This window comes from Lygodium microphyllum, chromosome 10 (genome assembly GCF_053477565.2).
Source record: "Lygodium microphyllum isolate KBCC chromosome 10, Lygodium_microphyllum_v1.1.10, whole genome shotgun sequence".
Taxonomy (NCBI): Eukaryota; Viridiplantae; Streptophyta; class Polypodiopsida; order Schizaeales; family Lygodiaceae; genus Lygodium; species Lygodium microphyllum.
This window is the reverse complement of record NC_141144.1, coordinates 107292240-107414135: the sequence shown is the minus strand read 5'-3', so window position 1 is coordinate 107414135 and position 121896 is coordinate 107292240. Positions and strand designations below refer to the sequence as shown.

The 121896-nt window shown below is 43.1% G+C and overlaps 1 protein-coding gene across 1 annotated transcript; it reads right to left on the bottom strand.

Annotated features, from left to right (window-relative positions):
* Positions 1–425: 425 nt before the first annotated feature.
* On the bottom strand, positions 426–116833 carry LOC148030401 (RNA pseudouridine synthase 6, chloroplastic-like). Its single transcript, XM_087686723.1, has 10 exons — positions 116697–116833; positions 116383–116614; positions 76237–76362; positions 61396–61653; positions 61207–61288; positions 60928–61043; positions 60749–60803; positions 60532–60643; positions 2389–2558; positions 426–2266 (listed from the first exon to the last, which is right to left on the bottom strand). Exons 1-10 carry the CDS (start codon positions 116728–116730, stop codon positions 1973–1975), a joined length of 1479 nt encoding a protein of 492 aa, XP_087542849.1. The 5' UTR covers positions 116731–116833; the 3' UTR covers positions 426–1972.
* Positions 116834–121896: the final 5063 nt, after the last annotated feature.

Below are 121896 nucleotides of genomic sequence, written 5' to 3'. Positions count from 1 at the left end.
GCTTTGTGATAATGTTAAACAAAACATATACTTGAAAACTTCTGACCATAGCTAGGACTCTCTATTAATGTCTATTATGTACCAAGAAACCCTTCAATTATGCAAGCCTTTGTAATTACATCACCTTGTTTCCTTTGCACCCACCTTAACCACTTCAAATAATTGGTAGTCATTTCGGAGAGACACAATAAACTTATGCACGAGTTACATTCATATCGAAGTATCAAAATAAACTTTTTATGCCCTAAAAGAATTTCATTGATATGGTATATGAAAGAGGGACTTGAATGTTTTGCCACAATATTCACTAAGAAATAATGTTAATCATAATAGTAAACCATAAGGCTAAGTACTCTATTGATCCATCCTGCAAATCCAAATTCACGTAACTTTCTTCACAATGTTGCGAGGGCACATCTCCTCAAGATACACTACGTCAGAAGGAACGAAAGATAATGGCATGTTATGTCAAAGATGATCAAACTTAACGAGTGGTAGCCTAATTGATGACATGAGGTGCTGATCAGACACACCACTTGTATTGGTCGATTAATGAATTGCCACCCCTGAGGCTCGTTGCAGGTGATGGTATGTATCATTGCTCAAATGCCAGGATGATACTTTCAGTAGCACATGGCAAGATGTTATCCTCAACTATTCATTGCATGTACTATTCTGTTGACATGGACTTCACCTGCTCTTTTTCTGTAAGTCATACGTTAATGGTCATCCGCCATAAAGGTGTGAAGGTGCTTCAGTGGGCATAACATTATCCTGCTAAGTGATTCAATATCATGGATAGCACTGATGGAAATGAAATCATGTTTACCATCATGGCTCCATTCCTCATCATCAAAACTACACTATGATCCTTACAAATGAAGCAAGATTTTGTGATGTTTGCTCAATCATGACAGTGAGGACCCAGCAGAAGAACAAAAGTAAGAAAAGGAGAAATGCTTCCACACAATCATGCGCCCAGATGGAATACAACTTAGGCATACAGCTTGTAAATGGCACAAACATATGCCGGAATGGAAAACTGAGCATTCATATTGGAGTTTGAAAAATCATGTGCCCGGATGGAATATTCATGTTGGCATACCATCATCCTGCAGAGTGATTGAGTATCATGAATAGCATTGATGGAGATGAAGTCATGTTTATCATCACGACTCTATTCCTCACCAAGAAACTACACAATGATCCTTTCAGAGGAAGCAAAATTTGGTAATGTTTGCTTAACCATGACAGCCAGGACCTGGCAGAAGAAGAAAAGTAAGAAAAGGAGAAATGCTTCCACAAAATCATGTGCCCAGATGGAATACAACTTAGACATACAGCTTGTAAATGGCACAAACATGTGCCAGAATGGAAAACTGAATATTCATGTTGGGGTTTGAAACATCATGCAACAGTAAGGATTCCTCCACCTATTTTAAATGATCCAGGTGGATTGTCTTGACAAGGAGTCCATGACACAGCTTCACCGCTGTGAATAAATCCCTCCACTGTATTTGCAGCATGCAGCAATACCTAGAAGAGCATATCTTTGCCATTGCTGCTGCGACCAATAGTCTGTGGTGGTAAAAGGAATATGATGGCCCACTTCCATGAGAGCAGTAAAGAGTATGATACCAGCCACAAGTCTCTGAGAAACCCAAATTTTGATGTCATTGGGATCCTCAATTTGTACTGCAAGAAAATTTGAACTACCATTTTCTGCAATGCAGACACCTGCATCTGGCATTAAATGAATGACATATCTGACATTCAGCCAACCATACAGAACTTTTTGTCAAGTAGCATACCCTTTGCCACCACCATCCCACCATCCCCTGGTATACACGTGTACAAGTACTCTATACATCTTTCGGACAAGTATTGTAATGACTGATGCTGTAAAATCACTGTGTCCTGTCTCCATCATGGCTCTTGAGCTCTAAACCCCTGATGCTGTGGAAGTTACCATTTACCGTCTCCACCATGGGTCTTGAGCTCTAAAATGAAAATCTCTGTTATCCCATCTTATTTCTGATGCTTGAAGTCCTATGGCATATTCAGGCTCAGGACCATGAGCTGCAACCCACTTCTCGAAAGTAATCTCTTCAATATCCACTTCATTTTCTTCAATACTATCTTTCACATTGCCAGCATCGAGTGGGAAAGGGTACAGTTCCGGATGTCTCAATCGACTCACAACAGCAGGCATATACATGGAATCCCCGATGAGAGGGGCATTTAGAGCTGCAAACTGTGCTCTCACCTACAAACAACACATCATAGCACACGAAACAAATTCCACAATCAGTCAGAGACTATCTAGAAATTTAGCTGGTCAGTGTCTCAAGGACAGTATCAGACAAGACAGCAACAGAGATGAATAACCTGATGTGTACGTCCAGTAAGAAGTTGAACTTTACATTCATAAGCGAAATTTTTAGCTTGCCATTCAGAATTTTGTATGCAATAATTTCTTTCTACTTCAGCCATGGGCCATGCAACCTGTTTGCATTCAATAACTTCCAATTCGCAACGGGCCCATCCTGTCCGAGGTACTGCAGTTTCAAATATGCAATCAATACCATTTAAGCCTTAACTGCACTGATAATTTGCATGCAGATAGACTATTTTACTAGCAAAACTGTGTCTGAGGTACTGCAGATTCAAGCATACAGTCAACACCATTTAAGCCTTAACTGCACTGATAACTTAGCATACAGACAGAGTACTACAATAGCTAATGTTGTAATACCATTTAAGCTAACATAAATAAAGACAGAGTATTACAACAGTTACTGATAACTTAGTAACTGAATACAAACTTTACAGAACCCCTAATCCTTGACCAAAAGGAAGCAAAACATTGGAACGTAGCAAGCAGTCCATGTGACCCTGCAATGCTAGCTGTTGGGATGACTCTAGAGCAAGTCTATGGTCTCTCTCTATTGAGAGGCTCTAAAATTTGTGCATGAAAGTCGCACTATGCCTCAGTGGTACTGGAGATTTACTCCTGATTATCTGAAAATTCAAAAAGATCATCATGATTACCAGCCTCTCCATCTGCTGCCATCCAACATGAACCTTCCCACACCTCCTCTGTTTATAACAGAGGCACGGTCCCTAAATAGGAGCTCCGCATAGGAGGGCCGGTATATCCATGAATCAAATAGTAAAAGCTTCATCCAGGGATCCTAGAACTCTACGTGTGCTCACTGGCTCTCCATGGCTAAGTCACCTATATGACCAACAAATGCCCTATGATAACTTGTGGAATAATGCTCATAGTAGGGAGAGAGAACAGGTCCAATTTACAGCAGCGAAATTTGCAGTAGATCTGTGTTTTTCAACAATGCCGGAATGTATGTTGCACAATGTCAAGCAATTTTGGGCTGGAAAGATGCGCCTTGACCTAAGGAACAACTCTTGAGAAGAAAGCTCGAAGAGATATGGCCTAGTTGAAGAGATATGACTGCTCCAACAGAGGTAGGTAGGTGTTGTCTATGGCAGCCAAGAGAAATATAGTGAAGATGGAGGTGGAAGATGAAGGGTTTATGTCAAGCTGAGCTAACCAAAGGTTGAGAAGAGTTGAAGGAGTGATTTGTAGAGCCGAGCCATGCCCGACTGGGCTCTGATACCATGTAAAAATGTCCGATCTAGAGCATGGCTATGGAGGTTGAAAGAGGAAGAGTGAGCTCATGAGGTAAGAGACATCAAGACCAAATGTCACACAAGTGAATTAGGTTCCAAGATGGAAGCTTGGACTCATAAACACAGTCTCGTGTGTTGAAAATGACACAAACACTTTGTTGGAAGTACAAAAGTACTATGACATTGCATTCAAAATGAGAGCTTCATAGAGTACACAACGGAATACGGAAGACGACGGAGGAAACACTCAAAATCGAGACAGTCTGCGAATCAAGCACACACTGAATGACAGAGATGATAGATCCGAACGAGGTGCAGTCGAGATAGTCGTACTGGTATGGAGACAATATGACGGTGGGACAGAACTTCAAGACAGAAATGAAATGAAAGCTTCAGGAACAAGATGAGAACTCTCTGAGTAAAAATTGCTTGCTCTTGTTGAAAGCTTGAACTTGAAAATACACTGGGAAGTATGTAAGCTTATGTTCGCTCTGCTTAATGAGTTACAATGTGAGCCTTATACAGGCCTTGGGTGGAGAAGCAATTGCTTTCCTACATAGAGATGGGAGCGGGGTGAGCTGTAAAGAAGATGCCTTTAGGCAGGAACAAAGAATTGGATTTGTTGAAAGATAGTTAGGAATATAGTACAACAAGGATATTTTGCTTTTTTCTTTTCTTCAAGTGGGTTGTCTGGAAAGTAAATCAGCTACAGTGTTTGCTATTCCTGGCACATGCTCGAATGTGACATCCAGAGCATCAAAGAAGAGGGACCACCGAAGTAACCTTTTGTTCTCCATTTCATTTGGCGCCTTTTTTGTTAGGTAGCCGGGTACATGCTTCAAATCAATCTTGATGGTGAAAGGGACGAATTTCTATGAAAAACCGAAAGGCTTTAATGGCCTTAATCATGGCAAGGATTTCTCGCTGATAGGATGGGTAGTTCTTCTGAGTAGTGGAGAATATTCCTGATGCGTATCTGCATGGGTGTAGTTCTGAAAATTCCTCCTCACAAAGACATGCACCCTAGCCATCGGAATCTGAAGCATCCGTGTAGAGGATGAAAGGATGACCACTTGGCAATCTGAGTGGCAGGAGATTGCTGATTAATCTCTTGATATTCTGCACTGCTACAGTGTGAATGTCTTGTAAGGCAATATTGGGTGTAGATGAGTTGACCCAATTCAAACAGCCGAGAAACTGTTGAAGCTGTTTAACAGAAGTTAGCTGATCTGGCATATCTAGAATTTCTTTAAAACATGGTCTTGAAGCTTGATTTGACCTTGGTTAATCTCAATGCCCCGAAATTCAATGGATGTTTGGAACATGACTGATTTGGTTGGTGACAATACCATTCCTGCATTTTCCATTGCTTTAGCAAATTTCTGAAGGTGATTCAAATGATCCTGCACAATGTTTGAAAAGATTAAAACATCATCTATATAGGTCAGAGACAAAACGGGAATTTTCCAAATACTGAATCTGTCCATTCTTGGAACTTAGTTGGAGCAACGTTAATGCCAAATGAAAGAATTGGCCATTGATAGTGTCCCTGATGGACGCAGAAAGCGGTCTTGTACCGGTCTTCTTCCTTTAGGGGCAATTGCCAAAAACCTGATTTAAGATCAAACTTGCTAAATATACTTGCCTTTTTTATCTTCTTGAGCAACAAATCTTTCAGTGGAATTGGGTGTCCATGCCCAATTAGATATTTGTTTAGTGGCTTGTAATTAATGACCATTCTTTTCTTGTCTCTTTTCTGTTCGGAGTGCTTATTGATATAAAATGCTTGACAAGCCCAGGGAGAGTTAGTTGGCTCAATCAAACCTTTTGCTAACAAAGATTCTATTTCTTCTTTGCATAATGTCATATATTCTTCTTTCATGCCAAGGTGAACTGCCTTAGTGGGGATAGCATTCTGCTACATAGGCAGAGATATAGCAAATTTGCTTCTCTTCTCTCTGAACATGAAGGGGTCTTCATGCATGAATTGCTGAAGATGCTTTTGCATTTCTTGTATCTGGCCATCATATTTTTTCAATTCTTGTTTGATCCAATGTTCCCTAGCACTTGTTTTGGCTCGGCCGATAGATTCAATTATAGAGTGAACTGTTCTACCAACTTTGGGGAGTTAGGGCAATTCTGCCTTCTTTCCATTGTAAGAAATGCCAAAACGATTGGACCAAAATGTATAAGGAACAAGATGCTGGAGAATATCAGTGCCTATCAATAAGTCATACCTCATTTGACGCATGAGCTGAATCTCAATAGGTACTTTGACCTTGACAAAATGGAGGTAAGCTTGAGTCACATGGATGAGTGTGATCTCCTTGTTGTTGGATAGTTCAACAATGATTCGAGTAGTTGCCTTGATGCACTTCCTGGGGAATAGCTCAAATGGAGCTATAGTGAGACTTGAACTTGTGTCAAGTAAGGCATCTACATATAGTGAAAATTGGGGCATATTCTTGAGTTGAACACATATCATGGGGATAGGGCCTCTTGTGTCCAATGCATTGACTTTGAAAGTCTATGACTTTGATAGCCTAATCTGATTGATTGGAGCTTATGGTGGTGAAGTAGCTTTAGCCTGAGAGGTGGATGGTATATTTTGAAGTTCTCTCAGTATAGCTGTATTTTCTTTTGCCAATTCTTTCTGACTAGAAAGAATCCTTCTGCACACCTTACAGAGTGAATGAATTTCTTGCTACATCTGAGTAAAGGCATTTACCATTTCTTCACCTGTTTGCTAGGTAGAACTGGTTGTGGATGATAAGGACTGAAGCAATTGTCATGCTGTCTTTGGGTGATGAATGTTTTTCAGCTTATGTGGTAAGAACATATTTGTCTGATTCTTAGTCTCAAGCCCTAGAGTTCTTGGCTTTGGTAAGTCGTGTGGATTATTGAAGAACTCCTGCCTAATTTTGTTCTTGTGTTTCTTATTTTTTTGCGAGTAAAATGTGCCTGATTATATTACTAAAAGAAACTGATTACAACGGAGTATTCATGCTCAACAGACAAGCTGGAGCTGATGCAAAGTCACAAATACATCATGTGTACAAGCCTCTCAAGGCGGTCTGCGGGGGATGGGGGCAAGAAGCCATGGAAGGGGGGTGTATCGCCATCTAGGGCTGCCTACCTACATCAAGAAAAACAGGTCCTGGCTGCCCTAGGTATGCATGAAGTGACAATGGAGCTCCTGACGAGCCTTGGACTCACCCTGCACCTGATCCCATTGGCCGCGGCGGGAGTGGATGATGGAGATCCAGAGCTCTGCTAAGGTCGCCTATACTCATAGTCTCTCCACTGAAAGTCTCCTAGCACCGCGCCTTCCAGATTTGCCATCCAGTAAGGCTCCCTATCATCTCCCATAGCTCCGAGTGGTCTACTATGGGCTTAAGTACCTGTCGGATGGGTAGAGCCTCCAAACCGACCACTTCGCACGACCCTGCCTCGATAATGAATAAGGTGTCCTGCATCCCAGCCTCATACAGAAGTTGACGGCCATGGCTGACTGCCTCCCAACAAAAAGCTCCCCATGAGATACATCCAAGGCTGGGTGGTATACGGCGAAGAATGCGGCAAGCTCCTCCCCACACGAGCTGCGCCTCCTCACATGACCAAAGGCAGTGCTTTGGGTTTCCCAGAGGATGCTGTGTGCAGCGCTTACAATCTCCCTCTTGCATCTGGGCAAGCCAACTTCTGACCGCCAAGTCTCCATGTGCCACCACCCATAAGAAATACAACACTCTCCTCGGCCTCCAGCTATCCCATAGGCGGCGCCAGAAGGTCCGTCGAAAAGGCTCTGTGATGCTATGCTCCGCCCAATGCCTGCTACGTGACGGCGCCCAATCCATATCCTCCTGCATCAGTACGTGTCTGCCAATCCTGGCAGTGTACTCTAGGAACCTAGGTGGCTTCTTGGCAACCGCCGCGGTCGGCCATAGCCACTCTCCTGGATCCCATTCCAGCTCATCAAGTGGTCTGCCCTCCCAGATCCAAAGGCGCCACTCCCTGAGCTCCTCCCAGAAAACACAGGGGTCTAATCGCCATGTCTTCCCCTGAAGGCCCACCACCCGAATCCTTCTCCACAAGAGGGCGGCTATCCCCTCATCCTGCTGCCCTCTGTCAAGGGCCAGACGTCCCCCTTCATGCACTGCAAAGAACGTCCCATGTGGGGTACCACCCACTCTACCTGCCGCCTATAGGGGGATACCTACTGGTGAGAACCTAGCTGCCCATACCTCCCCAGGCTCATTCGGCTCTCGTATCCGGGGAGCAAGCCACTCCAGAGGTATTGCTACGTCTATCACCCTTCTCCTCAACTCCACTCCCCTCTGGCAGCCTGATACTCACTACAGCACCTCCTCATCCGCCATCTTGTACACCTCCCACCATATCTTGATGGTACAAGTCGGGCCGGCCTCCCAACCAGCCCACTGGATGTAGGGGCACTTGCCGATCTGTGCTCCTTCCCGATCTTTAACATGGGGGTTCCAGATCACCAGCTAACGGTCTATCTCCTCTTGGCAGCCTGGGGGGCTCTATATTAGGGCCTTACGGAGGCCCTGCCACATGTAGAGTAGGCTGCATAGAAAAGATGATCTGTGGGGGGTGATTTGGGCTGACGTGAAGATCCATCTCAAGGACCGCCTCCGCTCACTGCCAAGCCTCTGTCTAAAGTCCTAAAGGCCCTCTTGCAATAGGACCTTCCAGGTCTGCCCGTCTGGTGTGAGGGCGCGAATAACTAGCTTGCCCAAGAGTGCCATACTCTGATATTCTGGGTCTATAATCCTGAGCCCTCCCTCTGACTGATGTTGTACGATAGTCGCCTACGCTACCTTGGCCCTGGAGTCCTTGGAACCATCTGACCCTGACCAGAGGAAGTTCCACAGTAGGCGGCGGAGCTGCGCTACGCAAGATGAGGAGAAGCACCAACATGAGGCGATGTACCACGTCGTCGCTAGGAGTACTTGGTTGACCACCAAGGCTTGGCCGTCTAGTGAGATGCGAGCCATGCTCCAGTAGGTCAGTTTCCTTCGAATAGAATCAAGGACAGGAAGAAACTGCTGGGCAAGAGTGATGTCGAGTCCCACCTGGAACCCAAGGTATCGGACAGTCTGCCCTCTGCTCACCCATCTAAACCCCAGGTGGACACCCCACTCTGTGCTAGAGTCCAGGTCTGTGAGGAAACCAACCGACTTTTGCCAGTTGATTTTCACTCCTGCTACAGAACAGAACACGTCAAGAGCCAATTTCACTCTCTCCAACATCAACTCATCGATCTCTATGTAGAGTATTGTGTCATCTGCATACTCTAAGTCTAACAACTCAGTCTCCTCTCTCACTAGAAGTCGGAGGCCGTGTAGTCCACTCACACGTGACCTGAGGAAGTGAGACATCGCCCCTGCAAAGAGTAGAAATAGGTATGGGGCTAGGGGGCAACCCTGTCGAACCGATCTCTCTAGCCGAAACTCCTCCCCTTGCCTTCTACCTATGAGAACCCTGCTGGTGGTCGATCTGTAAAGGGCAGAGACCCCGTGAATCCAAACCTGAGGGAATCCTAACCTCACCATGGTGCCCTCTAGGAAATCCCAATCCACCTTGTCATAAGCTTTCTCGAAATCTAAGAGTAGTACGGCCAGTCTCTGCCCACTGTGCCGAGCCCACTCTGTCGCCTCAAAGAAGGTAAAAACATTGTCTAGGATGCTTCTATCCTGGACAAAGCTTGTCTATGTGTCATGGATGATGTCTGGAAGCACAGGGCGTAGTCGCCTACCAATCATCTTAGCCAGTGCCTTATAGGCCACTAACAATAAGGTGATCGGTCTCCACTGGGAAAGCTCCAACCAGTCTTCCCCTTTGGGGAGAAGGCTAATAAGGCCTGCCGAGAGCCTCCCTAGCATGTCCTTGTGGGGGCTCTCGCTCAACTGCCAACACCAACGGACCGCTTATTGCTTCAAGCGTTCCAAGCCGAGCACTAATGGCTACATCTCACATAGCCGACGCGCTATCCATCTCTACAGGTGTAGTGAGCTTACCTCCATGCCCGTTCGAGTTACCTCCTCTCCCAAACGCTCGGATAGCTCCACGATCCAAGTGCAAGCCTCAAGTGAGCTCTATCCTCAAGCTCCACACTCCAAGCTCCATTGCCGCGAGAAAGACAAAAGAAGAGAAGAGAAGAGAAGAAGAGAGGAGAAGAAGGAGAGCTTCTCCACACCGGTCCCTCACCCTCACACACTCACTCCCTCACACTCTCACACTCCCTCTCTTCCTAGCTTCCTTCCTACCGCCCATCCATCTTTACAAATTGCACGGGTGAGAGCTCGTCACTCTTAAAATAAATCATGGTGTGCCTTGTGCTTTTTTACAAAAGTATAGACTCGCGCTTTTTCTCGTGCGTCTTTTTCCTTGATTTAGGACTTTTTTGCACTTCTTGTGTTTCCAAATTCTTCTTGGCACGCCTTCGTCTTCTGTTTCACTTTTGCCTTGGCCTTGTCTTCTGCTTTAGATTTTTCGGCTTTTCCACCTTCTTTGTTCGAGGGTTAACAATCCTGAAGTGAAAATCTCTTGGAAGGCCAACAATAGAGGGTCCTTCACCACTTCCCAATAGATAGTAAAGAAGGCCTTAGATAACCATCCTCCCCCCGGGCATTTCTACCCATCCTGTGTATGGAAAGCCTCCTCTAATTCCTTCTCTATGAAGGGGGCTAGGAGGGAGAGTCACATCTTTGTGACGAGGGACGGGATGTGATCCCAGACCTGCTGTCTTCTTATTTTTATAAACTCGATGCTTGATTTTACTCTTCTATAAATCATCGCATGTGCAAGAAGGAAGCTGTGCAATTGACATGGAGTCATTAATAACCGGAGCTCTATTCTCTTCTATGGTAACATAGAATACAATTAGCTCATAAGACAATTGTCTTGCAAATAATATTTGTGTCCAAAGCTCTACCCTTCTAAATATTTTCCTAAAATTCCTTTATCGACCTTGATCTCAATTTAACTAGCTTACCATCTCGGTATTTAGATTGATATCCATTAGGAACACTTACAAAAATAGATGCAAATGGAGCATGGAGAGTAGTAAGACCAACATTTTATAAGTGAAACCCTATTGTTTTGAAGATGTTACCGAGTTGTCCTCTAGCTGAGGCTCTCTCCTGCTGGAAGAGGCGCATGTAGTAGTCGGTGGCAATCTCCATCACCTCGTCTGGGCTAGAACGAGTCCTCCCATACTAATCCCGAAGGCTGTGTATCTGCTCTCCTGCGGTGCGAGGCTGGTGCACCTGGAAGAACTCCTTGCACATCGTGTCCCCCTTCCATGCCCAACAGGCTGCTGAGGTTTGAAAACATAACTCCGAGCGCCTATCCTCTAGACCAACAATGGTTGCTCGCGCGTGCAACTCTTGCACATGGAGGGTGGGATCCCCTGGTGCCTCCTGTAATAATCTCTGTGTGGTTGCAAGGTCCTACCGGAGTGCTCTCCTCTCCTCCCAGCTCTCCTGCCTGGCTTGTATGGCTGCCTCTTGGCAGATTCTACTGGACTCGGCTAGAACCTCTGCAACCTCCTCTGCTACCTGGTCCCTCTCACCCCACTCTCTGGTCCAAATCTGCTCTATTTGTCTCGTCATCTCCTCCCTCCTATAGATCGAGTCAGGGATCCGACAGGAGCGTTTGTCTAGGGCGGATACTGGGGGATCGAGTGCCAGGAGGACCGGGCAATGATCGGACAACGTGGTGCCTGCCAACTGCTCAATCTGGCCTCCACGAGAGCCTCCCCACTCTTCCACATAGAACCTATCCAAGCGCTCTAGCAAGACTCCTCCTAGCCGCCTATATCCCCAAGAGAAATCCAACAACCTCTCCCTTCTGAGAAAAGCAGGGTCTCTCCAGGTGTCACGTACTCCTACTGCTAGCAGAAAGACCTCGCATGCCTCCTGCTCCTCCCTAGCCATGCCGTGGTAGTTTCCGCCTCTGCCCTGCTGGTCCCCCAAAGCCTCCAGGTTGTTGAAGTCTCCTCCAACGATCTAGGAGTCCACATCTGGGAGTCCATCCGCAATCTCCACCCAGAACCTGTTGTGTGTCCTAACCTCCGCAGGGGCATAGACATTGAGGACTCCAAGGCATGAGTCCCCAATATCCAATCCGATCCAAAGAACCCTCCCTGCCACTATCGTCCCATAGTCTTGTACACGGGTAGTGAGGCTCAGGCCAATAGAGCTGCATACGCCTCCACTCCTGCCGTGGGCACCTATAGCGTGCTCCCAGTAAATGTGCGAGCTGCCCGAAAGTACCTTCCCTACCCGCTGGGCCTGGGTGGGGGTGAACTTGTGCTCCTGTAGAAGTAGGATGTCGATCTGTCCGGCAAGGGCAGGCTGCAGCTCCTGCCGAACAATCAACTTCCTGGAACCACGTGCCCCACTGTAGTGGAAACTATTCACATTCCAAGATGCAAGGTGTAGGCTCATGGGGAAACCTGTGACTGACCGAACAGACATGTGTTCGGTGTGGAGGCTGTTGATGAGGAGAAGAAACTATGAGGCATGCAAGTACGCTTTGCCACTAGTCTAAACGGAGAGCTCCAGTCCCCCATGGTGATCCTTGGCCGGATCATAGGGACGATAGATGCTCCAGGTGGTACTATCAATGTATCTATTAGCCATGCTTAGAGTCGTGACTCTGTACACTGGTAGAATCGGGCCGCCTTTGCTAGGGGCCACTCGATCACATCCTTTGGACCTCTCCACTGTGGAGGGCCTAGAAAGATGATGCTCAAGTGTAGGAATGTCGGCGCCAGCCCACTAGTTAATGTCCATCATGCAACCAAGCCACTGCTGTGCAAACAGTGCTAGTCCTTCTTCTCCCATCCACAAAAGGCATAGTTTGGTCCATCCGGTGGTGCTAGTAGATGGACCTTGCCCCTCCTTGACTTAAGAACCACGAAGATCCCCACCTCTAGCGGTAGTGGAAACTCTCCGCGCTTCGAAACTCTCAAGTAGGACCATGGGCCACTACGAAAGAACTCCTATGGCATCAGTTGTGCTTGTCTCGAGAAAGTGTGATGGGCGGCAAGGGCGGATGAGCTGGTAGCTGTATGGGAGGGGGAAAACTGATGGTGCAAGGAGGATGTAGGCGTGTGAGGCTCATCACCACGTGGGAGAAAAGGCAAGTGGGTCCAGGGGGAATCACCTAAACCGGGTGTGGGTCAAGGGGAGTGCTTGGTAGGGGAGGTGGTGGGGGGGAGGAGGATCAAGTGATGGTGGGATGGACGGCGGTGTATGGCGGGTGTGGAGGAGGGAGGGGGCCGGTGGCCCTAAAAAGGGGGGACTATGGACCAGGGTCAGTGGAGAAGGGGGCATGGGAAGTGGGGGGAGGTGGGGAAGGGGGCTGTGGGACCTCAAGCGAGGTAGACTATGGCGCGGGTGGTGGATGTGGGGGGCTGCGGTCCGCCCGGGTGGGGCGGGCAAGGGGGGGTTGTGGAGTGCTCTGCCGAAGGGGCGACGCACGTCCACCTACTCCCTGTTGCCAGGGTTGGTTGCACCCCCCTTGCCGTTTCCTTCTCTGTCGTCTCTGGACCCCTGTGAGGCTGTCAGCGTCCACCTGCGGGCTTGTCGGCGGAGCCACCTTGACACCAAAGCGCATACAAACTGCTACTTGATGCCCAAAAGTGGCAGCGCACACATTGCCCTGGTTGCCTAGTCACAATGACCTGCTACCTAAAGGAGTGCCTGTCCGCCTCAATCTCTAGGATCTATGGGATATTCTTGACCTCTTCATACCACCCGTACCTTTGGGACTCTTGCTGTTGTCACTACATCCGCGAAAGACACGGGAAGGACAGTGTCGAAAAGACGTCCAAAGTCTTCCATAAGCTCGCGATACTGTATTGCCAAGCCGGGGAAAAGAAGGGTGGCCGGATGTCGAAGAAACCTGTTATGAAGTGCAAATGCCTCCACAGTAAAGCCACTGTACCAGGGAACCATGTATATGATCCCCTTCATGGACGCATATGGTGAACTGGCAAGTAACTCGCGAGCTACGTCTATGGAACTGGGCCGGACCATGAAAATCCCTTGGCCCATTAGGACCGCCTTCACGATCTGCGCTTTGCCGATGTGCAGCATGGAGTGAAGCTAGTCCCCAAGTTGCGCCCTAGTTGGAGAATGTCCTACTACCTGACCATAAATCGTTGTTTCCTTTAGCTCCAGTTCCTTAGCTCGGACGGCTAAGAGCTGCTCCTGAGAGAGGACGACGCGCCAGGTGTTTGACTGGGGGTGCGCCGGCGTCTGACCAGAGGTTTCCATTGTGCATCCCTTCTGCGAGAACAACCAATCACGTTGCGATGCTACCTTGGGGAGGGGGGCAAAGTTGCTGCAGATAGAGGGAACAATTGGAGGGTGGGGCAATCAATGGCGACGAGGGGAGGGGAGAGGGGGGCAGTGGGGACAGCGAACTGTAGGGGCGGGGAAGGGGAGGAGCAATCGCAAAAGGCTAGGCGGGACGAACAGATTGGGGGGAAATGGCCAGGCAGGGGGAAAACGGCAAACAGGGGCGAGCAATTGCGAATCGTTGGGGCGGGCGGGGCGGCGCCGGGGGGGGCTCTCCGTGACGAGCTGCTGATGGCGCGCTTGGTCTGAGGGGGGTGGCCGCGATTAGATGGAGTGAGGGAGGGGTGATTAAACGGAGCCGCGGGGAGAGAGGGGGGGGCGATTGATCTGGGGGGCGGGTGCGATCTGACGGAGCGAGGGGAAAGAGCTTGCGACGTGACAATTGTAAAGACTCCGCTGTCTTGTGTTTCTCATGCTTGGATGACGATATGCTTGAATCATCCGATTCACTTGATGACTCTATAGAAACAACCTTGACATGCTTTCCTTTTGACTTTTGGGAGAAATCATGTTTGGGGTAAGAAGTAAAAGTTGATGCCATGAATTTACCTTTCTTATCTCCTGGGACATAAGTCTCGTGAGCATTTACAGGATGAAAAGTTGCTGAGTTGATTGTATCATCATCTGTATTCTCTGTGACATCTGATATCGTGTCTTCTTCTGAAGTTGTTCCTTCTGAAGTATCTTTATGTGCTGTATACCAAGATTGACATTGTTCTGATTCTTCTTCTGATTCCTTTTCTGAAATCCATCTCTGAATCTGTGGTTGAAATACTTGACTCTGAAGTACTTGATTCTTCTTTACTTTCAGATGTGTTGTCATATGAGTAAACACTTTCAGTGTCTGTAGAGTAATCTGAGTAGTCTTCTGTTGAGTCAGAATCAAAATGATGCAAGTTGATTTTAGCTGAACTATTCTGTTCTTTTCCTTTCTTAGGACACTTGTTTGCCAAGTGGGTAGGATTGCCACATATGAAGCATTTAAGATCCTTTTTCCTGGAATCTTTTGAGTTCTCCTTGTCATGCTGATATTTTTCTTTTTTGTATCTGTAGGACTTTCTGGAATGCTTGTGTTTGTATTCATTGTCATAGTTTTTTTTGCTGAAAGATTTGGAGTGGGAATAATTCCTGTGATATCTTGGTGAGTGTCTATGTCGAGAGGAATGCCGATGTCGACTGCTGTGCTTGTAGCTATTATCATAGTTACATTTATCACATCCAAAATCTATATCAAATTTATGAGCTTGCTTACAGGCAGATTATGGAAATCTTTGGTTTAGTTGGGTCATCTTCTGAAGATGACAAACTTGTTTAATCGTCTGCTCGATGGTCTGAATGATCTGAAACGCTGTCTGTAAAGTCCCTGTTCTCATTTTTCATTTTCTGCTTACAATAAAAGGGAATCGGCTTTGGGAAAGAACAAACTAGGTGTTCTTTCATGGTGTTATCATGAGCACTTAGATCTTCGTACAAAAGATCTCTCATGTATATAAGATATTCCTTATACATGCATGGATCACACAACTCGGATTTAAAAAATGCTTCTCTGGCTTCTAATACATCATCCAATTTGTTTCCTACCAATTCACCTAGTCGCAATTCAAAAAAGATTTGTACAAGGTCAAGGTTTTGTACAATAGCTAGTTTTACCTGTGGATGTATTGACGTCCACCAATGTTTGAGGCCTCCCACAAAACCATGAGTGACTACATTAAGAATGTCGATTCTGCTTGTTTGTGGGTTTTCAACTATTTTCTGACCAACATAGATATACATCATGTAGATCAACAATTTGATTTCTTCTGATGTTTTCTCATCAATTGACCAAATAAGAAATGATCCAACCTTTTCAGGTACTCCGATCTTCTTATAGAAATCATTATAAGAAGTCTTTGAGGTGGAAGCTGTTCTTGTGACATTCACTGGTAAAGTTGTAGTAGCCAAAGAAGATTGATGGTGATGACTGTTGTGAGCATTCATCTGAGCTCTAAGGATAGATGTAGGGGAAGATTTGGACCTGTGAGGGTTGATTGGTGTGAACTCTTCTTCTATCACACTCACTCCATCTTCATCTGAAGATGTGATTGCATATGCTCTATTTTGCTCAAAGAAAGCCTGGTCGTGGTAATACCATGCTGACTTTGTAATAGTATTCTTTTGTATTTGCTGACTCAATGTAAGTAGCTGATCTGCTATCTGCTGTAATGATTCCATTTTTTGAATTAGTCCTATGAGTGTAAGGTGAGTCCAATTGACTGCTTGAATTTCTGTTGTCCAAGAACTGTTGTCCTAGAGACGCAGGTAATAAGATTTCAAAGAAATAGAATTACCATCTATACAGAGACCATTATTACTAGATAATGAGGAATGGGATTTAGATTTAAAATCCAAACCCTATATACAACAGGTAGAAACAAAACAAAAAACATATATCAATAATGATGGAATATTGAAAAGATTACCGTCAACCTCACAAAAAAGCGGGGAGGTAGTCAATAGTTCGCAACAGTATAATCAAAACAATAGAATAACACAGTTTAAGATAAAAGGAGAAATATTCAATGGACAGCATTGGAAACATATCAAATTATTGGTAGACACTGAAGCTCACAATAATTATATAAATGAAAAAATTGCTAAAAACTTGACAAAAACAAGACTATTAGAAGAACAAAAATATATACATTTATGGACGAATCAAGAATGGAATAATAATGAAGCCGTCGAAGCTAGAATAAAAATAGACAATCAAAATATAGATCTTACTCTTTTAGTGGATTAAGGGATAACTCGAGTGGATTATCCTATAATATTGGGAATGAAATTCCTAGAACAAGATTGTGAAAGGCATAAAATAGAAAATGGAGTTTTAACAATCTTCATAAAAGGATTGGAAATAAAAGCAGTAAAATGCTTAGAGTAGGGAATACCTATTCAAGAATAAACAATAACATATACATAAATATCAAAGTATATACAAAAGATTTATGTAGAGTATTCGATGCCTACCTTGATAATGGATCTTTTATCTCGGTAAGTAAAAAGGAAGTTCTACATAATGATGATTGGATAATAGATGGAAAAAGCATTGTAGTAGGTCATGACATGAGTGGACATGCCATACACTACAAAACTATAGCTAAATCAATAAAGATACAGATAGAGACTCTAGTAACAAAGTTACCAAAGTTATATCAAAATAACAAAACAAGAATAGATATCATTTTAGGAAATGATTTTATTAATTTGTTTAAAGAATATAGACAGACTAAGGAAACAATATCATTTATAACTCAGTGTGATACCATAGTAACTACAAAGAGATTAGAATATGGAATAAATAGAATAATATTAAATGAAAAAACTAATTATATAAAAACACAATATACACAAAAATTTCAAGAGATACAAAAGAAGTTTGAACAATTATGTTCGAAGAATCCTTTAGCATTTTGGCACAAACATAAGACATATGCCAAAATAGAATTAATTGAAAACAGGATAATTAGAAATCGACCAATGATCTATAGTCAGGAAGATCATGAAGAATTTAAAAAACAAATAGCAGAATTACTTGAAAATAAAATAATAAGAGAAAGTAAAAGTCCTCATAATTCACCTGCATGTATGGTCAAAAACCATGCAGAGATAAAACGAGGGAAAGCACGAATGGTAGTTAATTATAAGACACTAAATAAATACACAAAGTTCAACGGATATTTTTACCTAACAAAGTACTTTTGTTAGATAGACTACGTCATAAAAATATATATTCCAAATTCGACTGCAAAAGTGGATTTTGGCAGATAAAATTAGAAGAATCCAGTATTGAATAAACTGCATTCTCAACACCATAAGGTCATTATGAATGGATGATCTTGGCATATGGATTAAAGAATTCACCACAAGAATTCCAACAATGGATGGATAAACTTACGAACCAATTTCAACATTTTGCATATTCTACGTTGATGACATATTAATAATGACATATTCTACGTTGATGACATATTAATAATGAGTAAAAGTTTAAAACAACATGAACAACATTTGGAAAAATTCTTTCAAATAACACAAGAAAATGGTGTAAATCTTTCATTGAAGAAAATGGTTTTATGTCAAGAAAAAATTGAATATCTAGGAATGACCATTGATTTAAATGGAATAGAGTTACAACCTCATATTTCTGAAAAGATATTACTTTTTCCAAATAATATCTAGGATGTAAAACAATTACAAAGATTTTTAGGATGCGTAAATTACGCAGAAATGTTTATAAAGGATCTTGCTAGATTACGCAACCCTTTACAAAAATTACTTAGGAAAAATACTACTTGGAAATGGGAAACTAAACACACGGAATGTGTTAAAGCCATAAAAAGTCAATGCAGAAACCTTCCTTGACTGAAGTTAGCATCTCAAGATGGATCTTTAATAATTGAGACCGATGCCTCGAACGCTTTCTGGGGGGAGTACTCAAAGAAAAAATTAATAATGATACTAAGAAATTCGATGAAGTTATTTGCGGATACTGCAGTGGTACATTCTCCGATGCAGAAAAAGGTTATCACTCAAATGAGAAAGAGGCATTAGCTATAAAGAGAACAATTGAGAAATTTAACTTTTTCTTATTAACAACCAAATTTGTTATAAGAACGGATAGCACATAGGTACGTGGACTAATTTTCAATAATTTAGGTAATTTACCACAGTATGGTAGATTGAGAAGATGACAGCTATTCTTTTCATATTATAATTTTACCATATAACATATACCAAGAAATACTAACGTATTTGCTGATTTATTGACCAAGGAAGCCGCAAGCATTGCATAATGGAGAAAATAAAAGAACAACTGGAAGAAGCACTAACTTATCTTAATACTACAAAAGATAAGATTGAGAAAGCTCTAGATGTAGTAAATAACTCTTTATTGCAGGACTCCAAGATACATATCCCAATATTACTGGGATCATCATCATCAGCAAATACATACTCATCTGCCCTAGTGTAGAATAAACAATCTTCTGAAAAGAAGAATAATCTCGTGGTTTTCCAACCATATAACCTCGCTTCTATTAAGAAGCATACCACACTGATTCAAAAATCAAATAAGTCCTTGGGAAACCAAGTAGACACAGTCCGTGAAATATCGGAAACTAAAATAACCTCTGAAGTTTCTTCAAATACAAAAAAATCTTGCAGGTACAAGCGTCTTAGCAAAAGGCGTTTATGAAGCCATAAACACAAAGAAGTTCACCAAAGAATACCAAAAGACAGTTTCTCAAATTTCTGAGATCACTGCCTATCAATCTCCATATGTTAGGCTACACCAAAGCCTATACCCAAGAATAATCACTCTACCCGGAGCAGATTCGATCTTCATCAAAAAACTATTCTACTTTGGACAATAAGTTAGAAGAAATAATACAGCTATACCGGATATCTTCTTATGGGCTGCCAATTACCTGATAGAGAAAAACTTGACTGCACAACTAAATCTCAAGTTTCTCAATGCAACCCTTGAACCTCAATTCCCAAGAGGAATTCATTTTGTCATAATTAGAGAAGTGAAAAAACAAGAAACCTTCACCATAGAAAGTAACGACAATATGCAAGGGAAAACCGGTATAATAGGATTACCATTCAAAAGATCACAAGGATTAACCATAATCCTTAAACAAATCAATAAAATAATTAAAGAAGGCAAAGGATGTGTTGTCAGTAAAGTTTATCAACAAGCCGACATCACAATCATGATACAAGACTATTCGGCCATGATCGAAAAAGATAAAACTACTTTGCAAAAAGTAGTGGGGGAGATAATGGAAAACAAGGAATCTTCGGAAAAGTATTGCGAACTCTTTTGTCATGACCATCACAAAAGCTGCAATAATTGTATAGTCCAAATAAATCCCTTTCAAGAGGCTCAAAAGTCCAAAGATACCTCTGAAAAGTAAAAAAGCAAGGATGTAATAGTGACCGCCCTTATAAACCGGTCACAAGTCAATAACTTTATATCACATCTTACTTTAAAAGATACCGCACTAAGATGTCAAAGACATCATTCACCCTTTACATGCATGAAGCAAGATGCCTTACGACACTCTCAAAACCTATATAAGAGACCCCTCGGGCTCATTCCAAGACATCTAAAAAACTTATCTGAGATCTCTTAATTGCTAATTATGAAGTGGCCAATGAGGGCTGCTATTCGGGAAGCTAAAACAGTCCCTAGATGACTGTTAGATACATTATGAGACAGCAAACAGCCTATTCCTCATGTCGGTAGAACTAGAGCATTACAAAACAAACATTGGATGGCAACCATAGTTGTCAACTACGAAAGATACTATACAATACAGTACTAAACGGTACCTTATGATTTTAGAAGGTAAGGTAGGATATTAGTAAGAATTAAAAAAAAAAGGAAAAAACCCATAAATCATTAAATGATAGAACACATGTTTAAAGTGGAAATAGTCATTTCATTACAAAATAAGATGAATACATGCGGGTGGCACTTGGGGTCGCATGCATTGCATCCAACATGCGATATAACTAGAGTTTAAAGACTGGTACATACATGGATAATGGATCATAGTGGCATGCTGACACAATGATAGTAGATACTAACAAGAGACATACCTATAAATCTATAGACTATGATAAGGCATCAATATCATCATCATCAGGACCATTTGGGTGCTCATCAAGAGAGTCTAAAGATGACTCCTTGGCATCACATGTGTTGGGTGTAAAGGCCCCTTTACGCTCTCCCGTGTATATATTATTTCACACACGTGAACTCACCCTAGCGGGTGTAAGTGTACCATATCCTGAGTATAAATACATTATTTTACTCTTTGTGTGTACCACACTGGTACACACCTATCCGTCGACTCACTCTCACTCTCACTCACTGTTTAGTACTATTGACCACCTTGATTAATCTCTCTCTTTTTTTTTTCGTAAAAGGTAATTGTATTAATTACGAAAAAAAGATACAGGTTTACATGGTTACAAGATACACGATGGCTCTAAGCCATCGCGTGTAATCTCTTTTTTTTTTTTTTTTTAAGGTAATTATATTAATTACGAAAAAAATACTGGATTACAAGATACATGATGACACAAAGCCATCATGTGAAGAGGTTTTCTCTTTCTCTCTCTCTCTCTTTTTTCTGATTACAAGATACACGAGGGCCCTAGGCCAACGTGTGGGGAAGCCTCGTAGTAATGCACTGAAAAAGTTACACCAATCATGGCAACGACCCAGAGGCAATTGCCATATGCCACGGATGCAAATCCTCTCGAGGGAGCAAGTCGGAGTGTCGGATGATATCCAGCTGCCAATGCAAGAGCCCTTTAAGCCTGGCAATATGTCGGGGTACATTAGAGGCCGAATCAAAGAGAAAAGCATTGCGCGTTGTCCAAATGTGCCAGCATCCCCAATATCTGAAAAAGTGAAATAAGATCTTCTCATGCAACTGTGGCGGTGCGGAATACATCGGGCGCACAAAAACCCAATCGAAAGGAGTTAGCGAGGATCCCACCACCGCGCGCCAAATGTGCGACAAGAGTGACCAGATATTCTTGGCGAGCGGGCAAGAGAGAAAACGATGTCGGGCCGATTCCGCCGGTGTGGTACAGAAGAAACAATTGCCATTCGAGATGCGACGCTTGGCAAGGGCCGAGGCCAGAGGAAGACCACCAATCATTACCCGCCAAAGAAAAACCTTGCATTTGAAAGGTGTCTTATTTTGCCAGCCCTCCATCAGCGTTTTGTGCCACCATGACAGCGATTTCCGCAGTCCCCAAACAGTGTTAGCTTTCTCTCCCAGCCATTGGTGATCTTGAACAAGAAGATGATACACCTGATTAGTGGAGGCCTTTTCCAGACTCAGGCGGCCTGCAAGATCCCAGTCCTGCCAAGGGCGATCCACCGTCAAGGCAGGAAAGGGTTGCCGACCCTGAAGCTTCGACGAAAGCAGCTCCCACAAATCACGGTATCCACGCGGGATCTTAAAGAGTCGCCGAGCAGTCCGAAATGAGACGAGGACATTGCGAGTAGCAAGGGTAGCATCCGCAACCGACATCACACCTAAACGGGCCATGCGATTAAATCTTGGTCTGAGTTGATGTTTATCTTCCCATGAAAGGAGTCTCGATACTGCCAACAATTCCAGCTGAAAGGAATTAGTCTACAAGCGGTCCCCCACTGGGTGCCAGCGGGCCTTTTGGAGCACTACTTTCCAAGAGGCGACCAAGTGCAGTAACAACGAGGAAGAGGGACTGGAAACACGAGAGTCAGCATTAAGGACATGCCACCAGGAAGCCCGAAGCCGTGTGTTGCCATGGCGGAGCCCGCTGTCCTCAAGAAAATAACGGGCTATGATGGACCAAGGGTGGTGATCCACACACATGGCACGAAAAAGGGACCAACGGAGAGCTAACATATGAGTGTGTGCATCCAAAATCGCTCCGCCACCCATGCGCTTAGGGGTACATGCGTGTGACCAAGAAATCCAGGAAATGCCGGCCTGCAGTGAGTCCTTCTTCCATAGCATGAAACGGATGGGCTGAGTGAGGGCCTTCAAAGTAGTAGGAGTCCATGGCAACAATGGCAGGAAATACGTTAGCATTGGAAGCATGATTGTCTGGGCCACTTTGAGGCGGACATGGAATGGCCACGCTTGCGACTTCCAATACATAAACTTTGCTGCCAATTTTTGTGAAATCCACTCCAGCAGGGCTTTTGGCCGTACATCCACCCCCAATGGGTATCCAAGATGCCTGACAATGGAGCCACGGGAAACCACCCGGCCTTGCCAGCCTAAGGACTGCAAATCAGGCTCCGTACAACTGAGAAGGGCTGACTTAAGGGCATTGATGCGAAGCCCAGAGGCCTGACCAAAGAGTGTCCAAACATCTAATGCCCTTCGAATGTTGTCCCTGTCCGCCTGCAAAATCATAAAGGTGTCATCCGCCAAAGATTGGCTAACGAAGTGCTGACCCAACGGAAGAGACAGACCGGCCAGCTGGGCAGAGGCTGCCATGGAGGATAACATTGAAAGGACCGGGTGAGTCGCCAGGGCAAAGAAGAGAGGGCTCAAAGGACAACCCTGTCGGACCGAGCGTGCAAGGACAAATGGCTCTGTAACTCCACCATTAAGCATAACTCTGGAGGAAGCCTCAGCACTAATGGTGTAGATCAATCGGGACATTCGGGTACCAAAGCCCATAGCCGACATGAGGTCTGCAATGAAAGACCAGTCCACATAATCAAATGCCTTTTCCAAGTCCAATTGGATCAATACCACTTCCTGACCGGAGTGCCGCGCATAGTCAATGGCCATTTGCACATTTAAGATATTATGCAGAATGTTGCGGCCCTTAATGAAACCATATTGGAGAGGATGCACAATAGCTGGAAGGTGCTTGTGGAGCCGATTCGCCAGCACTTTGGAGTAGATTTTATACATGGAGCCCATCAACGAGATTGGTCGCCAGTGTTGCAACTTTGACGGCGAAGGGACCTTTGGAATTAGTTTGATAAGGCCTTCTTTCCATGAGGAGGGCATGACCCCCGTTTCCCACACCTGCTGAAACATGGCCACCAATGGCTTCGCCAACTGCGTGGCCGAGGTCTGAAAGAATTCATTAGTGAGACCATCCCAGCCAGGGCTTTTATCATTCGGCAGGTGCAACAAAACATCCATAACCTCGTCCTCGCAAATATCCGTCTCCAAAGCGGCTTGCATATCAACTGGAACCTGCTGGCGGACCAGATGATAGAAGACCGCACGGGCATGCGTAACCTGGCTAGAAGGCGAGGAAGAGGAACCAAGAAGATCCATAAAATAGTTTCTGCACATAGTGACAATGGTCTGCGGATCCGTGACCATGCGACCTTCTGAATCCTGGAGTCTGGTCATATTTTCGCGGGGCGGAGATGCATGCAAGGCGCGAAAGAACTTATGAGACTGGCAGGAGCTATCTTGCATTGTGTCCATCAAGTTGTGCAGCTTGGCCTGTTGATAAGATTTCAACTGAAACACTTGAATAAGATGGGCCAACCGCCTCTCCAGAGACAGCAGAAAATCATCATCAGGGGAATCCAGGAGCAAGGAACGGACCAAGGCCAGTAAGTCTTCGGCTGCATGTCGACGTCGGCGGCAAAGCGAGGCATGATGGATCCCATACTGGCGAGCAACCCGCTGCACATTAGAGAGCAGCCGTGCAAATGAAGGCCAGCCCTCAGAGGCGAAGTCCAATAAGAACCTCTCAATCAACTGCTGCATATAGCCCTGGAAAACTGAATGCTTCAGATAAGAGGAGTTGAAACGTAAAGGGAGCCTATCCAGGAATTGCACAAAAGGTGCAATAGAGTGTGCCCGCATCTCAAGCTGGAGGGGGAAATGGTCCGACAACGCATATTGCCGCAAGACCTTCATTTCCAGCATGTCGGGAAGAAAGTCATCGCCCTGCATGATATACATTCTGTCCAGCCGCGACCAGGTAGTTGCATATTGTGCGGAATGAAACGTAAACCCTGAAAAAGAAGGGTGAAGCCACGACCAAAGATCTTGCTTGAGCACGTGCAAAGCAAAAGAACTCCACACCCGGCTTTCCGGCGTATCCATTACCGAAAGCCCTGAAGTGGACCGAGAAGAGTCGACACACATATTGAAATCTCCCATCAAGAATCCCCTTCGGCCGAGTGACATGGAGCCCTGCAAAGTGGACCAAAGATTCCGCCGGGATGCGGGATCATTCGGAGCATAGAGGCCCAACAGCCATAAAATCTCGCCTTCAAATAAGACTTCGATCACCAGAAAGCGGCCCTGCAACACAAGGACAGGCTGATATTTCTCATGGACAATCATCAGCACGCCCGAATAGTGCGTAGCATGGGTCCCTGCATAAAACAGGCGGAATCCATGACAATCCATCACTTTTCCTGCTTCACCGTGACTTTTGTGCTCAACTGCACACAATACATCCCACTGGTTCTCATGCAAGACAGTCCACATGGCATGTTGCTTATGGCGAGAGCAAATGCCTCGCACATTCCACGTGGCTATCTTCATGTATCCTCAAAGAAGGAAGTCAGGAACGAGGCACCTGCTGCCTCGATTTCACCTTTTCCGCGAGAGCATCCAGGACACCCTCATCCAGAAAATCAGCCAATACTGCAAAAGAATTCTGGCGACCTGCGTTGGAGGTAGAAGGGCAATCCACTGCCTTGGGAGAGGGGCGGGGATAACGCCGATCCCAGGGTGTAATAACATTTCCTTTGGCATCGAACGCCAGCTTGGCAGGTGGGCCTCTGGGGCCGTCGGTATAGGCTCTCCTTGGAGCCTGATTGCGGGGGCCCGACGGGGCCCTAGGACGCGGAGCCTGCTGTGAAGTGGCCATTTCTTTCCGGTGCGTATACGTGCGCACGGAATCCTGGGAAGCGGGAGGCCCAGGATCCGCCAGGCCTGTATCCAAGTTTTTACCTTTTTGAGGACGTGCCTCAATCCAGTCAGTACGACGGGAATCCACACTTCGGACCTGTTGTTTGCCTTTGTCCATGACATGAGGAGACTGAAGGGCTTCCTGGGGCGTGGCATCAAGCAGCATGTCGTCCTTGGGCAGCACAACCTGCGCATCATCCGAAGACGATTGCTTTTCAGGGCATTCGGCCATGAAATGCCCCAATTTACCACATGAAAAGCAGTGGCCCGCAAAGTTGCCCCATTTTAAGCGAAAATACAAAGGATGCATGCCCGAACAATTGAGGCGAAGCCAAGCAGGCCTTTTCCTGGCCGTGTCCCATAGCATGCATAAACGGTTGCGGTTCATCGCCCTGAGGCTTGGGGGAACCAGCACTGTTCCCACAACTGCCATCGCATCCTTCAACATGGGCCAATAGACCGCCGGACAGTTTTCCACCTCTACCCACACCGGGCATTCGCGTTGAAGCAGACGCTGGAAGTCGGCCATGGGGCGCCATGGCACAACATGAACCAGGCGGCGATCAAAGAATAGCGGCAACTTGGACAGGAGCTCAGCGCGATGCGTTTCCGATTTCAGCAGGACCTCATAAAACCCACGAGGTCCAAGGAAAATCTCCTCAACCGACTCCCCTTGCAATAGATGGTGCAACCACTGGCGAATATGCGAAAGCATTGGGATCCTGCCAGTGAAGAAAAGAATAACTGCACGGTCATAGAACACCGAGAAGGATCGCAAGACGGATTTGGGGTCCACCGTGGCTTCCAGCACATCATCCGTTCCCGCAACAGAAAAAGATTCGGTATTATGCTGGACATAATCGCCAAGCAGAGTATTGGCGAAGTCCAGCAAATGCTCCCAGTCGATTTCCTGCGAATCCACCGGATCAGAGGCCACTTGCGCATAGGAGCGTTCCGGAGGACTCATGGGCTCGTCAGGCGTAGGCTTGGAGCGTTTGCCAGCAGGCGGCTGTTCAGAACTTGGCGGCAACTCCTCCGTGCATGGCACCATATCTTCCGGCTCCTCTGCATCGGAATCAGGGCCAAGGGCTGCCACCGTCCGATCAAGAAAATCCAAATCCAGGCCAGCCATACTGCTGTCTTCACACAGAGGACGAACTCTCTCTCTCTCTCTCTCTCTCTCTCTCGTTGTCTCTCTCTCTCTCTCTCTCTCTCTCGCCTTCTTTATATAGATCAGTGGGCACGCTGTTCAGGATGCCACCTCTCTGACAACCGCCAGGTTTAGGGTTTACAGGAACTGGACTCCGTTCTTCAGGCCCTATATGAAAATTTTGTGCACAGGTGCAGTAGCTGTGAACTGGCTTCTGGCTCTCGCAGTCGTTCAGTCACCTGCCACAGGAAGGAAGGAGAACAAAGATCCTCCTCAGGCACTGCCGCTCCTGAACTGTGACTGCCGCAGGCCTGTGGAAACACAGATCCCACACGACTGCAGGACGACTAGGGTGTCAGGGGGGACAGGGCCGTGCTGTCGTTACCTCCAATCTGCCACGTAGCACAGTCGCAAGAAGGCGGGGCGCAGGACGATTTGGAGAGTGCCAGGCGTAGACGCAAGTGGTAATAGAAGGCAGAGGCGCAGGCACGGACGCTGTAGCAAGTCGAAAGGCGGCGGACAGGCAACGGCTCCCACGTCAGATGGCGACGGCAGGGTCCCCGACACGCAGGACGAGCGCGGGTCAGGCAGCCGACGACCGCGCGAGGCGACCAGGCGACGACATCGCGCTCCCCGTCACGTTCCGCGCCATCGTCGTTCGCGCTCTTTGTAATCTCTCTCTCTCTCGCGTGTAATCTCTCTCTCTCTCTCTCTCTCTCTCTCTCTCTCTCTCTCTCTCTTTCTCTCTCTCTTTTGTAGAATCCTAGTACAAAGCCACGAAAAAGTTACACAAGTCATGGCAAAGACCTAGAGGAAATTGCCATATGCAAGGGAAGTAAGTCCTCCCGAGGGAGCAAGTCCGAGTGCCGAATGAGATCTATCTGCCAATGCAAGAGACCTTTAAGCCGGGCAATGTATCTCGGTACATTAGAGGCCGAATAAAAAGGAAAGGCATTCCGAGTGGTCCAATTGTGCCAGCATCCCCAGTATCTCAAAAAGTGGAATAAGATCTTCATATGCAACTGTGGCGGTGAGGGGTATTTTGGGCGTGCAAAAACCCAATCAAAAGGGGTTAGTGAGAACCCCACCACCGCATGCCAAATCTGTGACAAGAGCGACTAGATATTCTTAGCGAGCGGGCAAGAAATAAATCGATGTCGAGGCGATTCCACAGTAGTGGTGCAGAAGAAACAATTGCCGTTTGAGATTCGACGCTTGGAAAGGGCCAAGGCAAGAGGAAGACCACCAATCATCACCCACCAAAGAAAGACCTTACATTCGAAAGGTGTCTTATTCAACCAGCCCTCCATCACAGTTGCCTTCCACCATGACTGAGATTTCCGCAATCCCCAGACAGTATTAGCTTTAACCCCCAGCCAATGATGATCCTTAATCAGAAGATGATACACCTGATTAGCAGTGGCCTTTTCCAGACTCAACCAGCCAGCAAGGTCCCAGTCTTGCCAAGGACGATCCACAACAAGGGTAGGAAAGGGTTGCCTGCTCTGAAGCACTAACAAGAGCTGTTCCCATAAATCACGGTATCCACGCGGGATTCTGAAAAGTCTCCTGGCAGTACGAAACGATGTAAAGACATTACGACTGGCAAGGGTGGCATCCGCAACTGAAGTCACACCCAAACGGGCCATGCGGTTAAATTTTGGTCTGAGCTCATGTTTGTCTTCCCATGAAAGTAATCTCGAGACTGACAACAATTCCAGTTGAAAGGAGTTAGTATGCAAGCGGTCCTCCGCTGGATGCCAACGCGCCTTTTGGAGCACCACTTTCTAGGAGTCGACCAAATGCAGTAACAGAGAGGAGGACGGACTGGAAAACCAAGAGTCTGCATTAAGGATATGCCACCAGGAGCCCTGAAGTTGTGTATTACCATGCCGAAGCCCGCTGTCCTCAAGAAAATAACGGGCTATAATGGCCCACGGGTGATGGTCCACACACATGGCGCAAAAAAGAGACCAACGAAGTGCCAGCATGTGAGTTTCGGCATCCAAAATAGCTCCACCACCCAGGCGTTTGGGGGTACATGCATGTGACCACGAAATCCACGAAATACCTGCGTGCAATGAATCCTTCTTCCATAACATGAAACGAATGGGGTGAGTGAGAGCCTTCAAAGTAGTAGGAGTCCACGGCAGCAATGGCAAGAAATATGTGAGCATTGGCAGCATAATTGTCTGAGCCACTTTGAGGCGGACATGGAAGGGCCACGCTTGCGACTTCCAATACATAAACTTAGCTGCCAGTTTCTGTGAAATCCACTCCAGGAGTTGCTTTGGCCGAACATCAACACCCAACAAATACCCAAGATGCCTGACAATGGAGCCACGGGGAACAACCTGACCCTGCCAGCCCAATGACTGTAAATTAGACTCCGTGCAACTGAGAATGGCGGATTTGAAGGCATTGATACGAAGAACAGAAGCATGACCAAAGAGCGTCCAAACATCTAATGCCTTGCAAATGTTATCCTTGTCCGCACGCAAAATGATAAAGCTATCATCAGCCAACGATTGGCTAATGAAGTGTTGTCCCAGAGGAAGAGACAATCCAGCCAACTGAGTAGAAGCTGCCATTAAAGATAACATTGAAAGAACCGGGTGGGTCGCCAAGGCAAAGAAGAGAGGACTCAAAGGGCAACCCTGTCTCACCGAGCGTGCAAGGACAAATGGCTCTGTAACACCACCATTGAGCATAACGCGCGAAGAAGCCGCAACACTAATGATGTAGATCAATCGGGACATCCGGGTACCAAAACCCATAGCAGACATAAGTTCTGCAATGAAGGACCAGTCTAAATAGTCAAAAGCCTTTTCCAAATCCAATTGAATCAATACCACTTTCTGACTAGAGTGTCTTGCATAGTCAATAGCCATTTGCACATTTAAGATATTATGCAGAATGTTGCGGCCCTTAATAAAACCATATTGAAGAGGATGCACAATAGCTGAAAGGTGCTTGTGGAGCCAATTCACCAGCACTTTGGAAAAGATTTTATACATCGAACCCATCAAAGAAATTGGTCTCCGATGTTGCAACATTGATGGCGAAGGAACTTTTGGAAGCAGTTTGATAAGGCCTTCTTTCCATGAGGAAGGCATGACCCCTGTTTCCCAAACCTGCTGAAACATAGCCGCCAATGGCTTCACCGGTTGGGTAGCCGAGCTCTCAAAGAATTCATTGGTGAGACCATCCCAACCAGGACTTTTATCCTTAGGCAGGTGTAACAAAACATCCATAACCTCCTCTTCACAAATATCTGTCTCCAAAGTAGCTTGCATATCAAGTAGAACCTGATGGCGGATCAGATCATAGAAGACCGAGCATGCGTGAACCTGGTCAGAAGGCGACGGAGAAGAACCAAGAAGATCTAGAAAATAATTCCTGCACATATTGATAATGGTCTGCGGATCAGTGTTTGACCTTCTGAATCCTGGAGTCTAGTCATATTTTCTCGAGTAGGAGAAACATGCAAGGCACAAAAGAACTTATGAGTCTGACAAGCACTATCTTGCAAATTGTCAGTCAAGTTGTGCAGTTTGGCCTGCTGATAAGATTTCAACTGAAATTTTTTAATAAGATCAGCCAAACGCATTGCCAGTGACAGCAGAAATTCATCATCTGGGATGTCCACTAACAGCGAACGAACCAAAGCCAGTATGTCCTCCATTGCGTGGCGACGCCGCTGACAAATAGAGGCATGATGGATCCCATACTGCCGAGCAACCCGTTGCACATTAGAGAGCAGTCCAATAAAAACCTCTCAATCAATTGCTGCATATAGCCCTAAAAGATTGGATGCTTCAAATAAGACGAGTTGAAACGTAAAGGGAGTCTATCCAGCAACTACATAAAAGGTGCAATGGGTTGTGCAAGTATCTCAAGCTGGAGAGGGAAATGATCCGACAAGGCATATTGCTGCAAGACTTTCATTTCCAGCATCTCAGGAAGAAAATCATCATCCTGCATGATATACATTTGGTCCAACTGCGAGCATGTAGTTGCATATTGTGCGGAATGAAAAGTAAACCCTATAGAAGACGGGTGGAGCCAAGACCATAAATCTTGCTTAAGTACCTCAAGAGCAAAGCCATTCCACACCCGACTTTCCGGAGCATCCATCACCGAATGCCCCGAAGTGGACTGAGAAGAGTCAACACACATATTGAAATCCCCCATCAAAAAACCCCTTCTGCCAAGTGACATGGAGCTCTGCAAAGTCTTCCAAAGATTCCATCGGGATGAAGGGTCATTCGGAGCATACAGGCCCAGCAACCATAAGATCTCTCCTTCAAATAAAACCTCGATTACCACAAAACGGCCTTGAACATCATTTTTAATAAGAACAGGCTGGTATTTCTCATGGACAATCATAAGCACGCCAGAATAGTGCATAGCATGTGTCCCTGCATAAAACAAGCGAAACCCATGGCAATCCACAACTTTTCCTGCTTCACAGTGACTCTTGTGCTCAACCGCACACAAGACATCCCACTGATTCTCATGCAAGACAGTCCACATGGCATGTTGCTTATGGTGAGAACAAATGCCTCGCACATTCCACGTGGCTATCTTCATATATCTTCAAAAAGAGAATCAGGAATGAGGCACTGCTTGCCTCGATTTAACCTTGTCTACTAGAATATCAAGGACACCTTCATCCAGAAAGTCCGCTAACACTGCAAAAGAATTCTGACCGCCCACTTTAGAGGTAGATGGAATATCCACTACCTTGGGAGTGGAACGGGAATAACGACGATCCCAAGGTGTAATCACATTACCTCTCGTATCAAACGCCAACTTAGTAGGTGGGCCCTTTGGACCGTCTGTATATATACTTTCCTCGTAGACTAATTATGGGGGGCAGAAGGAACCATAGTACGCGCAGCATGCTGTGAAGAGAACATTTCTTTCCTGCGCAAAAACGTGCGCACGGAATCCTGTGAAACATTAGGCCCAGAATCCGCCAGGCCAGCATCCAACTTTTTACCTTTTTTGGGGCGTGCCTCTAGCCAGTCATTGTTACAGGAATCCAAACCCAGGACCTATTGTTTGCCTTTATCCAACACATTAGGCGGCTGGGTGGCCTCCTGTGACGGAGCATCGAGCACCATGTCATCCATAGGCAGCACAACATGCGCATCTTCTGAAGACGGTTGCCGCTCTGGGCATTCGGCCATAAAATGCCCCAATTTTCCACACGAAAAGCAGTGTCCTGCAAAGTTGCCCCATTTCAAGCGAAAGTGCAAAGGATGCATGCCAAAGCAATCAAGGCGAAGCCACGTAGGCCTTTTCCTGGCAGTGTCCCATAACATACACAAACGGTTTCGATTCATGGCCCTTAGGCTTGGGGGAACCAGCATCGTTCCTACTACGGCCATGGCATCCTTTAACAATGGCCAATAGACAGCCGGACAATTTTCCACTTCAACCCACACCGGGCATTCACGTTGAAGCAGGCGCTTAAGGTCTGCCATAGGGCGCCATGGCACAACATGGACCAAATGGCGATCAAAGAACAATGGCAATTTGGACAGGAGCTCAGCCCGATGCTTCTCCGATTTCAGCAGCACCTCATAGAAGCCTCGGGACCCAAGAAAGATCTCCTCAACACACTCCCCTTGTAGTAAATGGTGCAGCCACTGGCAAATATGGGAAAGCACTGGGATCCTGCCAATGAAGAAGAGTATAACCGCACCGTCATAAAACATCGAAAAAGAGCGCAAGACAGTTTTCGGGTCTACCGTGGCTTCCAGAACTTCTTTAGTTCCCACGTCAGAAAAAGCTTCATGATTATGCTGGACATAATCGCCAAGTAGAGTATTGGCAAACTCCAGTAAATGTTCCCAGTCAATCTCCTGCGAATCCCTAGAATCAGAGGCCACCTGCGCATAGGAACATTCCTGATGACCCATTGTCTCGTCGAAAGGATGCTTGGAGCGTTTGCCTGCAGGCGAATAGTCAGAACCGGGAGGCATCTCCTCTGTGCAAGGAACCCTATCCTCCGGTGCCTCCGTATCAGAATCCGGACCAAGGGCTGCCACCGTCTGGTCGATGAAAGCCATATCCAGCCCAGCCATGTTTTTGTCCTCCCTCTCTATTTCTCACTCTCTTGCTCTCTCACTGACGCTCACACACACACACACACACTCTCTCTCTCTCTCTCTCTCTCTCTCTCTCTCTCCGTAAAAGGTAATTGTATTAATTACGAAAAAAGGTACAAGTTTACATGATTACATGATTACAAAATACACGAGGGCCAACGTGTGTAAAATCCCAGTACCAATTCATGAAACAGGTTTACACAAGTCATGGCAAAGACCCAGAGGCAATTGCCATATGCCAGGGAAGCAAGTCCTCCCAAGGGAGCAGGTCCGAGTGCCGAATGAGATCTATCTGCCAATGCAAGAGACCTTTAAGCCGGGCAATGTGTCTCGGTACATTAGAGGCCGAATCAAAGAGAAAGGCATTCCGCGTGGTCCAAATGTGCCAGCATCCCCAGTATCTGAAAAAGTGGAATAAGATCTTCACATGTAACTGTGGCGGTGTGGGGTAGTTTGGGCGCACGAAAACCCAATCGAAAGGAGTTAGTGAGGACCCCACCACTGGGCGCCAAACTTGTGACAAGAGTGACCAAATATTCTTGGCGAGCGGGCAAGAAAGAAATCGATATCGGGCCGATTCCACAGTAGTGGTACAAAAGAAACAATTGCCATTCGAGATTCTATGCTTGGAAAGGGCCGAGGCAAGAGGAAGACCACCAATCATTACCCGCCAAAGAAAGACCTTGCATTTGAAAGGTGTCTTATTCAACCAGCCCTCCAACACCGTTGCCTTCCACCATGACTGCGATTTCCGCAATCCCCATACAGTATTAGCTTTCACAGCCAGCCATTGATGATCTTTAATGAGAAGATGATACACCTGATTAGCACAGGCCTTTTCCAGACTCAACCGGCCTGCAAGGTCCCAGTCCTGCCAAGGACGGTCCACAGCTAGGGCAGGAAAGGGTTGCCTATCCCGAAGCACCGACAAAAGGTGTTCCCATAAATCACGGTATCCGCGCGGGATCCTGAAAAGTCTCCTGGCAGTACGAAACGAGGCAAGGACATTGCGAGTGGCAAGGGTAGCATCCGCAATCGAAGTCACACCCAAACGGGCCATGCGATTAAATCTTGGTCTGAGCTGATGTTTGTCTTCCCATGAAAGTAATCTCGAGACAGCCAACAATTCCAGTTGAAAGGAGTTAGTATGCAAGCGGTCCCCCACTGGATGCCAACGAGCCTTTTGGAGCACCACTTTTGAGGAGCCGACCAAATGCAATAACAGAGAGGAAGAGGGACTGGAAAATCGAGAGTCTGCATTAAGGACAAGCCACCAAGAGCCCCGACATCGTGTATTACCATGGCGTAGCCCGCTGTCCTCAAGAAAATAACGGGCTACAACGGTCCACAGGTGATGATCCACACACATGGCGTGAAAAAGAGACCAACGAAGAGCCACCATATGAGTTTCAGCATCCAAAATAGCTCCACCGCCCATGCGTTTAGGGTACATGTATGTGACCATGAAATCCACGAAATACCTGCTTGCAATGAATCCTTCTTCCATAACATGAAACGAATGGGGCGAGTGAGAGCCTTCAAAGTAGTAGGAGTCCACGGCAGCAATGGCAAGAAATATGTTAGCATTGGCAACATAATTGTCTGAGCCACTTTGAGGCAGACATGGAATGGCCACGCTTGCGACTTCCAATACATAAACTTCGCTGCCAGTTTTTGTGAAATCCACTCCAATAGTTCTTTTGGCCGAACATCCACCCCCAATGGGTATCCAAGATGCCTGACAATGGAGCCGCGGGAAACAACCTGGCCCTGCCAACCTAATGACTGTAAATCAGGCTCCGTGCAACTGAGTATGGCTGATTTAAAGGCATTGATGCGAAGACCAGAAGCATGACCAAAGAGCGTCCAAACATCTAATGCCTTTCGAATGTTGTCCTTCTCCGCCCGCAAAATCATAAAGCTATCATCAGCCAGAGATTGGCTAATGAAGTGCTGTCCCAAAGGAAGAGACAAACCGGCCAGCTGAGCAGAAGCTGCCATTGAAGATAACATTGAAAGAACCGGGTGAGTTGCTAGGGCAAAGAAGAGAGGACTCAAAGGGCAACCCTGTCTCACCGAGCGGGCAAGGAACAAATGGCTCTGTAACCCCACCATTGAGCATAACTCGTGAAGAAGCCGTAGCACTAATGGTGTAGATCAATCGGGACATCCGAGTACCAAAACCCATAGCAGACATGAGTTCTGCAATGAAAGACCAGTCTAGATAGTCAAATGCCTTTTCCAAATCCAATTGAATTAATACCACTTCCTGACTGGAGTGTCTCGCATAGTCAATAGCCATTTGCACATTTAAGATATTATGCAGAATGTTGCCGCCCTTAATGAAACCATATTGGAGAGGATGCACAATAGCTAGAAGGTGCTTGTGAAGCAGATTCGCCAACATTTTGGAGAAGCTTTTATACATCGAATCCATCAAAGAAATTGGTCCCCAGTGTTGCAGGATTGACGGCGAAGGGACCTTTGGAAGCAGTTTGATAAGGCCTTCTTTCCATGAGGAAGGCATGACCCCTATTTCCCAAACCTACTGAAACATAGCCGCCAATGGCTTCACCAGCTGGGTGGCCGAGTTCTCAAAGAATTCATTGATGAGACCATCCCAACCAGGACTTTTGTCCTTAGGCAGGTGTAACAAAACATCCATAACCTCCTCCTCGCAAATATCTGCCTCCAAAGTAGCTTGCATATCAAGTGGAACCTGCTGGCGGACCAGATCATAGAAGACCGAGCGTGCATGCGTAACCTGGCTAGAAGGCGACGGAGAAGAACCAAGAAGATCCATAAAATAATTTCTGCACATATTGACAATGGTCTGCGCATCAGTGACCATGCAACCTTCTGATTCCTGGAGTCTAGTCATATTTTCTCGAGCAGGAGAAGCATGCAAGGCGCGAAAGAACTAATGAGACTGACAGGCACTATCTTGCAATGTGTCAGTCAAGTTGTGCAGCTTGGCCTGCTGATAAGATTTCAACCGAAATACTTGAATAAGATGAGCCAAACGCATTGCCAGTGACAGCAGAAATTCATCATCTGGGTTGTCCACCAGCAGCGAACGGACCAAAGCCAGTAAGTCCTCCGCTGCATGTCGACGCCACCGACAAATAGAGGCATGATGGATCCCATATTGCCGAGCGACCCGCCGCACATTAGAGAGCAGCCGTGCAAAGGAAGCCAAGCCCTTAGAGGCGCCTCCCTCCCTCCCTCCCTCCCTCCATCCCTCCCTTTTTATATAGATCAGTGGGCACGTTGTTCGGGATGCTGCCTCTCTGACAACGGTCAGATTTAGGGTTTACAGGAGCTAGACACCGTTCTTCACGCCCTATGTGAAAACTCTCTGCACAGGTGCAGTAGCTGTAAACCGGCTTCTGGCTCTCGCAGTCGTTCAATCAGATGCCACAGGAAGGAAGGAGGACAATCTGCAAGTCGACCAAAAGTATATTCAAGGACGGCAGGGGCAGGTCGCGTTTTACAGGCAGGGCAGGTGTGACCCTCCGCAGGACTGAAAAGAGGAAGGAAGACTACGCACGACCCTCCTCAGGCACTGCCGCTCCTGATCTGTGACTGCCACAGGCCTGTAAAAACGCAAATCCCACACGACTGCAGGACGACTAGGGTGTCAGCGGGGACAGGGCCGTGCTGTCGTTACCTCCAATCTGCCACGCAGCACAATCGCAAGAAGGCTGGGCGCAGGACGATTTGGAGAGTGCCAGGCGCAAACGCAAGTAACAGAAGGCAAGGACGCAGGCACGAACGCTGTGGCGAGTTGACAAGCGGCTGACAGGCGACGGCTCCCAAGACGGATGGCGACGGCAGGGACCCCGACACGCAGGTCAGGCGGCCGACGGCAGTCCTCTCTCTCTTTATACAGATCAGTGGGCACGCTGTCCGGGACACTGCCTCTCTGACGACAGTCAAGTTTAGGGTTTACAGGAGCTGGACGCCTTTCTTCAGGCCCTATGTGAAAACTCTCTGCACAGGTGCAATAGCTGTGAACCATCTTCTAGCTCTCTCAGTCGTTCAGTCAGACGCCACAGGAAGGAAGGAGGACAATCTACAGGTCGACCAGTAGTATATTCAAGGACGGCAGGGGCAGGTCACGTTTTACAGGCGGGGCAGGTGTGACCCTCCGCAGGACTGAAAAGAGGAAGGAAGACTGCGCACGACCCTCCTCAGGCACTGTCGCTCCTAAGCTATGACTGCCGCAGCCCTGTGGAAATGCAGATCACACACGACTGCAGGACGACTAGGGTTTTTCAGCTTGATGACAAGCAGAACACGATGGCGCACTGGGCCAGATACGATAATTCTGGGTCAAGTGCAGTGCGAACGGTGCTCAGGTCAGGTCGTCACCATGTCTCGCTCGCTCTCTTTCCATCGCGATTCTCTCTCTCTCTCTCTCTCTCTCTCTCTCTCTCTCTCTCTCTCCTCTACACACTCTCTCTCATCTGTGTGTGTGTGTGTGTGTGTGTCCGCGCGCTTTCGCTTCTACTCGACAAACTAGTATCAGAGCATGGTTCACGCAAGTGGCCGCAACACCGACAGTGATAGACAGTAGTCGCGAGTTATAGGCAACAATCACAATCAGTGCATCACGCTAGGTAGCAGAGTCATCACACCAGGTAGCAGAGACGACAGTACTATTTACCAGAGTGCGACAACGACATTTGGGGCTTTTGTAGAATTCGTGAAATTACTGCAATATTCGCCCATACTTGATGCTTGGGAAGATGTATTGATGCAATTGAACCAGATTCATTGCAAAAATTTTGGGGCTTTCACATTAGTGATATATTTTGTGTCAATTTGAGACTAGGCAATGAAATTTGCAACAAATTCACTGCTGAGTGAGAGTGGGAGTCTTTTGAGTTTTGGACACTTCAAATGTTGAAAAAAGGGCAGTTTCTCTTGGCACATCTATTGCTAAATACTCACTATGCAGTGAAACAATGGTAAATACAGCATTTGGGTCATTGCATTTGGGAATTTTGGTGATGAATTACTGAAGTGAGAGCTGTCTTTAATGCAAATGTATCATATTTGATTCATGTATATGCTGTAATCAGTACTTGAGACTGAAATTGCAGCTAAACATCTGCTTCTGGGACATTTTGGAAGTACAAGAGTGTGTACTTGCTGTTAAAACTCAGCAACCTTGCTACTTGCTGAAAGCATTCAGCCCGTTATTGCGGTTGTGTATTGCTGAAGATGACTGGCAGTGCATCTACATCTGACATAAAGAATCTCTTTGAGATTCGTAAATTTGATGGCAATGGTTTTGATCTTTGAAAAAATCGTATGTAGGGTATACTCTTTCTAAAGGATTGTGATGATGCTTTAGCAAAACATAAGCTTGTTGCTTTGTCAGATGAGGATTGGGCTAAAATGAATAAAAAGGCCATTACTTACATTAAAATGACTGTCACATATGATATCTTGGTTGATATAAAACGGCTTGATACTGCCTATGTAGTTTGGGAGAAACTCAAGGCTACTTATGAGAATACAACTCCTGTCAATCGGGTACATCTCATGCGGAAGTTGGTCAACTTGAAGCTTGATGAGTCCAAGCCAGTCTGACAACATTTAAATGCTTTCACTAGTATTTTGAGTCAATAACAGGATGCAGGTTTGCCAGCTTTTGATCCTAAATTGAGAGCTATCTTCTTACTCGTAACCTTGCCCGATTCATGGGAAGCATTGGTTGTGTCATTGAGCAATAACTAAAACCAACCTTCCTTCTTGGAATGGGTGGTGATAACCTGATTTAAGAGTTAATTACAGCAATAAATAGATGCACATAAAATGAAATACACACTTTACCATAACATTCTTGGACAATAGACACCCTGTTAACCCCAAAATTGGTGCCCCTTGCGATATTTCTTTAGCTTTCATTCAATTGGAAGGAATACAACTTGAGATTCTTCAATCTCCTCCTGCTAACCAATTGCTCTTGCTGTCATAAATGACCAGCAAGCCTTTTGGGTCATTTGCCCCTTGATTCACCCAGGACTTCTTCTCCAATTTGACCCTTGGCTAGCCAAATGCTGCCCCAAATCAATTCGGGATGGGCTAGCTCCTGAAATCCCTTGATAATCTTCTATTATCAACTGCTGATTTCAGTTCCTTGAGCCTTCAATCTTTGGCACGGATCCCAAGGTAATTAGGGTTTACTACAGAAATTACAGATCAGCCCACCAAAAATGGCTGAGATCTCCTCCAAATGGCTAAGAATTGCTGAGAATGGCTGAGCATAGGCTGCAGGAGATGAGAGAATGCTGTATAGAGAGAAAATTCTAAGATTTGTCGCGAAGAACTGATCAAAATCAGCTGCTGCCCTGCTATACCAGCCCCAAACGGATGCACCAACAACAATAGGAGCATCAAAGACTGATCTTCAGGAGAAAGTGCATTAACAGTAATTGTCAGCTTCCCAAAGTCAAGAATATGCAATCTCCATCACCAAAATGGTCTCCAGTGGCTGGGAAATGGCCCCAAAAGTTGGCAGCAACAGTCCAACACCTCTTTCCAACAGCTCCAAAATGAAAAAACGAGATTTCCCTCTCCCTTCAGCCCTATTTAGCCTTTCCCCCACTTGCATGGGAAAGTTTTGCCAACTAATCCATTTTCAGCAATTTCCAATCATTTAATTAATTTTCAGAATTAATTAATTCTGAAAATTAATTCAGCCCTTAATCCATGCCCAGAAAATTGACCTTGCCCATCCAAAAATTAATTGGCTAGGCCATTTGCAACCCAAAGTGGTCCCATGCATTAATTGACCCTTGGACAAGCATTAATCCATTAATTAATGCCTAGTCCCTAGTGTCACCACTGACACTTAATGGCCAATTAATGGTCTTAGGGGCAAACTGACACCAAAATTCACCTGGAATCTAACAAATATAACTTGTTACAACTTTTGCCTTTGACACTCATCTTTTTCACAGGGTCCTTTGGCCTTCAACTGTAAAAAAGTAGCTTGCACCTCACATGTGCAACACATGTGAATCTTTTAATTGCACATTTGATTAATCCTTTAATCAAATGTCAATTAAGCATAAGCAAAGCATCAAATTTTCAAGTCCTCGTGACAAACCACCCCCTTGAAATCCTTGCAATCGTCCTCGATTGGACTGTAATGTGTCAAAGTAAACAATACTGCACTGGAATTTCCACAAGGCATCATAGTCAACACAACATTGGCCACTACTAGCTAACTATCTCTTATGCCCACCATTTGCTGGAAATTTCCAGCCAGCTAAAACATAGCATAAAGCTCAACAACAGTCCAAAACTGTTGCCAAAAACTCATTGGATGCATCCCAAACTCTTGTTTCTCAACAATGCTGACTACACAACCATAGTAAAGCATAAACCGAGCCAAAACCATGGCTGAATTGTCAATGACATTCAATACACATGTTGCTGTCCATAGAACCAGCTGAATACCACTAAAACTAATGATCACACACTGAAAACCAGCACTCGGTAATTAGTCTCTCATGATCATAACTTGATGCAAATGTACGGTTTCAGAGCTGCAGTGAAAACCATATCCATCTGCATACATACCACAATGACTAGTACACTGAATAGTGACCTCATGGCAGACATACTATCAGCACAGTACTTTGAATACATGCTCAAATACATCTAAGATCCACTATACACGAGAGCAGTCCATTCCTGGAGGAGTGGAAGTGCTACCTCCCCCTTGAGTATCAGGTGGTACTCTGGACTCTTGCCTTGCTGAATCTGAAAGAGCCCGATCCAAAGTCGGCTCTAACTGAAAGGCATCAAGGTAAATCTGCAACAACTGAGGATGGTCTGCCAAGTCATCCTCTTCCATCCCTTTAGCATCCATTGGTGAACAGTTGTAAAACTTCACCCAATAGCTTATGGAAGCTTTACCTTTGGCTTTTTCTCTTTATGTGCCCAAAATCTGCTCAGATACGTGTCACCTTGGGATACGTGCTGAAATTAGGGTTTAGTAGCCACCTTGGGATCGGTGCCAGAGATTGAAGGCTCAAGGGACTGAAATTGGCAGCTGATAATAGAAGATTATCAAGGGATTTCAAGAGCCAGCTCATCTCGAATTGATTTGGGGCAGCATTTGGCCAGCCAAGGGTCAAATTGGAGAAGAAGTCCTGGGTGAATCAAGGGGCAAATGACCCGAAAGGCTTGCTGGTCATTTATGACAATAAGAGCAATTGGTTAGCAGGAGGATATTGAAGAATCTCAAGTTGTACTCCTTCCAATTGAATGAAAGCTAAAGAAATACCGCAAGGGGCGCCAGTTTTGGGGCCAACAAGGAGTCTACTTTCCAAGAATGTTATGGTAAAGTGTGTATTTCATTTTATGTGCATTTATTTATTGCTGTAATTAACTCTTAAATCAGGTTATCACCACCCATTCCAAGAAGGAAGGCTGGTTTCAATAACCCGAACTTGACATTTGATGGTGTGTGTGGTTCTATTCTCAATGAAGAGATTAGACGCAAGGCAAGTGAGGAAAACAGTGGATCAGCCTACAATATAAGAGGAAGAACTAAAAAAAAATCTAATGCTGCAAATAAAAACAAAAATCGCAGCAAAAGCAAGGAAAAACAGCAATGGGTTCCAAGCATGAAAAAGGTGCTACAGAGCCGACATGTGGTACTTAATGAGTTAAAGCTGCTGAAAAATGTCACATCTAATGACTCAAACAAAAAGAAAGTTAAATTTTAGCATGATCGATTACTTGAGCAGCCATCAGCCACACTGAAAATTCAGCTCCTTCTGATGCTAATTATGATAATCAGCGTATCATTAATGAGCTAGATGAAAATGGGCAGCAAGGGGATGCTAAACATCAGCTTGAGCACCAAAATCAGTATGCTCAAAATGAATTATAGCAGCCTGAAATTGTATTACAGGAACCTGAACATGCAGTTCAACAGCCAAACAATGAGGTCATTGACATTACCTTAGATGTGGATCCATTACCTGATAACACAGATCATTGGGTAAGAAGGTCTACACATGCCAGAAGACTTATCCAAATATTTGATGCTTCTTTGGATTGCATTTTGCTCACAAATGAAGGTAACCTCTTACGTATAAAGAGGCCTTATCATGTGAATTAAAGAAAAAGTGAGAGCTAGCTATGCAGGAAGAAATGAAGTCATTGTATCAAAATAATACTTGGGATTTGGTTACATTGCCCAAGGATAAGAAAGCCATTCCTAACAAATGGGTTTATAAAATCAAATGTGTGTATGGCCAACCCAAATACAAAGCTAGACTTGTGGCTAAGGGCTATACACAAAAGGAGGGCATTGATTTTCAAAAGTGTTTTCTCCTATTATCAAAATGACCACTCTTGGAGTGTTATTTGCCATTATAGCATCTATGGATCTTGAACTTGATCAAATGGATGTTAGAACAATATTTCTACATGGTGATCTTGAAGAAGAGTTGTACATGAAACAGCCCAAAGGCTTTGTTATACAAGGAAAGGAGCATTTGGTATGTAAGCTTAAGAGAAGCTTGTATGGTTTGAAACAGGCTCCTAGACAACGGTATAAAAAGTTTGATGCCTTCATGCTCTCACATGGTTTTCAAAGAAGTAGAACAAATCACTACTTATATATTAGGAAGGCTGATGATGAAAGCCTTATTATACTTATACTTTATGTGGATGATATGCTTATTGCTAGTAAGCATAAAAGCCAGATTAATGCATTGAAAAGATAGCTGAATTCAGCCTTTTCCATGAAGGATTTGGGTGCAGCTGAACATATTTTGGGCATGCGTGTGACACAAGATAGAGAGCAGCAGCTCTTATTTCTCTCACAAGAAAAGTACATTAGCAAAGTACTTGATCATCTTTCTATGGCTGATGCTAAGCCTCTTGGTGTACCTTTTACACCTTATCTTAAGCTTAGCAAGGCAAATTACCCAAAAGATGATAAGGCAGCCAGCTCTATGAAGGGTGTTCCTTATGCTTCAACTTGTGGTTCACTCATGTATGCTATGGTTGCCACTTGACCTGACATTGCTTATGCAGTGGGAGTTGTAAGTAGGTTTATGTCAAATACTGGCAAAGCACATTGGGAAGCAGTGAAATGTATCTTATGGTACCTTAAGGGCACACAGAGAAATGTATTTGCTATGCGTTAGATCTGTACAGGTATTGTGATGCAGACATGGCAGGTGACTTGGATACTCGCAAGCCTACTAGCAGGTACATCTTTACCTTGATTGGTGGGGCAGTTTCTTGGTACTCTAGATTGCAAAAGATAGTAGCACTCTCTACCACTGAGGCTGAATATATTTCAGCCACTGAAGCTTCAAAAGAAGCAGTTTGGCTTGGTCGTTTGGTCAAGGATTTTGGGCTGCCCACCAAAACACTTGTACTTAGATGTGATAGCCAAAGCGCTGTATACCTAGCTAATGCCATGTCCCATGCACGTACCAAACATATTGATGTTCGGTATCATTTTATTAGACAGGTTCTGGATGATGGTCTAGTCACTCTGACTAAGATCAAATCACAGGATAACCCTGCAAATGTTCTTACTAAAAGTCTTGCAAAGGCTCCACATGAGCATTGCATTAGACTTGTGGGAGTTGATTAAAGACCTTTAAGTGGGAGGTTGTTGGGTGTAAAGGCCCTTTATGCTCTCCCATGTATATATTACTTCACACACGTGAACTCACCCTAGCGGGTGTAAGTGTATTGTACCCTAAGTATAAGTACATTCTTTTGTTCTTTGTGTACCAGACTAGTACACACCTATCCGTCGACTCATTCTCACTCTCACTCTCACTCACTGTTTAGTACTTTTGAGCACCTCGATTAATGTGCATGCTCTCTCTCTCTCTTTGCTTTCGCTTCTACTCGACAAAATGATGAGACACTCTTATACTCATCTCACTAATGAGGTTACCATCATCATCAAATGATGGCTCCCTAGGCACCGATTGTGTAAGCAAGGAGGGGGATATCATCATGAGGCACGGGATGAAAGATACTAGAGCCTCACCTTACGTATGTTTGTAAGCCACTTAAAACACCCCTCCTCAATGTCGAAGGGCGCCGAATGACCATGCCCCTACTACCACCTACCCGAACTCCTCACCCACGAGCACGCTGACTGCAACTGTTACGAGTATTTGTTGTTGGTATAAGCTCTCTATAGAACTTTGTAAAGATCATCTCCTCCTCCTCATCCATCTCCTGATATACACTCGGAAAGGTGTGGCCCATCAACTTGAATATATCAACATTCACCTAAACAATACACATAAGATTGTAAATACTGAAGTCTAAATTGTAAAGTATAAACTTTCAAGTTTAAAACAACAAATAAAAAATATTATGGTTAAGTGTTTACTTGCTTGGACTACCCATGCTCATTATAGCCCTCATCATGTGTAACAAGATTGCATTCCATGTGTGCACGGAACATTCTCTGCGATATTGTACCATACGGACGTTTTGTACAATATCGTGAAGTATTCTAGCAAGGGCCCCGACCGGATTTGACTGTTGTAGACTATGCATAATTTTGAAAATTTTGCCCAGTTTTTTACTTGTTTTTCTAGCCGTTGCACACATAAACATTGGGCCTTGGCTGATGGGCATTATGTACCTTTTGAACAAAAATCAGCCTTCTCCTTCAATTTTACCCTCTTGGGCTCAAGCTTGAAGCACCTCCAATACCCAATACCTTCTCTTCCTCTTGAGTCTTCTCCCCTCTCCTATCCCTATCCCTCTACCTCTTGCTCTCCCTTTTCCTATCCCTTTCCCTTACCTTCTCTTCTTCTCCTCTCCCTCTCCGTCTCTGTTGCTTCTCTCCCTCTCCTGTCCCTATCACTCTTCCTCTTGCTCTCCCTTTCCCTCACATCCTCTCTCTCCTCTCCCTATCTCTTACCCTCTCTCCCCCTCTCTTCATTTCATCCACCTCCCTCTTCCTCTCCCTATCCCTATCCACAATGCCGAAGCCTCTTCACGAAGCTTTTGGTCTCTATACCACAAATCTTGTGAAGGCCTCGGGCAATAAAAATTGCTATCATTGGACTTGCAAGTTCTGTGGGAAGAGGATGACTAGTAGCGTGACGAGGCTCATCATCCACTTGACCAAAGTGGGTGGTCAATGTGGCCCATGTTCTTTCACCCCTCAATCCGTAGCGGATGAGATCATGAAGAAGTGCTCTCCTCTCTCTCATCAAAGTGGCCATGTGTCATCGAGCATGCCAAAAGCTCAAGAGGAGGTGGTTCTTCCCAACTTGGAAGTGGATGCTTTCGATACGCCTTCTTCTACCTACTCATACACCTTCTCCTAGCCCATGTGCCTTAACGACCTCAGGCTCCACCACTGTTGTTGGAAGTAAAAGGTCATGTAGGCAAGCCTCGCTACAAGAAGCTATAGGTGGTGTTTTGGGTTCTTTATCTTCTCTCAAAGAGAGGCAAAGAAGCGCGGAGATAGAGATTGCACGCACTATCATTGAGAGCGATCTCCCATTCCACTACTTTCCAGTTAGAGCTGACTCTAGATCACGCTCGGTAGAGCATGGGTCCTGAGTATTACCTGATGCTCGTGAGGGATTTACCATATCTGCTCCTCACTAATGGACAGCTCAAGATGCAGTGAATCTTGGATGTATTCAACATACATTCAGGGTATTGTAGCTGACAATATGTTTGCCAGAAGATTACTATTCAATGTCTTCCTCCTCCTCCCCACCCTTCTCCCCCTTCCCACAAAAGGTGACAAGCCTCATATGCCTATATTCTCCCCTCACCAACAACCTAGTCCCCCCCCCTTTCCCACACAGCCACCAGCTCATCTGTCCCAGCCGCCCGTCACACTTTCCCGAGATAGACGCGGCTGCTACCACAGGAGTTCTTCCGCAGTGGTCCGTGGTCCTACTTGAGAGTTGTGGAGCGCGGAGTTTCCACTACCTCTGGAGGTGGGGATCTTCATGGTCCGCAAGTCAAGGAGCGACAAGGTCCATTTACTAGCACCACCAGATGGAAAACTATGCTTTCTTTCTTCAGACCTCTCATTCATAAGACTGGACAATGGCACAGATAGAGAAGGAGGTGAAGGGCCAGGTGGCAAACCACATCTCCCAGTGGATGGGAGAAGGAGGACTAGCACTCTTTTCCCAACAGTGGCCAAGTTGCATGATGGACATTAACTGGTGGACTGGAGCCGAGGTCCCACATCTGAGCATTGTTTTTCAAGCCCCTTCTCACAATGGAGAGCACCGATGGATGTGATTGAGTGGGCCCTAGCACAAGCTGCTCGTTTCTACAAGTGTATAGAGTCATGCCTCTCAACCTAGCTAAAATGCCCTGGTGGTACCACCTGGAACATCTATTACCCCCATGGTCCAGGGGCCACCATGGGGGAATGGGATTCACCTTCCAGACCTACAGCAAAGCGTATTCACATGCCCCATAGCTCTTCTTCTTCACCAATAGCTTCCACACCAAACAGATGCTCAGTCATAGACTTCCCTATGAGTCTACATCTAGCATCCTGGAATGTGAATAGCCTCCACTATAGTGGGGCACGTGGTTCCAAGAAGTTGATTGTTCGGAAAGAGTTGCAGCCTACCCTTGCCAGACGGATCGACATCTTACTTTTGCAGGAGCACAAGCTTACCCCTGCCCAAGCCCATCGGGTAGGGAAGGTACTCCCAGGCAGTTCACACACCTATTGGGAGTACTCCATCAGTGCCCACGACAAGAGTGGAGGCATATGCACCTCTATTGGCCTGAGCCCCACTGCCTGGGTACGTGACCACAGGACGATTGTGGCAGGGAGGGTGCCTTGGAGTCCTAAATGTTTATGCCCCTGCTAAGATTAGAGCACGCAGCAGGTTCTCAGTGAAGATCATAGCAGGACTCCCAGAGGTGGACTCTTGGATTGTTGGAGAAGACTTCAACAACCTGGAGGCCTTGAGGACCAGCAGGGCAGAGACACAGATTACCAGGGTATGGCAGGGGAGGAGCAAGAGGCATGGGAGGTCTTTCTCCTTGCAGTAGGAGCATGTGATGCTTGGCGAGACCCAGCATTCCACAGGAGGGAGAGGTCACTAGACTTCTCTTGGGGATATACGCGGCTAGGCGGAGCTCTTCTGGAGCGGTTGGACAGGTTCTATATGGGAAAGTGGGGGTGCTCTCGCGGAGTCCAAGTAGGGCAGTTAGCTGGCACCACTTTGTCTGATCACTGCCCGGTTCTCCTTATACTTGATGCTCCAATTTCAGCCTTGGACATGTGATCCTGTCGGATCCCTGACTCGATCTACAGGAGGGAGGAGGTGAGGAGGCAGATTGAGCAACTCTGGACTAGGGAGTGGGACAGGAGGGACCGGATCGTAGAGGTCCTAGCCGAGTTGAGCAGGATCTGCCAAGAGGCAGCCCTACAAGCCAAGCAGTACAGCTAGGAGAAGAAGAGAGCACTCTGGCGAGACCTAGCAGTCATGCAGAGACTACTCCAGGAGGCACCAGGGGATCCCACTCTCCACACACAGGAGGTGCGCATACGGGCAGCCCTCGCCGGTCTCGAGGACAGGCGCTCGGAGTTTTCCTTCCGTACCTCAGTAGCCTTTTGGGCACGGAAGGGGGACACGATGTGCAAGGAGTTTTTCCAGGTGCATCAACCTCGCACCTCAAGAGATCAGTATGGGAGGATTCGCTCTAGCCCATATGAGGTGATGGAGATTGCCACTGACTACTACAAATACCTTTTTCAACAGGAGGCAATCTCAGTCAGAGGACATCGCTGTAGACAGCATGTCTAGGACCACATTCCGTCCCTTGTCATACAAGAGACAAGACGCTCCCTCCTAGGCCCCTTCACAGAGAAGGAATTAGAGGAGGCATTCCATGCACAGGATGGGTAGAACTGCCCAAGAGAGAATGGTCTTTCTAAGGCCTTCTTCACTACCTACTGGGAGGTGGTGAAGGACCCCCTACTGTTGGCCTTTTACGAGATCTTCAGCTCAAGAGGGATGCCAGGGAGTCTATCGACAAGTCTTATCAGTCTCCTCCCCAAGGGTGAGACTGGTTGGAGCTATCCCAGTGGAGACCAATTACCTTGTTGTCATTGGCCTATAAGGCACTGGCCAAGATGATTGGTAGGCGACTCTGCCCCTGCTTCCAAACATCATTCATGACACGCAGACAGGTTTTGTCTAGGATAGGAACATCCTAGACAATGTCTTCACCTTCTTCGAGGTGATTGAGTGGGCCTAGCAAAGTGGTCAGGGATTGGCTCTACTTCTCTTGGACTTCAAGAAAGCCTATGACGGGCTTGACCGGGACTTCTTAAAGGGCACCATGGTGAGGTTGGGCTTCCACGTGGATCCATGCTTGGGCTTTCCCCAAGCATGGCTCCACGGGGTTTCTGCACTTTACAAATCGGCTACCAACAGGGTTCTCATAGGTGGCAGGAGGGGAGAGGAGTTTTGACTGGAGAGATTGGTCCGGCAAGGCTGTCCTCTTGTCCCGTATCTGTTCTTACTCTTTGCAGAGGCGATGTCCTACTTTCTCCGATCACGTGTGAGCGGGCTACGTGGCCTTCAGCTTCTAGTGAGGAAGGAGATGGAGCTGTTAGATTCAAAGTATGCAGATGATACCACCCTTTATACAAAGGATGATGAGTTTATGCTCGAGAGAGTGACACTAGCTGTGGAGGTGTTTTGCATTGCAACTGGAGCGAAAATCAACTGGCAAAATTCGGTTGGTTTTCTTACAGACTCGGACTCTAGCACGGAGTGGGGCGTTCACTTGGGATTCAGATGGGTGTGCAGAGGGCAGATCGTCCAATACCTAGGGTTCCAAGTGGAACTTGATATCACTTCTGCCCAACAGTTTCTCCTAGTTCTCAACTCTATCAAGTGGAAGCTAACCTACTGGAGTACTGCCCGCCTTTTCTTAGCGGGCCGAGCCCTAGTGGTCAACCAGGTCCTCCTAGCGACGGCTTGGTACATTGCCTCGTCTTGGTGCTTCTCCTCGTCTTGTGTAGTTCAACTTCGCCACCTAGTGCGGAATCTTCTCTAGGCTAGCTCAGACGGTCTCATGGCCTCGCGCTAAGGTGGCGTGGGCGTCATCCGGCATTGGTCTAAGGGTGGGCTTGGGATCATGGACCCAGAGTTCTAGAGCCTGGCCCTTGTGGGCAAGCTAGTAGTCCGCGAGCTCACACCTGGAGGGCAGACCTAGAAGGTCCTTCTGTAGGAGGGTCTCCAGGAGTGCAGACCGAGGCTTGATGGTGATTGGAGGCCATCCTTGAGATGGATCTTCATGACGGCCCAAATTACGCCAACCAGATCCCCCTTGCTTCACAGCCTACTTCATGTGTGGCAGGGCCTCTGCAAGGCCCTAATTCAAAGCCCCCCAGGATGCCAAGAGGAGATAGACCGCCAGTCTGTGGTGTGGAACCCCTAGGTCAGAGAACGGAACGGGATACGGATTGGCGAGCACCACCACATCCAATGGGATGGATGGGAGGCTGGCCCTGCTAGTATTATCTAGACATAGCGAGAGGTGTACAAGATGGTGGATCAAGAGGTGTTGCAACACGCGTCAAGTTGTCAGTTGAAGGGAGATTGACACAGCGATCACTCAGGAGTGGCTTGATCCCCCGATTAGAGAGCCGATGGAGCTTGGCGAGCTATGGGCCGCTAGATTCTCACTGGCAAGTATCCCCCTACAGGTGACAGGTAGAGTGAACAGTGGCCCCTACAAGATTTTCTTCACCGTGCAGGATGGGGAGAGTTTGGTCCTTGACAGAGGGCAGTAGGATGAGAAGATCATTGTCATTCCTTGGAGGAGGATTTGTGTGGGTTGATCTCCAAGGGAAGACTTGGCATCTCAACCCTTATGTGTTCTGGGAGGAGTTCTGAGAGTGGCACCTCTGGATATGGGAGAGCAGGCCACTCGATGAGCTAGAGTGGGACTCTGGAGAGTAGCTATGGCCGGCCACCGCAATCGCCAAGAAGCCACAAAGGTTCTTGGAATACACATCCAGGATTGGCAAACATGTACTAATGCAGGAGGACATGGACTGGGCGCCTTCGCACAGCAGATACTGGGCAGAGCATAGTATCACGGATGCCTTCCGTTGAACTTTCTAGTGCCGCCTATGAGACAACTGGAGGCCAAGGAGGGTATCGTATTTTCTATGGCTTTTGGCACATGGAGGTTTGGTGGTTGAGAGTTGGCTAGCCCAGATGCAATAGGATGGAGGGTGTAAACGCTTCCCACAGCAGCTTTTGGAAACTCCAAAGCATTGCCTTTGGTCTTGCGAGGCGACAAAACTCGTGTGGAGAGGAGCCTGCCGCATTCTCCACCACTTGGCACCAGCCTTGGATGTATTTGGTGGGGAGCTTTCTACTGGCAGGCAGTCAGCCAGGGCCGTCACCTTTTGTATGAGGCCGGGATGCAGGACACGATTTTCATCATTGAGGCTGGGTCTTGCGCAGTGGTCAACTTGGAGGCTTTACCCAACCGCCAAGTACTAGAGCCCACAGCAGACCGCTCTAAGATATGGGAGATCGTAAGGAGTCTTACAGGATGGCACATATGAAAGGCATATTTTCAGGAGGTTTTTGGCGGGGAGTGCCTTTCAGTATAGGCGACTTTGGGAAAGCTTTGAACTTCCATCATCCACTCCCTCTGTGGACCATGGGACCAGGTGCAGGGCGAGTCTTGAGCTCATCAAGAGCTCTATTTCCACTTTTTGCGCACCTGGGGCAATCGGGACCTGTTCTTCATGATGCATGCAGGCATCCCCAAATGGTGATACACCCCTCCCCCCCTCCATGGCTTCTTGCCCCCATCCCCCCCAGACCGCCTTGAGAGGCTTTTATACATGATGTATTCGTGACTTTGCATCAGCTCCAGCTAGTCTGTTGAGCATGAGCACTCCGTTGTAATCAACCTTTTGAGTAATATAACTAGCCACATTTTACTTGCCCAAAAAAAAAAAAAAATTCAATGGATGTCAAAGGCAAAAATTACAGTTAGTTATGTTGCACGGACACTAGGTGGCATTTGGTGCCAGTTATTGGCCTAAGTTATTTATTTGGCCATAGATGTCAATTGGTGACATTAGAGATGCAACATTTAAAGGTGCTTAGCGCCGATCTAATGGTCAAAAATGGCACAGGGACACTCGCAAGATCAAGTGGCCTAGCCAATTTAATTATTACTGTTTGGTCAGATTCACGCACAAAGCGCACAGTTCTTGAATGGAACCATATAGAACGAACGTAAGGAATAGGAATATACTAAACATTATGTATTAAAATGGAATGCAACACTATGCATGCTTAACTTAGGAAAGAGACTTTCCTTGCCTTCCCTTTTTCTTGATTTGGCCTTTTTAAAGCACAAAGAATCCAATCATCCTTTGCCAATTCAAGGGCCTTGCAGTGATAGTCTACTACATTCTTTTGCTTTGCTTGAATCTTTTGGAGAGTTTGATTAACACAATTGTAAGCATCATTCAAATCCTCCACAGACTTGTCTACTTCAAAGATATTGTCCCTAGTATGCAAAAAAAAACAAAACCTTATTTCTCCCTTTCCATAATCTCAAATGGCACCTTGCCATTGGAAATATGCATTATATTGTTGCAAGCAACCTCAACAAGTAGGGAATATTGTTTCCATTTTTGTCTTATGCTCTGATACATTGCATTTCAAAGTATCCGAGAGTAGAGTTGGCCTCTTGAGACTAACCATCAATCTGTGGATGAAAAGAAGATGAGAATTTAAGTATAATGTCCCATATTCTCAAATATGCCTCTCCAAAACAGACTAGTCATCTACGGATCCCTACCATTGACAATAGACGAAGGCATATCACCATACTTGAATGTTCTACATGAAGATTCTTGTCATATAATCTATTGTGATCTTCTTTCTCACACGAATGAAATGAGCCTACTTGCTAAACCTACATATCACAATCCATATCCCATCATTCCCTTTACATGTCCTTGGAAGATCAAATCTAAAATCCACACCTATACTTTCCCATGCTCTATCTGGAATAGCACAAGCTATAAGAAGCCCAATGCCTTCTAACAATCAAATTTAACCTTCTGACAGATAATGCATGTCCTAACATAGTAATCAACATCACGTCTCAAAGCTAACCAATGAAAGAAATGCTCAAATACCTTAACAATAGCATTTATGCCCTTGTGCCCTGCATATGGTGGAGCATGACTCTCAACCAAAACCTTGGCCCTAACTTGCTCTATAATGGATAAACATCCATGCATCATCAAAAAACCATACCTACTAGTGTAATGTTTATGATGTTCACCATTAGCTAGCTAATCATACACTCTTACAAAGTCATCATTGTCTACATGAGTCCTCATCTCATCTAATGGATGATGATAGGCAATGGACACTGCTTAAACATGTGGTTTCCTAAACAATACATTCTTTTTACCTTCAATGTGCACTATCTAAATGTGAAACATGGATAAAAAGTTTTCTAATGCATATGCTTCTCAAGCAACTTTATTTGGGTAGGAAAATATCTAAAAGTCTAATGATCTATCTGCACAATGCAATCAGCACCAAACAAATGTATTTCTAGGAAAATGATCTAAAAGTCTAATGATCTATCTGCACAATGCAATCAGCACCAAACAAATGTATTTCTAGGTAGAAAGAGCATGAATTACAACCAAGTTCTCTTTTTTGTAGACATACAAATTCTTTTCTACACCCTATTTTTATAAGCTATTACATGTCCTTCTTGCATTAGGATTGCACCGATTCCCACCCGCATCACACTAGACAATAAAGCTTTCTAGAGATTTGGCAAGATCAACATTGGACCAAAAGTAAGCTTCTCTTTCAACTTTTCAAAAGTCCCAATTTCTTTTTGAGACCATTTGAAATTTACATCCTTTTTCCGCAAAGCATGAGGAGAAAAAGCAATCTATGCAAAGTAGCAAATAAACCTACAATACAACAAACACAAGCCCAAAAATCTACATACATCATGCAGATTTTTCAAGTGAGGCCAGCTACAAATATTTTCCACTTTCACTAGGTCCATACACACAACATCCTTAGATATTGTATATCCAAAGAAGTGAATTGTTTTGGAGGAGATTCACTTATTTGCATTAATGACCAACCTATGCTTTCTAAGTTTTGCAAATCCAATTGTCAAAAGCTTTCTAGGCACTACCTCATTCTTTGATTACACAATGATGTCATCAAAGAAGGTGCCTACAAAAGAGCAATGTTATCTAAAGATATGATCCATAATGTGATTAAACATAAGACCAAATGGCATAACCAAAAACTTGTATGAGCCAAAGGTAGCTCTAAAAGATGTCGTATGTACATCCTCAAGCCTAATGCATATTTGATGGTACCCATGTTTCAAGTCTATGCAGCTGAAAACTGCAAATCCCTCTAATTGATCAAGGATGTCATCAATCCAAAGAATTCCTCATGATAATATTATTCAAGGCATAATACTCTATACACATTTGCGATGAACCATCTTTTTTCTAAACCAAAAGTACAAGTGAATAGAAGGGTGATGAACTAGGCTAAATCTGTTGCTTCTCTTACAAATTGTTCGCCTAACTCATGATTTTCTCTTCTTGGGTTGCACTAACCTTGTAGAGTGGTTTGTTCAATGGTGTACTACTTGGCGCTAGATCTATAACGTGATCCCTAGGTCTCTTAGGTGGAAGTTCTACTCACATACTCTCCTGAAAACAATCTTTAAACTCATTGAAAAATTGGGTCCTTGCTTTATCCAAAATCCAAATTAGCATCATTACTATTCACATCTTTTACAAAACCCAAATATGCAAAAAAATGATATTTCATTACTAAGGCAATGATTGAGGCCGTACAACAAGGACTCACTCTACCTTAAGTTTTATATCAAGCACATGTTTCTTGCCTTAATGCTTCAAAGCAATCTTTCTACTACATGTATCCACCAAAACATGTACATGGTGACACCAAGCCATGCCCAATAAAACATCAGAGTCTTCCAAAGGTATAACATGAAATTCCTCATTGTCCACACAACTCTAAACAAGCAAATAGACCTTTCCAATGATGGAAATAACTAGCTTTGAGTGACCAAGGCATACCAAACCTGCTTAACTCATAGGACCCATCTCATTTTCACATACGCCAAGCTTTGATGCCAACTCTAGAGATATAAAATTCGCATAGGCACCAAGATCAAAAAAGATCAATGCATGCCGATCTCTAACCTTGTCCCAAGCATGACATAACTTTGTTGCATCTCTATTTGGCTGCTCATCAACCATATCCGATACCAATCCTATATATGGTCTAGACTTCTTGCCTTTTTGCCCATGTTTTGCACAAATAGTTTCGTTCACTTTACACTCGGGACAATTACATGTCATCTGCCTTCTCGTTCACAAATAAAATATAGTTTTTGAATCATACAAAGCTTTACACTCAGCCTGGGTTTTACCACCAATACGCTTTGTCCTTTTTATCTTCTTTGTATAAAAATCAAGAATTCTTTGTATAATAATCTCAAATCTCCTTGGGTAATCCACAACAATACTTTTCAATCTGTTCTAACACAAACACATCTATAAATGAAGTAACTGACAAAAGTGCTAGCCAAAACCTTGAGATGTACTCATCCCAAGTCCTTACATTGCTCGCCAGTCTACACATACCAAGCTGTCATTACATCCACTTCAAAGGTGTTTGTCAACCATACAAAAGAGAAAACCTGCTTAAAATGTACCCCCATGTTCAGTGCCTCCCTTGCATGAGAAGAGTGCACCACTGGCTTGCATTACCATTTGGAAAGGTGGCTGCCTTGCGCACTTTTGAAGACTCCATAAAGATTCCCCCTAAATAAGCCATATCAAACTGCTTCAAGAAAGTCAATGCTTTCAGTTTATATAGCATGCTAATGAAGGACGCAAACTTCATTGTTGATCAATCTTCCTTGTAATCTTTAGCCTTTTCCCTAGACATGAGATTGTCATAAACTGGTGGCTGCAAATACAAAGACCCAAAGGTATCGCTCTTGCATTTGTATCGGCCACACCCATGCATAGGCCATTAGGACCGCCCTACACTTTGCATTTCATAGTACGCTGTAGAGCCTTCCACATGTGCATATAAGCTCGACCCTCATTGCATGGCAATATTCCAATACATGCCGTGTTGCATTCATAGTTGTGCATCACAAAAAACATGACCCTGCAATTGCTGCAAATTGGGCTGTAAACTTGCACCATAAGTTCTTGATGCATTGCTATCCATGGTCGGTAACACACTAAACCACCTCCAAAATAACTTATATGTGCAAATGGTTGTTGCATAGGTGGTTGCCCAAATGCATGCTAAAAATTATTCCCTTATGCATGCATACTCGTACCATGCCCATGTACAGACTATTGAATTGGAGCCCTATGCACATTCTAGCATATCTAAAATGCAAATGCCTCTTCTTGTGCTTTGACTTTTATGGTCCAAGCATTACATCAAAATGTTTGGGTGTTGAGCAACATACGGCGATGCATTCACTGCATTCATCAATTGCACCCAAAGCATTGCATTGGTATCATCTTTCTTCAAAAATTCAAAAGTTCTACTAGAAGGACTTAGGAGATACATTCATTTGTGTACTATCAGTTGCATTAATGTGCTGCTATTCAACATTAACATAACCTTCGATTGCACCTGCCACCTATACCATGCAACGATTGTCCTCAACAAAGGACAATGAATTGTCATCATCAATTGATGCATCTCGTTCCCCGTGAGACATCTTTGCTGAATTTCAAAAAACTCACTGTTGTACACTGAATTACGGCAAGCAAAAACTTGTATGTGCATCTCAAGTCAACCACAGCTCACCCCCTTAGGTAAGATGGTGATGTCCGAGCAACGGAACCATGAAACTGGCTCGTACATATCACAACTCTATAGAAACAGAATTTGTATCATTTTTCATTAATTTGTCTATATAATGATTTATTAAATTTATTTCCTTTGCACTAATTAGATATAAAGAAAAGTGCATTGGAGCTGGCCACACTGATGAGTGGTCACAGGTTATGGTGGACCCACGCGGTGGGTTAGAGAAAAGATAGTTCACACTTCCACCTATATGGCCCGATTGGGCGCCTGTGACCAGAACTCACGCATATCAGGGTTAGACTCACACACAGAAAGGATTGATGCCTTGAAGTGTGGGCTAGATCTGCCAAAACAGACAGTTACAATCAACAAGATGGCATGATCATGAAATGCTTGTACAATGTGCATGTGTGGACTGAAAGCTTGAAATGCGCATTTCTTTGCATAGGAAAGTCACATGAAGATTCTAATATTGTTTTTGCGATGTACACAGAAAAAGCTTTCATATGACATCCATATTGGGGGATCCCTAAATTTTAGGAGATCTCTAAATTTTAGGAGTCTCAAATTAGCCTAAAAATGCTAGTCCTAAAAAATAGGGATGTCATTCTAAAAATAGTAAATTCTGTACTCTGACTGTACTTACTAAATTTGATTATTTCTATTCTTGACAGTATTCAGCCCAAAAAAGAAGGCCATAGAGAAGAGACAAGTGTCAAGACACTTGTCACACAAGTTTCCAAGTGTCCCACCACTTGTCACATCTCATGACATGTGGCTGGACACTTGTCTTGAGCTACTCCACTTTCCCCTTTTGTACTAGCTCTTCCCTCTCCTATAAATAAGAGCTCGTTTTTCTTCATTCATCATCATTTTTCTTTGTTGTAAACTCATGTACAGCACCCATAGATAGCCAGAAACTGGCTCCATCCATCCCCATCATCATCCCCCACTTCTCCATTATCAAATTCCTCCATATTCCCTCTTCTATCACTATTGTTTTACAGGACAGCAAGCCTGTAAATTCATTACAGCACCTCCTTCTCGAGCTCTTTCTTCTATTTTAGCAACAAGAAGCAAGCCCTATCCATGTACTGCTGATCAACGATAAAGAAAGGCTGATTTTCCCCTCTTTCTTCTCTCATACTGTAAAGAAATCAGTTCTTATCATTGCATAATAGATAATGCATGTGTGTTTGTACATCTTTGCATAATCTTGTGAGAGTGAGAATTACTTCTCCTCACTCTCAGATTGATTGTAACTGAGTTCTTCCCTAAGGGACTTGGATTGAGCAGAAATACATTTCTTCGGGCGGGGGGGGAGGGGGGGGAGGGAAGGGAGGTTTGCCCATCTTCAACCCTCAATCTTGTCTCCATTACTTTTACATTTTCATGGCTGTAATTTTGTGAGTAATTTTCATTTTCAGCTTTAAGTGTTCATTCTCTTTTATATTAAATCTCGAAAACAAGCGAATATCATAATTGTTAAGCATACTACGTTATTCGGGGCATTTACAGTACATCTGATCTATAGGGTAGTGCACCTAAACATACTGCAGCAGGCGTACTATTCAATTCAGCAAAGAAAACAAATAACAAGAACCTAAAAGCTAGAGCACTCTTGCACAATAGATGATACCAAATTGACCCTCAAAGTGAATGTCCCTCGTGGAATTTCTTTAATAGTGAAAAAGATTCTTTATATGAACCACTTGAGGCCTATCCATGCAATCAACACAGCTATCACAGACCAATGCTTTCTTTTTTAATGATTCCTTGCATGCTTGGCTCTTCAATGGATTAGATTCACTCCAATTGCTATCTCCTCAATCACAGCAGCCAGAAACGTCAGAAACATTTAGAAACGAAACGTCAAAAACCTGTTTCATAAGTTTCTTTCAAGAGGGGGTAAAATAAGAAATGCGGGTTTTTTTATATAGGGATTTTTAATAGTTTTGACTAGGAAAAGAGGTTCTAAACCTCTATGGAACTCTCTCTTAAACAAAGAATGGCCAATTGAGCTTGAGTGATAATAGAGTGAATTGAGAATAATACGTTGCATATCCATGATCCATTATTGACTTGTCACTTATGTCAAAGTTAGTCTTTGGACAAGCTATACTATGGTTTAGAACTCAAACATTATGATTCATACATATCATACAAAGAAAATTGAAATTAACATGTAAATAGCCTATCTACAATATGGACCGAGTCAAGTTGCAACATCATGATATACATATATATATTATACATATATTATACATATATATATATATGTATATACATATATATATGTATATATGTATATATGTATATATATTTAAACACCCACGTTTTTTACTCTCAGAAACGTTTTGTACTTTAAGAAACGTTTCGTAAGTTTCAAATTCATAGAAACAAGTTTCTTAGCTACTATGTCCTCAATTGCTCTCACCAATCTTGACCACTAAGCTTTGAATCTGTCTTGAATACACACTCACAAACTAGTTTGTCCTCAACCATGCAGAGCTGCAATCACTCCAATGTTGACCAACATGACATTTAAGAATGCATCCATACTCTCTCATTGCTACCACACTACAACAATCAATGAAGAATTCATACAAATCTCAATCCCAAACTAATCCAATTCGTTGCATGCGGCCTTAATCTTGACTATCCAGCAATCTTACAGCTTTGCCCTATCCAATGCACCTCCAATTCACTATCAAATTTAAGAAATTTAGACTTGTAAACCTGTTGTCCATAAACCCTCACCTCTCCATGCATTTTCCTTAGGATTGGATCCTAAATTTAATGCTTTTAGTGGCTAGAAAATCAGATTTGCATGTCTAAATACATTTGCCCTAATGTCTGCCCCAAATCTTCAATGATTTGGTGACCCAAAACAATGGGACAAATTGGGGTTCTTTGTTGGACTATCTTTAACAAGCAATTTTGTGGAGTTGTGTGAGTCGGCCATGCGATGGCTTTAAGACACTCTCCTCTTGTTGTTCATTGCATACTCCTAACATGGAAGTTGGAGCTTGCATTTCCGTATGATATTGTTTTAATTAGAACATTACTCTTGGGATTGGACTCTTATACTTGCAGCCTTCATAAGTGGTTTCTAATTCATGAGACGGATCTTGGGATTGGACTCTTATACTAAGTAGTCTTGAAATCCTTTTCTAATTTCACCAACTATTGTGTGTCTACATACTCAATGCCTTTCCAATTCTATTCAATACAGCCCTTATTTTTCATATATGCATGAATGAAACACCACTCAAGGTCAATCTAAGTGGGGTGCCTGAGACAAAAGTGGTGTTAACCAATTGGAACTAGACACAAAACTTTGATGGTACAGAGCTTTTGCCTTCTTGACTCTGTCGATTCCCCAATCTCATTCATGTAGAGGTAAACAAGGTTGTTCTTAAGGGCACCCATATTATTTTTTAATTTTCTATCTTTAACTAACATATTTTTATGCATTTATAATGTACGTTTTAGTAAAGTTGATTTGATATGTTAAACGAGCACACAAAACAATACGTTTTATTTGCAAAATTTTGGTGTACATTCCATACCATACATATTTGCGAACTGAATATATCTTATGAATTGCACCTAACTACCTTGAGATTCATTTCAGCCGAGGCAGCAATCTGTCAGTCAGTATTTATGGCCATTTACAGCAGGTTGGCGAGTTCAGCACTTTAGCCCTATTTACAGATAGATCAGCTGCTCCCTATTTATACCTTCCTTGGCTAAAATGATGTGTTCCCCGTCTCCCAAATAAAGACAAGCTCGACGGCTTGAATTGGGCCATCTAGTCGTGCAAGATCAAGTGCATTCTCCACACATTCGACCTCTATGATCTCATCACCCTCCCTACTCCCATCCCTAAGTGATCCTGTAGATTGGGTCCACAATGCATCTAGTAGCTTTATGGGACTGGCTCAATTCTCAAGCTTGGTCATTCCTCTCCATAAGCTGCCATGATTCAGTTCTTGTTCACATACAACACATCTGTAATGCCTCTGACATCTAGACCTGATTGTCCTCCCTTTTATCTGGTCAAGACCTTTGCCCATAGGATTACCCTTGAGATGATACCACAACAGCTTTCTATCCCACATTCCCCAACCATGAAGTATCCAAGATGAGCTTGCATGCCTTGGTAAGCATGTTACATTGGATGGCATGGTTGTGTGAGGCATTCACTCTGCCGAACAGCTGTGTTGACTTGGGAAACAAACTGATGTGTAAGAACACTTCCTAGCAGTAAGATAGTGTTATTAGCAATAAGATACGAGCCCACTGGCCGGAATGTGAACAAAAGAAAGAAGTTTGCTCTGTTGGTGAGTCCACCACTAATCTGGCCAGCAGCTTACCTTTCCAGATCCTGCAGATGGCTAATCAAATCCCTTTCAAGATGCAGTTGCAACAGCACAAACACTATAATATATGCCGAAAGCTCTTGGCTGACAACTAGCTTTTTCCTATTAGTGCACCTTAATGTGCCCGAGAAAAAATAAGAGACTATATTCTGACATTACCAAATCTTCTAACTTATTTTCAGAGGTGTTTGATTTTCACTTGTGCCTGTATGGTACCACGAATTTGGGCTTCAAGTCATTATTGGTCCCATAAATATGGGAAGAGAATGTAAACAACCAGACTGCATGTAGCATATAGTGTATGCATTTGAAACATGGTGGACAACAAATGCTCTCAAGGCACTTCTAGAAACTTGCTTACTGGGGTAGGGGCAGCATTTCTCCAGTTAATTCAACCACTTCTACAGAAGTCTCTGGAATAGTTTCTTCATACCTGGAGACACAATCCGTGGGTGACGAGCAGCTGGGCGCATGTAATGTGTCATCTTTCCAAGAGGCACTGGACCAGCTGCAAGGACGAGATAGTACTTTTGAACCTCCTTATTCTGCCCTTGTGCAAGATGAAAGAATAAGTGTCAGCATAGAATGTTACCTTCCAAGACTAGGTAGGAAAAAAAAAAATCTAGTTCAACACCTCATTCATGGCTAACCTTCAGTAACAAATGAAAAGCGGATGCGAACTCTTTTGTCTTTGCAAGGACCACACTAGAAGATCGACGGGTTCAGCACAAGGACAACATGGTGTATGTGTGTGAGTTTTCTTTGCAGGTTACATATTTAAAGTGTGCACTCAAAACTTGAGTAGAAAAACTTGGCATATGAGCCTCACCAGCCTTCTGTGCAATTGTCAAGCTGATGGGTAAGCTTCAGGGGTGAGCCTAAGCCCACTGCTCGGGCGGCAAAAACAGCACAGCATTCAAATGTGTTGTCAACAGCACTCCCTACCTACAGTACTCCAGTACCAAGAAGAATACTACTCAAGATTAATTCATAGGATAATTAACAATCTGAAACAATTTTTAGACTTAAAGAATCTTCAAAAGACATTAAATTGTTCAAGAACATAAATCACCCTGTTTTTAATTTTACTGCTACAACAAAAACTCACCGGCACACCAGCGGGCTTGTCCAGGACAACATAGGAATCTGTCTCTGCAATCACTCTTGATTTCCAGTCCACTTCATAACATCTTACATCACAATAAATGACAACAACGCCATGAAAAGCCAGAATGCATACAAGGACAAAGAAGAATTGATGAAAAACCAAAGTTGCACACAGAAGAGTCTTCTCTACCTTGGAAATCGCTTAAGATGCACATGTACTCTCAAATATGCACCAGCTTCAACTCCCTCCCATATATTGGCTACACGGACTGTTTTCTGTGCTTCTACTATTGTCTTTCCCTTTAAACAAGCCCTTTTTTTGTCCCGAGATAGTGCAGAAAATTTCTGATAAAGTTCCCATTGTGATGCAGAGAGAGAACCCTTTGGTGGTGTAGGGCACACTAGTGCAACATAAACAGCTCCAAAATAGATCAGCTCCTCAACATACCTAAGCACAAAATATGTACTTGTCTTAAAACAAAAACCTAGAAATCAAGTGTTGAACATTCTATCTTCAGATAAAATAGCAGAATAACAAAATGAAATTGTCATTGCTTGCAACCAAGGAATGATTGTTATCTTGCGTTCTTTCAAACAGGGAAAAAAATGACCTCCCAGAAGAGATATTGTTATCCTCCTCTCTTTTTCTTCAGTTCTTTCCACATTATGACTTTTTATTGTCACCATATGCCCAAGTTAGAAAAGTGCAGATAAAATTACACTACACAAACACGATAACAGGAAAAGAGAATTGCACAGCAGTGTCACCTTCATAGTTGCAGTAGTATTGCGTACAAAACCGTTCATACTATACTATACTATAGGTACCATACCTTACGTATTAGTACCATAAGGTACCATCTTAATGGGCACTTCTTTTTTAGTCTTATCCGCACTTTGGGATGAGTTAATTGCTTCTTATACCAATATGATTCCATCACGGGATTATGTTGTTTGAGATTCAAACAACATCTCTATCTTTGATTGTAAAAAAACTTAGGTTTTAAGTAGCTCTTACAAGAAAATAACATACTTTTATCGTACCACACCTTTAAAAATCTGGAGGTACCATTCAGTACCGTATTTTATCCTGACATTCTTTTTGTACCTGACAACCTTGATCACCTTGCCTGCTCAAAGCCCCAAATAAGTCTATATGAGAAATCCATCAAATAACAGATGTCGTCAACTAGCAACCCCACGCAACAGCTTGGCATGAAGATGACATTTTATCTCTCACACACACTTACCTGCATCTTTCCCAAAGGATAGCCTCACCATGTGGCCAGCATACACTAATTTTGAGATTTTATTCTGAAATCACCCTTTGCCACTCATGCCAAAAAGAAAACTCTAAGGAAATATGTTAAATTCACCCCAATATTTCTAAGTTTTAGGATAGATATGGAGATATTCACCACATTAGCTTGTACTTAAGGTTTATATGAATTATGATTAGTTAATTACATATGAGGACAACTAAGCTAACATTTTAAGAAGAAATCAAGCTATATTTTAAAAAATATAGCTCTGTTGATAAAAAGGTACTAAGGAGGTACTAAAAAAAATTTTAGAATTCTTGTCGTTTTATTCTTTTAGTGAGAACATTCAAAGTACAAATTTCAATTGAGGCAAAGACAAATGGTCAAGGTTTGTAAAGACAATATAAGCTAATGTCATACTCTAGCTAATTAATACATTATCCATGGGCTTTTTCCTTGCAAAAAACTTGAGCTTTGATAATTGTATATTTGGTATTTTTTTTCACTTCAATCATAATATTTTCTTTCCATTGATTTATATGTCTCATAAGAAGTATTCGCACAATCAACTATAACAAATTTATCGTTTAGAAAAAATTAACCTCACATTCTAAACTCTAAATTGAAACTTTCGCCACATATTCTATAATATAGAATTATGTGTATGTTCCTAAAGTTATCTCTGCTCTTATCCTGTCAAAGGAGTTAGAAAAATAGTGCTAACTAGTGTTAATGGCAATACTTTCACACTTATGGATGCTTTATATATACTAGAGATAAAAAATAATGTATTGTCACTTTCTACACTTGCCAAGGTTGGCTTGACTATGAAGTTGGTTGATGACAAGTGTACAATTTATGATCTCTCTTCTGGTGATATGATTATTGCATCTAGTTCACTATGTCGTGGGCTGTATAAGCTCAATAAATATGGGAAATGTGTAGAAGAAATAGCATAAGCTATTGCATATTCACAAGCAATTTCAAATACAAAACTTTGACATGCGTATTTTGGTCATCTAAATTTTGCTAGTTTACTGTGTCTATAGAAATCCGATATTGTATATTCATTGCCTACACTTGAGGCACCTAAAAAATGTTAAAATGCATGGATCTAGAGCATGGCTATGGTGGATGATAGATGTAAACAAGACTCATGAAAACATACAGTTGACAACTCTTTGTTACACAAATGAATTAGGTTCCAAGATTAAGACTTGGACTCATAAAGACAATCTTGCGTATGTAGACAATGACACAGACCCTTGAGTAAAAGGACCAAAGTACTATGACATTACATCAAATGATAGGTAAGTACAATGCTTTATAGCTTGAGGATAGGTTGCACTTTCCACCACTATGCTTATGGGATTGAGCAAGCCTGCATATCCTTAGCCCAATTGCTCCATACAAAGGGGCTACACTGGGTGTAATTGCCTAATTCTCAACACCCCTCCTCAATCACGACCAAAAAGGCACAAATTGTATAAAGGCTTTAGTGAGTCACCACCTGCAAAGTGTGGGCATACCACAAACATGGTAACATCCAGAGGCTGTCACGAAATAAAGCTAAGTATGGGTACCAAAAACATGGTGGACATCCAGAGGCTATAGCAAGGGCTTCACAAAGTGTACAGAGACTGCAGTGCCAAGTTACATGAGGAGTTTACAAAGCTTATGACACAAGCATTAGGGCAAGGTTATACAAGGCTTCAAAAAAGTCTATTAGAAAACTAAGAATAGAAGGACTAGTGAGGCTTGTCCTTCTGCTCCTAATGGTCTTCTTCTTCTTTTTCTTCTTCTTCTTCTTTTGCTTCTTCTTCTTCTTCTTCTTCTTCTTTTACTTCGTGGTCTTCTTCTTCTGCAAGATAGGCCTTCTGAGACCTCTTTCTAGCATGGCAGAACTTCTTTGTGTGTCTGATTTTTTTGCAGAAGCCACAAATTAGTTGGTCCCTTTTTCCTTTGTTCCCGTTACTGACATACAACAGTTGTCCATCTCTTGCAATTTCTTCTTTTCCTTTAATCTTCTTTTCTTCTTTTAACAAAGAGGCTTTAATGTCAACCAATATAGGAACCAATTTAGGGTTTGGCATGTTGATTAAAGTGGTTCATTAGAAGTCTCTTTCGCTAAAATCTTCTCCTCTAGAGTTAGTACATTCTGACGTATGTCAGATGCCAGGATTATCCTTAGGGGAAAAGAAATACTTTGTCACCTTTGTCGATGACGCTACATGGAAGGTATGGGTTTACCCTATTCGTAGCAAGGACGAAGTGCTTGACAAGTTTCAAAAATTCTTGGCGTTGGTTAAGAATCAAACTGATAAGACACTTAAGTGTCTTCGCAATATATGTGCAAGGCCTTTCAAGCATTTTGTGACCGCAAAGGGATAAAGAGGGAGCTCACCGCCCCTCATAATCCACCCCAAAATGGAGTTGCAGAGGGTATGAATCAGACCATACAGGATAAGGTCCATATAATGTTGTCACATGCTACTTTACCTCATGGTTTTTGGGCAGAGGCAGCATAGAAGATATTATAGCTAGCAAAAAAACCATGCTGTCCAGCCAAACTAAACTGGTTATTAAGAGTAGCCTCCATTTATTTGCATTACAGAGGCTATGCATGTTGTATGTAACATATTTCATCGGTACAAATATTTGAAGTATGTACATGTACATTTATCGTGTTCCTCTTAAGTTCTGATGTGAACACTCCCTCATCTCACGAGCACTTTTTACCTTCTAGCTAGAGAAGGGTTTTTTCCCGTGTGAACACCTCTTAGTGGGTGTGGTACTTAGTACCTTAGGGATTGTACTTTCATTCATTCTCACATAGTGGATGTGACCTTCCAGCACTCTCTTCTCTCTTGCTGTTCACTTGTTCACTATGAGTGTGTGTGTGTGTGCGTGCACATGTTGCTCAATCCTAACCTAGTAGTGGTATCAAAGTCATACCTCTTCTTAGTCACCACCTTGCTTGCATGCCACCATAGCCACCATTGACCCTTGAGCTTGGCCCCTCTTTTTCCTCTCAATCTGCGTTCAACCTTCAATCCACTGCATGCTGCATGTCTTCATCGACAACTTGTGAACTACTGCTTGCCTCCTAACCACTGACATCTGCCAAACAGCCACGCCCTATCCATTACGGTTGCAAACTGCACGCTACGTTATCTACTGTGCAGGCCCGACAACTAGTGCCATCAGCCCCGTCCTTCCCACGCTTGCCGTCACTACCCCATTGACCTGCCGCAACACCTATCACCTGTCACGTCGTCTCATTCACGAATGGTCATGACGGCTCACCACATCACCCTGCACCATTTAACGCCCCGACACAGTCTGCAAATTTGATGCCCAATAGTCCCAGTTTGCGCCAACAGCTCATGCATTAATTGCACGACAGCCACAACACCCACAACTCAAGAGCTCCTTGCACGCTCGATAGTCGACAAATTAATTATTTTTAAAAGTCAAGTCTCCAAGCCTTAATCAACGTTAAGCCCTTTGTTGCTCCTATCCATATGCAATGCCCCTGTGAAGCATGAAAATTTGAGGATTTTGCACCAGATCCAAATCTTCCCCCAAATTTCTTCCACAATTTTGGGGCTTTTGCCTAAACAACCCGAATCTCACCAAAATTTTGAAGATTTTGCACTCACTACTCAGAACTTGCTCAGTCTTGTACCAAAATTTGGGGCTTTTCACATTGAGATTCAATTTCAACAAATTTCACCAATCCAATTTAGGACTTTTGTGAAATTTTCCAAATTCACCAACATTGAGGCCAATTATACCTTCTACATCAACATTTGCAAACATTGGAGCCCTCTCACTTGAAAATTCTTTATCAGCACCATCAATTTTTTGAAAAATTGCGAGTTTTTAGTTGTTCCTTTGCTTTATTTTTGTGTTGTAACTGCATTTTCGCTTTGAACACTAGCTGATTACCAAAAAAAAAAACCAAAAATTTCGACAAGCAATGGCCAAGCAAAATGACTTGCTCAATGTGTTTGGGGACTCAAAACAAATTAGATGGCATAAATTATCCCATGTAGGCATACATGATGAAGCATGTACTTATTGGCAAGTAGCTTTAGGGTGATATATGTGGTTTAGAAGTTAGGCCTATAAGCCATAGTTGCCTGGAACAAGGAACGGGAACAAGAACAAGACCCCCAGAATGGGGGAAACGCCCAAAGTTAGGAAACGGGAACAGAGGGAACAGCACACACACACGCACACACGCATAGAATCAACACTTTAAGTCTTAGAATCTAGAGATATCAACCATAATTCGCAAAATTAGAGACATAATAATCAAGTTTCAATAATAATAAAGGTTCAAAACATTGTAATCAACAACCCATTGTTGCATTCAACATTGTAATCAACAATGTTGCTTAAGTCCAACAAGTGTGCATTGCAAAGACACAAAATATACACTAAACTTTTAAGCCTAAAGATCCAAGTTACAAGAGCTCCAAGTTTCAAGTCAATCTCTAAAGTTCCAAAAGGCTAGCCGCTAAGTGCTCTCATTCATGGAAGATGGCTCCACTGTGCCTGAATGGTCATCCTGCTCAACAGCATCTTGGCCATAGCCATCACCATCACCATCATAATCGTGTCATTGTCTTTTTCCCAACGTATAAAAGAATCAGTCTTTGGAATCAGTCTTTGCAACTGATGTACAAGCTAGCAAGCGAAGATTGGAACTCATCTTTCCGATGCATGGATCCATGCCATCTGCAAGCCTCAACATATGCATGATAGGATCAACCATTTGGTGGGTGTAATTCACCTTATCCCAAGAATCTCTATCAAAGATATATGCATTACATAACATAGCAATAGCAATGGCAGTCCTAGTCCAATTTTCATACTCATCACTAGCAATAGCTCCCTACTTGAACCTTTGCAATAGTGCAATCAACCAAGCATAAGAAAGTTATATGCAAATCGTGTATCCGAGTATTTGAGAAGTTCTTTGTCACGTCTCTTGCGAAACTCAACATGCAAGTACTAATGATTACATATAAATGTGACAATCTTTTTGCCTTTCACAACAAGAGATGCAATCCATGGCAAGTCCCCAATATCCTTCAACAAGTTATTCAAGCAATGCGCCATGCATGGACTAAAGGTGATATGTGGATACATTGCCATTAAAATGTTTCTCGCTACCCTGTTTGTAGGTTCACCATTTGCCACAAACTGCACTACATTTTCTACCCCAACAGCCTACATTGCCTCGCACCACTCACATACCAATACATCTACACTTTTTCCCGTCTCTGAAGCATAATGACTACCAATGAAGTGTACATCCCCGCGAGAATATGCGACAATACCATGTATAGACCTATGGCATGTCACTCCATCCATCTGCTATCAATGTCACTCCATTTCTTGCCCATCGATTGAGAATATTTGCTATTGCAATCTCTATGCCTGCTTTCTCCTTCCGAAGCAATGTAGTCCTGATAGTTTCTGATATGAAGGGGGCTTATATATGGGTCAATACTCTGCAATCTTTGTTATTTAAAAAATAACGTGAACTGGATGATTTGAATGTAATATGGTCATGGTAGAAAAAGTATGCCACTGTTACATCTATTTCCTCTTTTTTCTTTGGTTTCCATAAAGTGTGCAATGAACTCTGTCTAACACCACGACTTGCTGCCACTGATGGCCCACGAGAAGGCTGCGTAGCCACTAATCCTGGTGGTCTTCTGCATGAAGCACCATGCCTTGCTAGCCTTGGAGTCCATGTGGTTGAATCCACTACTATGTTTGGCATCCTCTTGGCATGTGAATTCTCCATAGAAGTGGCTATGCAATCAAGTAACTCCTGTCTTTTCTCAATTGATACATTGGTGCAAAAACGCACCTCTTTCCCCTCCTCTAAAGAAGGACTCTCACTTAATCAGCCCCACTAGTGCAAGCATAAGAGCAAAGTTTGCATTTCCGAGGGCAAGCCCCTCCACCTCTCAATGGCACCTCTGCATCTACCTCATCCCACCATGACCAAGTAGTGCTTCGACTTCGTCTAGTTGTTGACAAAGTACCTGTTGAGGATGATGAAGATCCCATAGATGTCAATGTTGCCATCTATATAAAAGTGACAAATAATCAATTAAGTTCAATGAAATTGCAGAAATTTACAGTCAAAATTTCAACATGTATGTGTTAAATGTTCGCTAAAAATGCCTGAACTTTGGTGCTACTTCAGCTTGCATTCCTTTTGCTAAAAGTGCCACAAATTTGGGGCATTCTAGCCTGCATTCCCTTCCTGACAATGCCCCAAAATTTGGGGCATTTTCAGCTGCCAAATTTGGGGCAAATGACTAATTCAAAATGCCCCAAATTTGGGGGTTCTTTCAGATCTTGGGATCCCAATGCCCCAAATTTGGGGACATTGCAGCCAGATTTGGGCCCCAATGCTTGTTGAGAAAGCCCCAAATTTTGGAGCAACTACCACAACAACTAATCCAAAATGCCCCAAATTTGGGGGAGATTGCAACCTGAATCATAGATATTTTAAATTGGGGCAAAATTGCAAATCCCTGTTGAATCACCCCTAAATTTGGGGCAAGTACCGATTTGAAGTGCGCACAAGAGAGAGAGAGTCCTCATTACTTAGTCTGGACTCCGAACAATAAGAGAGAGAGAGAGAGTCCGACAGGGAGATCATGGGTGACAAGGGCAGACCGTGGACGACAAGCAGGACATGCTAAGAGCAACGAGGGTAGACGAAGGCGGGGACACGGCATACTGTGGACAACAAGCAGGACATACTAAGAGCGACGAGGACAGACGATAGGCGAGAGTTGGGACATGGCGCACGCAGACGACAGGCGGGATAGGTGCAACGGGCGAGGCGTTTTTAGCATTTACACTTTCTTTTTTTAACATGCCGCTGGAATGGCTGTTCCAAACAGGGAACGGGGCAAAACGGGCTGGAACGTTCCACCAACGTTTCCTAAGCTCAGACCTCCCGGAACACGTTAATCCATTCCTAAGTGCGGGAATGGTTCCCAATCTCTATGCTATAAGCCCTGCTACACAGAATGTCACAGGTTCTTCTAGCTCATCCACAATCACAAGCGAATCTTCAACTCCACCTCCTCCTACACATCCCACAGTAGATAAGTCGAAATGGGATGGGTGTGATGCCCAAGCTCATACTTTGATTGCCCTCTCATGCAAAAGGCAAGTTATCCGACATATCTAGTTGTGCACAACACCCAAGGATGCTTGGATAAGCTTGCTTCATTGTATCAGAGGTGCAATGAGGCTCATGTAGCCTATTTGGCATTTGCGTAAGCAGCTTGAGATGGAGCACATGACAAAGGATTATTCTATGGGTGCCTACATTGCACATGTCAAGGACATTATGGAGCAATTTGCTAATATTGATGAAATCATTCCCAATGCATCTCTTGTATCTACGATCTTGGCTCGTCTACCTGATACTTAACAGCCCAAATTATGTCTCACCGAATTGAATGTTAGCAGATATTGTTAGCATATGTGAGTGTGCATGACCCAGTGGATTGGGCACTATATTTTATTAGTGATGTGGTCAATAGATTATTTGACCTAGTTTGATGGCCGAGCGGCATATTTGATGCAAGCCAACTTTATTTATATGGCCCAAGTTTGTTGGCCAACCAGTTCATGAATTTGTCCTATTTATAGGACTAATGGATCCCTCATTCATTTAGCATGCTCCATTAGTTGCAAGTCCTATTGGAGAGAGGGATCCAATGCCAGTGCCCACACAGCCATTGACTCATTGTTGATTTTGTACTATCTCGTCTTGGTTAATGGATTCCATTTCCTGACTCCTGAGCATCTCTTCTCTACTTTCTTTGCAATGTTCCCTTTTCTATGCAGTGTTTTCTTTCCTTCTTGTGAATGTGCGGTCTAACACAGCACATACTTATGCTTCCATCGTTGCACCCACTTTTGACATAGTATCAAACATTCGTGTTCTTGTGATGTTATTTCCTGCTGTTGCAGGTCTGTTCTCACCTTGTTTTCTTGCTGGTCAATATTCTCTTGTCTGCTGCAGCTTGGTGACCACTTTGTAAGCAAAATCGGTCTGTTCTCAATCTCGTCACATCCGAGCTTTTGACAGAGGCCTGCATTTGTGTATCTCTACTCTATGCATGACTGTACAACTGCATTTAGTGCTTCATTCATCTGTGTTTTGTTGTTCACCATCTGTGTTTACAGGTTTTTCACCCTCTGTTAGCTGGGTGACAGTATTTTCAGATTGAATTCACTAGTTTGAACTTTCATGGCTGTGTTCCACCAGTTTGATGCGATTTCCTCTCACCTATAGTAGTCATTTGGTGCTTTGCTCTATTCTAGACTTTGTGAGAACTCTTGCATGGTACTTTTGAACTATGTTTTGGCCATACTTCCCTTTGTCTCTCTTCTCTTCTTTATCTTCACTTCCTATCCCTCCCCATGAAACCTCGCTATTGTTCAACCAATCATAAGCTTTATGGTCTTGACTATCTTACTTGGAGTGTTGTCAGGAAAGCTTGGTCTATATAGAAGTGCCTTGTGGTATCTCGTTTCATGCATCCCTAGATGTCATACCCTATTCCCTCAAGTTGGGACTGCAACAGCTACAAGGAGTGATTACTTGGTAGTTAGATTATACCCGTGCTTAATGTGCTCTTTTGAGGTGCATTTTTAAAGAGGTCCTTACAACAATTACCTTCAATAGGACAACTTCAAATGTGTAGGAGAAGTTACAAATACTAAATGAGGCTCCACTAACCATGTAAGTTGTGATGCTCTATGCTCAACTCCAAACCATGAAGCTGCAACCTAGGAATATGGGGAATACCATGCCACCCCTTCCTTTGCTGCCTTCTACTATCGGTAATGCAATGATTCCACACGACTCTCCACTACTAGAGAGGGAACGAGAGGGAGTGGTAGAGGTGAGGTAGTTGAGCCTCATTGATATGTTCCATAGAGGTGCAAAGGACACTGAGAGGAGCTTCCCTTACAAATCAACCAAAGTTTAGCAATTTGAAATGCTAGAGCTAAGATTGACATCTAGGTTCGTGATGGGCTATTTTTTTATAGAGTGGGATTTATTCCTGGTCAAAGCTTACATGAGGGGATACTTTGGTGGCCTAGCAAAGAGTGGGGAATCCATGGTCATGTATGCTAGTACAATGGCATTTTTGACAGACATAGAGAGTTGCTATGACAACTTTTTGTTTTCAGGAGATGATATGATTGACATTGACATCGGGTTCTCTTTGAGGCACCTTGCTAGTGGTTTGATCACCCGTTGCTTGGTGTTCATTGTCCATTCAGATAATCATTGCTGTATATACTATAGAGTCATTATCATTGTATATTGTAACATACCAAATCACATATGATCTGAGAGAGGGTGTTGGCAAATGTTGTCACTTCACCTATGTGTTGTTTGTGCATGATCTAGTGGGCTGGGCATTATCTTTACATGTGATGCAGTCGCCAGATTATTTGGACCTGTTTTATGGCTAATTGACATATGTTATGCGGACTGCCTTTATTTTTATGGCCCAAATTTGGGAGCTGACCACTTCATGATTTTGTCATATTTATAGGACTAATGGCTTGCTCCTCATTCATTCAGCATACTCATTACTTGCAGGTCCTATTGGAGAGAGAAAGCCAGTGCCAGTGCCAACACAACCAGTGACTCGTTATTTTGTAATGTCTCTTGACAAGGTCTATGGATTCCATTCCTCGAGTGTCTCTTTTCTGAGTTCTTTTGTAGTGTTATCTTTTCTATGCAGTGTTTCCTTTTAACTCGTGTTCATGCAGTCTATTACAACAGATTCCCATGCTTCTATAGCTGCACCCATCACTTTTGACATGGTATTAGACACTCGTGTTAGGTCCTTTGGTCTGCAATAACAAAATACTTTGAAGTTGGTGTTAGGCACATTGTATGCAACCTTCAAAAATGGCCAGTTCGAGCAAGACAAAATCTTTTTCTTGATAAGGGATGCTCAAGCAAACTTTAAAAATGGCGAACTTGGGCATGGCAAAATCCTTTTCTTGATAAGGGATGCTCTTTCAAAGACCTTTCTAAAAGTTTGCATGGATACCTATCTATCTTCAAAGTACAACAACATAATGGTTCATGGACAGAAACAAAGTTTCAATTGGCATTATGCTTTCTCCCACAACCACTTCCTTCACCTAATGTTCTTGATGTTCATAGTCAATTCTTTGATGACGCACCCCCCATTTCTAATTCAATTGAGGCTACCAAGTTCAAAGAATCTTTCACTTACACTAACTTGCATGATGCGTTGAAACATTTGGAAAAACGGAAAACTTCTAGGATTTGTTAAGCTAAAATATTGATTAGTCTCTTAAACAACCCCAAAACACACTAAAAATGCTCTTTTAGAGTAAAACCCTAAAACGGGGAGTGGTTCGAGAGAGTTTAGTGGAAACCCTAATTTTTGGGGCGCCCTTCCACACCTATGAATAGACAAGCTGCCCCCATTCAACCTCATTCCGTCTGTGCAGATTTCACACTCTCCAATGCAGATTTTAACCATCAGCCTATCTCCACGTGGCTGTCCAGCCCTCGCAATTGCTGCCACCTCTCCCTCCAGCCTCGCAGTGCCCTGGCACCTTCTTCCAACTATCGCCCACTCTCAGACGCCAACTCCCAGGCTGTGTTTGGCCTTCAGCTGCCATCGCCAACATCTCCAACATCAAGCAACATCCTACAGCCTGTGTTTGCATCCTTCTGGAGCCGCTTGGTGTCATCTCCCTACTCTGCAGTTGTCGCCTCTGCCTCTGGCAGCCCCTGGTGTCAGTGTTTTGCAGTTTCCTCTCTCTTCACACTCTGACTGGTGGTCACAGACTTGGGATCCATCTCCGGTGGACGTCACTCTCCGACATTGCTCTGTGCTTGAGCACATTGTACACTCTTACATTCATTTACAGCATTCATTCACTTCAGAGTTGTGTTCTCTCTGTCCCTTCTTCTGTTTGTGTTTGAGTTTCTGTGTTTGAGTTTTGAGTTTTGCATTTAGGGTTTGAGTTTTGCCCTCTGTGTCTGTGTCTGTCTCTTTGTGTTTCTGTCGTGGTCGTACACTCTGTGTGTCCTCGGTGCAAACCCTAGTAGTTTTCTTCACAGGATTGGATGGTCTAACGACAAAATTCCACTTGGCATTTTGAAATGATCTTAAAGATATTGTACAACGTATAAATTAAGCATGGTAATATCACCGATCACAACAGCAATGGAAACCTAGTCTTGTAAGATTCACTCCGAAGTGGTGTGAAAACACATATCTTGGCCACAAACTTAGCTGAACATATAGGGGATGACTTAGTTTTTTCCCTTCGGTGTTAAGATGCCACATTTACCACACTTGTTAAAATCTATAATGACTGATTAGACCTAGGTCTTTTAGACAATCCTTTAGCAACAAAGGTATGCATGCTGCCTTGCTCACGGGAAGAGTCAAAATTTGTATTCATTAAGGCTCCCCAAGTAGCTAAGAAACTCATTGCCACCGAGATTTCCTGCGAAAAATAACCCAAGCAATGCCTCATTACATCTTATGACACTTGTATGCAAGGCTACATCCTAGGCAATATAGGTTAATGCCTCAAGGGAAAATCAATGAAAATATTACAAATACCCTTATTGTTATTGAACATGTGAAATACACGCATCAAGATGTGTTGATCATGCTAGTTGATTTGGCAAAACCATACAATAAAATATATTGGGACTTTGTATTGCATACTATGCTAAAATTGGGCTTTGGACATAAGCCAGCCACTATCATTTCCTAGCCATATTCAAGTGCGAATACACAATGAATCATTGGCAAGGATTTGGCCATACCTTGGACATTGGGTAAATTTGTGAGACAAGAATGTCAATTTACACTTTCTTTTATATTGTTGCTACTTATTGTTGTTGCTATCTAGTATCTATAGATAGACTTTTAGATGCCCGAATGTTACATGCACTGCACTTGCCATTTGCAAAACCTTTTCTAGCACAAGCTTATCCTGATGAAAGTATACATTGGATTGATATATGAAAAACCATTGGTTTTTCAAGAGCTTGTTGAAGCCTATAATCTCCTAAAATTGGGAATTAGAGATAATGATGATATGATTCATCCACTCATACACTTAACATGCATCATGGACTCATTTGGAGAAAAAATAGCCTTATGCTACAGCATATTTTGCCAATGCCTTCCAAGGTTGAAACATACAAACTTGTGGATTGAAAACCTAACTTTAATTCCCCTAAAAGCCATCTTGTTCCTTTACAAGTTATGTCCTCTATGAAAGTATATAGGAATACATTATCTCCACCTTGGATTGCCAAGCATGGTAATGCACTGTGGCATCTAAATAAATCTTTGGCATGGAGGAAATCAAATCTTAGTCAACTTTGGGGAAAATTTTCCATTGAAGCAAAGGCCTTTTTTCTAGAGATTTATGATTGGAGTGTTCACTGTTGGAGAAAAATGGTGAAATGCTCCATCCCCTAGCCCACTTGTTTGCAATGCTGGAATACAAACGAGACAGTGCCACATCTACTATAGTATTGCCCAAAACATCAAATAAATAGTGATAGAAAGCTTCAAGTCCTTTAATCTAATATTTCATATACACGTGTTACTATACACTATGCAGCATGATAACTTCAGGAAATCAGCAAAAACTGTTGGCAAGAATCTTTTATGTTTTGCTTACTTTTCGCTTCATTGCCACACTTCATCACTTGGACTAGGTTTGGGGCTTTGTAGACTATCGACACTAGAAGAAAATATTTGGATTTTCACCTAGGTGATTTTCCAAAAGTTTTCTCTCGCTATCTTCTCAAGACTCCTTTAATCTTGGAGATCTTCATCAAAATAAGTTTGAAGAAGTTCATCTACGTTTTCGACTGTAAGATGTACCATGTCCCACCCTGAAATATTAACATATGCAACATGGCAAGATTTAGTGAGACAAGCACTTGAAACGAAAAATCTGTGCATGTTGGAAGATCAAGGTTCTGGAGTGAGGAAAGGAGGCTAAGGTGAGGCAGGACTTGGCTGGTTTTGGAGGAAGATGCAACAAGAAGGGCAGTAAAGGTCTTCTATTTCATGTACAGCATCCCTATTGTATTCTTGTCCAAGGCACTGCAATTCCATTGCTACTCAGCCACTGCACCACTGGAGTGCAGTAAAACAGCTAGCTAGGCCCAAATCAGGAGATAGTGCATATCTTGACCACATGTAGCTACCTTTTCGATAATTCTCCATGGCCTCCTCAGCTTGAAAGCATGATTCAATAGCTACTCAGCCCCTGCAGCACTGCAAAACAGCTAGGAAGGGTGCAAATCAGGACAAACTACATATTGACCACCCTAGCTCCCTTTGACAAGATCAGTCAACAAGCAGAGCAAACAGCAACACCTCTCTACAGAAGCTGCAGCACATTGTTAACCAATCATGTCAGAAGTAAGATTTCCATCTTGATTGTTACAATTTGCCAAACCGCATGGGCATGTTAATAATCTAGAAAAAGGCCTGGCAAAAGAGGACTTTCAACATCACCTTCAACATTTCATAAATATTAGTTGCACAAAATCAACTAAATATGTGTGACTTGGAAAGTGCAAGCACCAAACAGCGTGGCATACGTTGAGAACAAGCGAAATTCCTGACCTTGCAAAACAAGCCAGAAAACACAACTTTTGAACTTACTTTTTAGGCAGATCTAGAGCTGAAGATACCACATCTACCACAGTCCCATCCTCTAAGCATAGCAAATGCTCTATACGCGGTGATTTATATTGTTGACATGGAAAAAGACTGTCATATGTAGGCATCCTGCATAAAAAGTAAACATACAAATTTACTGTAGAATATGAAAGTTTACCATTATAAACTACAATCACAACTGCTAGCTACTGAACTCCATGGCCATCACCAATATGAACACTCTTTAGGGGCTACAAAGATGGATATAGCACAAAAACAAGGCACAAGGTTTACAAAGGAGGTAATAATGGTGAATTAAAAAGGTAAAAAGTTGGAAAAAGATCTCACACAAAGGCAATATATAAGAAGGTCCCTGTTTTGGATGTCAGAAGTAGGTGCAGCAATGGAAGCGTAGAAGACTGCCATAATAGACTACACAACACGAGAGAGGAGAAAACAAAAAGAAACAAAATAAAACTACAAAGGGAGAATTCAAAGATACGCTCAAGAAATGGAATCCATATACCAAACACGAGACGATCGTGTATAACAGTAAGTCACTAACTGTGTGGGCATTGCACAACTGTGTGGGCATTGGCACCGGCTCCTTCTCTCCAACAGGGCCTGCACTGGAATCTGCAAATCATGAATGATAGACTATGGAGGAGGGGGCTTGAATAAATAGGCCAAAAGTATGCCAAGAAAATGATCAGGTCAGCCAGTAATAAATGCCTAAAAATACCATAAAACTAGGAGATAAAAAATACCTAAGATCACGGAAATGCCAAGCCCACTGAACCTTGTGCCCATAATCACTCATGAGCTAACTAGATTGTTAACACCCTCTCTCATATCATGGGTGATTTGATACAATACAATTTTACAATGATAATGACACATCATAGTCTATACAACAAAGAGGATCAGAAAAAGACCATGGATACCCAAGCAAGGGGTGGCCAACCCACCACCAAGGTGCCTTAAAGAGAACATGATGTCGATATCAGTCATACCAAAACCTAAAAATAAAGACCGTTCCTTTCATAGAAAATGTAAATAGGTTTAGTAGATTTCTATGTCTGTCAATAATGCCTCGCAATAGCATACATGACCATCCAATCGAAAATGCCTTTGATCAAACGTGACCATGGATTCCCTGCCTTTAGCCAAACCACCAAAGTGTCCCCTTATGTGAGCTTGAACTTGACGCCATTGCTGGTCACTATCAAGTAACACCCCATCATGATCCTGGAAGCCAATCCCAACTCCAAGATTTGAAAACCTACAAGACTTCAATCGATACAGCAAGGACATCCCTCTCTTGATCCTATGCACCTATATACCTGTATAGATGAGGCTCAACAGCCCCATCTCACCACCCTCTCTCTCTCTGGCACCAAAGAGTCGTGAGAGATGAGCCTCTCACTTGTGATAGAAAGCAACAAAAGGAGTTGCCAAGCCCTTCCCTTCGCGGTAAAAAATGACAGATGCATCGGTCAACAGGCCAAGAGTCCAAGAGTGGTGATCACAGAGTGAATGTGCATAGTAGGGCTTGGAGTCCTATTTATAGGACTCAACTGCCCTAAACCCAAGGTGCCCTTAGTGCCTTGGCACTAAGTCACCTCAGAACCACTATGACCAATAAAACTAGCACCCATCCGAATGTCCAAGGACATAACACTTCCCCACTTATGAATGATTACTATCCTCAACAATATCCTTAAAAACGAAGTGAGGAAAGCGACTCTTCAATGAACATACCGACTCCCAAGTAGTCTCCACCTTCGGGCAATTTTTCCACTTGACCAAATACTCAAGATAAATGATCTATTGAGATTGTTTAGTCCTAAGGTCAAGAACCAATTCAAGTTTGAGTGGAATGTAACAAGCAGTATCCTCAAGCCACATGAGTTCCTCAATCGGAATAATCTGCTCATCTTGATCTAATTGTTCTTTCAAACGGCTCATGTGGAACACAGGTGAACTTTGAATTCTGATGGTAAGTCTAACCCATAGGATACACTACTTATATTCTTGGTAATTTGAAAAAGACCATAATATCTCATAGATAATTTATAGCACTTGCCGGTAGTCACTGAATCGGAGTCCTTTGCACTTTAAGGCAAATCCACATGCCTTCCTGGAGCTCTCTAGGAGTATAATGTTGATTAGCATAAAACATAGCATAATCCTCGGCTGTTTTAATGCTTTCCCTCACAATCGTCAACTCTGCTACATGTCGTGTAGAAAGTCAACTAGGGAATGCATTTTCATCACCCTGAGCTCGATAGCAATCAGTGGTTTTGACTCATAATCGTACATAAGCATAAGCAAGCTATAATCAGTAGCTAAATGCTTAGCAATGTTATAAGCAAACTCAATCTAAGGAAGATAATGTTCCCAATCAGATTATCTACAAAAGACATATGCACGAAGCCTATCCTCCATGGTTTGATTCATTTGTTTGGTCTACCCATCAATTTCTAGATATTCCGAGAACAACAAGGACAATCACATTCCCAACTTTTGAAAGCCCATTTGCTAGAAATGGCCAATGAACTTAGGATCTCAGTCACTAACTATATCATCAAGCAAACCATAAGTCTATAAAGTTGATCAACAAAGAGACCATCCAACTCATAGCTTTTCAATCGTCTTTGTAGGAATAAATCAAGTCATTTTCGTCAATTAGTCGGCCACAACCCAAATTGCATCATGACCTCGATTCGTATAAGGCAATTTCACTACAAAATCCATAGAAATGCTACTCCATTTCTTATCGAGGTTTTATAAAGGATGCAATATCCCCACTTGTTTGTGTTGTTCGACTTTGTTAAGGTACCACTACTAGCACTCACATACATAAGACCCAAACACAGTCTTAATATGTGGCCAATAGAAACAATAAGTAGCCAAGGCTAAAGTCTAATGTATGCCAAACTATTTAGCGCTCAACACATCACAACACTCATATAAAATTTTCTTATGCATATCCTAATCATCCAGCAGACATACTTTGCCTTGTTTAAAAAGTAATCCATTTGGAATGGAATATCTTTTTGCCATCTTCCTCTTTTTAGCTATCCTTCAAGCGTCCGGATTGCCTAAGCTTCCTGGGCTATTAGGTCCCTCTTGAACTAGACCCTAAATCTTGCCAAAGTGAAGATCTTTTTGTCAATGCCCTTTGAGAGAAAGATAGAAATCAATCGAAGTCTCAGAGAAAAACAAGTCATTGACTTCAAGAATTCAACTAAGAGCATCGGTAGTCATATTACTTGCACCATTCTTATAATAAATTTCCAAGTCGCTCCGTCCATCTCGCCTTGCACCCACAAAGATTGAGCTAATCACATAGGTATTTCAATGAGTGGTAGTATGTACAAATAATAAACTGGGCATTGTATAAATAATGATGCCATTCTTGAAGAACATGGACAGTTCCTTCTCTTGAGTAGTATAACGTGTTTGGGTCTCAACCATCTTTTGGCTCTCAAATGTGATACGTCAGCCATCCTAATAAACGACAGCACCTAAAGCATAATCATTCGCATCCATATGAACCTCAAAAGGTTTGTTTGGATCAATAGTCTGCAACATTGATGCAGTGGTAACAAGATATTTCAATCTTTGAAAACATTCATCGAGCTCACTAGTCCCAACAACGGGCGAGGACTAATGTGCTTCTTTTTGCTTTGGATACCCTTACGCAAGCATGTTAAGGGTTCAACAATATGAGCATAGTCGTTAATAGATTTTCCAAAAAGTCTTATCAAACCTTTAAAAATTTTTACTTGCCTTATGGCCTGCGGAACAGGCTAATCAAGCACTACTCATATCTTTTTGAGATCAATCTGAATGCCATCAATCAAGATAACGTGACCGAGATATAACAGCTCCATCCAAAAGAATTTGCACTTGGAAAATTTAACAAATAATTACTCTCGTCTTAAGAGATATAAGACGACACACAAGTACTAGACATACTCCTCTAACAACTTACTATAAATAAGGATGTCATTGAGTAAAACGACTAAAATTTCCTAGATACAGATAAAATACATCATTCATCATCTATTGAAAAGTAGCGAAAGCATTGGTTAATCCAAAAGATAGAAATAAAAACTGATAATGTCCATACCGCATTTGAAGCGCAATTTTCAGGTACATCCTCCAAGCTATCCGTATCTGATGATATCCAAATCTTAGATCGATTTTGGTAAAATAGCATCCATCACAAAGTCGATCTATAAGGTCATCCATTCTTGGCAAAAGATATTTATTCTTGATGGTCACCTTATTGAGACCTTTGTAATCAATATAAAAGCGCATATTTTTCTTTTTGGCAAGGACTGTAACCAGCCTTCCTCCTCGGATATGATGGTAAATAACCTAATTAAGCACTATTTACAGCAATTAACAAATTCACAAAACTGAAAAGTACACTTTACCATATAATCTTGGACATTGGACACCTTGTTGGCCCCAAAACAGATGCCCTTTTCAATATTTATTTAACTTCATTGAAGAAGAAGTTGATGTACAATGGGATTCTTCCAATCCCTTTCGGTATTCCAACTCCCTTTGCTGTTCAAAATGACCAGCAAGTCTTTAATCTAATTTGCCCCTTGATTCGAGCAATCAATTGGCATTCACCCGCTTTGATGGAGATGAAAAATGCCCCAAATTCAATTATTTGTTGGTCCCTCTACTTGAATAGGCTAAAAACAGCAAGAGTCATGTTGAATCCAAGTCTTGGAGCTTCCAATTTCTGGCATGCTTTGTTGAGGCTACTGCTAAACCCTAATTTCTACTACAAATTAGGGTTTACAGCAGATAAATCTGAAATTTCTCAACCTCTGGTAATCTCAATGCTACAATCTTTGGAGCAAGGCTGTAGAAAGGGTAGGAGATGAGAGAGAATGCTGAGAAGAGAGAAAATTCAGACTTTCTTCGCGAAGAACTGAAGAAAATCTATCATTTACTACTGCTGCCCTATCTCAACAGCTTGTAGAAGCAAAGAAGTAAAGACAATCAGTCATTTACTGTTGCTGCCCTATCTCAACAGCCTATAGGTGCTGTCACCTGCTGTTGATTGGTCTTCTCCTGCCCCTGGCTGCCTCAGAAGGTCTTCCAGTGGCTGGAAATCAAACCAACAACATCTCCTCCCTCTCTCTTGCAAGTTGAATACACTAAAAATGCCTCTCTCCAGCCTCTAAAGACGTTTTTCAATCTTGCATGGGCATTTTTGACAAGTGCAACCTTACCAAATGGTTTTTTCAACATTATTCATAATTAAATATTAATTTTCAATCTTTAAATACTGAAAATTAATCTAATAATTATTTCGATGTCCTGAAAAATAATTTGACTGGCCAATAATTAAATTGGCTAGGCAACTTCCATTCCCAAGTATCTTTGCATCATCTTTGACCATTAGATTGACATTAGTACCATTAAACGCCACTTCCCTAATGTCACCAAACTGACACTTATGGCCAAATGAATGACCTAGGCCAACAACTAGCACTAGATACCACCAAGTACCTGTGCGGCATAACTTATAGCAACTTTTGCATTGACATCCTCTGATTTCGTGGAGTCCCAGGCTCGTAAATTTACTCTAACCTCAATTACACCTCACATGTGCAACATTTACTTAACCATGTGATTAAAAATTAATCCACATGTTAAGTGAGGTTTCAAAAATACATATCCTCATGACAGCCCTCCTCCCTAAAATCCTTGCAATCGTCCTCGATTGCATTGCTAAATGCATCAAAAGAAAAATAGTGGATTGGAATTTCCACAAGGCATCATAGTTAACACAACATGGCGCGATGTTGCTCAATCATTCCATATGCCCAGCACATGCTGAAAATTACCAACCAATCATAACATAACATAAGACTCACAAAGAATCTTAAAAACATTGTCAAATTATCATGTGACATGTCTATTTCTCATGGGCTCAACTCATCTAGTAGAACCAAACGATAGCATAGCATAACCAAGTATAAACCATGGCTAAAACATCAATGGCATCATAACATATGCTGTTGTCCATGGAACCAAATGTACACCATTGAAAACTGAGCATAATCTGATCATAAGCTGATCACTTGCTGATTTGAGAATTGATCATAAACTGCTCCAAATGTGACCCCAAACTGGTCACAAACTCATTGCAAAAACTGACCAGTAATCAATGCAAAAACTAATGCAAAACTGATCCCAAAAATTTACTAGGATATGGTGACGAGGAAGAAATGGGGTATAAGTTATGGGATCCCGAGAAAAATAAAATTGTACACGGCAATGATGTAATCTTCCGGGTAGATCACATGCATAAATAGCTTGAAAACATAGAGGAAGTGAGAAGGATTGTGTTTTGAGAAGAAATACATGTAGGACAACAAAGAGTATCTGCTGTACAACAAGAAATACCTGCTGTAAATGACCCTATAAACGCAGGGAATGATACTAAAATTGATCAGCAAGAAGTTGTCGAGCTAAAAAATGCATTAGCCACTAAAACAACCCCAAAACAGCTTATTTTATGCCTATTTTAGGTTTATTTTAGTTGAAACCCCAAAATGGGATGCGAATCGAGAGAGTTAAGTGGGGGCCCTCAAACTTTCTATAAATAGGCAGCCTGCCCTCCACTATTCCCATTCTCATTTTTGCAATTTTCAGGTCTTTCAACTTGCTGCCCACACCCTAGACGTAGAGGACATTGCAATCCAAGCTGGCCATTGCTGTCTACATCAGTCTGCCGCCTGTTTCCAACCTTTTCCACGTTGACGGAGCTGATTATAGCTATGTGACTGCTACTGAGTGCTGTTGCTGCTAACGTCAGCCTACCACATCATCATCCTTAATGATGACTATTGATTTGCTGTTGTACGAACAGTTTTCTCTCTACTCCAACAGTCACCCTACTGCGTTTGGCAGTTTCTCACCTCAGCTAGCTGTCGCCCAACCTACACAAGTTGCGTTTCGTTGTTCTCTCTCTCATCACTTTGCGTTTGCAGATTTTCTCTCCTCAGCTTGCATATGTTGCTGCACATTGCCATCTGCATCAGATCCAGCACACCTGCAACTACGTTTGTTGGTGTTTCAACATCTGGAAGCTGCTTGCTGCATTTCGAGATCCATTCGATACGACACTCTCTTCAGCTCATTACCCTTGCCCTAATCCTCGAGATACAAGAGTTTGTGGTACAGTATTCACTCTCCAAATAGTATGTTTGCTACATGAGCATTGTGCTTTGTCGTATAATTAGTATTGTGTTTTCTGTGTTTAGAGCCTCTCTTCACATGGTATTAAAGCCAAGTTCTCTTCGAGAAACCTTGGACTTGAGCAGAGAGCTCATCCACAAAAGCAAGAACATAAGGTTGAAATGACTTCGAATACGGACACACCGCTCCAAACTCCACAGCCAAGCCTTTCAAGAAACAAGCATGAGTGGGCCGCCCAGCTTGCCCCTGCAAGATCTGGCATGGAAGGAGAGACATCCAACTACCATGGAGTCCATCAACCGTACAAGATTTCAGCCATTGAGTACGATCTCATCCTTATGCATAGGACTCAGTAGTAGATTGAAGGTAAGCCTAAGTTTCCTCCTCTAGATTCGGTGCACAGAACTACTATCCATGCAGGTACGACAGAATCTCCACTACGGACTTGCCATCCTCAAGTGAAACCTGGCACAGATTACACACCACTTCCATCTTACTTCTTTTCTCTAGTGCCAGGTATGAACAACCTCGTTTCTAATTCTATGCAATCTAATTCTTCTAATCCTCATGGGACGAGAGATCCTCTTGAAGAAGGGGTAATACATAACATTTTTTGGTTTGGAAGCAATGAGGAAGATAGATATTTCTTTGACAACTCCAAACATGGTAAGAAAACGAAGGAAGAACTTATAAGTATCCCTTCTCTTCCTTTTCCTTCAAATGATTTTGTTTCTCATGGTCATACTAGAGTAGGTAGATCTCTTAATGAACAAAAGCAACCAATGATATTTCCCATATCTTCACCCATCACAAATCCATCTCGCCTCCCACCCATTTCTCCCTCATCTTCCGCTACATATTCCTTTCACCCTCCATTAAGTGCACCTATGCCTCCACCACACACCACACCAAGGGGTCCTCCATTAGATACAACCTTTAGGACTCCTCTCTTATTCGGGTGGTGTCCTTGTGATAGGAGCTCATCCTCCCACACTTTCAAGTTTTTCCTCTCCAAGGCATTCTTCAAGTGTGGATCATCTAGTACCACAATTTGCCTCTATGGCTTTACCTAGTGGGCCAATTGATCATTATGTTCTGTCCCACACACACTTTTGTTCCAGTGCCTCCGTAGCAATCAGCACTCATTGGACATTAGCAACCTATTTCTACCTACCCTACTTCTTATCCCCCTCCTTATCCTCCCCCATCTTATCCACCACCACATCACACTTATCCACCTCCACCGACACCTCATAATTCTAGCTCCTCATCTGCCAAGAATTCATTCAATGCCAAGACTCGTTTCAATGGGTCTAACTACACCACTTAGTCTAATTTGATGAGGCGTATCTTAAGACTCACAGAACCTATGGGAACTGATGCAAGGGTTGGAACCCCAAACCGATCCCGCATTTGTTCCATATGAGGTTGTCCACTCATGGAAGGCTTGCAATGTCTCCGCTATAGTTGAGTTGATACACGGCTTACTACCTAAGTTTCATTCTCAACTTTAACATTTTGACTTAGCGTCAGAGAGTTGGGCACACTTGACTGACTGCTATGCGGCTCAGAATAGGACCCATCACATTAATCTTGACCATGAGCTACAAATTTTCACCATCAATGATAAGGATGACCTTAAGGTCAAGTTGTTTGAGTATCGGTGACTCCCCACTGAGTTCTCTATGATGGGGGCTCCTAAGTCCCCTAATGACTAGGTCACGTTATTCCTAAACAAGCTGCCAAGGAAATATTTTAACTTTGTGCAGCAGGTCATGTCACACTCCTCTATGCCCACATTCTATGAATTTGAGTGTTAGCTCGTGCATTATGCTAGGTTAATCGATCAATTTCATGGGTCGTCTCCAAGAGCGGAGCTCTTGTTGCCACTTCTCAAAAAGCAACAGCATAAGAAGGGTAAGAAATCTCAAAATTCCACTCATACTTGATCTAATGAGACCCAAGGGAACAGCCAATCCTCTCTCAAACCAGGGTGGTGGAATGTACCTAAGAAAAATAGGTATTGTCAACATTATCAAAAGGCTGGTCATTTTGACAACAATGAGTGTTGATCAAAGGCAAGAGGTACACAACGAAAATCCAAGACTCAAACCCCCACACCCTAGCAAGGTAAACCCCCCCCCAACAAGGGAAGCAAGGTGGTAGCAACCAATCTCAAGGGCAATGGAAAGCTCAGACTCACACTGCCATCAGTCAACCATCACAATCAACAACGTCCTCAACTCCAGAGGACTTGTCTGATTGGTCTGCAGAGGCCCACATCGTCTCCTTAAAGGCATCAAATGCGAGTCTCGTCCACATCTATAAGATGTCTTCTAGGAAGATGGTCACAAAGATCCACTTATCATAGCTCAGCACTTTTACCCCTCTTTGGATTGTGGACAATGGAGCTACTCATCACATGACCCCTATAGATGGCATTTCTCTCACCAGACATCTTGCAACTGGGAGAGTCAGAGTAGGAAACAACTCCTCAATCAAGATCCAGGCTTGTGGTCGCATCAATTTTGTCACTAATGAGAGCCAGGATCGTGCTACGGTGGACGTGTATCACGTCCCCCAGCTTGAGGTAAGTTTAGCAGCTTTGCCAGTTGGGGCAAGCAATAGAACATGTGCTTGTGTTGCCCAATCTAAGGAAGTCATTCGTAGTTCAATGTGATGCATGTGGTAACAGCATTGGGGCCATTCTTATGCAAGATGGTCGAGTTGTGGCTTATGAGAGTCGAATACTCCACAGTGCAAAAAAGAATTTGCATGTCTATGAGAAAGAGCTCTTAACTATAATTCATGCACTGTCTACATGGAAACATTATTTGCTGGGGACTGATTTTACAAACAGACAAACCATCAGACTTTGAGGTACTTTTTGACACAAACAAAGTCGTCAAAGAAGCATATGATATGGACAAATTTTCTCTCTATGTTTCATTTTCAGATTGTATATATTGATGGTAAAAAGAATGTTGTGACTGATGCACTATCACGTAAGCCACAAATTTCAGCCGTCAACATAGTTTATCACACTAAGTTGGATGCCGTGAAAGAGCAATCCGTTGCTGATTCAAACTTTGCTGATGTTTATGATCAGCTTTGCAATGGCCAAAGGCCAAAGGCATGTGCACTTTGTGCTAAGAGATGGATTTCTAATGATGCATGGACGACTGTATGTCACAAAGCACTTAAGACCTAGAGTTATCACTGAAAGTCATGCTCCTCCGTATCAGAGGTGTTGATGCCACGGCCAAGGCAATGGAGCATTTCTTTTACTGGCCAGCTTTGAGGCATGATGTAGAACTTATCACGGCATGTATCATACGTTAGAAGGTATAGCATTATAGGCAAAAGATGTTGGATTTATTGCAGCCCTTGCCTATTCTAGATAGGCCTTGGCAGAGCATTGCAATGGACTTTATTTTTTAGCTTCCTAGACACCTACAAGGAATGGTGGAATATAGACTATCATTTGCAAGTTTAGCAAACAAGCACATTTCATTTCGGTAAGGAAAAAAATAAAGGCTCATTATATGACATGATTATTTTTGCAACACATCTTTAAGTATCATGGTATGCCAAAGTCGATCATAAGTGATCAAGACTCTCAGATGACCACTTTATTTTGGAAGGGATCGTTTGAGAATATAGGTACCACACTGAAATTCTCATCACCCTTCCATCCGTAGACAAATGTTTAGTCTGAGAAAGCAAATTTCACGATATTAGATATTTTAAGGTGCTATGTTTCAGACCACAAGACACACAGAAAGCAGTATTTGCTCTTGGTTGAATTTAATTACAACAAGACAATGCATAGTTCCACTAGCAAAGCTCCATTTGAGCTGGTTGAGGGTGGCAAGAAAGTACGACCTATCTTGTAAACTTAGGATAAGATCTTTGAGGTTGATTATTATGTAGAAAACTTGGATGAAGCCTATGCAAAGATAAAGTATGTACTTCAGAGATTGCAAAAAAAACAAAAGAGGGCAGCTGATTGTCAGAGACGTGCTTTGCAATTTGCAGAAGGCAAATATGTATTGTTGCTTTTTGAAAAGGCAAGGTTGAAAAAGATGCAAGAAAGAGAAAGATTGTATCCGAAGTTGAGTATGAGATACTATGGGCCCTTCCAAGTGTTAGAGAAGATCAGCAATGTGGCATATCGGCTAAAATTACCTCCACATTGGCGGATACATAATGCCTTTTATTTCAGTTTGTGAAGGCCTTTTCATGATGATATGACAAAGGATATGTCTGCTGAGATTTAGCTTGAGATTGAGGAGCTCGATGAGATTTTGATACCCAAGCTGATTTTGGCACATAAGAAAAGAAAGGTCAAAGGTAAAGTTTCCAGAGATACTTGGTGAAATTTCAGAATTCTTCACTAATGGATGCCAAATGGATGGAAGAGGATGACTTGGTAGGCATCCTCAGTTGCTGCAACTTTACCTAGATGCCTTTACAGCCAACTTTAGCTCACCAACTTTAGTTCGGGCTCAATTAGGTTTAGCAAAGTAGGGGTCCGGCATATTGCCTACTGAAGGGAAGGTAGCACTTCCACTCCACCAATTGTGAAAAGCTCTCATACGTAGTGGATCTCGGATGTATTCAACATGCATCCAAGATACTATCCTGACAATCTGTTTGCCATGAGGTCACTACTTAGTGTACTAGTCAACGTGACATGTATGCAAATGAGTATGAGTTTCACCTGGACACTGAAATTATACTTTTGCATGAGCTTATGATCAATTTGGCATGAATTTTGCCTCAATTTTGAGATGAAAATTCCAATCAGTTTCTGATCAGTTTCAAAACCGTTTACGGTCACTTTTGGGATTAGTTTTTGCATTGATTGCTAGTCAATTTTTGGCAATGAGTTTGTGATCAATTTGGGGTCACATTTGCAGCACATAGTTGCCTCTGTACGACGTACGGTACTGTCCGTACGGTGCGATTTGTACGGTACCGTGCGGTGCGTATCCGTACAAATTCGTACGTGATTTTGGGCCTATTTAGGCTACCTGCTCTGCGCGTCCTGGGTTCCTACACCCCCGCCTTTACTCCTGCACATTCCGCCTGCCTGTGTGGCACTTTTTGGTTGGCGTGGGAAGCCTTGGATACCTCATCCCACCCCCTTTTCCAACCATGCACTCCCCCCCCCCCCCCCCCAAACCCTCTTTGGATTCCTTACAATTGACAACCCTCTCTTTGACCGTCAACCCCTCTTTGACTGTTTGAACTTTGACCCTTCTCTCATCTACAAAAGGTGCTCCTCTCCTCCATGCTTCCACACCGATTCAACAAGCACTTACCATTCTCATCTTCCTCTCTTGGATCTTGATTCTTGAATGGACTTGTGATTTGTCATTCTCGAATCTCACCTCCCATCCCCTCTTTCCCGCACCCTATCGAAGCATTTGCCATTCTCAAATCTCATCTCTCATCCCCTCTATCCCGCACCCTATCAATGCATTTGCCATTTTCATCTCCCATTCCCTCTCTCTCACTCTCGCTCTTTCAACTTTACCCCAACCCTCGTGCCTCTCAAGTCTCCCTCCCTTTCAACTTTCAAGACTCAAAGTCGAGACTCGAGCATCTCTCTCTCTCTTGTAACGTTTTGATCTCATAAGCCACCTTGGCCTTTCATAGATATTAATCTCTCTCTCTCTCTCTCTCTCTCTCTCTCTCTCTCTCTCTCTCTGGCCTCTTTATCCGTCATCGGCACCATGACTCGTGAGAAGCACGAGGCCATGTGGAGAGGAACACAAAGAAGTCCAAGTCCCACCACTAGACATGCAAGTATTGTGGAAAGCACTATACAAGTGGTGCAACTCAACTTCTTCAACATCTTTCCAACACGAGGGGGCAAGTTGCTCCATGCAAGGAGATCCCTCAAAACATTGAGGAGGAGATTCTCGCCAAGATGAGAGGGGGATCCATAAGAGGAGGAGAAAGTGGCTTATCGGCACCAACTCCTATGCCTACTAACGAGGAAGCATCCAATGTGGGCATATCTTCAACCGATGCGGGAGAGGCCTCTTCCATTGGTGGTAGGGGCTCCACATCCACATCTGGCTCTAGTAAAAGACAAAGGAGGCTCATGAGGTGCGGGAGAGACCATCCTCTCTCTCTCAAGCTCCCGGTCATGTGCATGGATCGATTGCCTTTCTTAGAGAAAGGTAACAACTTGCGGACATTGAAATTGCACGCACAGTGATTGAGCGCAATCTTGCATTCAATGTCCTAAAGCAAGAGCAATGGAAGATGGTAAAAGCCATTGCCAATGTGGGTCCATGTGAAGGATGGACCAGTGTTACATACAAAGACATGAGGACGAAAAAGATTGATGAAGAGAAGGAGAGGATTGATTGAGCCCTTGATCCTATTCGGGCTACATGGATAAAATATGGTTGCTCCATTCTCACTAACGGATGGAGTGATCGTAAGAAACGAGGCATCATCAACATACTCGTCTCATGTCTACTCGGCACTTACTTTTTGCGGGCCGTAGATACCGGCAAGAGGGAGAGAAAAATGACGGGTGCATTCATCTACCGCCACATTCGACAAGCTATCATTGAGATCTACATTGCAATTTGCCTTTTAAATTTGTTTCACTTTCGTTCATTATGTATTATCATGATTCATAATTGAAATTTGATTTATGCATAACTATCTCTCTCCCTATTCTAATAATTAATTTCTCTCTAGTATCTATGATCTATCTCAATTCTCTCTTTTCCCCCGGGCCGCAAGGCCCCCAACCCCTGAGCCCCATCTCTCTTCATTCTTGAATCTTGAAAGTTGAAACTTGAAACTTGAAACTTGAAACTTGAAAGGCTCAAGTTTCAACTCTCTCTAGACTCTTTCTCTCTCTAACCTCCAATTTCCAAGTATTGTTAGTAATAAGTATACTTACCTGTAATTTGTAAATTGTGGTTGTAGGTGGGCCCCTCAAATGTGGTGCAAGTTGTTATCGACAATGCATCAAATTGTCGGTGCATGGGCCATTTGCTTGAGGCCAAGTTCCCTACGATTGTGTTGACTCCATGTGCAAGTCATTGTTTGGACTTACTCATAGAGGACATTGGGAAGCTCAAGTGGGTGAAGAGGGTGGTCCGCAAAGCTACATCAATTGTCACATTCTTCATGGTAAAGGTAAAGGTGCTTGCGATGTATCATGAGCATAACACACTAGAGTTGAAGAAGCCTTCTTCAACTCGCTTTGCTTACATGTAGTTATTGATGGAGCGCCTTTATGAGGTGCGATCCCAGATAGTGGTGTCCACTCTATGGAATGAGTGGGATTAGCATGAGACAAAGGAGACCAAAGCCATGCATCACTTGTGCCTTAATGAGCAGTTTTGGCAAAAAGTCCGTATCATTGTCATTGTTGTGACTCCCTTTTATAGGGTGTTACGTATGAGTGATTGTGAGGGGTCCACCATGGGCCTTCTCGTTCACTTCTTTAGAGCGGTATTGGTGGAGGCACGTGCTTGTACAGTAATCACAAAGACACAGTGTGCACATGTTTTAGAGATAGCAGAGAGGAGATAGGCGTACATGCATAAACCCATCCATGGTTTTGCCGCATTGGTATATCTAGCCTACAAGTCACCGACGGACATGGATGATAGAGAGTTCCGTTCGGACCAGCTTGCTTACTTAACTCGTGTGGTCCCTCTGGATGACCACAATGCAGTGTTGGAGGAGCTAGGATGCTATGCAGATCAGAGAAGGCATGTGGCTTTTGCTTCTCCCACTTGTTGGAGGAGAGAGTCACTTGTGAAGCCTTTATTTTGGTCGCAAAACTTTGAATATGCACTGGAGACCCTTCAGCCCTTAGCCATGAGGGTCCCTGCCCAAGATTGCTCTTCGCGTGCATATGAGAGAAACTGAAGTGTATATTCTCTCATTCACACAAAGATTCGCAATTGACTTAGCACACGACAGTTAGAGCGGCTAGTCTATTGCTGCACTAACGTAGACATTATGAGGGCTATGATAAGCATGGGTAGTCCGAAGCAGGTAAAGTTTAAACACTTAACCATAACATTTAAAATTTGTTATTTTAACTTTTAAACTTTTAACTTTGAAGTTCATACTTTACAATTTAGACTTTAGCATTTACAGTGATTAATGCATCACCGCATTGTGTAGGTAAATGTTGATACATTCAAGTTGACGGGCGACACTCTTCCAAGTATACATAAGGAGGTGGACAAGGAGGAGATGATTTTTGCAAAGCTCTATAAAGAGCTTATAGCAAGATACTCGTGACACTCGCAATCAGCGTACTCGTGGGCGAGGAGTTCGAGTAGGTGGTAGCAGGGGCATGGTTATTCGACGCCCTCCATCATCAAAGGGTGGTTTGAGTGGCTTGCAAACATATGTAAGGCGGGGCTCTAGTAGCTCACATCCTGTGCCTCATGATGACATCCCCCCTTGCCTACACAACCGCCACCTAGGAAGCCATCATTTAATGATGATGGTAACCTCATCAGTGAGGATGATTATGAGTGTGTCTCATCATCGAATGCTGAGGAGTCATCTTCAAACTCTCTTGTCGAGCACTCAGATGGTTCTGATGATGATAATAGTGATGTCTCATCATAGATTCATATGACATAGGCCTCTCTTTTTTTTTGTATCAGATATACTAGACTGTAGTTGTATCGCATGTTTTGCGCAGCCCATGCGACCGCGATGGTCACCCTCATGTATTCATCTTATTCTGTAATGAAATGGCTATTTCCACTTTAAACATGTATTTATGATCTATCATTTAATGATTTATGGTTTTTGTTATTAAAAAAATCATCTTGATTTTTTTCATACTAATATTGTACCGTATCTTATAAAATCATAAGGTACCATTTAGTACCGTATTTTATTGTACCGTATCATATCGTACCTTTTGTACTTGACAACTATGGTTTGTGATAAGTTCTTAGATCAGCATATGATCTGTTTATGCTCAATTTTCAATGGTTAACAACTGGTTCCATGGACAGCAGCATATTAGTGCCATTGACAATTTCAGCCATGGTTTATGCTGAAAATATATTTTACTGTAGTTCTGAAGTCAAAACAATTGAGAAACGTGAGTTATGGATATATCCGATGGGTTTTTAGCAACAGTTGCAGATTGTTAATGCTAGCTTAAAATTTTCAGCAAGGTTTGGGGCATGTAGTATGGTTGGACAACAGTACACAATGTTGTAACTATGATTCCTTATGAAAATTCCCGTACAGTATGCTTTTCTTTTGGCACAATGCAATGCAATTGAGGACGATTGCAAGGATTCCAAGGGGGAGGTCTGTCATAGGGACGTGAAATTTTGAGATGCTTTAATCTTACTAATAACATTTGATTAAGTTCTTAATCAAATGTGCAAGGTTGTTTAAGCACATGTGATACAAGATTACTTGGAATCAAATTTGACCCTAGGACAATTGTTCAACCAATAAGTGTCACTAGTAACACTAGGAACTAGCATTAATTAATCAATTAATGCCAGTCTAAGAGTCAAGAGAGATTGGGAACTGCTTCAGGTTGGAAATGGCCTAGCCAATTAAATTATGGATGGGCACATAAGGCTAGAAGGACTGAACAAATCATTTTCAAAAATTCAATTAAATGGTTAGAGAATACTGGAAAATGGGTTTAAAAGATTGCCACTTGGCAAAAATACCCATGCAAAACTAAAAAACGTCTTTGGAGGCTAGAGAGAGGCATTCAGTGTAATTCAACTTGCGAGAGAGAGGAAGGAGATGCTGCGGTCTAATTTGTAGCCATTGGAGGACCTTCTAAGGTAGCCAGGGGTACTAGAAGACCAATCTACAGTAGGCGAAAACAATTTTGAAGCTTCCTGGAGCTGGCAACAGCTATTTGGGCCCTCCTGGCAACTAGAGACAGCATTAAATGCTGTTTGGTACATGCAATCAGATTTCAGGCCTTTCTCACAAAGAATTCCTAAATTTCTCTCTCTTCTAGCATTCTCTCACCTTCTCCAACTTGTGCTCGATTGATCTCAACATTTCTCAACCTTTTGGATCAGGATTTAGTCAAATTTGGCGGACAACAGAGAGATCTCGACTGTGAACCCTACATTTCTGCAAAAACTAGGGTTTGACAGCCACCTCAAGACCCATGCCAATTGGTAAAGGTATCATACACTGAATTCAGCACTTGAAATGTGTGTAATTGTCCAGGAATTCAGATGCCAACCCATTCATTGTAATTTGGGACAGCATGTGGCCAATTGGTGGTATCATTTGTGCAAGTCCTGGGTAAAAAATTAAGGGGCTTTTGGAACAACAAAGGAGTTTGTGAATCTCACCTTGTACTCATTCCATTAGCAATCAAGTTAAAGAAATACCGAAAGGGACGGCAATTTTGGGGCCAACAGGGTGTCCAATGTCCGAGATTATTAAGGTAATTTTTACATTTCAAGTTATGTTCATTTGTTGATTGCTGTAATTAAGTGCTTCATCAGAACATTACTACCCTCTCCAAGAGGGAAGGCTAGTTTCAATCTATGCCCTTTCATTGTGCATAGCCTTTTGCTACTAACCATCCTTTGTACTTGTCAATAGTGCCATCAGCCTTGCATTTTGAGTTTACAAACCCATTTCATGTCTACGGCCTTCTTATCAAGTGGTAAATCCACAAGATCCTATGTAGAGCTAGTGGCAATGGAGTCTTAACTCCTCCTACATGGCCTGCATCCAATGTACATCTTGACGAGCTTCATCCAAGGAAGTAGGCTCATCATCATCTAACAGTGAGCTCATAAACACATGCTCATCACAATCATCTACTTCTGTTATATCAACCAAACGTGCCCCCCCTACATCATGTGTTGCGTACCTAGCAGCCTGTCTAGTAGACTGAGGTAGCTCATAAACACATGCTCATCACAATGATCTACTTCCGTTATATCAGCCAAATGTGTCCCCCCCCCCCCCTACATCATGTGTTGCATGCCTAGCACCCGTCTAGTACGCTGAGGTAAAGGGGCATCCATTTTACTCTCTTGGAGAGTTGTAACAACCATCTCGGGACTGTTTTTGCTGCATTTACAGCAACCCTTTTATGTTAAACTGCTATCTCCACTATACGCAGCAAACCCTCATCAATACACAGCTATTCAAGATCATATGTAGCAATAGTAGCTAGTTGTGATGGGTCTATCCTGCACGGACTCCAAAAAAAGCGGTAAAAGACCCTCAAAAACATCACCAATGTCATGTGTGGCTGGCATTTAAAATTGGTCATGAGAAAATGTTGCATTCTAAACAAATATGACATCCCTATTGACAAACACATGTCAAGAAATGATTGAGCAACCAAAGAGACAATAGGGTTTGCAAGGAGGAACAAAGAGTGTGTACGGCAAACATTGAGAGGAGAAAAGAAGAGAAACTCAAATGAATGAATGAAATAGTGAAGTGAATCTAATACAAGGGTGCCATAGCACGAATGATGCCCTGGAGCAAGGAGATTGCCAAAGAAGCCTCTGAGTCTACAAACGCAGTAATGAAGAGGTGTCACTTGGAGCAAGGAGATTGCCGAAGAAGCCTGTGAACCTGAAAACGCAAGGATGAAGAGAGGCTCATGAAGACCTCCCAGACAACTCAAATGCAAAGGCTAGATGTTGCCGAGGACTGGTGCACTATTGCCAAATGATGGAAGAGGACCAAAAGCTGCAAATACAAGGATGAAGAGCCTCTAACGATGGAAACACCAGCTAAATTGTGACGCCAGATGGTGGAGCAGCTGCCAAATACTACAAATGCAAACCCTAGCAGCTAAGAAAGATGACGCCTTATGATGAAGAAAGGTGCTAGGTGAAGGAGGAGCACTAAATGCAAGATGGAGGAGCGCCAGGAGATGCTGACACCAAGGTGGAAAAGGAGCACCAACTCAGAAGGAAGCCACTGCCACCTAAACACAGCCCATGGGTGATGGAGGCTGGCACTCGGCAACAAAAGGTGGAGATGGTGGAAGGAGAGGAGAGAGATTTGATGGAGAGAGAAAGATGATGGTGACTGATTAAATGAGCCAATGATGGATAAGTGACAAAAGAAGCCTATAAAAAGGACTGATCAGCAACAAAAAACTGTGATGGCAGACAGTCCACTGCAGAAAAGGGCACCTGGAGCCCGAACACGGATGTCTAATACCATGTCAAAAGAAGGTGCAGCGATGGAAGCATAGAAGAATGTTGTAAAAGACTGCACAACACAGGAGAAAAGAGAAAACAAAAGGAAACGAAAGAACACAGCAAAGGGAGAACTCGAAGATATGCTCGGGAAATGGAATCCATATACCAAACACGACAATTGTGTACAATAATGAGTCACTGGCTGCACAGGCACTAGCACCGGCTCCGTATAAATAAGCCAAAAATATGCCAAGAGAATGATCGGGTTGGCCAGCAATAAATGCCTAAACACACCACAAAACTGGCACATTAAAAACACCTAAATTTACCAAAATGCCAGGCCGACTGAACCTCATGCCCAAAATCACAACTAGCCAAACTGCTAACATTGGACACCCCACCAACTTTTTATGGCAGTGTTTCAAAATGATAAGAGGTTGAGGCATATCTTTTGTGTGCATGTGCACACGAGAGAGAGAGAGAGAGAGAGAGAGAGAGAGAGAGAATGAGAATCAAAGAGGATGCCCGCCGTCATGGCATCCCTGCCCTAGGCCTGTCACCTACCCTTCGGTATGCCCTGCCATTCCTATCGCAGAGTCCAAGACCCCACTACCCTGCTGCGCTGTTGCTACACATGTCCTGCCCCATGTTGAAGTCGCCTTCCTGCCCAACCTGCCTAACTAAGGAGCCAACGCTTGTTGAATTGGTGTGGAGCAACCTGCCTGTTGGTTGGTAACTAGTACAATGGCTGCCTTCAACGCATCAGAACCAGTTGTCCGCCTATCGGTTGTCAAACTCACTGTTTCTGCCTGCAACCATTCTTTGTTGTGTCACATGATGCCTGTTGTACCTATGCTCACTGTGCACAGGTCAACTTGCATGAACCTACCACTGACACATCATGAGCTATTGACAACTCCTGCACCCAGATGGAAGGTTCAAAGACAAGCCAGCTGCACCAGGCCTCTAATGTTTTGGGTTCGGACATGGACCTGAAAGAAGCTGAAGTGGAACAAGAGATGGTGCCCCACACCAATGAGATGGCTCTGATCTCTCCTGAGGATCAGCCATCTGTCAAACACAACAAGCATCTTCATGCACAAACTCCTACTGTCTCCAAGGCCCCTAACCCAAGCAATTCTCCGCAACCTTCTTATGCCCACGTGGCTTCACTTTGCAGGACTTCCAAGAGCCAAATTAGGAACAATCACTAGAGTTCACCAATTCTTTGCTGAAGGAGTACGTCCAGCACAATCATCGAGCCATTCTCGTTTGTGAGGAGGAAGAGATTCTAGACACACATGTGAATATTCAAGAGGTTCTACACTCTTTCTGCCTTCCACGAGCGAGGTGTCATTCTTTTCTTCCACGGTCAGATACCTGTCCTCACTCAGATCTATCAGTGGGGCTGACAGCTCTTCTCCAAGCTGATTGTGAGGAAAAGGTCTTTGTTGGTCCAAGTGGTTTCTATGAGATTTTCCTCCGTTCTCCTTCGGCACAAGATTTCCTTCTTGCCCAACAACCCTTCTTCTTTGAGAAATAGTTGGTGAACGTTGTTTCATGGCATCCCATGGTAGACTTCTAATGTTTGCTGAAGCAGACTTGTCCAATGTGGGTGGAAGTTGAACGCTGCCTGGTGGTTTATTGGGGCCTTTTAAAGGATGCTATGGCTACAATGGGTCGTGTGGTGGCCCCCAAGCCTAAATACAGCCACTCGAAATCATTTATGCATGTTATGGGACATAGCCAAAAAGAGGCCTAACTAGCTATGCCTCAATTGCAGTGGGATGAGGCCTCTTTTTCTAGCTCAAGTGGGGTACTTTTGCTAGCCATTGTTTCTCTTGTGGCCAATTGGGTCACTTTGCAATCGAGTGCCCAAACCACAAAAGTACCCCAATGGATCAATCTGTGGATAAAGTTCAAAGTGCACCCTCCCGATTTGCCGAGCAACAAATTGTTTAACCTAGTCAATCTAAGGTCACGCAACCGGCCCCTCCATCTGCTCTAGATACACAAGGATGGACAAACGGACTAAAGGTAAAGTGAAGGAGGCCCAAGTACCCACTATGTATCCTGATCCTTCCCCATCACAAGACCCCCTTCGCGCATATCCTTGTTGTCAAGACAAGTCTTCTAATGCTCCTACTCTTCGAGTTTCCACTGCCTCCTAGGATCCGCGACCGCCCAAACAACAACAATCATAGCAACATGCCCGTGATCCTCCAGCTCAACTCGCTTTTGATGCTATGGGTCGAGTCATCGCACCTCGGGATCGCAAGTACCGAGCTCTACTTCCCACCTTCCAAATGGACCTTCTTCCTCACGCACCAAGCATCAATGGCCCAATCCTACTAGGAGACTTCTTTGAAGATGGAGTTTTGGAGACATTGACAACAAAGGCCCAAGCCCACATGGCCAAATCCCCTCAACACTTTTGATCCTTTCGGTTTGTCTAGTCCCGGGGTGCCTCTTGCACTCTTGTCCTTCTAAAATTGTCAAATCCCTTGTATTTGGTTCATATATGATGCCCTAGAGGCCCCTCGTACTCTGTAATCTTGTTATCTTGTACTTTTTTCGTAATTAATACAATTACCCATTACGAGAGAGAGAGAGAGAGAGAGAGAGAGGGGGGGAAGGGGGGAAGGGAGGGAGAGACAAAAAGAATTGTATTAACATCTACAAGAGCCCAAATTGTCTTATGACACAAAATATAGACATATAAAGACCCACTTGAGCTTCGAATCTAGGAACTAAATGGAGCCTAGCATGTCAATACTAAAGACCCAATCAAGCCTTCAATCTAGAACCTAAGGCTAGGATGTCAATGGTGGTGTTGGGCACAATAGGAGGTTGTTCAAGCACCTACATGGGAGCTCGAGAAGATCAATTAGGGCTAGTACATTCGCCTCAAGGCTTATCTTGTAGTCTATATCTACTCCACTCTTGTTGTCTTAGATCGCATCCACTTGGAAAGCAAGAGATTGGAGGTATCGTTGGTCGTAACACATGCCATCATAGGTTTGGTTCATACAGTACATCACATGTCATGGACCCTAAGGGAGGCTTTCTACATGCACATGCGAAGATACACTAGGGTTTGCAAAAGAAAACACAAAGCACACAAAGACAAAACACAAGAAAGAAGATGACTAAATGAATGAATAATAAATTAAATTGTATGGAGTGCTTAATGGTAGTGCTGTCCAACAATTGATGGCTTCGGAGCAGGCTGAGGGAGGTGTGGAAGTATATCATCCACTAAAGACAGATCCCAAGCGTCATAACCACTAGTCAGAGCTGAGATGAGGCTGTAAATGTTAGGGTGCAGGATAGAAACCAAAACACAGCAATCTGTGGGGCTGAAGATGGAAAATGCAGCAGTATACTGGCTGGAAGTGATGGCAACTGATCACATGCACCAGTCTGGAGCTGGGCGTGAAAGAGAAAGATCTGATTCATGGCAGCATGATCAGCTAGCTGCTACAAGACACAGGCCTCAACAGGTATCTAATGATGACATCAACAAGCTGGGGTAGAAACACTGGCTGTCAGCAACTCTAGGATGTAAGCAATAGTTGGTAGATGACCACAGCAGCAGGATGGATGCAGGCAATCAACAACTAGGGCAAAACGCAAACTATATAGACCTCCAAGATGTAGGCAACAACTAAGGATGTCAACTGCAAGAGTTGGTGATGATGCCGAGAGCAAAATGGGATGAAACATAGGCTAGAGAATGTGAGCAGATGCAATAGAAGAAGAACACAAACACAAAGAAGTGAAGAGAGATACTAATGAAACGCAAAGAAAAGAAGGAGATTGTTGGGATAAAGGCCCTTTTTCACCTCCATGTATAGTACACGTGCATTATTTAGTTGTACACGTGAATGCACCCTTACGTGCCCTAAGTATAAATACATTTTATTCTTTGTGTACCAACACATTGTTGGTACACCCAAAATCAAATCGTACTTTCACTCTCTCTCTCTCAGTCACTCTTACTTGCCTGCTCACTCCTCGAGCTGCTGCTCACTCCAACAACTGAGCTCCAACAACTGGTATCAGAGCCCAAGGTTTTGCACGCTTCCCAAGACCAATGCGCAACTGACAGGTCGTGGAGGCAGCTCGAGGCAAAAGGCCAGTCGGGTCCAGCCCACTAGGCAGCGACCAGGTGTGGGACCCGGCGACGACAACAGGCATGGGACCAAGCGACGGCTGTAGGGAGTCGGTTCAGCAGGCAGCACAGCGACGGCAGCAGGCATGACAGGCCAGCAACGACAAGGCGTGCAGCAGGTGCAGCGGGCAACAGGCAATAGGCGCGCGTGGCGGTCAACAAGGCAGGCAGCAAGCGTGACTCACGCGACGCGTCTGGCGGGTCAACGGAACCCCCTCCCCCCCCCCCCCCCGGGGCAGTTTTTTTTAATCAGAAATTTCTTGTATTTCTGAATTTCCCCTTGCCTTAATAGGGGTTCGCGCTTTGGAAGCATAGTTGTCAAATCTGTGCAATTTTGAGCCCGAACATTTGGGGCTTTTCCCAGATTTGATCCCGTCTATGCCTGGCAGTGACATTCGTGTCAAAAATTGCAAACACTGTGTGTGTTGACCTCAATCAAATTGGGGATTTTGCCAAATTTGTCGGAATTTCGCTCTTTCGAGTAAAATTTCCTAACACTGGACCCCCGAAAATTGAGGCTTTTCATATTTTGATGAAATTTTGCTCAGCTGGGACAGATTGGCTGACATTTATGCACTGTTGGATTTGGAATTTTAGGGTTTTGTGCAGAAATTGGTAAATTTCTGTAGTATTTGCCTGTGTGGTGGCTGGTTTATGTATAAACAGCAGAGATTTATTACTGTTTGAGGAAGAACAACAATGTATTTGCTAGTTCAGCTTGTGCTTCTGCACTTCGGTGCATTTACTCTTGTGTTCGTGATAAAAATTAAAACTGGCTGCAACTTCTTCCAATTCAAACATCAAGAGTTTGATGGAAATCGAATGGTTTGATGGCAATGGTTTTGACCTTTTGGAAAGACAGTATGCAAGGCTTATTGTTCTTAAAGGATTGTGAGGATGCTTTGCAGGAAGATAAACCCGCACAAATGTCTGATGCAGATTGGGCCAAAGTTAACAAAAGGGCTGTGGCTTACATAAAGATGGGTGTAACTCATGACATTTACTCTTGTGTTCGTGATAAAAATGGCTGCAACTTCTTCCAATTCAAACATCAAGAGTTTGATGGAAATCAAATGGTTTGATGGTAATGGCTTTGACCTTGGAAAGACCATATGCAGGGCATATTGTTCTTAAAGGATTGTGAAGATGCTTTGCAGGAAGATAAATATTAAACCTACACAATTGTCTGATGCAGATTGGGCCAAAGTTAACAAAAGGGTTGTGGCTTACATAAAGATGGGTGTCACTGATGACATTTTGACAGACATTAAGGGTTTAGATACTAGTTATACAATGTGGGAGAAGCTAAAAACTACCTATGAGATCACCACACCAGCGGCAAGTTGGTGAATATGCAATTGGATGAGTCCAAGCCTGCAACTGTGAGTTGAGTGCATTTACTAGCATTTTAAATCAGCTCAAGAATGCAAATTTGGATTTTGATGATAAGTTGAGGGCGATCTTTTTGATCATGACACTGTTTGATTCTTGGAAGACCTTGGTGGTTTCTCTCAGCAATAACCCCAACCTCTCATATGATGGTGTGAGGGATTCAATCTTGAAAGAAGAAATTAGACGTATGTCTAGTGGAGAAGGCAACAACTTAGCTTATAATATAAGAGGCAGGGCTAAACAGAAAAATGCAAATGCTGGACAGAGAAACAGACGCAAGAGCAAAGGAAAGGAAAAGAGTGACATTACTTGCTATCAGTGTGGTCGGAAGGGCCACAAGAAGCCTCATTGCATGCATGTACTACAAGAAGAAACAAGAGAGAAAGAACAATGCAGGAGACAAAAAGAAGAAAGAGGATAAGACAGATGCATCTGAGGCAGCCAAAGGCAAGGAAAAGGCCAATATGGCCTCCAATGTAGTTATATAGAGAAGCTTTCGGATAAAGAGGCTGATGTATTATGTGCAGTTGATTATGATGCCCTTGTATGTCACACGCAGGATATGCAGATTACCAAGGCTGATGTTATTGATGAACTTTTGTCAGTTGATGATGGTGTCACTCAGACTTGGATTGTAGACTCTGGTGTCTCTTTCCATGTAACTCCTTGCTTGGAGTGTTTCGCTATGTTCAATGCACATAATTATGGAAAAGTATACCTTGGAAATAACCATGCTTGCAGCATTGATGGGATTGGCACTGTACACTTGTCTTTAGATAATGGGCAAGAGCTTGTTTTGAAAGATGCCTGATATGTGCCTGGCATCAAAAAGAGTTTACTATCTATTGGTCAGCTTGACTTGCATGGTTACACTACATTGTTTGGTGGTCATTTGTGGAAATTGAAAAAGGATTCCATGTTGATTGCAAAAGGAACCAAGAAGGGCACTTTGTATTGTTTGCACTGTAAAGCTTTGAATGGCAAGTTTCTTGCAGTTGCTGAAATTGGTTGTTATTTGGAGTTGTGGCATAAGAGACTAGGCCATATGAACCAAAAAGGACTTGATGTCCTTACCTCTTTGAAGAGGGTTGATGGAAAAGGCTCTAAACTTGACTTTTGTAATGAGTGTCAGTTTGGAAATCAAATGAAATTTTCCTTACTCTGGTGTCTCTCATAAGTCCAATGTCTTGGACTTAATGCATTTTGATATATGTAGTATGCCCGTGAAATTGTTGGGTGGTGCTGCATATTTTGTCTCTTTTATTAATGATTGTTCTAGGAAGATTTGGGTTTATCTATCGAAAAAGAAAAGTGAAGTGTTTGCTGTTTTTAAAACTTTTCATGCATTTGTGACCACTCAGACAGGTAGAAAGATGAAATGCTTGAGAACTGATAATGGGGGTGAGTTCACATCTACTGAGTTCAAGTCTTTTTGTGACTTGGCTATAGAGTGTGGCTACCTCAATCTAAGAAAACTATTCGCAGCCGTAATGTTGTGTTTAATGAGGCAAAATTGCTAAAAGGTACTTTAGCCTCCAATGAAGACATGAAAAATGTCAAATTTCAGAATTCGCAGCCACCTATTACTTCAAATGATGAGCCTCATGATGCTATACCACAAGCTAAAACTGATGATCAGCTGGTTAGCCCGAGGGCTTTGTAGTTCCTGGAAAAGAGTAGATGGTGTGTAAACTAAAACGCTCTTGTATGGGCTGAAGCAAGCACCATGGCAGTGGTACAAAAAGTTTGACACTTTTATGCTCTCATTGGTTTACATGCAGCCATGCATATCATTGTTTGTACATGAAAAAGGATATAGATGGCAGCCCCATCATACTTGTTTTGTATGTAGATGATATGTTGCTAGCTGGGAAAAGAAAGACTAGCTTGGATACTCTCAAAGATCAGCTGAAATCAGCCTTCTCCATGGAAGATTTGGGAAATGCAAAGCATATTTTGGGCATGAGGATTCACAATTGTTGTTTTTATCTCAAGAAAAGTACATTGAAAAGGTATTGGACAAATTTAACATGGCTGAAGCTAAGCCTTTTGGGGTGCCCTTACCACCATACCTTAAGCTTAGTAAAGCCAACAACCCAAAAGATCACGTGGAAGCCAATGCTATGAAGAGAGTCCCTTATGCATTAGCTTGTGGCTCTCTTATGTATGCTATGGTTGCTACTCGTCCAAACATTGCTCATGCAGTGGGAGTTGTTAGCAAGTTTATGTCAAATCCTAGCAAACCACATTGGGAAGTTGTCAAGTGTATTCTTCGATACCTAAAGGGTACACAAAGAAAGTGTATTTGCTATGTGCAGGGTGCACTTAGTTTGCAAGGTTATTGTGATGCATACATTGCAGGTGACTTGGACACTCGTAGGTCCACTAGCGAGTATGCTTTTACAGTTGTTAGTGGGGCCATTTCTTGGTGCTTCAGGTTGCAGACCATCGTAGCACTGAGTACTACTGAAGCTGAATATATATCAGCTACGGAAGCTTCTAAGGAAGCTATATGGTTGAGCAGACTTGCAGAGTATCTCGGCATGTCTATGGGTATTGCAGTATTGGGATGTGATGGCCAGAGTGTTGTGTATCTGGCTAAGAATGCCATGTATCATTCACGCACAAAGCATATAGATGTGCGATATCACTTTATCAGACAGATTCTGAAAGATGTTCTAATCACATTGACCAAGATCAAAACACACGACAACCTGTAGATATTCTCACTAGAACTCTAAGCAAAGCTCAGCACGAGCATTGCATATGACTAGTGGGAGTTGGTTAGAGGTTCACTTCAGACCTTTAAGGGGGAGGTTGTTGGGATAAAGGCCCTTTTTCACCTCCGTGTATAGTACATGTGCATTATTTAGTTGTACATGTGAATGCACCCTTATGTGCTTTAAGTATAAATACATTTTATTCTTTGTGTACCAACACACTGTTGGTACACCCAAAATCGAATCGTACTTTCACTCTCTCTCTCACAGTCACTCTTACTTGCCTGCTCACTCCTCAAGTTGCTGCTCACTCCAACAACTGAGCTCCAACAAGAGAGATCTACATTGAACTAAGATGAAATGCTGAATATAAAGCGGACTGATCAACCTTTGCACACGGCCTACAGCATTAGTGAGGACACCAGATCAGCCTAATGACGAAGAATGCACCTGATGACAAAGAACAGCCACTAAATGACAAAGAATGTGCAGCACCTGCAAACAAAAGGAAGAAGAATGAGCACTAAAGTGTGGGGGACTGCCTTAAATAGGCAATCAGCCCCAAAACTGGCCGACCTAGTACAAAGGCATGTGCTGAACCTATCCAGCTTGCTGGCTGGCTGCAAAAAAGTGGCCGCTTGATGCATTTCATGCAGTGAAAACCTGATTGCCAGCTGACTAGTGTGAGCGCATGTGTAGGCAACCTAGAATCAAAATGCGCTTGGCTCGAAATAATGCTCAACCAGTGTGAACACACTCCTAGACAATCTAGAACTGAAAATGCAAGGGGTGCCACCTCCATCAAAACACATAAAATGACAAACAAACAAAATGTCAGAGCTCATAATGTCCTCATCTAACTCAAACTAAGACTCACAAGCAAGAGATGACTATGCAAGACACAAATGTCCACTAACACCCCCTCTCAGATCTTGAATGTGGCAAAAGGCCAAAGAGAACGTAAGGAATTTGAGGATAGTAAGAGTGCCAGAGTCCATAAATGTAGTTTGTCAATGTAAAAAGCTCAAGGATCTCACAATCTTGGAAATCCCCCTCTAAAACACAAAGGGCCAAGGAATACACAGCCACCTTTCCAATATTATCAACCTCTGAAAGGAATGGAGGGTACAAAGGAACCACCAAAGGAGATGGTGGGGGGTGGAATGGAACCTATGGGGCAGATGATACACAATTGCCAATAGGTGTGGCTATGGAAATCTGCCTCGGAGGGCCCTTCACAATGGTAGGGGAATTTGGAGCCTAGATGGGGTCATGGGAGTGCCCCGCGCGGGATTCCGAGAGCGGGACCATCACACTTGGTATTAGAGCCGCCCTCACAGGTGGCATGCGCAAACACTCGTGCTAGGGAGCCTGGGCTTAGGCGTGTTGAGAAAGCTTCAAAGATAACCGTTTCCGAGTTGAAAATTGATGTTGTAAAGAATCTTTATTATAAAAAAAGGAAGCCTTCTTAATGTTTTCTTCGAGTTGGATGGTGTTGTGCGGGGTTTGAAGAGTAAGTTGGAGTATATGTGTAGAAACAGGGCAAGTGTCCCACTCCAAATGAAAAAAGAGTTTGAGGGAAGGGTGAAGTTGATTGAAAGGAGACAAGAAGAGTTGAAAATGAAGTTGAAAAAAGTGAATGAGGAGATTGAAGAGTGGGTTAGAGAGACATTGGGGATGGGCGAGTGGAATGCCCTTGATGTGGAAAGAGAGTTGAAAAGAAAATTTGCTTTGGATTTTGATGCGTCTATTGCTACTGGTGGGATGCCGAGGGTGAAAAGAGAAGTTGGTGTTGTGAGGAGAAGTATGCCTGGTGTTGAAGTGAGAGGAAAGGAGATGGAGAAAAGGAGAAAGGAGTCAAAAGTGAAGGTGCCAATGAGACAACCTGTGCCTAGACTTGTGGATGCGCCGCCGAGGTGGCCTGTGCCTAATAAGTGTAAAGAGCTAAGTTCGAGCTCAAGTTCGGATGATGGGAGTGATGAAGAGAGCAAAGAGGAGTCTAGTGATGAAGAGTCAAGTGATGAAGAGGAAAAAGGGCCTAGTGCCAATGCTATCGGAAAACGCCTTAAGAGCTTTAGCACAAATTCAGCTAAAGAAGGTGAAGAAAATGTTGAATGAGAAAAGTGAAGAGTCTAATGAAGAGAGTGATGAGTCTGAAGATTCGGATGTTGAACACAGACAAACCATGAGAGCCCAACTTAAAAGTTTGATGCAAGTAGTAGAGAAGGGAATGAAACAAAGTGTTGTGGTGAAAAGTGCTAAGACCAAAAGAGCCTCCGGTGCTAATATGCCTAAGAAGAACTCGTGCATTGGGGCAAGTCTAAACAAACAGGGCCGTGTGCTCCCAAGAATGTAACTAGCCAAGTGCCAAAGGGTGATGCTGTGCGTAATGTGGCGAAGTCGCCAACTCCAAGTGCAAGTAAAGTTCATGTTGAGGCTAAGGATGCCAAGGTGAAGCGGAATGCAAATGTTGTGTTGAAGCCAAAAGAGAAACTTGTGCTTAAGGTGGCCTACAAGCTAAAACGTGTTTTTGATGGGGTCATTAAGATGTGGATGAGGCGAGTGAGACCGAATCCCAAATGCTTAATCCAAGTGCATCATTGCGGGGTTGTATGCCCCATGTGTTGGAGAGGATAGAAGCGGAGTGTGTTGTGTTGGGGAAGACTCGTTCAGCCCGCGAGTATAAAGGAACGGCGATGACTTGTTTGAAGGAAGGCTCCTTGCACCGAGAGGGTAAAGAAACGGTTGCATGTTGTGTTGAAGAGATGAAATGTTGTGTTGGGGAAGACTCGTTCAGCCGCGAGTATAAAGGAACGGCGGTGACTTGTGTGAACGAAGGCTCCTTGCACCTGGAGGGTAAAGAAACGGCCCCCACCTATTCCTTCTTCAGCAAGGCACACTGGTATCCATGGCTTCTTTACCAATAGATGACCAGTCTATTGGGTGTTCCTACTATAGCACGAAAGGTCATCCCACCAAAGACTATCGACATCGACCTTTACTCCCCACCCCTCCGGAGTACATGCGTCTTCCACCAGGCACTCCTTGTGCCACCTCTCTTTTCTGGGCCACAGAGATTGTTCTGCATTGGCTATCAGAGTACTATGCTCAAGACAATAAGACGCATCTCCTGCACACTGAGTCCTTTCGAGCACATGGAGGATCGATTGGCACTACGACCTCCTGGAGATCGTCACAATGCCAGCGGCAGTCTTCTCCCACTTATTTTTAGGTACAGTGGCTTCCACGACCTACAGCTCGGCAATCCACTCCACCAAGAGACAGTGATTGTTTGATATCATCTCCTCGTCAGTCCGCTTCTTCGAGAGACAGTGGCTGCTCGACTCCTTTCTCTTCTTTGGCTACCTAATCCGCTCTACTGAGAGAGCGACAGTTGCCCACCTCTTGCTCATTCTGAGCCCCGCCCTTCCCCACCCTCGACTACTCAAGTTTGAGAGGCTACCTTTGGGAGCTCTTCGGCACCCCAGATACCTTCTTCGGCACGACCAGCGGCACTTCCTTCGTTATCAGACATTTCGGAGTCCGTGATCCATGACTTTTTGGATTCCCTATTTACTTCAAAGGGGGATTCAAAGAGGGATGTTATTTCTTTGCCCTCAGAGGGGGCATCTACTTCTTCCACTTCAGCGGGGGCCCTTCCACCTCCCACCTCAGAGGGGGTATCTACTCCACATACAATTCTTCACCCATCCTCTACTTTCTTGGGGTGATTATCTTCGACCAGTCATCTCTTCTACTGATACCCAGGATCTTCAAATACCACCTAGATTGGGACCTCAGAGGTTCAGCCGCGACTTGGTGACAAGGACTTCGTATTCCTTCCAGCACGGATGCACGGAGCTAGTGGCTTCTCTCCCGAGGTTGTGTTTCGGGTTCTCCAGTTTACTCTGTCTACTGGTCTTTACTACAAGTTCACTTTCCGGTGGAAATCTTGGATCTTCAAGATCCTCTACATCTTCTTCCTTCTCTTTTTCTTGCCTTCGTCCCTTGGTCAGCATGGAGCCACCTCCCGAGATCGAGCACGGGCATATCCTTATGGTTCTCGGCACCACACAAAGTCCGACATTCCTCCTATGCATTGCATGTTTTTATCATCTTTGTACCAGGGCGCTTGGGCAAGTGAATAATTTCCCCACGAGGGACACTGTCCAAGTGGCACCTGTTGCATAAGCATGGCATCTCCACCTCACTCTTCTCTTGTTCCCCTTTTTGGGCCTGAGAGGGGGTGTTGAGAAACCCTTCACCCACAATTTGCGTTTTTGCATTTCTACGTTTTGCGTTTAGGGTTTGCAGCCTCAAAAAGGGGCGCCATCCTAGACTGACTACCTATTTATAGGCCACTCTCTCATTCATTCACTACGGCTGATTCATTCAATCCGTCACCTCTTCTCTCCAACCTCTCCACTGCCCTCACACCCCTTCAGAAGGACATTACGGTTCGTGGTTCGTGGCTATCTTCATCATCTTCCTTGTGCTACGGCACCCTTGTTCCCTTGTATCGCATTCACTCTATGATTCAGAACTTCATCATTCTATTCATCAAAGTTTCGTCTCTCCTCTTCTCTTCTCCATGTTTTCCGAGTTCACTCTATGTTCCTCCCCGCAAACCCTACTGTCTCACTGATACGTCATCTTTGACACTGTGTATCCAAGGGCACTAAGAGAAAAGCTAGAAAGGGCGTGCCAACGAAGATTCCAGCCACTAAGGCCAAGAAGACAAAGAGGCATGCTTCAAGGAAGATTTGGGCAACCAAGGCCCAACTCTTTTCAAGGGAAGGTGCGTTCAAGGCAAAGCGCACCTCTTACACTACGCGGCGTGCAGCTACCCCAAGGTGGTCACATGTTGTCTTCTTCAAAGGAAAAGCATTGACAGATGTGGCCAAAGTGGGCCATCTCCCGCAAGGTGTCGTTGCCCTTGCTTTCTGGGCTTAGCATTCAAAGTGAAAGTTGTGTGTCGAGCCCTTGGTCCACAAGCAATTCTACGCGCTCAAGCTGTCTGGCCCAACATTGAAGCATGGGTGCACAACGTGCTCTAACCAAGTTACCCTCCACTCTGTTCTTGTAAATATGGTCAATAGGTGGGCGGTTGGTGTGTAGAATAAAGTCTCTTTCACAACCCTGCCGAGCCCCGTTCCGTTCCACTGTTGTAAATAGAGTCAATGGGTGGAACGCAAGAAGTCCTGAAAAGTCCATGTTCCACAGTTGTAGATAGAGTCAGTGGGCATGGCACCTAGCGGGCAAACATTAACCACCTTGATAGTGAGGTGTGTTAAGACCCCCGATACTAAGTATGAATTTGAGTCAAGACCGATTTTTTTTTAGATGGGCAATAAGTTGTGCTTCCCCACTCAATACAAACATTGAGTTTTTTCAAGGGGAGGTGTGTATGAGGGAGTACCTCTTAGCTCCCTCATCCCACGGCATCGAGTCGAGTTGATAGCGCATTAATAGCTCCACCCTCACCCATGACACAGTGCCTTGTTGTGCCTCCGACTTACCTTGTACATGCTTCCTTGATATGGATATGAGCTTCTGTCCTCAAGATGGGCCATTCTGCAAACTAGAGTGCCTTCTGTGAGTTCCGTGTCGTGTTAAGATCGTGCCGTGTCATGTTGAGCTGGTGACGTTGTGATGCAGCACGGCTGGTCTAGTGCTCATTTGGAGCCTCGATGGGGTCATGAGAGTGCTCATTTGGAGCCTCAATGGGGTCATGAGAGTGCCCCGTGCGGGATTCCGAGAGCCGGAACTTCACAGAAGAAGAAACATCGATAAATAGTATTCCGAGCTGCTTCTCCTAGGATCATGTGTATATGTATAAGTACCAAATCTTGATAGTTCATGGACAGGAAAGATCAGGCTTTGAGAGTTGAGGCAATCCCAAAGAACACCCCAATCAGTAGTAGGACCAATACGGGTATCCTCAACCACAGAAGGAATAGGGGTAGTAACAACTGCCCATAGATCAACAATATATTTACTTCACTTTGCAAGACCAAAGGGAGTAGTTCATGCTGTCCAGAATAGCCAAATAGGGCATTTCAGTAGTAGCCAGTAGAGAAACAAGAAGATGAGGTGAATGAGACTGCTTCAATCTTCAAGACTGGTCAAAGTGTTCTATTGGATCGGAACTCTAATCTTTGGTCTGCTTCACGTGGATCTTCACAATCTTCATAATCGTGACAGTCGTTGTGATGACGATCAAACTGAATGGAGTGTCGGCCGTCTGAATCGCAGTCCTCTTTATACCCAAAGACAAAGAAGGAATATGGAGTGTATTCATGCTGAAGAAGGTGGCCAATGGAAGTATCACTGCCATGGAGCCTCTAAAGATAAGGAAAGCAGATGAGAGGTTTTAGGCTTTAAAGATGACTGCTACATTAAGCGATGCTAAGACATCAAGTATTGGTCTGTGCATGCTCTTGTATACCATGGTGCTCACAATAGCATAGGTTGTCAAGATTGTGGGAGAGAAGGAAGGAGTCTCACTTGTAGCTTTCTCACTTACACAATGGGGGAATACACACACAGGTGGAGGCTTAAAAACAGTTCTCCTCTTCTTAGTTGTGTAAGCCAAAAAGAAATCAAGTACAGAGAAATAGAAGAACCCTATATATGGGTCTCAAACCAAACTCAACTAACTAAGGTGACATACTAACTGAGCCACGAACTAGAGTAGATAAGGATAGCTGTCATCTAGCTATTATTCATGGGCGGTGTACCAACCGCATCTGCAGCTAACAAGTCGGTGACATAAATGCACAACGGTCACCCTGGCATATCACGAGTGGAGCTCGATATCTCAACACTCTCCCTCGAGCTCAATCCCAATTCCTGCACACCAAGCAGGTCTCTGAACTTGCGCAGCTTCTCTGCGCCCAATGCTTTCGTAAATATGTCAGCTACCCGATCCTCTGTGCTGACATAAACTAGATCAATAAGACCTAGTAAAACCCTCTCCCGCACATAGTGATAATGCACCTCAATGTGCTTTGTTCTAGCATGATAGACTGGGTTATTTGCCAAGTGTATACTACTCATGTTGTCACAATAAATGACAACTGGCCCATCTGTAGGCTGATGCATATCATAAAGCAGCTTATGCAACCAAGATATCTCACACGCAGCCATTGCTGCACCCCTGTACTCAGACTCTGTGCTCGACAAGGCAACTGTAGGCTTGTTTCTTGCTGCTCCAAGTGATTGCAGCACTCCCAAAAGAGAACACATATCCACTCGTAGATCGTCTATCAGAAATACTACCAGCCCAATCAGCATCAGTGTATCCATGCAACTGTATCTGAACCCCAGTCTCATAGAATAGTCCATACTGCAATGTGGACTTCACATACCTGAGTATGCGTCTAGCCACATCCAAATGCGATTTTTTTGGAGCCTGCATAAACTGACTTACCAATCCAACAGCATAGCTCAAATCTGGCCTAGTAATAGTCATATAAATCAAACTTCCTACTATGCGTCTGTACATAGTAGGGTCTTCCAGAAGCTCACCTGCATCTGCACTCAGCTTCACATTCTGCTCCAAAGGAACTGAAATAGGCTTACAGCCTGTCATCCCATATTTGAACAGCATATCCAATCCCTACTGCCTCTGTAAGAACCGTATCCCACTTGGTGATCTAATCACCTCAATGCCCAAGAAATAACGCAACTCTCCCAAATCCTTCATCTCAAACTTCTGCTTCAATAGCATTTTCACATGAAGGATATCTTCATCACTATCACTTGTCATAATCAAATCATCAACATAAATGACAAGTAGCATAATACATTTCTCTGTTTTTCTCACATAAAGTGAGAAATCTGCCTTGGAAATCTGAAAGCCAATAGTGATAAGATACTATCCTATCTTGTCAGACCATGCTCTAGGTGCTTGCTTCAAGCCATACAAGGCTTTCTTCAACCTGCAAACAAACTCAGGATGAATAGCATGCACATAATCTGGTGGCTGCTCTATATAGACCTCTTCTTGCAAATCACCATGCAAGAAGGCATTCTTTACATCCATCTGATGTAAAGACCATCCCTTTGATGTAGCCATAGCAATGACTGCTCTTACGATTGCCATCCTTGCAACCGGACTGAATGTTTCTTCATAATCAATGCCATATGTTTGTGCATACCCCTTGACTACTAATCTTGCCTTATATCTGTTCATAGAACCATCTACATTGTGCTTCACCTTATAAACCCACTTACAACCAATTGCATTCTCATCTTTAGGCAAAGGTACCAATTCCCATGTAGCATTTGCTTCCAAGGCATCCATTTCTTCATCCATGGCTTTCTCCCCTTTTTCTTTTCCCATGGCTTGCTCAAAAGAAGTGGGTTCTGGTTCTTGTATCACTTTGACCATATAGGCATAGTGATTGGCTGTAAATCCATCATATTTCAGCCTATCCATAGGATACATAGCTCTGGTAGACCTGTGTAAAGTAGGTTCACTCCCAAGTGCTCTCAAAACATCCCTGGTCTTCCTTACTCCAGGTATAACAACAGAAGGAATACCCAACTCATCATCAATGCTCTGTTCTGAGCCACTAGATTCACCATCCACATAAGAGTGACCTGCATTCACATCAAACATGGGCTGATCTACCTTCTCTTTTTCTTTCGTGATACCTGCATACCACTATCTGCATTACTTTGAGAAGATTCTCCTGATCTCAATCTGCCTGTCCATGGCAAAGAATGTGAACCACTGCTAGAGGACACTCCAAGTCCACTAATATCTTGTGACTGTTGCTGTGAATTCTGTGCAGCATTACCATTTTGTGCATCTATATTATCAATCACATTTACTGGTTTATACCAGCTACTCATCTCATCAAAAACAACATCTCTGCTGACTGTAAACTTACGAGTAGAAGGGTTATAGCATCTATACCCTTTCTGCTGCAGAGAATAACCAATAAAGATGCACTTCTCAGCTTTTGAATCCAACTTGGATCTCAACTCATCTGGCACATGAACATAGGCAATGCAACCAAAAATTGTCAAATGAGAAATATCCGATTTCCTACCAGTATACCTCTTCTCTGGAGTCATGCCATGTATTGCTGCAGTGGGAGTCCTGTTCATTATGTAGACTGCTGTAGCAACTGCCTCAGCCCAATAAAAATCTGACAAGTCTTTTTCGTTGAGCATGGCACGAGATACCTCTCCAATATGCATGTTTTTCCTTTCTGCAATTCCATTTTGTTGTGGGATATGACTGCATGAATATTGCTGCTTTATGCCATGCTCCTGCAGGAACCTTGCAAACTCATTTGAGAGGTACTCTCCCCCTCCATCTGACCTTCGACATTTTATTTGCAGGCCTGTTTCTTTTTTAACCATAGCTTAATGCCTAAACACTTCACTTTTCTTTTTCATAAAATACACCCAAACTTTTCTGCTATAGTCATCAATAAAAGTGACAAAATAATGACAGCCTCCAATAGATGCAGCTTTAGTAGTCTATACATCAGAGTGAATTAATTCCAATGGCTTCTTACTCTCTTGAATATGTCTAAGAAATGGTTTCCTTGCCTGTTTTTCAAATTGACAGGCTTCACATACCTTATGCATTTCTACAACCTTGAATTTAGGCAATCTTGCAACAATATTTTGGGCCTGCATTGATTTAAGTCGCTGTACATTGACATGACCAATGCGTTTATGCCAGATATCAATATCTACAACAACTACACCGGTCCCATGTGCAAACATTGCTACACTCAATTCAGACATGTCTGCATCTAACGTAAACATTCTACCCTTTTTCTTTCCTTTTGCTATCAAGCGACCTTTATTTTTCATATCCTCAACAAAGCATCCATGAGGATTAAATCTGACCTGCAAGCCCTGCTCAACCATTTGACCAACAGAAACCAAATTTTTGGTGATATTTGGGACATGAAATACATCTGACAGGTATTTCTTTTTCCCATCCTGCATAGACAAAGGAATTTTTTCAATCTGCACAATAGGATATGCAGTATCATCACCAGTCTCCACAAATCCTAGTTTTTTCATTTTTATTGCATCCTGCATCCATTCTGCATGACCTGTCATGTGGTTTGACGCACCTGAGTCAACATACCATACTTCGTTGCTTTCTTCTATACTTGTCACAGAATTATTCATATGCTACACTATAAACAAATGCTCATTTCTGTCATCACCCTGTCTACTAGAAGATGCATAATTCCCTTGTTGCAATTTTTCATTCATGATGTCATTCTGCTTTTTATAGCAGTCTTTAGCCATATGACTCATTTTACCACAATAGTAACATTCAACATTGATGTTTGTATTTTGGCCTCTTTGCCATCCACCACGACCTCTTTGGCTCCCCCTGCCTCTAAAGTTACCACGTCCTCCTCCATAGGACTGGTTTTCTTGAGTTTGCTGCATATTCTGATTTCTACCACGGCCTCCAGATCGGCCTCCTCTACCTTTGCCTCTACCTCTTCCAGCATTTGAGTAGAAGACGACTTCTTTTGAAGTTCCTCTTGAAGAAGATGCACCACCATTTCTCTACTCCTCAGAAATTAGAAGAGCAATCAACTTCTCAAAATCAGGAAATCTTTCACGGACGGAAATGGATGTTCGGAACTGTGCATAATCATTTCCTAGACCATTCAAGGTCACAGAAACTAAATCATCTTCCACTGGCGACCCAATGGAAGCAAGTGCATCTGCAATCTTCTTTACCTTCATGTGGTAGTCATTGATGCTCATACTTTCTCTTTACACATTGTGTAACTCTTGCTTGAGCTGCATTTTCTTGGCTTGCGTATTTGTGCTATATATTTTTGACAAAGTATTCCATGTCTCCTTTGGCGTACTTGCATCCTGAATATGCACAATCATAGAGTCTGAAATACTGATAGACAGCCAGTACATAACTTTTCTGGCTCTCTCACGCCATCCTTTAAATGCATGTATTTGCTGTTGATTAGGAACATCAGGAAGAACTGGTTCTTCTTCATTTCTTGCAACGAATTCCCAATATCCTTTTCCCATAAGGAAATTCGTCATTCTAAACTTCCATGCTTGGAAGTTGTTCTTGTCAAGCTTTTCAGTGACAATCTGTGAAAGAGAATCAGACGCCATTACAGAACACTGCAAAGAATTCTGTTACTACAAAAAACACAGCTTCAGCCTCACAAGGGCAAATCTGCAAAACTGACGAAAGTGGTATTTGACCACACAGTCACTTCCTAGTGACGATTTTGCATCAACGGGCAACAAGGATGATTCTGTAACTCCCAATGTCTCTAGGCACAGGCATGCGATGCAATTTCTACGGTAACTTTTCACAGACCTATAGAACAATGGTCGCACAGCAAAAAACATGGCATTTTCCTGAGTGCGTGCGAAAAACTTCCGCCTCCAAAACATGGCATTTTCCTGAGTGCGTACGGAAATCTGAGACAATGCGCTCTTGCACTTTCCGGCTGTGCTACCTACAAAGACTTGCTCCCAAACTCGAAAAATTAAAGCAACACTGGTCCTCTTGCGAGAACACCGCGAACTTGGTTTGCTTTCTTGAGCTCCTTACCACGAACCAGGCTCTGATACTGTGTCAAGATTGTGAGAGAAGGAATGAGTCTCACTTGTAGCTTTCTCACTTACACAATGGGGGAATACACACACAGGTGGAGGCTGAACAACAGTTCTCATCTTCTTAGTTGTGTAAGCCAAAAAGAAGTCAAGTACAGAGAAATAGAAGAACCCTACATATGGGTCTCAAACCAAACTCAACTAACTAAAGTGGCACACTAACTGAGCCACGAACTAGAGTAGATAAGAATAACTGTCATCTAGCTATTATTCATGGCGGTATACCAACCGCATCTGCAACTAACAAGTCGGTGACATAAATGCACAACGATCACCCTCGCATATCATGAGTGGAGCTCGATATCTCAACATAGGTAACTTAAACAAGAGCACCCATCTCTGGTACCATGTGAGAACACACTAGTGTATGCAAAGAAAACACACACTATATAAACAACACAAGATAACAAATAAACTTATTAATGGAATGAGAATGAACAGATGCATGAACTCGTGAACAAATTAAGTAGGAGAGATATGATACAACATATGCTGAACAGAACAATAGCCACCGTCACTCAAGTGAGTGGGCTGTGGGATGCCGTAGGAGTGTGTCATACTCTAATAGGAAGCGAAATCAATAGGGAGATTAGAGCGATGAAAGCTTCTCTCCTCCTAGTTAGATGTTTGGCCTTTGAAGAAGGAGTTTTGCTCAAGAAGGTCATTGATATCCTTTACGCCAAAGAATTGCTGGTGTTCATGCCACATCATCCCGTAGAGGGCAGCAACACAATTATCGGTTTACCTAGCTAGATCAATCCCATCCAAAACCCACAAGTAATTGCCACACCTTTCAGTGATTTTGTTCTCTGGAGAAAGCAGAATGCAGCTCTTGGAGTCCTTCTGTTCATCCAGTCGAGCTTGAGCCTCTCGCCGCAGCAGGCCAAAGCTCCTGAACTGCAATGCGCTGCTGCCTCTGTTGGAGAAGGGTCCAACAACTGCTGCCCTCCTGTTGTGCCTGAGCCCAGGCAGGCCATTGCCGAACGAAGCGCCCACAGGGACAGCCCTCGGTGCTAATACGCCTGCAGAGAAGGGGCAATACGTGACTGTGTGAGTGAGTGTATGTGTGCGCGCGCGTGTGAGAGAGAGACAGCCAGAGAATACCATGACGTCGCCACAGCTTGAAACTTTGTAACATAGTTGTGGAAGGTAATGCAGTTCAATTCTTCATGGGCAATTCGCTTAGCCTATACGAGTCCTCCGCCGCATACACTACATGCGTGCTTCTGAGAGCGGCTTTTTCTTAAAGCAATCTTTACACATGAGATCCATATTCTCTTTTATCTTTTTTCTCAATTTTTTGAATTAAGGATATTTTTTTACATATGCAATTAATTATCATATTTCTTTTATCTTTTATCTTGTTCAAAATTTTTACAAGAGTAGCTTAAGATCATATTCTCTTTATCTTTTTTCTCAATTTTTTGAATTAATGATATTTTTTTCAAACTCTCTCTTTTTACACATGCAGTCTCTCTTTTAACACATCCAGTTAATGATCGTATTTCTTAATTCAATATTTCTTTCAAAGATCGTATTCTCTTTATCATTTTTCTCAATTTTTTAAATTATTGATATTTTTTTACACATGCAACACCTTAAGATCGTATTCTCTTTATCTTTTTTCTCAATTTTTTGAATTGAATATATTTTTTTACACATGCAGTTAATGATCATATTTCTTTTATCTTTTATCTTGTTCAAACTTTTTACACGTGCAGCTTAAGATCGTATTCTATTTATCTTTTTTCTCAATTTTTTGAATTAGGATATTTTTTTGAAACTCCTTCTTTTTACACATCTAGTTAATTATCATATTTCTTAATTCGATATTTTTTTCAAACTCTCTCTTTTTACACATGCAGTTAAATATCGTATTTTATTTATCTTTTTTCTCAATTTTTTAAATTAAGGATTTTTTTTACACATGCAGCACCTTAAGATCGTATTCTCTTTATCTTTTTTCTCAATTTTTTGAATTGAATATATTTTTTTAAACTCTCTCTTTTTACACATGCAGTTAATGATTCTATTTCTTAATTCAATATTTTTTTCAAACTCTCTCTTTTTACACATGTAGTTAATGATCATATTTCTTAATTCGATATTTTTTTCAAACTCTCCCTTTTTACATATGCAGTTAAAGATTGTATTCTCTTTATCTTTTTTCTCAGTTTTTTGAATTAAGGATTTTTTTTTACACATGCAGTTAATGATGATATTTCCTTCATCTTTTTATCTTGTTCAAACATTTTACATGTGCAGCTTAAGATCATATTCTCTTTATCTTTCTTCTCAATTTTTTGAATTAAGGATATGTTTTTAAAACTCTCTCTTTTTACACATGCACTTAATGATCATATTTCTTAACTCGATTTTTCTTTTCCAAACTCTCTCTTTTTACACATGCAGTTAAAGATCGTATTCTCTTTATCTTTTTTCTCAATTTTTTGAATTAATGATTTTTTAAACACATATAGTTAATGATCATTTTTCTTTTATCTTTTATCTTGTTTAGACTTTTTCACGCGTAGCTTAAAATCATATTATCTTTATCTTTTTTCTCAATTTTTTGAATTAAGGATTTTTTTTTAACTCTCTCTTTTTAGACATGCAGTTAATGATTGTATTTCTTAATTTGATATTTTTTTCAAACTCTCTCTTTTTACACATGCAATTAAAGATCGTATTCTCTTTATCTTTTTTCTCAATTTTTTGAAGTAAGTATTTTTTTACACATGCAAGTAATGATCGTATTTCTTTTATCTTTTATCTTGTTCAAACTTTTTACACATGTAGCTTAAGATCATATTCTCTTTATCTCTTTTCTCAATTTTTGAATTAAAGATATTTTTTGAACTCTCTCTTTTTACATGTGCAGTTAATGATTATATTTCTTATTTCAAAAAAAAAATTCAAACTCTCTCTTTTCACACATGCAGTTAAAGATCGTATTCTCTTTATCTTTTTTCTCAGTTTTTTGAATTAAGGATATTTTTTTACACATGTAATTAATGATCATATTTCTTTTATCTTTTATCGTGTTCAAACCTTTTACATGTGCAACTTAAGATCATATTCTCTAAATATTTTTTCTCAATTTTTTGAAGTAATGATATTTTTTAAAACTCTCTCTTTTTACACATGCAATTAATGATTATATTTTTTTTATCCTTTATCTTGTTTAGACTTTTTATAGGTGCAACTTAAGATCGCATTCTCTTTATCTATTTTCTCAATTTATTGAATTAAGAATATTTTTTTCAAACTCTCTTTTTTTACACGTCCTGTTAATGATCATATTTCTTTTATCTTTTATCTTGTTTTTTGGAACTTTGAAATTTTTCAAATAATCAAAACACAAAAAATCAAACATAATAAGAAGTCAAAGAGCAAAAAAAGTAAAAGGCTAGCCAAATTTGGATGCAAGGCAAGTAGAAAAGAAATGCAATGTTGTTTTCATAATCATTATTGATTAGAGCTCAAGCTCGACCCTTATATAGCTCAAGCTAAAAGCATCAATCTACAACTGTCCCATTAGTGAGTAGCATCAATTTAGGATTGCACCATCAATGAGTTCACAATGCAAAGTTTCCGAACAATCACACCATCAATGAGTCCACAATGCAAATTGTTTTCCAATTACTATGTGTGCCAAGAAGAGTTAAGTGGGCTCTCAAGCTGTGTTGTGATATCCAACAAGGGGAATGGTCACTCTCTATGGGGGAGGGGGGTTTTGTGGTGGGCTTGGGGGGGTGAAGGAGAAGAAAGGGGGGGCGGGGGGGGGGGGGGGGGGGGGGGGGGGGGGCGTTGGGGGGGATGTTGGTGGTGGGGTTAGCAGGAGGAATGGATGCTTGGTGGCTCGTTGTGTAGGAGGCACAAGACTGTGGAAGCAGCAGTTTGTTGAAGCAAGTGGTGGGCTATGGTGCAGCCTTTATAAGTAGTCGAAAAGGGTGTGCATAGGTGGTGGGCTATGGGCAAGGTGGCTGAATAGGTGGTGGGCTATTGAAACAGATGGCAGGTGGTGGCTCTTTTAGGTAGCTAGGGAGAGTGTGCAGGTGGTAGGCTATGGTTGGGGAGGCTACACCGAGTGCGCAAATGGTAGCTATGGTCGAGGAGGATGCATAGGTGGTGGGCTATGGGAAGGTTGTAGGGCAAAGAGACGCTAAAGACTCAACATTTTGATCACAAGCCTTATTCTTTTTTTATGTGCAATAAAAAGAGATATGGGTAGGCAGTTACACAATGTAGAGGGCAAAGGTAAATTGATCGCAAGCCTTTTTCTTATCCAAAGTATGTAAAAAACAAACATTAAAGAGGGATGAATAGGCATTACTTGCTTGGATCAATGTAATCAAGGGTGAGAACTACAAAAGGAATAGAGAAAGCACAAGTAAGCAAGAGTTTCAATATGGAGTGGCAACCAACAAAGTCACATGCAAGCCTATATATCCATCCAGTGATTACATCTCGATTACGTGTTACATTTGCAAGGAGAAAGAGCATTATTCTTGTAAGTGCTCTAGGAACCCTCAAGCTACTCACAAACTAGTGGAACTCGCAAAACAATACACAAGTAGGTACTAATGGCCATAACCATGAAGGAACAATGAAAATGGGCAAAAAGATAATGTAGCTCACCTTCATTGTGTTGATGATATTGTTGGCACATCCAATAACAACTCTTTCAAGCAGAGGGGGGCTACATTAAGACAAACCCAAGGCAAAAGACATGGACTATATGCTTTGAAGGAAGTCCTCATACACACATGAATCACATTTTTGTACATTTGATTATGGTAGTATTGATGATTTTGTTTTGCAACATCTAATGAAAGACTTAGTAGCTTTAAGACCATGTATAAACATAAGTTAGCCTTCGAAGGGACCCATTACAATTGCCTTAGCATGGTAAAAGATATTAAAGCTAACCATAGGACCCTTGACTAAGAAACATGATCTATTGTAACGTCTTTAAGTGAACAAGATATCATTTTGGGTATGCCTTGACACATTGATCATAGAGCAAAGCCCTATTATTTGGACCAAATGGTCACTATCACACATGACTCCAAGCCAATGACATTATAGTGTCATAAATCATGGCATTCATGGCTTCTGCTATCTCACACATAAGTAAGCCTTACACAAGCAATGTAAAACCCATAGTTCTTGATCCCTTTTTGGTTGAGTACTCTGATTGCTTCATGGATGACTTACACCCAACTAGGCAAAAGAATAGAAATTTTGATTTTGTTTTGGACATTGTAGCATTGTCAAAAAAATAATATCGAATTCTTAGGGTTAATGATTTTTTGGATAAGCTCAAAAGATCTAATATAATCACCAAAATAGATCTCAAATCTAGTGTCGCATAGAAAGACTTGGGAAGAACACAAAGAGCATCTTAACTTAGTGTTTTCTCTCTTACATGAGAATCAAATCTATGCCAACCCTGAGAATAACAACTTATTTCAAGAAGAAAGTGAATATCTCAAGCGTATTCTTTTTAAAGAAGACACTAACCTTGATCGCCATAGCCAAAAGACATCCACAAGCTTAGATTTTTATTTGGTCCATGAGCTTAGATTTTTCTTAAGTCTGTGTGGTTTCTATTAGAATATGATTACCAACTTTACCTATAAAGCTTATCTATTGACTAAGCTTCTTTAAAAGACTTGTACTTTTACATGGGAAGAATGTCACACAATTGCATTTAAACAACTCAAAGAAGTTGTGCCTCAAGCACCAAATTTGGCCTTGCTTGATTTCTCTAGACCCTTCTTTATGGTTGTTATTGATGCTAGCATGGGTAAGGTTTTAGACTAATCATACAAGAAGATGACCAACCAATGGCATTTGGATCTAGGAATCTTAAACTAGCCATAGCCAAATACTCGGCATACGACAAATAGTTGTGTCCACACTCCCAAACTCTGGAAGCACTATTTTCAAATCTCCTTATCAAAACTGATCACCAAAACATACAATATCTCTTGAATACATTAGCTAACACACCGAGCCGATGTCCTCTTTTATCAATAATACCTTAGTACTTCAAGGGTATTCTTTTGAATCCATATGCCAAATTTAATTAGTTAGTGATGGCTAGTGTTACATTTAATTAACTAATTAGTTAGAAAGAGTGTGCGATATTTAGTATATAATGTACTCACAGTATAGTTAATAACTAATTAGTTAAGTAACTAATTAACTAATTAATCAATCAATTAGTCTATTGTGTTGCGAGAGAGAGAGAGAGAGAGAGAGAGAGAGAGAGAGAGAGAGAGAGAGAGAGAGAGAG

Bases quoted from the DNA above. Each gene is read 5' to 3' on its own strand.
- LOC148030401 (XM_087686723.1), bottom strand. From the start codon at position 116,730: ATGTTACAAAGTTTCAAGCTGTGGCGACGTCATG. The intron at 116,615-116,696 runs GTATTCTCTGGC...CCTTCTCTGCAG, and splicing joins CAAGCTGTGGCGACGTCATG to GCGTATTAGCACCGAGGGCT. The intron at 61,289-61,395 runs GTAGAGAAGACT...TTGTGATGTAAG, and splicing joins CATCTTAAGCGATTTCCAAG to ATGTTATGAAGTGGACTGGA.